The 126043-nt window shown below is 43.7% G+C and overlaps 4 protein-coding genes across 4 annotated transcripts in view; 3 read left to right on the forward strand and 1 right to left on the reverse strand.

The window, feature by feature from the left end:
* The window catches only part of LOC124288093 (antichymotrypsin-2-like), a 15141-nt gene extending 3089 nt beyond the window's left edge, over positions 1-12052 (forward strand). The window contains exons 2-4 of the mRNA XM_046724660.1: positions 2805-3646; positions 7993-8324; positions 10426-12052. Of these exons, the coding sequence (XP_046580616.1) occupies positions 2805-3646; positions 7993-8316 (1166 nt within the window). The 3' untranslated portion in view covers positions 8317-8324; positions 10426-12052. The remainder of the gene's footprint in view (positions 1-2804; positions 3647-7992; positions 8325-10425) is intronic.
* Positions 12053-31653: 19601 nt separating this feature from the next.
* Positions 31654-41530, forward strand: LOC124288100 (leukocyte elastase inhibitor-like). The gene is made up of 3 exons (XM_046724665.1): positions 31654-31747; positions 37191-40964; positions 41153-41530. The coding sequence occupies exons 1-2, from the start codon at positions 31690-31692 to the stop codon at positions 38393-38395; spliced, it is 1263 nt and encodes a 420-aa protein (XP_046580621.1). The 5' UTR covers positions 31654-31689; the 3' UTR covers positions 38396-40964; positions 41153-41530.
* A 6908-nt stretch (positions 41531-48438) lies between these two features.
* LOC124288096 (COMM domain-containing protein 2-like) lies at positions 48439-51155 on the reverse strand. The gene is made up of 5 exons (XM_046724663.1): positions 50998-51155; positions 50681-50758; positions 50358-50440; positions 49888-50061; positions 48439-49001 (listed from the first exon to the last, which is right to left on the reverse strand). The coding sequence occupies exons 1-5, from the start codon at positions 51062-51064 to the stop codon at positions 48804-48806; spliced, it is 600 nt and encodes a 199-aa protein (XP_046580619.1). The 5' UTR covers positions 51065-51155; the 3' UTR covers positions 48439-48803.
* Positions 51156-51491: 336 nt separating this feature from the next.
* Positions 51492-120774, forward strand: LOC124288089 (centrosomal protein of 63 kDa-like). The gene is made up of 18 exons (XM_046724655.1): positions 51492-51706; positions 52768-52853; positions 53423-53612; positions 54475-54570; positions 59168-59311; positions 60049-60183; positions 61991-62110; positions 69268-69413; positions 69722-69808; positions 70851-70962; positions 86545-86607; positions 89447-89644; positions 99477-99632; positions 102697-102744; positions 114517-114626; positions 115008-115147; positions 115649-115776; positions 116175-120774. The coding sequence occupies exons 2-18, from the start codon at positions 52807-52809 to the stop codon at positions 116319-116321; spliced, it is 2067 nt and encodes a 688-aa protein (XP_046580611.1). The 5' UTR covers positions 51492-51706; positions 52768-52806; the 3' UTR covers positions 116322-120774.
* Positions 120775-126043: the final 5269 nt, after the last annotated feature.

The raw sequence follows: 126043 nt of genomic DNA on the forward strand, positions 1-126043 counted from the left end.
TCTTCTGCTCGCTCTGCATATGTTGTGTCCTTGACCTTAGTGGACTTAGGGTTAAGGGTAGCCTTGCTCCAAGCCCAAACTGAATGCTAATCCCATGGATGTATAGTAATTCTATCCTTTAAAGGAGCAAGTCTAGATAAGCGGACAGTACATATACAGCCTGTTATTCATATTCATTTAGAAATGATCATTTAAGCTATCAATTATTACCGTGAAGATTTGTGCAAGTCTAGGACATAGGTTAGCGACACACTCATATTGCAGACCTCGCTGCTTATCTCCAGAAACGAACACGACCCCCGGAAGTGCTTGTTGCGGAATTAACGACTTGTTAACATATTAATCTCACGCGTCCGATATCATACTACAGCAATATTGGCTTGTATCTACCGCCATAATTTTATACAACCCTCTCATTATCAGGAAGGGGATGATTTGGTTATCAAAGCATCTGGAAGTGTCTAAGTCAACAACTTGTTACAGCTGGGGGAGCCATGGCCTTAAAGAAGTGGATCTATGTCGTAGGTTTCATCTGTCTACAGTGGTCCATGTCCAGTTGCCATTGTGACCACACCATCTCCATTTTACCTTCGTTTATTCTGTGTACATACTGAGTTATCTCTTACATAAACACTCGCCTGGGTTTTCACAATGATATAAACTTTTAATGGAGATTTCTGAAGAAAGAGTGGTAGATTCGCATGTTTTGTGGATTCATATTGAAACGGTTCTTTGTTATTATCAAATGTTAAATTAGAAACTGATCAGGAGTAAATAATTGACTTATATACTGAGTGGGAACGCCTCAAGAGCAGTCTTAAGAGCCCAGTTACGATCTGAAGACAAACTGACATAGAACAGGCTTAGGAACATACCTACGATCTGAAAAAAACAACCGACATAGAACATACTTACGAACTGAAAAAGAGCTGACTTAAGAGTCGTCTTAAGAACAGATTTAAAATCTGAAAATGAGCTGATATAAGAACACACTTACGAACAGACTTGCGATCTGAAAAAGAGCTGACTCAAAAGCCGACTTAATAACAGATTTTATATCTGAAAAAGAACTGACTCAAGAGCCGACTTGCGAGGACCAGATTGCGTGTGTCAGGAAGGTGTCCGCCACAGTCCCATACTGACGCTGTACGTCACAGGGCTCGACCACGTAGTCATTGTACTGGCTGTAGTGCAGATTGTGACGTCATATTATAATAGCTTCCAAAACTCACTAACGCAAGACAATAATTCATACAAACAATTTCGTCACAAAATAATTGTAAAACAGTTAATCCTTAGACAAATGACACATTAATCTGGTGCTGTATTTAAATGTGTTCAGTGCCAGCACGCGTGGCAGCCATGACTCGTGTCCAAGGCATGTCCGTGTGGACTTCGACCTGTTGTGACAGTCCTGTCTGTCTGGGGTCTACATTCACACAAACATGTCGCAGTGTAGCAGTTTTGCATGAATCATCACAGCATTGAAATGCAATGATGAGCTGTACTGGCAATACGAACATAGAAGACAAGCACATTTGTCCACGAGAAGATTTATTGCGTGCGTGTGTGCGTGCGCTAGAGCTATTCTTGATCATTGCCGAGTTACATCGTGCTGGTCGATGCCACTGGTTGTGCATCGATGTCTACAAATATAATTTTGATTGTAACAAATAAACCCATATAAATTGAGCCCCGTGGAGACCAGAGATCCAGAAATCTACACTTTCTTCATTTAGGGCTTTAGCATTGCAGGGAGGGCTGGGCTGTATGGGCTGTGAGACAGACTAAGCATGTCCTGTTGAGTGGTCTGCAATCTTAGTTTCACAGCAAATTAGACAGTTGTTGTCTGAACCTCCCACAGACAACATATTGTTTACATCAGGTAATACATCTGAATCTACAGTATCAACTGATAATACCGACCCAGCGTCTCTGTCCGGACTGTCTGTCTGATTACAACCGTGATAAATCAGAGGGTGAGGTCTAGCCTACCTTTGAAGAAAAGCTGGGATCTGTCAGAAATATCTTTGACTTTGAGGAAAACTTTCGTTCCACCGTGGTTGAAAACGCACAAAATGTTTCTTTGCACGAAGAAATATAATTCCTGCCCATAATACCTCTTCTACAGGACACCCAGCGTGCCTGCGCGAAGGTTATCTTCAGGACAATTTTCCCCGGTTTTATGTAACAATTATATTGTTCAGTATCCTCTTGTATTGTCCCCTATATTGTATGGTGTGAATATGAGACTTTGCTCCGCCCGTCAACAAGTCACGACAGATTGTTCACAACACTGTAGATCAGTGCTGTGCTCGGAGAGATGTAGGATGGATGACAGCATTTGGGACTCCTGGGAGTTACTCGGGCGTCTGAACTGGAGGAGCATATGAAGCAGATGTGGTGTCCCCTTATGCAGTTTTGAAATATGCCTTTTTTCACCAAGCAGTGAATGGGTACCCGGTGGGTGACTGTTAACCTTCCAGTTTTCTGATACCAAAACTAGTGAAATGATAATAGCTATGGGCAAAGTTCATTTCAGCAGTTATATTTTGTCCTAAGCAGGTCACGACACACGAATCACGGACTCGAACCTTGAACAAAGGATCCTTGTCGTGTGGCCAGCATCTAAGCAGGCCTAGGTTGCCACCCGGTGATTATACGTTATATTGCTTGACTTGAACAGAAACATGTCACGGGTGATTAAGAACCTAAATGCATACAAATCCGTGAAGTGTAGCCAGTGCGCAAAACAATATTCATTCACTTGTATGGCCTTTTATTCACATGTATTTTCTTTACAGATGTGCACTGTAAACCAAGCCGACGTGTCACAGGCGAAGCACTCCAGCCTTTCCTGGCTAGAGCTTGTAACCGGGTGAGTCTTGGTGTCTACGAAGAAGTCGCTACCAGCAACAACAACGTCGTCTTCTCTCCACTCAGCCTCTGCACTCTCCTCGCTGTGTGTGTAAGAAGCGCGTCGGACAAGACTCTCAACGAACTCAGAAAGAGCTTGTTTCTGGAGCTAGTCGACAAGCGGGAGATGTTATCAGTATATGGAGCTGTATATCGTGGTTTCGTGGACGACCCAAACGTCAACATCTCTACCACAAACATCATGTTCGTCAACAAGAATTTCCAACTGGTCGACAAGGCAGCTGAAGATTATCAACAGACGTTTAATGGAACATTTAAGGAATTTGACCCCCAGAGGAAGTCTGAAGTATCCACAAGCATCAACAACATGGTGTCGTCTGCTACCAATGGAATGCTGAAGGGGAAGCTGACAGCAGACGACATCACCTCTGACCAGGCGCTGTACCTGTTCAACACGCTGTTCATGAGCGCTCGATGGAAGGACCAGTTTGCTTCTAGGGAAACCCGCCAACAGAAGTTCTACTTGAACAGTACCACGCACGTCATGGTTCCAACCATGCACAGAAGGGGCTACTACAGGTGGAACAGTAACAAAAAACTTGGGTTCGAAATCCTGGAGCTACCCTATGAAGGAAACCGATTCGCCATGTACATTATCTTACCTCTCGAGAAGGACGGTCTTAGCAAGCTGGAGGAGACGCTCACGCCCGAGAGAACACTCCGTTTGGAGAAGGCAATCACTAAGATGAAGAAGGCCGCCAGGAGAGAGGTAGGTAATGATTATACTGACGTACTAAAGAAACAGGACTCTTTTTGCATATGCTCTTAACATAGCATCAAGGGTTCGTCCCAAACTGATGCTTACATTACCCTCCAGTTGCCAAGTGCTAATGGGTTCTGCTAGATTTAGGCTGAGATTTGACATGAAGTTAAAACACTGGAGTCGTGTGAAAAAAGCTGCCTCTCTAAGATGCATTCAAATCACGTGCTGCTTATAGGGTTTGTTTGTCGATCTACATGGCTTTATTAAGTCCCACTGATTCGAACTTTCAGTCTCACCGCTTTTAAGCAGAAGAATACCTTTGCTCGCCAGTACCGTTCAAGTTCTAAACCTTGAAATGAGTATGATATGTGATTTATGTTATCAAGTTACGGTTAAGGAATGCGAATCTGAACATTCGGATTGCCAGATCAAATGTGATTTTCAATGATTTGAGCAAAACTTGCTAGGTCAGCACAAGTCACTCAAGTCTGACTTCCTTAACCCCCAGGGTCCGGCTTCACGAAGCTTACTTAGGGCTACGACCGTCGTGATCCATGTTAAAGAACTTGATTTGCATTGGCTTCTTGTTTGACGCACTCAGCAACATCTCAGCTGTTAATGTTAATCAGCAACATCCCAGCTGTAAATGTTAATCAGCAATACCCCAGCTGTTAATGTTAATCAGCAATATCCCAGCTGTAAATGTTAATCAGCAATACCCCAGCTGTTAATGTTAATCAGCAATATCCCAGCTGTAAATGTTAATCAGCAATACCCCAGCTGTTAATGTTAATCAGCAATACCCCAGCTGTTAATGTTAATCAGCAATATCCCAGCTGTAAATGTTAATCAGCCATATCCCAGCTGTAAATGTTAATCAGCAATACCCCAGCTGTTAATGTTAATCAGCAATATCCCAGCTGTAAATGTTAATCAGCAATACCCCAGCTGTTAATGTTAATCATCAGTATCCCAGCTGTAAATGTTAATCAGCAATATCCCAGCTGTAAATGTTAATCAGCAATACCCCAGCTGTTAATGTTAATCAGCAATACCCCAGCTGTTAATGTTAATCAGCAATATCCCAGCTGTAAATGTTAATCAGCCATATCCCAGCTGTAAATGTAAATCAGCAATACCCCAGCTGTTAATGTTAATCAGCAATACCCCAGCTGTTAATGTTAATCAGCAACATCCCAGAAGTTAATGTTAATCATCAGTATCCCAGCTGTAAATGTTAATCAGCAATATCCCAGCTGTAAATGTTAATCAGCAACATCTCAGCTGTAAATGTTAATCAGCCATATCCCAGCTGTAAATGTTAATCAGCAATACCCCAGCTGTTAATGTTAATCAGCAATATCCCAGCTGTAATTGTTAATCAGCAATACCCCAGCTGTTAATGTTAATCAGCAATATCCCAGCTGTTAATGTTAATCAGCAACATCCCAGAAGTTAATGTTAATCATCAGTATCCCAGCTGTAAATGTTAATCAGCAATATCCCAGCTGTAAATGTGAATAAGCAGTATCCCAGCTGTTAATCAGCAATATTCCAGCTGTAAATGTTAATCACCAATATCCCAGCTGTAAATGTAAATCAGCCATATCCCAGCTGTAAATGTAAATCAGCCATATCCCAGCTGTTAATGTTAATCAGCCATATCCAAGCTGTTAATGTTAATCAGCAACATCCCAGAAGTTAATGTTAATCAGCCCTATCCCAGCTGTTAATGTTAATCAGCCATATCCCAGAAGTTAATGTTAATCATCAGTATCCCAGCTGTAAATGTTAATCAGCAATATCCCAGCTGTAAATGTGAATAAGCAGTATCCCAGCTGTTAATCAGCAATATTCCAGCTGTAAATGTTAATCACCAATATCCCAGCTGTAAATGTAAATCAGCCATATCCCAGCTGTAAATGTAAATCAGCCATATCCCAGCTGTTAATGTTAATCAGCCATATCCAAGCTGTTAATGTTAATCAGCAACATCCCAGAAGTTAATGTTAATCAGCCATATCCCAGCTGTTAATGTTAATCAGCAACATCCCAGCTGTTAATGTTAATCACCAATATCCCAGCTGTAAATGTTAATCACCAATATCCCAGCTGTAAATGTAAATCAGCCATATCCCAGCTGTAAATGTAAATCAGCCATATCCCAGCTGTAAATGTTAATCACCAATATCCCAGCTGTAAATGTTAATCAGCCATATCCCAGCTGTTAATGTTAATCAGCAATATCCCAGCTGTTAATGTTAATCAGCAACATCCCAGAAGTTAATGTTAATCAGCCATATCCCAGCTGTTAATGTTAATCAGCAACATCCCAGCTGTTAATGTTAATCACCAATATCCCAGCTGTAAATGTTAATCACCAATATCCCAGCTGTAAATGTAAATCAGCCATATCCCAGCTGTAAATGTAAATCAGCCATATCCCAGCTGTAAATGTTAATCACCAATATCCCAGCTGTAAATGTTAATCAGCCATATCCCAGCTGTTAATGTTAATCGGCAATATCCCAGCTGTTAATGTTAATCAGCCATATCCGAGCTGTAAATGTTAATCGGCCATATCCGAGCTGTAAATGTTAATCAGCAACATCCCAGAAGTTAATGTTAATCAGCAACATCCCAGCTGTTAATGTTAATCACCAATATCCCAGCTGTAAATGTTAATCGGCCATATCCCAGCTGTTAAAGTTAATCAGCAACATCCCAGCTGTTAGTGTTAATCAGCAATACCCAAGCTGTTAATGTTAATCAGCCATATCCCAGCTGTTAATGTTAATCAGCAACATCCCAGAAGTTAATGTTAATCAGCAACATCCCAGCTGTTAATGTTAATCACCAATATCCCAGCTGTAAATGTTAATCAGCCATATCCGAGCTGTAAATGTTAATCGGCCATATCCCAGCTGTTAATGTTAATCAGCAACATCCCAGCTGTTAGTGTTAATCAGCAATACCCAAGCTGTTAATGTTAATCAGCCATATCCCAGCTGTTAGTGTTAATCATCAGTATTCCAGCTGTTATTGTTAATCATCAGTATTCCAGCTGTAAATGTTATTAAGCCATATCCCAGCTGTAAATGTTAATCACCAATATCCCAGCTGTAAATGTTAGTCAGCATTATTCCAGCTGTAAATGTTAATCAGCAATACTCCAGCTGTAAATGTTAGTCAGCAATACTCCAGCTGTAAATGTTAGTCAGCATTATTCCAGCTGTAAATGTTCATCGTCATTATTCCAGCTGTAAATGTTCATCATCATTATTCCAGCTGTAAAAAAACAAACTTGCATACACCATACGTGAGTATTCTCATCGAGACCAGGATTCATTGTGACCACGAAACTGTTTCTGTTGTTCCTCTGTTTCGGCATGTCTTCCCTGTTAAACAACCACCATGCTGGTATTGTGTTTGAGCAGCGTTCTGGAACTCCTGGGGACAAAAGACTCCCTGATAAAAACTTCGCAATGATTTGGAATTTAGTCATTTTCGATGTGTGGTTTGCACGTGTGGGGTCTAGGTTTTTACTGATGTTGTACCAAGAATGACTGACTGACTGACTGAGTTTAGGTTTACGTCGCTTTTAGCAATATTCCAGCAATATCACGGCGGGGGAACACCAGAAATGGGCTTAACACATTGCACCCATGTGGGGAATCGAACCCGGGCCTTCGGCGTGACGAGCCAACGCTTTAACCACTAGGCTACCCCACCGCCCCGTACCAAGAATGAAGTTAACGTATTCAATAACATATATCTTGTATACTTGCAATACCATTTATACTTGAGGGGGAATGTTGGTTGTTGTCTGAGGTCTGGGAGAGTAGGTCTGGGTGTACTTATGTCGCTAACTGCCCCCAGCGCACAGGTTGTGCAAACCTGGCTAACAGGTAGCAGGTGGAGAACAACCTTGACCTTTTGAACTCCGAGTCTGCACCAAATGTATCTCACAGACTGGAGAGTTAATAGATACCATACAGAGACGTCGTTGCTGTCTGCAGCCACTCTACTCCAATACTTCCTCCTCATTATACACAGCAATTACACCACTCCTACTACTACTGATACAACCACTGCTACTACTACTACTACTACTACTACTACTTCTACTGCTACTACTACTGCTACCACGACTACTACTACGACTACGACTACTACTATGACTACTACGACTACTACTACTACGTCTAGTACTACTACACCTAGTAATGCTACTGCCCATTTCTGGTGCCCCCCATCCTGATATTGCTGGAATATTGCTTAATGCGGCGTAAATCCCAACTCACTCACTCACTGCTACTATTACTATTTTTATCCTTGTCATTACTATTCAGGTGTACCTACCTAAGTTCTCGATGACACAGTCATTCAGCATGAAGTCAGCCCTACAGAAGTTCGGAATCAAACGGTTGTTTGACGAGCAGAGGGCCGACCTGTCCGGACTGATCAAAGGCGGCAACGTGCACGTCAACGAAGCCTTCCATGATTCCGCCATCGACGTCACGGAGCGCGGGACGGTGGCAGGGACGTACAGCAAGATGGGTTTCTACTACCTCTCCGCCATCCCAGTCTTCAACGTCAACCGCCCCTTCATGTACGTGCTGCGCGACACCACGACGGGCTTCAACGTGTTCATGGGAAGGTGCATTCGGCCGTGACGCAAGAAGTAGGTACATGATAGCTCGGTATAGCGACTTAGTGAGGGGGTGAGTGAGTGAGTGGCGCAACAAGTAGCTACATTATAGCTCGGTACAGCGGGTGAGTGAGTGAGTTGCGCAACAAGTAGATACATGATAGCTCGGTACAGCGAGTGAGTAAGTGAGTGGCGCAACAAGTAGATACATGATAGCTCGGTACAGCGACTGAGTGAGTGAGTGGCGCAACAAGTGGATACATGATAGCTCGGTACAGCGAGTGAGTGAGTGGCGCACAGGTTGATACATGAGAGCTCGGCACAGCGAGTGAGTGAGTGGGTGACGCAACAAGTAGATACATGATAGCTCGGTACAGCGAGTGAGTGAGTGGGTGACGCAACAAGTAGATACATGATAACTCGGTACAGCGAGTGAGTGAGTGGCGCAACAAGTGGATACATGATATCTCGGTATAGCGAGTGAGTGAGTGGGTGGCGCACAGGTTGATACATGATAGCTCGGTACAGCGAGTGAGTGGGTGGTGCACAGGTTGATACATGATAGCTCGGCACAGCGAGTAAGTGAGTGGGTGGCGCAACAAGTAGATACATGATAGCTCGGTACAGCGAGTGGGTGAGTGGGTGGTGCAACAAGTGGATACATGATAGCTCGGTACAGCGAGTAAGTGAGTGAGTGACGCAACAAGTAGATACATGATAGCTCGGTATAGCGAGTGAGTGAGTGGGTGGCGCACAGGTTGATACATGATAGCTTGGTACAGCGAGTGAGTGAGTGGGTGGCGCACAGGTTGATACATGATAGCTCGGTACAGCGAGTGAGTGGGTGGCGCACAGGTTGATACATGATAGCTCGGTACAGCGACTGAGTGAGTGAGTGGCGCAACAAGTGGATACATGATAGCTCGGTACAGCGAGTGAGTGAGTGGCGCACAGGTTGATACATGAGAGCTCGGCACAGCGAGTGAGTGAGTGGGTGACGCAACAAGTAGATACATGATAGCTCGGTACAGCGAGTGAGTGAGTGGGTGACGCAACAAGTAGATACATGATAACTCGGTACAGCGAGTGAGTGAGTGGCGCAACAAGTGGATACATGATATCTCGGTATAGCGAGTGAGTGAGTGGGTGGCGCACAGGTTGATACATGATAGCTCGGTACAGCGAGTGAGTGGGTGGTGCACAGGTTGATACATGATAGCTCGGCACAGCGAGTAAGTGAGTGGGTGGCGCAACAAGTAGATACATGATAGCTCGGTACAGCGAGTGGGTGAGTGGGTGGTGCAACAAGTGGATACATGATAGCTCGGTACAGCGAGTAAGTGAGTGAGTGACGCAACAAGTAGATACATGATAGCTCGGTATAGCGAGTGAGTGAGTGGGTGGCGCACAGGTTGATACATGATAGCTTGGTACAGCGAGTGAGTGAGTGGGTGGCGCACAGGTTGATACATGATAGCTCGGTACAGCGAGTGAGTGGGTGGCGCACAGGTTGATACATGATAGCTCGGTACAGCGACTGAGTGAGTGAATGGCGCAACAAGTAGATACATGATAGCTCGGTACAGCGAGTGAGTGAGTGGCGCACAGGTTGGTACATGATAGCTCGGTACAGCGAGTGAGTGAGTGACGCAACAAGTAGATACGTGATAGCTCGGTACAACGAGTGAGTGAGTGGGTGGCGCAACAAGTGGATACATGATAGCTCGGTATATTGAGTGAGTGAGTGGCGCAACAAGTAGATACATGATAGCTCGGTACAGTGAGTGAGTGAGTGGGTGACGCAACAAGTAGATACATGATAGCTCGGGGCATAGTGAGTGAGTGAGTGAGTGAGTGAGTTGACGTAAGTTACTCACATGGAGGTACTCACGCGAGGTTCCGAAGTTTTATCTTATGTAATATCGGTACGGAAATATGTTTGTATTTATTGTAAATATTGTTCTATATTGTTCTATATTGTTCTATATTGTTCTCAATATGATCGTCACTGTGGATATTCCGTGAGAAACTCCTCTCCGCTACCGGACAGAACCAGGCCAATCTATTACACCATCCGTCTTTGTTTTGGAACAATAAAATATACGTTTCATGAGAGCATTACTCTAATTTTCAGAAACATTCCCACGGAACCCTGATGACGTTCGCTCTCTTTGAAGCTGAAATGTTTCCCCGACGGAAATCTTGTGTGAAACGACAAGAGTTATGTCAAAACAGCGTGAACTGCCCGCCGCCATTGACATGTGGTGGACTTAAAACTTGCATCCGTCCTCACAAACGAACAGGGGACTTTGAGTGTACACAATAGGAGATCAAGTCTCTTGAAGACCAAATGAATGTGTTTATAATGTTTCGTACGTATTGGAAACAGGTTAAAGCATCACTTCCTAGTTTCGACAAGTTCCAGTCTCGCAGTCGGTTTAAACGTGATGTAGAATATTTTGTAACCTGAAAGCATTTGGGGGAATGTGAAGTGGTTCCTCTGAATGTCCTCTGCGGTAGTCAATCGATTACGTACGTGGCAGATGACGTCACTATGACGTCACTAAAATGTTTTGTGATTTCATTCATTGTATCATCAAAATCCTACCGTTTTGAACGCGTAACCTGGCCCATCGAGGCGTTTTCATTGCATGTTTACAAATTAACTCAATGCATCTACTTTATCAACAAGATTTGCTGGCGAAGGGTCCTCTGTATTGGATGTCTAAACCATCTAAATTAAGCTACTATCGTTAAACTCGTATCCCATTTGCAAAGCTGGATGCTCATGCTGTTGATCACTGGCTTGTCCACTCGAGACTCGATTATTTACAGGCCGCCGCCACATAGCTGGAATATTGTCTATTGTCGTTAAAGGCGGTCTCCACCCCATAGCTTTCTGTGTAAGGGTATAAGAGGCTGATACCACTTGTTTTATACAAAATGTTGCTTTACTATCATAGGCGATTCCGTCGAAATTATTGCATCATAAAAACTTATATTGAATGAGAATGTGGTTGACACCAGTTTAAAAGAAAAACGGCATCCACATCTGAACTTATCCATGATGGTAACGTAAGCCACAGTAAAGGATGTACAATCATTGTACTAAGCCCGCTTTGATGAACCTTGACTAATTCGTGAATTGCCTGCCGCCAAAGAGAATACATTCTCACAATGGCATATGCAGGTCATAGTTAAAGACAATACTGAAAGGGGTTCTGACGTGGGCGACAGTTTCAACAACGCCCAGGTATATATCATACAGACTTATCATCTCTCTGAACACTGGAGAACTGATTCTACCCGTGTATATATTGAGAACAGCTGTAAATATGACTGCATGTGTCCGAGTTGACCCAAACTTCCCAGCACGTTTGGAGTTTGTTGAACATTAGTCGTCACTTTCCGTGACCTGCACGCACTATATTTTCATCCGGTATCATTCGTGAACCACTCGCGTCTTTCCGTGAGAAGCCGGGGAAACGTGCACTTGTTGACATGCTCCGGAATGACCCGAGTGTCCTGATGCTCCGGAATGACCCGATTGTCCTGATATTCCGGAATGACTCGAGTGTCCTGATGTTCCGGAATGACCCGAGTGTCCTGACGTAACATCATGTCACGTTCTTCAAATAGTTCATGGCATAGCATTCATATCATAATATATTGACAGTGTCGAGCTATATTTCATCGTATTTATTGTTTTGATGTTTGTATAATTTTTGTATAATATTCGAATAAACAAACCTACACTTGTATATCATGTTTATTGTGTGTAATGGGCGTGGTGGCGGTGTGGAGTGGAGGCGAGGGTGGTGGGTGGGGGCCGGAGGGGCGGTGGGGAGTTAAGTTGGATGGGTGAGGGTGTAGGTGAGAACGGCTGGATGGGTGTGGGTGAGTATGGTTGGATGGGTGACGGTGTAGGTGAGAACGGTTGGATGGGTGATTGTGTGGGTGTGGATGGGTGAGGGTGTAGGTGAGTATAGCTGGATGGGTGAGTATGTGGGTCAGTAAGGCAGGATGGGTGAGGGTGTGGTGAGTATGGCTGGATGGGTGAGGGTGTAGGTGAGTATAACTGGATGTGTGAGGGTGTGGTGAGTAAGGCAGGATGGGTGAGGGTGTGGGTGAGTATAGCTGGATGGATGAGGGTGTTGGTGAGTATAGCTGGATGGGTGAGGGTGTAGGTGAGTTTAGCTGGATGGGTGAGGGTGTGGGTGAGTATAGCTGGATGGGTGATTGTATGAGTGAGTATAGCTGGATGAGTGAGAGTGTAGGTGAATATAGCTGGATGAGTGATGGTGTGGGTGACTATAGCTGGATGGGTGATGGTGTAGGTGAGTAAAGCTGGATGGGTGAGGGTGTGGGTGAGTATTGCTGGATGGGTGATGGCGTGTGTGAGTATAGCTGGATGGGTGAGGGTGTAGGTGAGTATAGCTGGATGTGTGAGGGTGTGGTGAGTAAGGCAGGATGGGTGAGGGTGTGGGTGAGTATAGCTGGATGGATGAGGGTGAGGGTGAGTATAGCTGGATGGGTGAGGGTGTAGGTGAGTATAGCTGGATGGGTAAGGGTGTGGGTGAGTAAGGCAGGATGGATGAGGGTGTAGGTGAGTATAGCTGGATGGGTGAGGGTGTGGGTGAGTATAGCTGGATGGGTGAGGGTGTGGGTGAGTATAGCTGGATGGGTGATTGTATGGGTGAGTATAGCTGGATGAGTGAGAGTGTAGGTGAGTATAGCTGGATGAGTGATGGTGTGGGTGAGTATAGCTGGATGGGTGAGGGTGTTGGTGAGTATAGCTGGATGGGTGATTGTGTAGGTGAGTATAGCTGGATGGGTGAGGTTGTGGGTGAGTATAACTTGATGGGTGAGGGTGTGGGTGAGTATTGCTGGATGGGTGAGCGTGTGGGTGAGTATTACTTGATGGGTGAGGGTGTGGGTGAGTATTGCTGGATGGATGAGAGTGTGAGTGAGTATAGCTGGATGGGTGAGGGTGTGGGTGAGTATAGCTGGATGGTTAATTGTGTGGGTGAGTAAGGCAGGATGGGTGATTGTGTAGGTGAGTATAGCTGGATGGGTGAATGTGTAGGTGAGTATTGCTGGATGGCTGAGGGTGTGTGTGAGTATAGCTGGATGGTCGAGGGTGTGGGTGAGTATAGCTGGATGGGTGATTGTATGAGTGAGTATAGCTGGATGAGTGAGAGTGTAGGTGAGTATAGCTGGATGAGTGATGGTGTGGGTGTTTATAGCTGGATGGGTGAGGGTGTGGTGAGTATAGCTGGATGGGTGAGGATGTAGGTGAGTATAGCTGGATGGGTGAGGGTGTGGGTGAGTATAGCTGGATGGGTGATTGTATGAGTGAGTATAGCTGGATGAGTGAGAGTGTAGGTGAATATAGCTGGATGAGTGATGGTGTGGGTGAGAGTATAGCTGGATGGGTGATGGTGTAGGTGAGTAAAGCTGGATGGGTGAGGGTGTGGGTGAGTAAAGCTGGATGGGAGAGAGGTGTAATGGGCGTGGTGGCGGTGTGGAGTGGAGGCGAGGGGTGGTGGAGGTGGGGGCCCGGAGGGCAGTGGGAAGTTAAGTTGGATGGGTGAGGGTGTAGAGTGAGAACAGCTGGATGGGTGAGGGTGTGGGTTAGTATGTCTGGATGGGTGAGGGGTGTGGGTGAGTTTAGCTGGATGAGTGAGGGGTGTGGGTGAAGTAAAAGCTGGATGAGTGAGAGTGTAGTGTAGTATAGCTGGATGGGTGAGGGTGTAGGTGAGTATAGCTGGATGGGTGAGGGTGTGGGTGAGTATAGCTGGATGAGTGAGAGTGTAGGTGAGTATAGCTGGATGGGTGAGGGTGTGGGTGAGTATGTCTGGATGGGTGAGGGTGTGGTGAGTTTAGCTGGATGGGTGAGGGTGTGGGTGAGTTTAGCTGGATGGATGAGGGTGTGGGTGAGTTTAGCTGGATGGGTGAGGGTGTGGGTGAGTTTAGCTGGATGGGTGATGGTGTTGGGGAGCATAGCACAGCGATCTCACCCACTCAGCCATCGCGGTTTCTACATGTGACGGATGGGACTCAACCTGACGAAAGTTCTAATATTACATATCATTACCCACGCGGTACTTCGTAAAGGGGTTTCATAACAATATGTTAACAATATATTATTTTTAGAACGTGGGTAATTAATAGGATACAAAACTCGTAACCCTTTAATATCAAGTTTATGTCCCTCGTGACAAAGCAAAATTATTTCACGACGGACATGAACTTGATATGAAAGGGTAAGCTCGTTTGATATCCTATAAATATAGCATATTTAACATTTAACCACTTTCACTTAATCCTATGTAATCGACACTGCTAAATGTTGAAGCAGTCACTACCAGTCGCACCCAACCTGTATCATTCCCGCACAATCTCTCGTAGTTTAACAATAGATGTGACGGATCTCGCTATTGGAATTCTATTCCCGGAGCTTTCGTTTGCTATCTCTGCTTTACATCGAAAGAAGGATGCACCTTACAAATCATGTTTCACGGCAGCTGAAATCTGCTGAATAGCTCATCTTGTCTGTCAACAACGACCTCTGCCTTGTAGCACCAGCCCTACGTGTTTGCGCTGTTTCTCCGACCGTGGTGAGAAGTCAAGTTGAACACATGACAACATGATAGTTTCGTAAAGACGTTTAGCTATTGATGGGTATAAAAATAACAAACAGCAGATATTGTTGGGTTAAGTGTAGTCATTTCCATGTACCCTATTGCACTGACATTTTAACAGACAATTTCCGATTTGAGATATTATGCAATTTAGGCTAGGTTCTCATTTGGAGACAAACGGGCAGTGCTTGGCCGTCCAAGCCTCCAGTCAATCCAAGTCTGTCACGGGAACGAACTATTGGAAATCGCGGTTCTGGGACAAGTACGGCCTCACAATACTGGAATGCTGTGGGGTCACGTTCGAATGTGATGTCGTCAGTATAGATAAATGACGTCACTCCCATTAGCAGCACAAAGCGCTCTTACGTAAGGATGATCGTCACACCAACAATCCTTGCTTGTGTGTGTGACCTACTTTTAGGTTTTCAAAAACTACTTGATTTATGTGAATTATGTGAAATCACTTTCAATTCATATATTCAGAAATATACTCTTCCAAAAGGTATTGGAACCTGAACCTTTAGTTTGGATAGGAAGTGTCAGCGTTAACAAACTTTTCAAAGATTGACAGAGATTATTAACCTCGTGTGTTTCCGTATCTATAATATCATATATTAGGAATAAAAATTGCATTATGCGAGCCTTTGGCGGAAAAACACGAGGTTAATAATCTCTTTATCATATAATGTCATTCATAAAATTACTCTAAAAAGAAGAAAATCGTACGTGAATGTATATATGAAGAGAATCGAGCATTCGCGTAAGAATACTTAGCGATACTCCAAGGTGAAGGCCGTTCATGACGGCACCATATGGTTGTGACTAGTCGCTAATACAGTGCTAACATAACTCATGCTTAAAATAAGATCTTTCTGTATAAATCGATCAACAAAATCGGGCAGGGCTTTCCTGGTAGTGTTTCTATTTTCACTGCGGGTAATCACCTCATCAATATCAGTTTCTGATACCTGATCGATTCGTCGTCTGTATTGTGATCGATAGATCGAAACCCTTGGTTGGTACCTTTCTTAGACGATTGCCTTTCAGTCGTGCCTCATAAACCGTTAAATGTTAAATGAAAATTGTACACATGCAAATTTCACGTTATACTGTAATCATCTTACAAGCGCGATGTACAAACTGTACAAGCAACTAAGGTCATAAGGAAGTGCAAGTGGTGGTCACTCGCATAACATTCATTATTATCATGTCAACACTGATTAACTCCGCTATATCACCCATGAAGTTCCCCTACTTTTAGTGTACACATCATTTGAATAAGTGTTGTTGTATACGTAGAGACAACGTACCCTGTCATTGAGGATTGTGAGGTGTGTACACAGTGTATGAAATAAGGCCCGTCCGACTGCCCGAGACGGGCTAGATTTCTGACGGACGGTCTAAATTTACAGCTGGCCAGCCCGATGGTGTGGTAAAAGTTTTAGATAACATGTTACATACATGTCAGTAACTTCACCATATCTTCCAATCTATTCTTTGAAAATGACTTATGAATAGACTGTTAGACAGTAAATATACTCTCCCAGAAAAAGAAACGCATATAGGAATTTCAACTGTATTTTTATGTATATTTTGAAACATCTTGTAGGCTTTATGAGTCAATGAAATAAAGCGAAATTGCACACTGGGAATGCAGATTTATCCGTCTTTGGCACCAACTCGAGGAAAGTCAGTTTGAGTGTCACATGGAGACGTGTGGTGGCGCTGACGTCAATACCTCGTGTGACCACCGTGGGCATCCAGAACTGCACGGCATCGCCTCGGCATCGAACGAATAAGTCTCAGAATCTCGTGTTGCCCAATCGCAGCCCACTCTGCCTGTAGTGCCTGTGCGAGTTGCTGCAGTGTCTGGGGCTGAGGGTTACGGCGTCGCACCCGTCTGTCCAGGGCATCCCACAGATGTTCGATCGGGTTTAAGTCCTGTGATCTGGAGGGCCAGGGGAGCACATTGATGTTGTGGTTCTGGAGGAAGTCTCTAGTGTGACGTGCTGTGTGAGGCCAGCATTGTCCTGTTGAAACAACTCCCTCTGGCGATCAATGATTGGAAGGAGGTGTGGGCGTAGGATTTCGTCACAGTACCGTTGAGCTGCCAGGTTGCCCTGGATCATCACCAAATCACTTCTCCTACGGCAGGTGATTCCCCACCCCCACCACCACCACCCCCCACACATCATACCACTTCCCCGGCCGAATCTGTCCACCTGGGGAACGCAAGCTTCGGCGAAACGTTCACGTCGACGTCTGTACACCCGCATTCTTCCATCGCCAGCTTCAAGCAAACTAATGGCGATATGACGGTTGGCTTCACTTAGACGTGGCATTCTGCGTTCGCCAACAATATTCCAAATACAGTGAATAATCGACAGACAGCGATCAGCCTTTTATACCCATCATTGAGACTATCTGATCCCCAACTTTCACGTGCATTGCATGTGAAGTGTGTATTCTGTGACACTACACGCCGAAATTGAACATCATGATGTTAAATACGGGTATTTTACGGATGGTGCGTTTTGTTGTGATGTTTCAAAACATAAACACCATAGGACTCGTAAACAGAGCAAAACCTTTTGTAAAATGAATCACGTTAATTCATTGCTACATGACATTTGCTATTTCATGATGCGTTTCTTTTTTGGGGGAGTATATATTGCATGTATCTGGTTCATTCGTTGGAACTAAAAACTGAGTTATTTTCTTTGGATTGTCTGGTCTGGTTAAATCCGTTTAGGGCTGGTAATTTATGCTCAACTGCGACACAGCTATCGTTAACTGGTTCTCCGTCGCTATATATGGCTGCATATCTCCGGTATCGACGGGCCCGCACTTCTCAGTGATCGTAGTCCAGGGGAGACAACTCTTGTGAGTCTACCGTAGTTGTTGATAGCACTAAACGCCACTCGTTCGCGAATCGGCAGCAGCTTTGTAGTGGACAATTTACATTTACTACTACCACCACCACCACCACCACTGCTACGATTGCCACTACAACTACTACTATTGCTTCTACTACTACCACTACTTCTACTACTACTATTACTACCACTGCTACTACTACGACGACGACGGTTGTTATATCCACCACCACCACTAATGCTGTGACTACTGCTTCTACTCAGACTCTACGACTACCATTTCAAGCACTACTACTACTTCTGGGAGTAGAAGTAGTAATATTTGGCCGTTGGATTTACTGAGGCCCCGCCGTGATGTTGCTGGCCCCGCCGTGATGTTGCTGGAATATTGCTTAAAAGCGGTGTAAAACTAAACTCAGTCAGTCAGTACTGAGACAGTCTGGAACGCCTTAGAACAAAATAAATAGTTCAATTCATCCAGGATTCGATACACCATGTTGTAGTAGTAGTAGTAGGCATAGTAGTAGTAGTAGTAGTAGTAGTAGTAGTAGCAGCAGCAGCAGCAGTGGTAGTAGCATCAGCAGTAGTAGTAGGGTAGTAGTAGGCTAGTAGTAATAGTAGTAGTAGGCTAGTAGTAGTAGTTGGCTAGTAGTAGTAGTAGGCTAGTAGTAATAGGCTAGTAGTAGTAGTAGGCTAGTAGTAGTAGTAGGCTAGTAGTAGTAGGCTAGTAGTAGTAATAGGCTAGTAGTAGTAGTAGTAGGCTAGTTGTAGTAGGCTAGTAGTAGTAGTAGGCTAGTAGTAGTAGGCTAGTAGTAGTAATAGGCTAGTAGTAGTAATAGGCTAGTAGTAGTAATAGGCTAGTACTAGTAGGCTGAAAGTAGTAGTGGGTTACTAGTAGTAGTAGTTAGTAGGGCTAGTAGTAGTAGGCTAGTAGTAGTCGTAGGCTAGTAGTAGTCGTAGGCTAGTAGTAGTAGTAGGCTAGTAGTAGTAGGCTAGTAGTAGTAGACTAGTAGTAGTAGGAGGCTAGTAGTAATAGGAGGCTAGTAGTAGTAGTAGTAGTAGGCTAGTAGTAGTAGGAGGCTAGTAGTAATGGCTAGTAGTAGTGGAAGTAGGCTAGTAGTAGTAGGCTAGTAGTAGTAGTAGGCTAGTAGTAGTAGTAGGCTAGTAGTAGTAGGCTAGTAGTAGTAGTAGTAGGCTAGTAGTAGTAGTAGGCTAGTAGTAGTAGTAGGCTAGTAGTAGTAATAGGCTAGTAGTAGTAATAGGCTAGTAGTAGTAATAGGCTAGTAGTAGTAGTAGGGTAGTAGTAGTAGTAGGCTAGTAGTAGTTATATGCTAGTAGTGGTAGTAGGCTAGTAGTAGTAGTAGTAGGCTAGAAGTAGTAGTAGGCTAGTAGTAGTAGTAGTAGTAGGCTAGTAGTAGTAGGCTAGTAGTAGTAGGCTAGTAGTAGTAGGAGGCTAGTAGTAATATGAGGCTAGTAGTAGTAGTAGTAGTAGTAGTAGTAGGCTAGTAGTAGTAGGAGGCTAGTAGTAATAGGAGGCTAGTAGTAGTAGAAGTAGGCTAGTAGTAGAAGGCTAGTAGTAATAGGAGGCTAGTAGTAGTAGAAGTAGGCTAGTAGTAGAAGGCTAGTAGTAGTAGTAGGCTAGTAGTAGTAGTAGTAGTAGGCTAGCAGTAGTAGGCTAGTAGTAGTAGGAGGCTAGTAGTAATATGAGGCTAGTAGTAGTAGTAGTAGTAGTAGTAGGCTAGTAGTAGTAGGAGGCTAGTAGTAATAGGAGGCTAGTAGTAGTAGAAGTAGGCTAGTAGTAGAAGGCTAGTAGTAGTAGTAGGCTAGTAGTAGTAATAGGCTAGTAGTAGTAATAGGCTAGTAGTAGTAGTAGCAGTAGGCTAGTAGTAGCAGTAGGCTAGTAGTAGCAGTAGGCTAGTAGTAGTTATAGGCTAGTAGTAGTAGGCTAGTAGTAGTAGTAGTAGGCTAGTAGTAGTAATAGGTTAGTAGTAGTAATAGGCTAGTAGTAGTAGTAGTAGTAGGCTAGTAGTAGTTATAGGCTAGTAGTAGTAGTAGGCTAGTAGTAGTAGGCTAGTAGTAGTAGGAGGCTAGTAGTAATAGGAGGCTAGTAGTAGTAGTAGTAGGAGGAGGCTAGTAGTAGTACTAATAGTAGTAGTAGTCGTCGTCGTAGTAGTGAGTGAGCGAGTTTATTTTTACGCCGCTCTCAGCAATATTCCAGCTATATGGCGGCGGTCTGTAAATAATCTAGTCTGGACCAGACAATACAGTGATCAACAGCATGAGCATCGATCTGCACAATTGAGAACCGATGACATGTGTCAACCAAGTCAGCGAGCCTGACCACCCGATCCCGTTAGTCACCTCTTACGACAAGTATGGGTTACTGAAGATCAATACTCTAACCCGGACCTTCACGGGTCAATAGTAGTAGTAGTAGTAGTAGTAGTAGTAGTAGTAGTAGTAGTAGTAGTAGTAGTAGTAGTAGTAGTAGTGGGTGACACCTATTCATAGCATAAAGGAGAGGAGAAATACTTTACAGTTTACCTAATCGTTATGAAATAGATATGCATAACTCTTCACTATTACACAAATCTTTCTGTGTGGAGTTAAGTAATACACCTCTCTCGCGCATGAATCCGCCTCTATTCTCAAGACAATCCCAGTGTCGTTGAGGTACGCTCCTCATAAAAAGTCTTATGCCAACGTTGCTTTATCCCATCTGATTCGTCATGCAGGGCAGTGCCAAGTCCGTTGGGAGCTGTCGAAAACGACGTCCATTTCGGCGTGCTAATGGCACCTGATGAGCCTCTTGGGTGGTGTCGCTGTGGCACTGTAGCGCCGTGGCACTACGAATACCATGTTCAGGTTTTCTGTCAGTCATGTTTCCAACCCAATGCCATTACTGTGCCATCCAGAAAACGACCGTTCTGCCTGACATTAAGGGCATGAAATCTCTCATTTTATTGCAGTTTAGATCAGAACAACTTTCAGTCTGGTTTTAATCACTAAAATGTACAGCAACACGCTGATAGTTTCACTGTCAATTTCTAATTTTACCCCGACGTGCACATTATGAAGACTTCTTGCACGAAACTGGCAAGTTTGCACGAAAATCCTCGCACAGAAAAATAATTTCTAAATCCATAAGCATATCCCCTACAGTAGTATACACAATAGCGGTTCTGTGACAGGTCCTTACCAAAGGCTTAATTTATAAATGGATTACCCCCGAGAATTACACGAATCACACAACAGCTATCCCTTAGCTCCCGAACGATTGACGGTGAACCCGGACTTGATGTCTGAATATCAACGAAACTTGCTGGGAGACAACAAGCCGACGGTCAACGTAAAAAAAATCGTACCGAACTTGATGAACAAGACAAAATACATCCTTCACTATCTCAACCTGCAGCTGTACTTGTCGCTGGGAATGAAACTCACGAAAATACACAGGGCACTCCAGTGCGATCAAAGTCCTTGGATGGAGCCCTACATCCGAATGAATACGGACTTTAGAAAGCTGGCCACCAGCGATTTCGAGAAAAACTTGTACAAGCTCATGAACAACTCAGTGTTCGGCAAGACGATGGAGAATTTGAGAAAACGCGTCAACGTGAAATTAGTCAGATCCAGCGAGGAAGAAAAACAAGCCAGCCCGGCGTTCAACCGAAGCAAAATATTAGATGACGACTTGACAGTGCTACAGATGAACAAAAGTCACATCAAATTCAACCGGCTCGTTTACGTTGGGATGAGCATCCTAGACTTATCCAAACACTTTATGTACAATTTCTACTACAATGAGCTGAAGAAGCAGTACGGCGACAGATGCGAAGTGCTGTACATGGACATGGATTCCCTGCTGAGAAATTCGCACCGAGAACGTGTACGAGGACATGAAGAAACACATGCACCTGTATGACACCAGTGACTACCCTAAAGATCACCCTATGCACAGCCAAGTCAACAAAGAAGTGCTCGGCAAGATGAAGGACGAATGCGCGGGCACACCGATCGCCGAATACGTCAGCTTGAGACCCAAGATCTATTCCATCAAGAAAGCTGACGACGACGAAATCCGAAAGACGAAAGGAGTGAAAAAACACATCAAGCACGCCAGATTCAAGGAAGCCCTGTTCAAGAATAAAATGTTCAAGCACCAGATGAACATGCTGAGAATCGACGGACACAGGATATACGGACTGAGAATCAACAAGATGTCGCTGTCTCACATGGACACAAAATGATGGATCACCATCGACGGAGTCACCACTTACGCATACGGACACGCGCACGTATCGAATAATTCAACGCATCATGCACACATGAGTACATACATCATGGAGAAAATTTATTACAGCCCGCCCGGGTACTGGAAAGGCGCGGACGCCGTCCCAAAAACTCAAAGCAGCTCGAGTCTCGGAAGATAAAGCCAAAGCCTGGCTCAAAAAACAAGCCATCTGGCAAGTCTACCAGCCGGCGCCTCGGTACATCCCGAGAAGAAAATTCAACATTTCGACGACGAATCGCGTTCATCAAGCCGACCTCCTGTTTCTCCCTCATGACAGGGTGAGGCGCAAAACCTACAAGTACGCCCTGACCGTCATCGACATCGCCAGTCGCTACAAGGAAGCTGAACCGTTGACGACCAAAGATTCGAACGAAGTCGCCAAAGCCTTAGAACGCATCTACAAATGCAGTCGCTTGACCTCGCCTGCTGTATTGCAAGTCGATCCCAGACGCGAGTTCATGGGAGCCGGCTACTGGCCCAGCACGACGTCCAGGTGAGACAACATATAGCGGGAGCTCACCGTAGCCAAGCCATCGTCGAGAGATTCAATCGCACCTTAGCCGAACGCCTGTTCTCACACCAATACTCACAGGATTTAATCGATCCCGGAAACAGAAACACGGAATGGGTCATATGCTTGCAATGGTGGATGTCATCAACAATGAAGTCACCAGACTGGTGGGCAAGAGACCCGTTGAAGCCATCAAAATGAAATCTGTCGAATCGTCACCGGCGGCGGCACGTTGCGATTAAACAGAGAAAACATTACCGGACCGTGTCAGCCTTAGGTGCTTATACCAGCCGGGCGAATATGAGGAAGACAGCAGAAAACGCGCCATGGATCCGATATGGTCCATGAAAACATACAACATCGACCTGGTTGACATCAAAGATGGCGAACCGAAGTTGTACTACTTGAAAGACGGACCGCCGAGAGCATTCGTCAGAGAGGAGTTGATGATCGTACCTCACGACACAGTCCCTTACACATCGCCCACTGTGTGATGATAGTTCTCATCACCAACCAGCCGTACATGATTAGCCGAGCACACACACACACACACACTCTTAAAAGTCAATATTTCAGAAACTATTGCACCGATTTTACTCATATTTTGCATACAACTCAGTAGTAGTGTACACAATAGCGGTTCTGTGATAGGGACTTACCAAAGACTTAATTTATAAATTAAGCCTTTAGTAAGGACGTGTCACAGAACCGCTATTGTGTATACTACTCCTACTTTATACAGTAAATGACACACAACCAAACTGAAAGCCTGGCACTAAGTTGAATCGTACAATGGCGTGAATGTTAGGGCGTTAGTATGATATCCGGTTAGCAGTATAGGCAATGAACAGTCTCACTGCCCTGGGAAGGTCATGCATTATGTTCCATTAATCCCCCACCATGATACAGATGTATCTTCCTACCGCGAATGACATCATAAGTCACATGCCCATCATTCAAGTGCTCCTTCAAAATCGATCAATCCTAGGAGCACAATACTGTAAGTGGCGTTCCACCGCCTTCCTGCGTCACACCCGTACAGTCTGCCCGCCATTTGCAAAGCGCAGTTTGAACCGTGACTCGTCAATGACGACAAGTCGACAACCCTGTTCCATTGCCTCTGGTTCAATTTGGCATGTCTGAAGGCCCATCGTAAAACGATGAGAATGTTGAAATTGCATCAGGAGAGATCCTGTCTATGATAGTGTCCTTGCCAGGATGCCTGCGGTGCGCAGTCGATTCTTGGTGGTCTGTGTTGATACTCTCGAAACAACTCCCTGGTAGGGGCAGTGATGACATCACCAGATTCAAGTCATCTTGATGTGACGTCATAAGTGGCACACCAAAGCCGTGTGCAATCTACAACGGTGCCCGCCTGCTGCACACGGGTAGGCAAACTCAGACGACTACAGCCAAGGGTTCGTGCAACTCCTGCAAACCATTGCCCAGAATTCATTCAACCCATGGCACTTTCACATTGCTGATTTGTGCTCGGCAAACTCGCTTTTTTATTACGTTTGCAGTTTTAATGCTATTTTATGTTGAGCAATAGCTTTGTGCTTGCATTGCCATGCACCTGCGAAAGCTGTTTCTTACACATGGACGGCATAGTACAGAGAAATAAAGAACTGTTACCTTTCACCAAAGCGACCTATGATACTGGAGTTACGATCCTCTTAGCGCTACGATCGCTTTGTGGATCTGGGTCCTCGTGCTTAACTTTTGTCCAGGTGTATACATACTGCACGCAGTGACGTCGAGGGGCCTCTGCTGACTGGATCTGTCCTCTGCTGGCCGGATCTGTCTGTCCCCTGCTACCGGATCTGTCCTCTACTGACTGGATCTGTCCTCTGTTGATCGGATCTGCCCTTCCGCGGACCGATACTGTTCTCTGCAGACCGGATCTGTCCTCTGTTGACCGGATCTGCCCTTTCGCGGACCGAATCTGTCCTCTGAAGATCGAATATGTCTTCTGCTGACCGGATCTGTCTTCTGCAGACCGGAACTGCGCTTTGCTGACCCGATATGTCCTCCACTGTCCGGATCTGTCTTCTTCAGACCGGATCTGTGGTCTGCTGACAGGATCTAATAGTTTGCTGGCGGAGCTGTCCGGATCTGCGTTCTGCTGACCGGATCTGTCTTCTGTAGACCGGATCTGCGCTTTGCTGACCGGATCTATCCTCTGCACACTCAGCCCTCAGGCTATTATTACACAGAAGACCTGACTGAACCATTACCTACAGTCAAACCATGTATTAACTTACCTATCATATAGTACTCATAGTGTTCAACCCATTCAGTAATACATAACTGATCGGACAATGGTAAGCTGAAACTGTTAACACTCTGCCTAACCTAGGCATTGAGCTAGTCTTTACTGTCAGAGATCTTTTCGGGTGGGTGAGTATTGAAGTCTATTCTCCGACATGAAAAGATCCAAAGATATCCATGGACAAAATGATAAAGACTTGAATGAAGGACATACAAGAATGTTTACACTTACTTCTGTGTGCGTTATTGTCAGGGGCTATGTTGTGTATGTGTGTAGGACTGGTTGTATATATCATTCCAAAGCCAGGGTACACAAGGCTGCCTCTTAGCCACGAAGCCTATATCCCATCAGCTACACCCTCTTCCACTTCCCGGGGGTCAGTTTCTCTCTGGTTCAATTCCCCACCCAACAAATAAAGCCTCAAATGAAAGGTAAACATTTTCACCTTTTAAAATTTCAGACAAGAAACTGTCCTCCGTGAAAGGCCTGTGTCAGAACCTCTTGGTCCACGTCAGTTGATGTTCCAGAGAGGGCACCTGTGTTTCTACCTCCGTACACGTCGTCGTAGAGTCCAGACAGTCAAATCTACCAGTCTGCTCTCTGGTGCATTTGTCTGTCCGTGCAAACGTCCTACTACGTCATAGTCTTTAATTTTTATCCAATCCAAGACTAAAGAAACTTGGTATTTCAAGTAAATTAATCAAACCCAGACCATATATTTTGTATGAATGAAGGTTTTTTATTTCGTGTTTCCGTTTGTACAGGGGGATACCCAACCCACTCCTTGTCTACTCCCCCTACATTCGTCCTCTGAGCAGTACCCACAAGACCGCTTCTCCATTATAGACACATTACCCTCTCAGTTAAAGTTATCAGCTGACACTGGGGAGTTTAGCACCTGTGTTCATTGAGTAGCGTATACAGGTGCATATCGCACTCCGCTGTAGATTCCCGGCACTGTGATTGGCTGAGACATGTTTACACAGGGGTTCACTGTTGTTTGATCTAGGCTACATTCAAGGGTAGGTGTATATCAATTACATACACTGCCGAGTTGTACCTGAATGGCACGCCTACAACGACCAACAATACTTCTACCTGGATCACTGACAATGACTCTGTCTTACGCCTCTGACTCATCCTCGGTCCTTCAGGGTAGTATATCTCCATCACAGTGTCACAAATACACTGGAGCATGCTTCGAACAGCATTTAATTCTAACCCGGGATTATAATTTATATACGCCGATCTTTGACCTCATGGCTTTAATGGAAACCTAGGGCACCCAATTGTAAACAATGATAATCATTGCGAGATTGTGATTCGCCTACCTAACAGCCTTGGTCTTAGATTTAGACGAGATAAATTACAAACCGTTAGTAATTATCTTTCGGGTTAGAATTTTTTTTCAGCTATCCATGCTTGTTGCAAGAGCCGAGTAACTTGTGTTTAGTCTGCCCCAGGCTGCATCATGGTGATATCTATGGTGATAGATGTATTATCGACTGTTGAAGATGCTCAGCATCCCGTGATGATCCGGAGATATCTATGGTGATAGATGTATTATCTACTGTTGAAGATGCTCAGCATCCCGTGATGATCCGGAGATATCTATGGTGATAGATGTATTATCGACTGTTGAAGATGCTCAGCATCCCGTGATGATCCGGAGATATCTATGGTGATAGATGTATTATCTACTGTTGAAGATGCTCAGCATCCCGTGATGATCCGGTGATATCTATGGTGATAGATGTATTATCGACTGTTGAAGATGCTCAGCATCCCGTGATGATCCGGTGATATCTATGGTGATAGATGTATTATCGACTGTTGAAGATGCTCAGCATCCCGTGATGATCCGGAGATATCTATGGTGATAGATGTATTATCTACTGTTGAAGATGCTCAGCATCCCGTGATGATCCGGTGATATCTATGGTGATAGATGTATTATCGACTGTTGAAGATGCTCAGCATCCCGTGATGATCCGGAGATATCTATGGTGATAGATGTATTATCTACTGTTGAAGATGCTCAGCATCCCGTGATGATCCGGTGATATCTATGGTGATAGATGTATTATCTACTGTTGAAGATGCTCAGCATCCCGTGATGATCCGGTGATATCTATGGTGATAGATGTATTATCTACTGTTGAAGATGCTCAGCATCCCGTGATGATCCGGTGATATCTATGGCGATAGATGTATTATCTACTGTTGAAGATGCTCAGCATCCCGTGATGATCCGGTGATATCTATGGTGATGGATGTATTATCTACTGTTGAAGATGCTCAGCATCCCATGATGATCCGGCGATATCTATGGTGATGGATGTATTATCTACTGTTGAAGATGCTCAGCTTCCCGTGATTATCATGGTCTTCAGTAACCCATGATTCTCGTAGGAGGCGACTAACTGACTCGGGTGGTCAGGCTCGCTGATTTGGTTGACACATGCGATCGTATCCCAACTGTGTAGATCGATGATCATGATGTCAATCACTGTATTGTCTTGTCCACACTGGATTATTTACAGACTGCCGCCATATAGCTGGAACTTTGCAGAGTGCAGCGTAAAACACTAAACGAACTAACTAACTGAACACACATGCAATCACTGGATTGTATGGTTTTATACAAGATGGCGTTGATGGCGGACTTCATTACTCGGTAGCCCTGGTACTTGATCTTTTACTCAGTAGCCCTGATACTCATAGTTTATCCATTACTCTGTAGCCCTGATAGTTACTCCATTACTCAGTAGCCCTAAGTTACTCCATTACTCAGTAGCTCTGATACTCATAGTTTATTCATTACTCAGTAGCCCTGACAGTAACTCCATTACTCAGTAGGCCTGATAGTTACTCCATTACTCAGTAGCCCTGATAGTTACTCCATTACTGAGTAGCCCTGAGTTACTCCATTACTGAGTGGCCCTGAGTTACTCCATTACTCAGTAGCTCTGAGTTATTCCATTACTCAGTAGCCCTGATAGTTACTCCATTACTCAGTAGCCCTGATACTTATAGTTTATCCATTACTCAGTAGCCCTGACAGTTACTCCATTACTCAGTAGCCCTGACAGTTACGTCATTACACAGTAGGCCTGATAGTTACTCCATTACTCAGTAGGCCTGATAGTTACTCCTTTACTCAGTAGCCCTGATAGTTACTTCATTAGTCAGTAGCCCTGATAGTTACTTCATTACTCAGTGGCCCTGATAGTTACTCCATTACTCAGTAGCCCTGATACTTATAGTTTATCCATTACTCAGTAGCCCTGACAGTTACTCCATTACTCAGTAGCCCTGACAGTTACGTCATTACACAGTAGGCCTGATAGTTACTCCATTACTCAGTAGGCCTGATAGTTACTCCTTTACTCAGTAGGCCTGATAGTTACTTCATTACTCAGTAGCCCTGATAGTTACTTCATTACTCAGTGGCCCTGATAGTTACTCCATTACTCAGTAGCCCTGATAGTTACTCCATTACTCAGTAGCGCTGATAATTACTCCATTACCCAGTAGCCCTGATAGTTACTCCATTACTCAGTAGCCCTGATATTTACTTCATTACTCAGTAGCCCTGATAGTTACTCCATTACTCAATGCACCATTTATCCCTTTTTGGGGCCGAAGGGGAGCAGGTATTTAAATAAAATGTTAATATGTTATTCTGTTCTGAGAAATATCTTGTGTCCATGCCAACAAAACATCCCTGAACAATTAAGTCTCTCAAACTGATGGGTCTTTGTCTTCTTCGATAGTGGTGGTGATGTGAAATGCATCCATTGTTTGTAAACCAAACTAACAAATCATTGAAAGAACCTTTCTGGATCAGCTTCAAACAGGCAGATCATCGTTAGTGGTATATTATTTTATGTGATGTCAAAATCTTTTAAACTCAGGGAGTTGATACTTATGTAGTTGCCTCTGTTCCCCTCATCCTCCCCTACGCGTTGTACTCGTGTCTTCAGCGACGGATTTGGTATTAAACCCGATTGCACGTTCCTCGAATGTGTTTTATTTTATGCATTCCTGCTGATGTAACTGCCTTGTCAGTTGGCGGATTTGTGGCTATGCCTCAACGGCATAATCTCAACAAGAAAATGTTTCACTGTAACGCAATTCCTTCTATACTGACGTATAAAAGAAAGTATACACCTGGTGCTCTGATAGTAGTTTCCCCAAATCAACGATGGGGTGTGTTTTTTTAAACGACTAATTTGGTTATGGTAACATAAGTATCCAGACGAATATGTTTCAAACTATTTTATTAGTCTAGTATATAATGTTAGGCGGATATAGCTACACTGTAAACATTTATGGCTACTCTTCCATATCTTTATCATAAGCATCACGGTATACAGTAAAATAGCTGAATTTTGTTAGTTCATAACCGAATGTTATAACGACACTTCATGCTGGTGGTATACGTTTTATAGAAATATCTCTCTCTCTCTCTCTCTCTCTCTCTCTCTCTCTCTCTCACACACACACACACACACACACACACACACACACACAGAGTGTATATACTTACAAGATTTGGTAAGAATTCATATCACAGTGTACCAGGGGACCGAAATGGCAGACCGGTTTATACAGCGGTTCTGATTAATGGGGTTATAGCCAGACATAAATATAATAGAAAGTAAAGATAAGATAGAAGATATAAAAGATGTTAAGCCTTTAGATTTTAGATTTAAATTTTTGCATGGAATTGTCTATACCAAAAAAGAACTTTTAAAGATGAAACTGGTTGATAATTTAATATGTACTTTCTGTAATGAAGCAGATGAAAACATATGTCATATATATTGGGAATGTGAGGAAACCAAAAAAAATTGGGAAGAACTTCAAATTTGGATTAATCAAAACATACAGGAATGGCAACTGACAAAATTTCACGTTTGGTTTGGTACTCTAAGTACTAACCCACTACTTTGTCATACAATACTTTCTGCTAAAAGACACATCTATATTTGCACCCTGAAAAAAATAATTCCTAGCTTAGAAAACTTTATAAAGATTTTAAAAGACATATTCATGGTCGAAAGATTTATAGCAAAAAGAAACAATGTTTGATAAATTCTCAAAAAAATGGTTTCCTCTATTCCCATTAGTTGATCCAGAATGACCATTGTTAACCGCTGAATCTCAATGTGCAATATTTACATATATTTCAGCAATGCATACTCGCATTAAGCTACACATATACTCAAAATTTGTATCGATTGGAACAATAAAAAACAAATGATAAGGTAGAAGAGCATATCATGATTATGCATAGTTAATTCGGAACCGTACAAGTCCAGCATTGAGAGAAGTCCTGATTAGTCAGGGTCTGGTTTTGAGAGACTGAAACCCCACTACTACTGTGGATGGTCGTGTACGCTTTACATACGTCAGTTGTATCACAGGCTGTCACTCAACTTCATCCGCTAACTGATGAGGTTTGGACGGGGGTGCCCTGGAGTCCAGTGACAGATGTTAATCATCAGGCAGGGTGAACTCAGCACCGACAGGCCTGTCCCCCCGACCAGAGGAGGGGGCTGAAAGTCAGGCACAGGAAGCCCCACTGTAAACAACCTATACTCTTTCACTCCCTAAGTTGTAAACAAACTCAGATCCAATTGGAACTCGACCTGCATAATAAAGGCTCGTGAAGTAAATCTTATGATTCATATGGACTTGAAAACGTTCCATTCATATTGAGACCTCAGATCCCGAGATACTCAGCTTATAGGGTAATCTATCTCACAGTCGCTGAACCACATTGTCCCTCCTGCCCGCCCTCCCTGCAGTGCTAAAGCCCTTAATGAAGCGAGTCTAGATTTCCTCAGGTTCTGAATCTACCATCTCACTGGGGCTCCTTTTCAGTTTAATGGGTTTATTTGCTACTGAAAAAAATAGATATATTCAGAGACAGCGTTGGTGTTCTCATGTTTTTTTACCAATCTCATTCGTGGGCATAGGGGTGCCCGTAGGCTGCCATACAGACCCTGAAACAAACATATCCAAGAAAGGCCGTGGAAGTCTAGATGATGAGGCAAGTCTAGATTTCCACAGTTTCAGGAAGTCTCAGGGCTCCTTTTCATTATATTAATTTTTTTTATTAAATTATGAACTGTTTTTTTCTGTAAGATATGTTCATTTCAGAGACTAGTTGTTAGTCTAGGGTGCCCGTATTGGGTTGTGTGTCTCCATCCCCCGGCCGCCCGGAGTTTTCATTCCGACTCAAATGAATAAAAGTCTTTTGTCTCAGTTCCCTATCTTAATCCCCCCCCCCCCCTTTCCTCTCCCTTCTAAAAAGCGGTGCTAAACCTAAACCCACCTCACTCACTCATTCGCACCTCACTAACTCTATGAAGAAGATACGAAAACCAACAGTTTCCTGCGTTATTATTTGTCGTGTTTTCAAATTTGAAATTTAGACACGGTGAAACCATATTAAATTTACAACCGGCAGTGTCAGGTATTCACTCAAGTCCAGACTCAGGGTCTGGTATCAACAAATGCGTCTGAATATGAGAGACTATTAAAAACAAAACAAACAAAAAACAAAAAAAAATTCACTATCAATCCTAACATAATTTGGGATAAACGGTTCAACAACAAGGTTCCGGAAATTGCCGGTATTACAGAAAAGAAAACTACGCTATTTTATGTCCACTTCAATAAGCGCCAAAAGCGCCAAGGGAGGTAACTGGTGTGCGAGCATACCCGAAAGTTAAATCTACTCAGCACCTGATTTGCTATCGACAGTCCCAACTTGTTGCAAGGGGTAAGATGGCGCTCCGAACGGTCCTTCTCGTCGTGTGTTTCATGGTGATACTTCTCATGACGGGTATGTAATTATTTTTAATCAGTATCATTTAAACAGTCAGATGTGATCAAACCCGCTAGCTATTTTTCTCTGCATATGCTAGGAGTGTACATGTTTATACCTGACGCACGTTTGCTGTGCGAATCACTGACCAATGGCTATTTTTAACACTGAGTCGTACATATTATAATATTTTTCTCATAAAAATAAGATTTATGTTTCCTCACCACTGAGATAATGCCCTGAGGTTGTTGCAAAAATAGCAGTTGATGTAAGATACGTCGTGTTCAGTGATGCAATGTGTCACTTTGTTTTAGATGCATTGTTTCCGTGTACTTGTGTCACTACAAGTCTACATAGTATGCGTGTAATGGTGGACAAAGTTTGGAGGGATCGTGTTGTCCATTTGGACTATGCACTACAATCCCGCGGTCGATGGGGGGACAGGCTCAGGTTGTTTGGGGGGAAGCTAATGTAATAATTGAAAATCAATAGCAAAGCATGAGACCAGCGATAAATATAACGCTCCATTGCGCGCGCCGGACACCTGGAGCAGACGACAGATGGTGAAGGGCTGTTAAAGGCTCTCTCCCAACCTTCCATTGTCACAAATAATGTGTGAAGTTAAAGGTTAAATTACTAAACTCTATTGTATACGTTTAAAGGCGCATTATCTCCATTGTGCTATGGTAGCTAAAGCTGAATACGCCATAATCTTTAGCGTTATGCACATGTAAAGGGGCGCTCGTCTGGGTGTCGAGTTACGGGTGGTGTCCCCTCAAAATGCACTCGGTGGTTAGGGGAGAGAAAACAGCCTGTTAGGTCTGACAGTCTGTACTACAGTTGACGTACACAGTGACACCAACTCGTGCATATTTCTGTATGGTTCTGTATCACTATTTCTTATTCTCCCAGTGGATTGCGAGAAACGATTCATTAATGCTTGATACTAAGAGACACTTGGAATATATATCATAAAGAACTTCAGACCTGTCGTGTAGACTGAAATGTCGCATGTACGTTCATGCTGACTGGCTGCAATAAGAATTGAACCGATACTAATCATAATATTACAGCTTGTTTTGATTCAAATGATAAACCAAGGGGGTGACATTAATACTTTTTCACTGTCTTGCTTTAGCGCTCGTCACCCAAGAACGCGTTAACGCTAGTCCTTGTTTATTAGAGCGTTAATGATTTTGTTACCATATTGTTTCGTATCATCATGATGATTATTGCACATGACAATGTTGACATGTGACAGTGTAGTCGTTCCGTTATACCACCACTCTGTCGGTCGTTACTTCTGCCTACACTACAGTTTTGATGTTTGAAAGGAGAGATGGGTGTGTTTTTTTAATGTAATTGTGTTTATTTATCGATATCTAAGAACGTCGTGTAGTGTAGTGCAGTGCTTTGTGAGTGACATAACGCTGGCCTGCTGTGAGGTTTTAGTGCCATTCTTTTACACAAGTGACAGGACTCTGCCACCAGGATGGAATGTTGCTGAGTACTGAACCCGACTCGCTTACCCATCCCCTTGTCCCAAAGAGAGGGTGCTGTCACAGAAACGTCAATTCTGTCTGTCTCCCAGTCCCTGAACCATTTTATTTGTAAAACATTACATATTTTCACAAAATTTAACATATGTTAATCTAACGTCAGTCCCGCGAGCATATTATATGACTGTAGCACTATGGCCATCAAGCTTTGTCCCTCGACATTCTTTGACAACATACACCGCGGGGACACTTTGCAATGAAAGTGTAACTTCCATCGTTACTTTGCTGATTAACTTCCCAAAAATATTTTTTTTAAAATGCGCCTAATCTTCATGTAATTTACTTGAAAAACATTGACAAACATCTTCATTTATTTATAATGAAATACTTATATATGTGTGTGTTTATTTCACTTTATTAATGGAGCGTTTGGGTTGGGGTGGGACGGAGGATGGTCTCAGAAGGACGAGGAAGAAAAGTCAATAATAATAATAACTAAAAGTTTATTTGTATAATTTATATTTTATACTGGTTTGGTCTTCATACATCGCAGCATACCCGGAGAAAACTCAAAGACCGGATACGGGGGTGGGTGGGTTGAGGGTGCGGTTTCAGTGTAGCCAGGGGCGGATACAGCTTTTTGAGAAAAGGAGGGGTGCACACTTAATTTTTACCCGAGTTTCAATGGTCATTTAACAAACTTTTACCACAAGGGGGGTTGGGGGTGCGCACCCCTACACACACACACCCCCGGATCCGCCCATGGTAGCGGTGCGAATTATGTAACATTATCAACAATCCAGTCATGCTTTGTGACTTTCTTCAAAATACCACTCAGAGAACTTGATTTTCTACGATAGGTGAGCCTTTGTTCTGAACAATATGCCAACCGAACCCTACATTACAGGTGTATATACATATCACTCACTAGAACTGTGAAAACAACGTTTAGCTTATTATGTTGCTATTCTCTGCTGGGATTAATTAATGAACAGCCATTGTTTCACCTGAGTACTGGTCCCCGATGAGATGTGAAAACCTGACTCCTCAGACAGGTGGGTAGGCTTGTCATATCGCCGGGGGCGTGAAAACAGTCGAGCAATGTTCAGTTGTTATATACAGGCTTGAATACTTGTATAAACAGTACTCTCATTAAGCTCTGAGTTACCACAATCTCTTTCGTCGGGCCGAGATTAAGTACATTATACATACATTCAGTGGTATTCAGCGTTCGTTTAGTAGGGTGGATTCTCGTGATATCATTAGGAAGAATTAAGTCAACAGTGCAATTTATAACACCTGAGAAAATATTGCTTGATCTTATTGCACGTTCTTTAGTTTCAGTCAGACCACCTGACAGGGATTAACTGAGCCTTGGTCTATTTTTTGAAGTACTCCAAGTATGGTTTGCTCATAAAAACAAGGGCGGGAATAAAATAATAAAAATGAAATTAAATAAACCTATACTGCCGTGAGTATATGTTTTAGTGAAAGGTTAAAACGTCATTTAACTTTCCATACCAACAGAAAAACCCAGTTATCTCAGAGTCAATTCCACGATCCTGCCACGACTATGGGAGGTAACTCTGTGCGGAGGATGTTGCCTTCTGAAGAACGAATCGGCCACCGTTCCCTCTAGTTCCACACCAGTAAGAGAATCCTGATTATCGTGAAACCTTACTACGCCCAACTGTGAATTAGTAAGGAACAGTTCTTATGGTCAGAAAACTTCTATATAGTGCAACAAATGCGATGTTTCGTTGTGGATTTAACACCGTTATCAGTCACTTGCTGGATAACGGTGTTAGCATCTACACCGTAAACGTAGCATCGATTGCAATAAAGTTGTCTATCCATAGAAATTGTTCCCCTTCATCATACCAGGAAATGTGTTATAATTCGTCCTGACGTAATGACTTGCAACGATAACTTCCGGACTAACGGTGTTTCTCTGTAGTATTTTAATAATGATAATAAATAATAATAAGTACCTGCCAAGCTGCCTGTGAGGCGCTAAAAGGTTAATAGTCACATGACTTATCCCACCGGGTACCCAATTTCTGCTGGGGCAATTTTGAACAAACTCACTTGTCTAAGGTGAGACCACATGTATGACATGTGCTTCGTTGTGGGGCAGGATTGAAGACCAAGGCACTCTCAGGAGACAAGCTGCCAAACACGGTCACCCATCCAAGGACTCTCCGCGCACAACGTTGCTTAACTTCAGCTGATTTGGGACCTGAACTCTGGATCTTATAATAATAATGATGTAATATACCAAATTTGTACAGCGCTCTATATGATTTAGGAACTAAAATACTCTAAAACGCTTTACAGAGAGAGTCATAAATGCCACTGAGTGTAGGCTGATTTAAAGAGATGGGTTTTATTACGCCCTTATATGTTAGTTTGATCAGCTCATCTTGGACAGGGCTCACTGCCCCTTTAAATCCTCGTGAATCCCGTCCCCACAGCTGACCAAGTCACTTCCGTGTTAATTCACAGACAATCACGCAGACGTGCCGTATGACATCTGTGCAGATTACTACGCACGTACGGCTGACCACTCAGAGGTCAGCTGGTGTTCAAATGCTGGATGTTTTGAGAGCAGCCCTGTAGCGTGTACATCCAGGATGTCAGATTCTGGAGACCCGGTCTTGCTAAATGATAGAAAAACCAAGCCGTTCAGTGATTCATAAGATATGATCCTAGATTTTCAGCTGACCATATTGAAAGCTATGTAGCCAACAGTTCAATGTTGCTGTTTTTCAATATATATCCTCAACAAAGTTATTACAAAATGAACAATAGACAACTTCCTTATTCCAATAGATGCGACATTTCAGCGTAGATGATTACGCGAGATCACGTGGCGCAATTTCATGGCGGCGTGGTTTTTTGTTGTCCAGAGAATCTTCGTCTTTTATCGATACACCGTTTGTCTCGAACTACGGATAACTCATTTTGCTTTCCCGACTGCTTGCAACGATGTTCATACTCCTTGGAATACGTGTTGACTGACTGACTGACTGAGTTCAGTTTTACGCCCCTTTTAGCAATATTCCAGCAATATCACGGCGGGGGACACCAGAAATGGGCTTAACACATTGTGCCCATGTGGGGAATCGAACCCGGGCCTTCGGCGTGACGAGCCAACGCTTTAACCATTAGGCTACCCCACCGCCCCGGAATACATGTTGAATATGTGTCGCGTGAAAGAATGACTGTACTTTTAGGGCCAACTACTATGCACTGTATTCGATCGATACCAATCTGTTCGTTATGTCATTACGAACCCCACCACCACCCCATCTCTCATTACGAACCCCACCACCACCCCATCTCCCACCCGCACCCCTCCCCTCTCCCACCATCCCACACTGATTACAGCTGATGTCTACCGTTCCATCCTTGTCATTAGAGGCTACTAACGGTATCATGTGTCTCACTTGCTGACTTGTCACAGTATAATAAAATAGTTGCATAGATCGATGTTCATGGTGTCAATCACTAGATTGTCTGGTCTCATCATTTACAGACCGCCGTCATACATTGGTACTACTTACGAGAGCGTTGTGAACAGCTATCACATTGTCACTGAGTTAAACCCGTGAAGGTCCGGGTTATCTAATATTGATCTTCAGGAACCCATGCTTGTCGTAAGAGGCGACTGGCGGGATCGGGTGGTCAGGCTCGCTGACTTGGCTGACACATGTCATCGATTCCCAATTATGTAGATCGATGCTCTTGCTGTTGATCACTGGATTTTCTGGTCCAGACTCGATTATTTACAGACCGCCGCCATATACATGTAGCTGGAATATTGCTGAGTTCGGCGTAAAACTAAACTAAACTCACTCACTCACTGAGTTAATATGTTACATCGCCCTACAGAAGCGGTATCGACATGTACACAAACAATCAAAAGTTACCAATGCTGATGCAAATTTGTTCTTTCCCAGGATGCCTAGCGCGGCACAGACGTCGACATCACCGAGCAAGCAGACGACGTCCACCGCTGTCGGAGTTCCCCCCACGCCTGCACGCCCAGTTTGCCACCGTTGCCAATAACTTCACGTGGAATCTGTACAAACAGTTATCCTCTGGTCGGAAAAACCTCGTGTTCTCCCCTGTCAGTGTATTCAAGACTGTGTCAATGGTCTACCTCGGAGCAACCAACGTCACGGCTAAAGAAATATTCAATGCAGTGGGATATGAGATTTTAAAAAGACCCAGAAAAGTTCGTAAGGCCTTCCGCCATTTTGCCGAAATGATGCGCAGACCTATGCGCAATGTGTCGTTCCAAGTCGCCGATGCACTGTATGTCCATGAATCGATTCATCTGAGAAACAGATTCGTCAAACGGATGAGGAAATTCTATAAAGCAAAAATACGGACATATAATCACAACACGAAGAACGCAGCATTGTCTTCGCTGAAGAAATGGATCAAAAGAAACACCCGAGGCAAGCTGAATGACTTCAAGACGAATTTATCAGTGAAAAGCAAAAGGTCGTTGTTGTTCATGAACGCCGTATATTTCAATGGCTCTTGGGACATGTTGTTTGACCGTACCCTGACCAACCGCACCATGTTCGACGTCAACAAACACACACGAGCCGATGTCGACATGATGTTTTGTGACTGGAGGTACTATTATAAAATTAACCCTGACCTTAAGGTCAAGGTCATCGAAATACCATATGACTCACACAGGTTTAGTTTCTATATAATTCTACCCGATGAAGTCAATGGACTTGAGGAACTAGAACGCAGATTGACATCTACGACATTTCAGAATCTCATAACAGACATGAAAGGACCAGCACGGTTTCATTTGCGCATGCCGCGTATGAATCTCATGAGTGACCTTGACCTTAAACCCCATTTGAAGAAAATGGGGATCAACGATGTGTTTGAGAAGAAGGCAGATATGTCGCCAATAGATGGCACTAAGAATTTGTTTGTAGATCACGTGATGCACATGTCGGTTCTAGACGTGGATGAAGGCGGCAGTGTGGGGTCAGGGGTCACCGGGGCAGGCATAGCTCTGAGGTCAGTGCCCCCGGAGTTCATTGCCGACAGACCCTTCATGTTCGTGATTAAAGACAAATTAACCAAAACTGATTTATTCATGGGCAAATATTCAGATCCACGTGCCTCGTAATTATGGAGAATAGTTTGTTCTTGACCGACTTTATCAGGACAACTCCCGAACCTCCTTCGAGAATACGGACCTAGTGTGAGGTGGACGTGGAAAGCAAAACAATGCAATTTTTTAATGTGATTTTTCTCATTGATGAGGATGGTGGTTTGATATGTACCGGAGAGTCACACAGATGTGACAATAGTGTAGGACACGGGTCTCAAGACAGCACTCCGCGTTCAAGTCAGTGACTGTATGTTCTACAGGGACGCAGACAAACAGTGGTGTAACAGTTCGACTGACCCTCAGGCATACAGTGGTACATCGTTTCAGCAGGTGTTTATAATAGTATTAATAATTATATTATGTTATATATCATGTATTATTTATTAATGTCGATAGCAACAGTAAATCATTTTTTGTAACATTTCAATATTTTGGAGTCGGCGGATTGTTAATTAACTTTTATATGGTTTGGCCAAAAACGGATATAAAACGTCCTGGTGCGACTTCTTTAAAATATGATTTATTTTCGAAATATTTTTATTTGTGTTGTCTGCTGTATTCAGTCAGGTGTAGCTATCGGTAGAGAAGTGGCAGATGTTTCCCGCTGATTTGTCTTCAGATAGATACATTTATCAATAGCAATTAGCAAGGTAACATCTCATAGCATAGATAGTAGTATATACTGTGTCTATAGCAAGATAACCCTATTAATCCGGACGATCCCAGTGAAACTGTCCTGATTAACGAAATTCTGTATAAACGAGTAATGGCTACATTGTGTCATCCTTTTGATTATAAACATTTTTTCCAGAACAAAATCGATCGGTAATGTTGGTTCCCGGGCTGACGGGGTATTATATTTAATATCACCGTGCCCATCGGTGCATTATGTCAGTTATGTCACCAGTCGTATGACAGTTGACATCCAGGTGCTGTGTAGTGACATCCAAACAGGTGAGGGATGCTAGTTAGTGGCTGACCCCTCTGTGCCCAAGCATTCAGCGTTTAACCCCAATCTATGGTCAGTGTGTTCCCCTCACTACATATGGGAATTTCCAATTCAAAATTCATACAATTGCAAGTTGAAATATCGTTTGGTCATATCGCCCCTCTGCGAAGTACGTATTATGTCGGAAAGTGCACGTTAAATCTTTTAATCAGCATCAGCATCAGCATCAGCATCATCGTCGTCGCAAGCGACATTGTGGAAGCTACAGGGAGTGGATGGGGCACTTAAGGGACACTTTGAACCTATGACATGTGTTGTTCGTCTTGAAAACAGATAGTATATTTTAGGAACAGCTAAACCTTGCATTATATAGGACAAGGACCGGATCAGGTCGGTATATTTATATAAGCTATAAGGTTTATTTGGGCACACACTTGTTACTGAGTTTGGTCAAGTTTGAAATAGAATTAAATGAGGCCAACTTATTCAGAGGCAGGCGGAAGTGTTTGTAGGCACGCTGGAGAGTAGGAGTGGAATAACAGTTTTATTGCCTACAGGCTCCTTCACTCACTATCACAGAGAAAGAAAATGGAAAATAATGGAACTCTTTGTCTCTCAGATTACCGTAGTGTAGGGAATAAATCGGTGTACAATTCAGTATGGGGGTAAACGGGTGGAAGAGTGACCCTGTCGTGATGATCGCAGAACAACATGAAGGCTCAAAGCATGATTGATATTCAGATAATTCTGACAGTGTTTAACCTAATTTTGATACAGTTTACATATATACCATTGACTATAATATGTTTATTTTTTTTATTTACGTTTACCTCAACATCTTTGTTTTGTGTTTATTCATTCAATGTTATAGTTGATTTAAATACTGGTATGGACATCCACATAAACACCAGTTACATGGCAGGTACACTTTGTGCAAATCTTGAAACCGGTTGTATGTTTTGTTTATTGTCTGTATATTTCCATATTAATGTTGTGATTATACAGGTGGTCTTATAGTACAGGTGACCTTGGTAAAAGCGCTGGAATGTCGAACTATGAGTGAATGGGGGTTTAAGCGGTAGTGTGCTTTGTATCCGGTATTTACGGTAGTGTTCATTGCCGTTTCTCCCTGGATTAGTAACAACTTGGGTAATGTATGCATGAACCTGATGTTGAACCATGTTCAGGCAGGTGTTTTGTAAGTAGCTCATTTAAACAGTACCCATGTAAGTTTATTGTAACGCGTGAGTGTAATACCCGACCCTGTAAAATATGGAACCTGTCATGAGCGTTTCCGTTCCAAGGCAAAATGTCCAGGGCCCACTTGCACAAAGCGATCATAGCGCTACGACTATCTTAAGCCTATATTGTAACGCTAAGATTGCTTTGTGCAAGTGGGCCCAGGTTAACAAATAGCCCGATTAAGAAGTGTTCGGATTAACAGAATGTCTGGTTTAACACATGTCCATGTCAACTGAATATCGATTCAGTGGGTATGGAGTTTATCATCTGAAAACCAGGATCCGGACAAATGAGTGTTTGCTGTAAGAAGGTTTAGTATGACTTTCAACCAAGACACGACATGTGACGTTCAGGGCCTCCTTTCACAAAGCACTAAAGTGATAACTTGTTTAAGTGGCATTTAGAAGGTGGTGTGATGAACAACAAGGAGAGTTCTATGGATATACACCTTCTTTAATATGATATGAGCGACGTTTCGGTGTAGCTACTAACACCGTTATCAAGCAAACGTCGCTCATATCATATTAAAGAAGGTGTATATCCATAGAACTCTCCTTGTTGTTCACTAAAGTGATGGTAAGTCACTAAGGTAACCTTAGTGCAATGTTAAAGAATGGGAGTTAAGGTTAACCTCAGTCATGGTTGCTTCGTGAAAGAAGCCCCTGGACTAAGACACAAGCGAGGTAATCTCCCGCTGACTTACATTGTTTACGATACCTGCCGATGGCTCTTGTGATGCAAACTTTACAAACATTTATTCCTATGTGCTACAGTTACATTTTGACTTGTAGTCCGATAGTTCTGGGAAGTACGAATCAATGTGTGTGTCCTTTATGTGTTGTGATCTCACGCCGTTCATTCCATAGACAAACGCAGTGTCAGCTGATTGTGTCAAGCTTTTTGGGAAATGGTCTGTGTCAACATTTTCTCATGGAATAAACAGATTATCACTTTTCGGACAAAAATATCGTTTGTGAAATGTTATTGCTCGTTTTGCATCCTTATGGTTTTACGTTTTGTCTAATATCTCCCAAGGTGGGATAGCCTAGTGGTTAAAGCGTTGGCTCGTCACCCCGAAGACCCGGGTTCGAATCCCCACATGGGTACAATGTGTGATGCCCATTTCTGCTGTCCCCCTCCGTGATATTGCTGTAATATTGCTAAAAGCGGCGTAAAACTAAAGTCACTCATATCTTCCACAGTGATGCACTCGTGAATTAGCTGGTTATTTCTCATATTGTGCGACACCTGTCAGTCAGCGTGGAATATTTCCAATGTGTGCTCGACGGAAACCACGTGGAGTTTCTGTAGGAATCCAATACTCGCGGAGTTCAGGACATGACTTGTGTTTGTTTGTTAGCATTCGGTAATATTCCAGCTATGTGATTGTGGTATGTGAGTAATCGAGTCTTATCATCGATTTAGATCTACGATCTATGACGTGTCAACCAAGTCAGCGAGCCTGACCATCCGATCCCGTTAGTCGCCTCTTACGACAAGCATGAGTTACCGAAGATCAATTCTAACCCGGATCTCCGCGGTTCACATGCTCGTAACTTGTGCAGATCCAATACAAACCGGTACATGGACGCCTACAGTAGCACTTGTTTAATCTAACTTCAAACTAATAATTATGACTTGTCATGTTTTAACACAATCGTATACTGGCAAGATTCAAGAGCAGTGTTCTGCAGCCTATGGCCTTTCTAACATATAAGGTTCGTAACGTAATCGTTTACGAGAGAATGGTCTCCGGGACAGATGGCACTATTTTGGATCATTGCTGAGATGTCTTCATCGGCACCGACGTGTTCGATGTGGCGTCAAGCTGACCGAAGTTGTGGAGCGGGGAATCAGATCCCAGATACTGAGCTCAACCTCCAGTACGTGAGTGAGTGACTATATTTAGTTTTACGCCGCACTCAGCGGTCTGTGTATAATCGAGTCTGGACCAGACAACGAAACGACTGACACCATAAGTATCTATCTACGCAACGGATACGCTGACATGTGTCAACCAAGTAAGCGAGCCTGACCACCGGATCCCGTTAGTCCTGTACGAATGGGGGGAATGTAACATCCAGGCAGGACAAGTTCCTACATCACATGGTCCTCCTGGTTCACCACCAGAGGGATATGTTCCAGCGACTTAATACTGGGCAGCAGACTACACGTGCAACTGTTGACTATCTACGGAATGAGAGTTATCCCATGGCCTCTGCGTTGCCACGTCTTGACCACAGCTCGGAGGACGGTGGGATTCCACAAACTTGGATCCAGGTCCAATCGATGCTAAGAAGATACAGAGCAGTTTTGGATTTGGAGGCACTTGGTTGTCAGAGTAGTTTGTGAGTGAGTTACTCAGAGTTAGTATAATTTTATGCCACTTTTAGCAATATCACGGCACGGGGGCACCAGAAATGGCCTTCGCACACTGTACCCATGTGGGGATCGAACACGGTCCTTCGGTGTGACGAGCGAATGCTTTAACCACAAGGCTAATCTACCGCCCCTAAATGTCATCTTGAAAACTTCTAGAGTCTTGTCTGTTGTTGGGGCGGTGAGTTATCCTTGTGGTGAGCGGATCTTTCCGTGGCAAGCATATCCTGTAGCACGTGTTTAAAGTCTTCTCGTCACGTGATGGCGAGGGGACACCTTTATCTCGGGAAGAAGAGGGGCATTATTGAAAATTTTATTTTATTGACACATCAGTGTTTATAGTGTAAGTCTGTCATAATATAATGGTATAGGAACAGAATTATATACTACCCATCAAACGTTTAGACTCACTTAAAGCACTCACTATATGTTATGTATATATATATATATATATATATATATATATATATATATATGGTTACATCGAAGATAAATTTCTCCACTATCTTGGGGGAACCAACTGCAAACCTTGTGCAGATGAATTGCTACGAAGATCATGCATCAATTAATTGCTGAAAAGCATTTGCAAATATCGTGCATGTGAACAGCTGCGTTTTGGTGTAAAGTTTTGTTAAGAAATCGCCAATTTAAAAAGATAATGATCACACACTTTCAATGCTTTCGGAGAATAGTATCCTCAAGTGAAAAATGTTTGAGTACATACACAGCCCTATATACACTGTATAAGCCTTTTTCTCACATCAAACAGACAACCTATCCCAAACACCTACCCCATTGATGTTCTCCCCTGACTTGATGTCAAGTTTACAATGCAGACACAAAACGCGTGCTCGACACAGAGGTAGGTTTCTTGTAGATTCGATCGAACATTTAGTTCAAAATTTAACTTAGCGTGTTTTGTTTTGTTAAACAGCTCTGCTCTAGTGACACGGTATGTTTATCTGCCAAATTTAATCGAAAAAGAATTAGCCCCGGCCCGCCCGTTAACCGACATTTATTGCCTGACTGGTTCAACGTTAGGGCATGACTTGTAGGGTGTCACCTACAGAAACGTTCATTCTCTTCTTATTAACACGTTTTCACAAAAGAGTATACGAGTTATAATATACACATGCATTGGAAATATGTGTCAAGATCGGAGCCACGAATGAATATATATTATATTATTTCTGCTTTATCTTACAGGGTAAATAGCTCCAGATATTTCATAAATATATCTCGACCGATTCTTAAGAACTCTAGCGTATGTGTATTAAACCGTCGCACACTTTGACAGATAAGTGTTTGCTGAATAAATGGGCGAGTCCAAGATCATTTCAAATATTCCCGATCCATATTAGCCAAGTACACCTTACATGATGATAAAACACTTAGGAACGATTCGTATCAAGCGTTACTGTTCTTATGTTACGTCAAAATGTAATTACTAATGATTACAAGCTTTGAGCCTAGTAATCTGTAGAGGCTCCATGACAAAGCAAGGTGTCTGGAAATGTTTCTCGCTCTCTTGTTTTGCTTGCTCGATTGTTCACGTACGCACATACGCACTCACGCACGCGTATATTATTCTGTTCTGTTTTGGATTGTTTAGTCCAGGGTCTCTTTTCACGAAGCAACCTTTACTAAGGTGAACCTTAACTCCCATGCTTTAACATTGCACTAAGGCTACCTTAGTAACTTTCGATCACCTTAGTGCTTTGTGAAAGGATGCCCTGGCTACTATGTACAGCTGGAATACCGTAATATAGCGAGATAGCGAGAGAGAGAGAGAGAGAGAGAGAGAGAGAGAGAGAGAGAGAGAGAGAGAGAGAGAGAGGTGTCAATCAAGTCAGCGATCTTCACGGGTGTCCCGCTGGACCAACTGGAGTTCGGTTCTACCAGATACACTGTACACTGAAAATCATGATTATTCTCTCTCTCCATGGCAGCCATCGTTGGCTAAATTTGAATCCTGATATTATTCTCCTTGTCTACGCAACACTATCATGACTATGGCGTTCCGTGAAGTCTAGATTATATCTCGATTCACCACTGAAAGGTACTGGAGCCCGACCATTTGACGGGAACAGTCCAAACTCGCCAGTGTCCCGATGTCGGGTACCGGATGCGTGTGAATCATGTTCTCCGTCACTGGAGATCAGCCTCAAAGAGACGATTACGTCCATGTAGAAACATTAACGCCACTGGCGTTCCGCTGGTCATATCCTGCTGTGAGGTGGAACGCCGTCGACCACCTGCACGTCGCTGGGGACAGAATATCTGGCATCGATGCCCTGCTGATCACACAGTGGCCGACACGTTTCCAGCAAGGTGTTGACCCATAATATTTCGGTAGTTAAACGACCTCTTTGATTCCAAGATGGGCACATCCTCGATAATCTCCGGGGTATACGTTACGATCACTCTCCACTAGGGTTGGGTATTGCCAAAATGTTCGTATTGCGATATCTGTTGGCGTATTGCAATATGTATTGCAATATATTGTGAAAGTGTAACACATGGGTTAAGATAATGAAATTACTGTTTTCGTTCTTTTGAAACAATGCCACTATCCACTGTCAAGCCTCAGATGAGATTATACAAGAGATCAATAGAAAATGTTTCCACATTGATGAAAAAGCGTCTGCAGCGGCGTCTGCCATTTTGGTTGGTTTATCCCTACACCGAGTGCCGGTACCAATCTATTTTTTTTCTATTTATATGGTTTAAACGTCACGCAAATGCAAATATATAATCTATCAAACATTCTCAAAACTATTACTGTATAATAATATAAAGGAAATACAAATGTTATTAGCATTTTTGACTACATCACGACAATTACCGATCATGGTCACAGAAATTGCCGATCGTATCGGGTGAACCGGTTCGCGAAAAGTGTATCGCAATATATCGTATTGTGAAGTTCGAATTTCAATATACCGGTTAACCGGTATTATCGCCCACCCCCTACTCTCCACTATACCCTATTCTCACAGTAGCCAATCAGCTAAACCGCCGTTACATCCGAGCTTGCCAGTGTCAACAAAGATTGTGGTCGTAGTCGCGAAAGTTTGTTGCAGTACCACCCAGATCTTTGGAGAAATAATACAGACAAATTGACAGATCTGAAACTTTCAAAACATATAAAAGAACTCCTTCCACATCTTTCAGACTACCCTCTGCATCAATTAGGTTGCCAAGTTTAAACGGTAAGATAATTTAAGAAGCGAAAGTGAGTTGTAATTGGTTCGCTCAATTTCCCAGCGTAGACACCGGATTGGATAAAAAGTCAACCAATGGAGGTAATGAAATCATCGGGCTAAGCCGTGGATGCATCCAGGGTATAGTGGAGAGTGATCGTAACGTATACCCTGGAGATTATTGAGGATGAGAAGGGCACTGTCGCCAGTGTTGTTCTCGCAGACAATGATGTCCATCGATTCTGTCTCAATTTTACAAGCACCTTGTACACCTCATAACTACAGTACAACCAGAAATTATTGAGAATTTAAAGATTGTATTTTTTTGTATTTTTTCACTCATTACTCACGTATTAAATGTGAATATTAGCAGAACATAACTCCAGATTCAAAGACAGGTGAACAGTTAGTATTTTGTCAAGTCACCATGGGCAGCAATACAGGCTTCAATGCGGGGCATACTACTGATCAAAGAAGTTAGAAAGTCGTGGTCCATGCTGTCCCAATATCGGACCACCTCTTTCGTTTCAGCAATATTTGTCAGATTTTTTTTATTGACACTTTCCTTCATAACTCCCCAAACACTTTCTATTGGATTTAGGTCAGGGCTGTAGCTTTGCCAATCTAATAATGTCATGTTTTGGGTCCGAAACCAGGCCTGGGAATGCTTTGAACGATGTTTTGGATAGTTGTCCCGCTAGAAAATCCAAACATTCCATAGAACACGTGAGCAGATGGAAGTAAATGTCCCTCGAGAATATCTGTGTACAGCTCACTGTTCATATTCCCTTCAAATACACAGAGGGACGTTGCCCCTAACACAGATATACCACCCCACACGTTAGATTTCGGACTGTACTTTGGGCGCTGATACAAAGGTTTTTCAGTTTGTTTGGTCCAGAATTTCAGTGTATTAGGAAACAGCCACACAGAACTTTCATCTGAGAAAATCACATTGTCCCAGTTACAATTTCTATGCCGTAAGCACCAGTTCAACATTCGCTTCTTTTGTTCAGGTCTCATGATCGGTGATGGAATTCCTCGACTTTTCTGCCAACCCATTGCATGCAGCTCAGTTCTAATTGTCTCCTTACAGACAGCCACAGTTCCTCTACCAATCATATCCAGCCTTAAGTTTTCGTTTGTTTTTAGAAACAAGAATACCAAGCCGCCTCCTGTCACCGACAGTCAATTTTCTGGGCCTACCTGCGCCTCCCTGGTGCTCAATGCCATATCCATTTGCAATATTTTTCAAAACACGATAAACAGTGGCCAAAGGGATGCCTGTTCTACTTGAAATTACTTTAGTTGATCTGATGTCCTTGTTATAATACTCTAAAAATCAACTTCCTCTTCTCTAAATCCTCCATACTGAGGATCACTGAAAATGTCGTCTCAATAATTTCTGGTCATACTATATTACTGAATGTCTCTGTTCAACGTAATATTTCGGCTCTATTGGGGGTACCCAGCCATTGAGTACCCTGGTGTTTATTTGTTGGATTATTTGTCGATATAAAACTGTATCCCTAGCAAACTTAGAGTAGTATGTGCATGCTTCCCGCTTCATATAACCGGACATCTTGCTGTAAACTTATATGCCAGTCTGATAACTGGTCAATATTCAACCAGTCATAATTCCAAGGACAACACTTCAGATTTAAAATCACAAAAACAAACAAGCTACATTACAAATATATTATAAATATACATATAAGCATTCATACAGAATGGTTGAGTCTGAGGGGTTCTTCTTTGGCTAATGACAATACGAGTTTGAAGCCAGTTCATATAAAAACCTGTACTTGGTACACATGACCCTATATGTTTGTTTAAGCATGTTAAGGGGAGACTACTCTAGACAAATTTCATCCAGGCATCTCGTTGCTACTTTTATAACTCCAAATTAGTACTGCAAAAGATGCTGTTCCCAACTCATCCAACAATCTTCATTTCTTCGAGCAAAACAACTTCTAAAAATGTGTGAATTCACAAAGCCAAGTGGTCAAATTAACACATGTTATATATGCAGTATGGGTTTTAAGGGACCGTTCATAATTTATGGCTAGGGGGTGGGTGGGTGGGGTGATGATGATTTTATGGAGAAGCATGTAAAATGTGAATGACCCCCCCCACACACACACACACACACTAAAATTTATGGACAAAATAAGAGACCCACCTGCATGTCATGTACAAAATCAATGACCCCCTTCCCTTCCCATAATTTCTCAGCATAATTTTAAACATATTTCTTATTTTGTGTTGTTGTGGGTTTTCTTAAAATAGATAAACTGGATGGGAAGGGAGGTAACTCTTTGAAGTAGTTCAAAGAAACATTCCCAGTGCACAGAAGTCTCGCATACAGGCTATTTATTTCATCCAAATGTTCATACTTATTGTTGAGACAGCCTGAACATATATCTTTTTAATTATTACTTTTTTTGCAAAGTATTTGAGAAAACTAGTCATAACGTCCTGAGCCAGCACATTTTGTCGGTCGCATCACATCACAGCCAAGCACTGTTTAAATGGAACAAGAGGAACTCACAATGTTTGTAAACAAAATATTTCTGATTCTTAGAAACATTTCACAAACAAAGAATCTCATCAGCAATATATACAAAATTTATAATACAACACAGAAAAATCACTTAATATTCCGCACAATTCTTCGACAATATGGTGACTTCATTTCTTGTAATGCTTCATCTAAAACCTTGGTCATGTGTACAAGATTGACGGGATCGGTGATCATCACGTGTCTCTCATCCTTCCCACAATCCTTCAGGTGAAGTTTACACAGAATCTGGGGAGTAGTTTGTCTCCGTAACGATCGAGATGCAAGCTGCAATAATAAATACACTATTTCATATATGCATTTAAAAACTCAAAGATGATTCACATCTTATCTTGATGTTGCAGTGTTTCTTTATTCCTAGCTCAAACAAACATGATATAAGGCAAAAAAAAATAATGAAATGTGGGAAATATTGTCCCCATTACGTAAGATATGACAACCCCCAAAACAACAAATATTGCATGTTCTTTCATGCATGTTATTCTATATAACTGTTCTTTTATGCTTTCCTTAATGGAATTATATGTATTATATGTATTTCAAATCTCATAATTCCCTAATATTAGACAGAATCACCTTAAACTAGCCCAATGAATAAGGGGAGACAACTCATGCAAGATCCATGCTACTGAAGGCAATCAGTTGCAATTTCAAGATAGATGATCATTTGTTTGAAAATTAACACAAGTTTTTTTATCCTCAACATGATTTGTAGCAATAAACAAATAGCAAAAGATAATTCAAATAAAAACATATACTTGTTTTTAGTCATTAAATGCAAGACGTTTTGTTAAACTTGGCTAACAAAACTTAACAGACCAATCCATCCACACAATGCTCTACTCCCATCATGTAAGTTTGACTGCAGCCATTTTGTCCTTCATCACATGATCACCCAATGGAGCAGAACATGGACACCAGTATTACCATTGCAACATTGTTACACTATTTACAGTATCAAAATGATTCACTGTGACCCTGTTACTATGATCACATGTCATATTGTTACACAAATACTATGACTACACTGTTACATTATTTTCATGAATACACTCTTAGAAATGATTCGATTTCATACATGGCTCACAAATATGGCGGACGTAGACTAGAAACAAACAGAGCCTGGCACACAATCACTGCGCTAACTTCCTACCTGAACATCGAACCTCCATTCCAGATCGTGGTAGTGGGGCAGGTCCATGGCCATCTCTGCCAAGGTAGCTCGGACCTCCCTGTGGTTGTCCAGGAACACCTGCAGGATCGCCTGCTGCATCTCCTCGCTGAATCCCAGACACATGATGGAGTCTTGGAAGTCGATTTCATTCAGCTGAAGAGCAGATCCGTAGAATGAGTGAGGTGGGGTTTCACAAAAACTAATTCAGCTAGTTATACCTTTTGCTACATATTACAACAATAAATATAAATTAACAATTGCAACCTCTCGAAAACTGGGCAATGTGGAACACAGAGAAGTTCAAAATAGATAGTTACAAAGTTAGTTCAAATTTAGCATCATGTTTGGTAGTATAAGGTAGGTGTATCATGACATGCATACTTACAGGCGAGAGCTAATTGGCCAAAAATAGAATACTCTGCTCTTTAACTCTATAAGTGGATACCTACCATCAACTTGGAGCCCTCAGTGAGAAGGTACATCAGTCCCTCAACCCCATTTTTCACCACTTCGGGACTAACTTCCAGTTTTTCTGCAAAATTAGAAGACACACATACTGGTGACTCTGAGTGATCCACCACTGATGACAGATATTGAATACTTGGGGCTGAGGTGATCTGTGTCTCATTCAGTAAGAAGGACTTTGTGATTACTGTCTGTGAAATGTCAAGGTCCCAACATCTAGCACTGCTATTTCATGAAAGTAAAAGGGCTCACATTCAGATAATCTGGCTATTATAATTACATGTGAGACAAAATCTGAATCTCTTACGTGATGCACTTTGATACACCTTGGGGTTAGCTCCTTTCCTTATGAAATTCAAACTTATTTTGCAGAATTCTTGCACAACTGAAAATGTAAGAAAATCATTAAAGAATCAAATTTATGTGATGAAGATTTAAAAATTAAGCTTGCAACGAAACATATAGGACAAGTGAAATATTTAACGCACTTTGATACTGTAAAGCTTAAACGGTCATTACTTTTTTCAACATGGGCTCACTATCACACTGATTATTAATTTTCAGAACAAACATGTATATTTCTGCCACGCCCCCTTCTAAAAAAACAACTGAGAAAGATATTACCGTCGGTGCTGACATCGCTCAGAAAAGAAAGATGTTCTTTGTGCTTATCTTCAAGGACAAGCAACATAATTCTTTTATTTTTAAACCGCACAACCACAAATATCGTAATTTTCACTTCAACATCACTTTAGCATGTGATTGAACGTACTACGCAGGTGCAACTTATACTGGATATCCGTTTACAACCAGAATGTACTACGCAGGTGCAACTTATACCGGATATCCGTTTACAACCAGAATATTCTTATCAACAATTTTAATGCAGTAGTAATATTCATAAAACATTATATACCACTATGCATGTATTTCGGCTTTATGAATAATTTGTCCAAAATTATTACATTTCTTTATTAGTAAAATATTTCATTTAACTATTTATAAAATGTGTGAGCATTTTTCATCAATGCAAAACGAAATTGTAGAATTATGAAATAAGTTTTAGTTTAGTAGTACAAAACGTTATATCCGGCGGAAACCATCCAGATTGTGGCTGTATTTACAAACTGAGCCCGGGAGATTCGGAAGTTTTGAATGACAGACTAACTATTTATTTGTTTTAGGGATAAAACTAAAGACAGGCGATATTGGCTTTAAAAAACGAAAATGTACTTCTCTCCCGTATGTTTAGATATTACCTAATCTTGCAAATACACCTTAGTTGTGTCTTGTACGTTTTCCGAAACCAGCCGGAACAAGCAGTAACATGTTTGTAAGTTGATGTCGTAAATTGAATAATCAATCACTTTCAGTGTCAGAAGATTAATCCATATAGTAAAATACAGTTTAGCGGACTTTTAGGGGATATTATTCGGATTTGAAACATGCTCAAAATGATGCTTGAACTCAAAGGTTAGGCATTCTTCTCAGAATGTGGGTCTAACTTGAATTTAGTTGTCTTGGACCCACGTTTACTTGATAAACTCGAAATAGAATATTATAGTCAGAACGGATTATTTCCACGGTGAGGTTGTGATGAAAAGATATTATGTGAGGTAGTGGTGAAACTAAGCTTAGTTTATAGCTGTAATTTTCTGTTTTGAAATGTCCTGCATCATAAAAGAATAATTTCAATTCATCATTCATAATATTTACACAAAGTTCATCACTGATAGATTGTATACAGTTCATTGGTGGATTTAATTATTTGCCTGTGAACTTGCATATTTGTGAATTAAGTGTTATAAAACTACTGACTCCTGCTAAGTGTGATTAATCACATGTTAATTAATTTAAGTGATTGAGTAAATAGGGGCTTGTAAATAGGTTAAATAGTTCAAAGATTAGGTGTTTACTTGATTATTAATCAGATTACCCATACTCTTGAGTGTAATCCCTGAAATGTGTCTACTCTTTGTTCACTGATGTATTACTGTATTACAGTTTTTCATCTTTGATTACAGGGAAGGGTTATAGATGCATATGAAATGTTATGGGAGAGTCAGACATGTTAAGCAAATATCACTGCTATGGTGCTATGGAGTACATGAATTTCATCTATAACATTTATTTGTACATGCACATTTAGCATCAGTCTGTTTTTTTCCTGTCTGTTCAGTGTTGTGACTTTTACAACCATTGTTAGTTTGAGAGGTGACATAGTGGACTGGCACATATCTCACAAAGTTTATCACCTGACAACATAGATTAATGCTCATATTTACAGTCACTGGATTGCTTGTGATGACTTCATTATTTACAGACACATATAGCTGAACTTTTGTGAAATGTGGCTTCGAACAAAGAATCCACAATCAATATTTTCTGTTTCAGATGATGGTCTTGGGTGTATATTCGAGCTGAGAATACAAAATGGAAAAACTCTCTGGTCTCTGGCTTGAATTGCAAAAAAAGGATAAGTAAGTTACAAAGTACCAGTATGTTATTGTACTTGTCTCCATTTCCAAATTTATAATGATGTTTTGTGGTATTGTTTTGGATGAAGCTTGATAGATCTGCTACAGTATGATATTATGTAACAGTGTTAACTTTATTTGTATGTTTGTTGTTTAATGCAGCGTACAGCAATATTCCCGCTATATGGCAGCAGTCTGTAAATAATTGAATCTGGACCATACATTCCTGCGATCAACATCATGAGCATTGATCTATGTCACCCACCCATGCAGAATCTTAAAGTGTGTTTTTCATAGATTATGCAGCCCAATAAGCACATTATTACAATGCTTTGCTCTGTGTTGACATATGGATGGGGGAAGCAATGTCATCATGAGCTGATAGTCTGATTTGTGTAGGAGGTAGAAGTTGCCAAGACAATTAGTTGATGACAGGAGCTGTTCGTTAATTTATTATAGCATTGTGTATCAGTTACACAAGCAAACAGCTGTGTAACCAAGGTTACCAGAAGGGGGAGTTGACATAATGCAAGGAGGTGATAGTCACATTTTTACACTATCGTGTTACCTAGGTTACCAGGAGGGGGATTGACGTCGTCGTGTCAGGAGGAGCTGCTGGAGCTGATGAGACAGTTGGACATCATGTTGACGGCCAAACGGAGAGACTGGGAGCATGAGACAGCAGCCATTAGGAGTCAGCTGGAGATGAAGGACAAGGAGTTGAACATCCAGACCACGACGCTCGAACACAAGAACAGACAGGTTGGTACATGACACTAGAACACAAGAACAGACAGGTGGGTACATGACACTAGAACACAAGAACAGACAGGTGGGTACATGACACTAGAACACAAGAACAGACAGGTGGGTACATGACACTAGAACACAAGAACAGACAGGTGGGTGCATGACACTAGAGCACAAGAACAGACAGGTGGGTACATGACACTAGAACACAAGAACAGACAGGTGGGTACATGACACTAGAACACAAGAACAGACAGGTGGATACATGACACAAGAACAGACAGGTGGATACATGATACTAGAACACAAGAACAGACAGGTGGGTACATGACACTAGAGCACAAGAACATACAGGTGGGTACACGCTGCTCGAACACAAGAACAGACAGGTGGGTACACGCCGCTCGAACACAAGAACAGACAGGTGGGTACACGCCGCTCGAACACAAGAATAGACAGGTGGGTACACGCCGCTCGAACACAAGAACAGACAGGTGGGTACACGCTGCTCGAACACAAGAACAGACAGGTGGGTACATGACGCTTCAACAGAAGAATACACAGATGGGTACACGGCGCTAGAACACAAGAACAGACGTGGGTACACTACAGGAAGGTTGGTGCATCATAGCATCCTTCTCCGTTTCTTGTATCACTGACTTTGCACAGAATTCTTTCTTTATGCTTACAGTGGTCATTAGTTTGTATTTACTATGTCAGTGCTTGTGAGTCTTGAAAGAGTTGTACATGATGGTGTCACAACTTTGACAATAACTCACACGCATTGGTTTTTCCTCTATTACTGTTGAAACAGTCACTCAATCTTTGCCATACAAGTGTGCCAGCATCGATGTTGATGTTGAATTTGTTGCAGTTTGAGGACATGAAGTCACAGCTGACCCAGGCAAGTCGGACGCGGGACGAGGTTGTTCAGCAGTACGTGGCGCAGGTTGTTCAACTCAGCAACGAGGTACACGGTCACCATTATCGCACATATATAGTATGACCAGAAATTATTGAGAACTTTAGGAATATGTTTAATTGGATTTCTAGTATAAACAACCTTGACCAGCTATCAAGTGCTTGGTTTCATTCAAGAGAGACAACTCTGTTAATCCTTTTTCATTAGTTTGTGAAGAGTTATCCCACTTTGTTTACTTGCTAGCAGACGACATATTCAGTGATCCTCAGTATGGATGATTTAGAGAAGAGGAAGTTGATTTTAGAGTATTATAACAAGGACATCAGATCAGCTAAAGTGATTTCAAGTAGAACAGACATCCCTTTGTCCACTGTTTATCGTGTTTGGAAAAATATTGCAAATGGATATGGCATTGAGCACCATGGAGGCGCAGGTAGGCCCAGAAAACTGACTGTCGGTGACAGGAGGCGGCTTGGTATTCTTGTTTCTAAAAACAAACGAAGGAGTAAAACTTAAGAAAACTTAAGGCTGGATATGATTGATAGAGGAACTGTGGCTGTCTGTAAGGAGACAATTAGAACTGAGCTGCATGCAATGGGTTGGCAGAAAAGTCAAGGAATTTCCATCACCGATCGTGAGACCTGAACAAAAGGAGCGAATGTTGAACTGGTGCTTACAGCATAGAAATTTTAACTTGTACAATGTGATTTTCTCAGATGAAAGTTCTGTGTGGCTGTTTCCTAATACACTGAAATTCTGGACCAAACAAACTGAAAAACTTTTGTATCAGCGCCCAAAGTACAGTCCGAAATTTAACGTGTGGGGTGGCATATCTGTGTTAGGGGCAACGCCCCTGAGTGTATTTGAAGGGAATATGAACAGTGAGCGGTACACAGATATTCTCGAGGGACATTTACTTCCATCTGCTCACGTGTTCTATGGGCATTTTTGGATTTTCCAGCAGGACAACGACCCAAAACATCGTTCAAAGCATTCCCAGGCCTGGTTTCGGACCCAAAATATGACATTATTAGATTGGCCAAGCTATAGCCCTGACTTAAATCCAATAAAACATGTTTGGGGACTTATGAAGGAAAGTGTCAATAAGAAAAATCTGACAAATATTGCTGAAATGAAAGAAGAGGTGGTCCGGACATTTGTAACTTTCTAACTTCTTTGATCAGTAGTATGCCCCGCCACATTGAAGCCTGCATTGCTGCCCATGGTGACTTGACAAAATACTAACTGTTCACCTGTCTTTGAATCTGGAGTTATGTTCTGCTAATATTCACATTTAATACGTGAGTAATGAGCGAAAAAATATTAAAAATTACAATCTTTATATTTTTCAATAATTTCTGGTTGTACTGTATCTCTGTACTGTTACCATAAAACCCGTGGCCCTGTCCAGTTTGGGGGATCTAAGAGGCAGCATGCTGTCGCTGACATGTGCTCTGTTGGTACTGTTACCATAAAACCCGTGGCCCTGTCCAGTTTGGGGATCTAAGAGGCGGCATGCTGTCGCTGACATTCGCTCTGTTGGTACTGTTACCATAAAACCCGTGGCCCTGTCCAGTTTGGGGATCTAAGAGGCTGCATGCTGTCGCTGACATTCGGCTCTGTTGGTACTGTTACCATAAAACCCGTGGCCCTGTCCAGTTGGGGGATCTAAGAGGGGCATGCTGTCGCTGACATGTGCTCTGTTGGTACTGTTACCATAAAACCCGTGGCCCTGTCCAGTTAGTTTGGGGATCTAAGAGGCATGCATGCTGTCGCTGACATGTGCTCTGTTGGTACTGTTACCATAAAACCCGCGGGCCCTGTCCAGTTGGGGATCTAAGAGGCGGCATGCTGTCGCTGACATGTGCTCTGTTGGTACTGTTACCATAAAACCCGTGGCCCTGTCCAGTTGGGGATCTAAGAGGCTGCATGCTGTCGCTGACATGTGCTCTGTTGGTACTGTTACCATAAAACCCCGTGGCCCTGTCCAGTTTGGGGATCTAAGAGGCGCATGCTGTCGCTGACATCTCGCTCTGTTGGTACTGTTACCGTAAAACCCGTGGCCCTGTCCAGTTGGGGATCTAAGAGGCATGCTGTCGCTGACATGTGCTCTGTTGGTACTGTTACCATAAAACCCGTGGCCCTGTCCAGTTTGGGGATCTAAGAGCGGCATGCTGTCGCTGACATTCGGGCCTGTTGGTACTGTTACCATAAAACCCGTGGCCCTGTCCAGTTAGGGGATCTAAGAGGCGGCATGCTGTGTCGCTGACATTCGCTCTGTTGGTACTGTTACCATAAAACCCGTGGCCCTGTCCAGTTTGGGGATCTAAGAGGCGCGCATGCTGTCGCTGACATTCGCTCTGTTGGTACTGTTACCATAAAACCCGTGGCCCTGTCCAGTTTGGGAATCTAAGAGGCGGCATGCTGTAAGCTGACATTCGCTCTGTTGGTACTCGTTACCATAAAACCCGTGGCCCTGTCCAGTTTGGGGGATCTACGAGGCGGCATACTGTCGCTGACATTCGGCTCTGTTGGTACTGTTACCATAAAACCCGTGGCCCTGTCCAGTTGGGGATCTAAGAGGCGGCATGCTGTCGCTGACATTCGCTCTGTTGGTACTGTTACCATAAAACCCGCGGCCCCCTGTCCAGTTGGGGATCTACGAGGGCGGCATGCTGTCGCTGACATTCGCCTCTGTTGGTACTGTTACCATAAAACCCGTGGCCCTGTCCAGTTTGGGAATCTAAGAGGCGGAATGCTGTCGCTGACATGTGCTCTGTTGGTACTGTTACCATAAAACCCATGGCCCTGTCCAGTTGGGGATCTAAGAGGCGGCATGCTGTCGCTGACATTCGCTCTGTTGGTACTGTTACCATAAAACCCGCGGGCCCTGTCCAGTTGGGGATCTAAGAGGCTGCATGCTGTCGCTGACATGTGCTCTGTTGGTACTGTTACCATAAAACTCGTGGCCCTGTCCAGTTGGGGATCTAAGAGGCGGCATGCTGTCGCTGACATGTGCTCTGTTGGTACTGTTACCATAAAACCCGTGGGCCCTGTCCAGTTGGGGATCTAAGAGGCGCATGCTGTCGCTGACATTCAGCTCTGTTGGTACTGTTACCATAAAACCCGCGGGCCCTGTCCAGTTTGGGGATCTAAGAGGCGCTTGCTGTCGCTGACATTCGCATCTGTTGGTACTGTTACCATAAAACCCGTGGCCCCTGTCCAGTTTGGGGATCTAAGAGGCGCATGCTGTCGCTGACATTCGGCTCTGTTGGTACTGTTACCATAAAACCCGTGGCCCTGTCCAGTTGGGGATCTAAAGGCGGCATGCTGTCGCTGACATGTGCTCTGTTCAGTACTGCTACCATAAAACCCATGGCCCTGTCCAGTTGGGGATCTACGAGTCGGCATGCTGTCGCTGACATTCGCTCTGTTGGTACTGTTACCATAAAACCCGTGGCCCTGTCCAGTTTGGGGATCTAAGAGGCTGCATGCTGTCGCTGACATGTGCTCTGTTGGTACTGTTACCATAAAACCCGTGGCCCTGTCCAGTTGGGGATCCAAGAGGCGGAATGCTGTCGCTGACATTCGCTCTGTTGGTACTGGTATCCATAAAACCCGTGGCCCTGTCCAGTTGGGGATCTAAGAGGCGCATGCTGTCGCTGACATGTGCTCTGTTAAGTACTGTTACCATAAAACCCGTGGCCCTGTCCAGTTTGGGGATCTAAGGGCGGCATGCTGTCGCTGACATTCGCTCTGTTGGTACTGTTACCATAAAACCCGTGGCCCTGTCCAGTTTGGGGATCTAAGAGGCGGCATGCTGTCGCTGACATTAAGCTTCTGTTGGTACTGTTACCATAAAACCCGCGGCCCCTGTCCAGTTGGGGATCTAAGAGGCGGCATGCTGTCGCTGACATGTGCTCTGTTGGTACTGTTACCATAAAACCCGTGGCCCTGTCCAGTTGGGGATCTCGAGGCGGCATGCTGTCGCTGACATTCGCTCTGTTGGTACTGTTACCATAAAACCCGTGGCCCTGTCCAGTTGGGGGATCTAAGAGGCGGCATGCTGTCGCTGACATGTGCTCTGTTGGTACTGTTACCATAAAACCCGTGGCCCTGTCCAGTTTGGGGATCTAAGAGGCGGCATGCTGTCGCTGACATTCGCTCTGTTGTGTTAGAAACTTTCACTGTTAACATTTCAGTGTTGGCAATGTCTGGCAATAGATGAAATACATGGGATAATCAAAGATGCGAGCAGCAGCAGGTTATGTATTGACACAGTCTAATCTGGCAACCACAGTTGGCAATGTCTGGCAATAGATGAAATACATGGGATAATCAAAGATGCGAGCAGCAGCAGGTTATGTATTGACACAGTCTAATCTGGCAACCACGGTTTTAATCTTGGAGCATTTGTGTATTTTAATGTTTGGTTAAGGTTGCAAATAATCTCCAACTGTTCAAGGGATGCTATGAATCCTGCTGGGTGTGAACCATGCAAGCCTGTATTCATACAAGTGCACCTCCTGCCTCAGGGGTGATGGTCATGTGATCCATTGCTTTCGCTGACGTGTCTGTCCCGGCAGTCATTGGTCTTTGATTACTGTTGTATGATCCGCTATTTACGATGACGTATCTGTTTCAGGTCCAGCGAATGAAGCGGGAGTATGAGAAGCTCCACAAGAAGCACACCCGCCACACGAAGGAGGCTCACCGTCTCAAGGCCGAGACCACCAGCGAGATCGAGGGCGGCAAGACTGAGATGAAACGACTCCGAGACAAGATGGAGGTGGGGCACACTGTGTACTGCTGTCTAGAAATGCTACCTTTTGGTACCTAGAATCAGTGGGACGAAAAAGGGGGTCTGACTATCTGCCTATGTGAAAGATTTCACTCATTTTTGATGTGCTGGAGTTGTACACTCACATGAAGAATAAACAACACAAACATATATTTTTCCCACACCAAAAGTCAAGTCATGTTTCTACAGATATAAATGCAATTTTTATATTCCAAGTTTTATTTGCTGACGAGTAAGTAAAATATTATAAAGATAACCAACTCATTTACTGTTGTGTATAGATATTCTTGAAAAACAAGAAGCCTTGGTAAGGTGTATGTTTGTGTATTGGATGGCTGTGTACAGGTATGATAGATGTTTGGGGATGTGTTTATATTTAAACTATTGTATTTACTGGGAATGGGATGGGTGCAAGTTGGGTGATCACTTGATTGTCCAGACTCAATTATTTATATTCCGCTGGAATATTGCTGAGAGCGATATAAAACTAAACTCACTCACTCACTCACTCACTTACACACTCAAAGATGTTATGATATTGACTGGTTCTGTAACTGTAACATGTTATATTTGTTCTGTAACTGTATCTCAGATAAAATGGCCAGGAATCAAACAAATTTGTATGGATCTTTCCTTCACAGGGACTGGTAAAGTTTAATATGGAGAACAACTGTTTGCAGTTATTAACTGAAAGTAATTGGAAGGAATTTTGGACAATGTTTCAGCAACAGTCTCAGACCTACCAGTCTCAGATAGACCGGCGCCGACAACTCCAGGACAACACTGAGCTCAACCTGAAGACAACCATCACCCAGCTGGAGGGGCAGGCCGAGAGACAGGGCGACACCATCACCACACAGGTAGGTAGTCATCACTACGCAGGTAGACACCATCACCACACAGGTAGGTAGTCCTCACTACACAGGTAGTCCTCACTACACAGGGCGACACCATCACCACACAGGTAGGTAGTCATCACTATGCAGGTAGTCGTCACTACACAGGTAGACACCATCACCACACAGGTAGGTAGTCATCACTACACAGGTAGTCGTTACTACACAGGGCGACACCATCACCACACAGGTAGGTAGTCATCACTACACAGGTAGTCGTCACTACACAGGGCGACACCATCACCACACAGGTAGGTAGTCGTCACTACACAGGTAGACACCATCACCACACAGGTAGGTAGTCATCACTACACAGGTAGTCCTCACTACACAGGGCGACACCATCACGACACAGGTAGGTAGTCATCACTACACAGGTAGTCGTTACTACACAGGGCGACACCATCACCACACAGGTAGGTAGTCATCACTACACAGGGCAACACCATCACCACACAGGTAGGTAGTCATCACTACACAAGTAGACGCCATCACCACACAGGTAGACACCATCACCACACAGGTAGGTAGTCATCACTACACAGGTAGACACCATCACCCAGCTGGAGGGGCAGGCCGAGAGACAGGGCGACACCATCACCACATAGGTAGGTAGTCATCACCACACAGGTAGACACCATCACCACATAGGTAGGTAGTCATCACCACACAGGTAGACACCATCACCACACAGGTAGGTAGTCATCACCACACTGGTAGGTAGTCATCACCACACTGGTAGGTAGTCATCACTACACAGGTAGACACCATCACCACACAGGTAGGTAGTCATCACCACACAGGTAGATAGTCATCACTACGCAGGTAGACACAGCTGGAGGGGCAGGCCAAGAGACAGGGCGACACCATCACCACACTGGTAGGTAGTCATCACCACACAGGTAGACACCATCACCACACAGGTAGGTAGTCATCACTACACAGGTAGACGCCATCACCACACAGGCAGTGTTCACGAATGGTGTTTCAAAGTAACAGGACATTGGGTCCTGTAAGTTTCAGATGTCTGTCTGACCCGTTGAAAATTCACAGGACCCATAGAATATAATTAAACTCACATTTCAGATTTAACATCTCTTATAATTGGCATTGAAATTATTAACAAACATAAGATTTATAAACAGCAATAAACAGCAAACAAGTGTCACATGTCACATATGACAACTTCAGTCAAAGTCATTGTGAAATATACAGTCAGACACTGGGGCCGGTGGGTTGTAGACTTCTATCGGACCGTTGGTGAATCTACCGGATTTGTCAGAGGGTCAGACGCTATTCGTGAACACTGCACAGGTAGACACCATCACCACACAGGTAGGTAGTCATCACCACACAGGTAGGTAGTCATCACCACACTGGTAGGTAGTCATCACTACACAGGTAGACACCATCACCACACAGGTAGACACCATCACCACACAGGTAGATAGTCATCACCACACAGGTAGATAGTCATCACTACGCAGGTAGACACCATCGCCCAGCTGGAGGGGCAGGCCAAGAGACAGGGCGACACCATCACCACACAGGTAGGTAGTCATCACCACACAGGTAGGTAGTCATCACCACACAGGTAGATACCATCACCCCGCTGCAGGTGAGAGACCACCATTGTCTATCTTGAGGTCTAGACAATTGGACACTATCACAGGATCAGTTCCTTACATGGTTACTTCATTCCTGCCATTTGTTTGGATATTACTGAAAACAGTGTAAACATTCCCTCACTTCCTCCCTTCTATTGAAACAGGAGGAGAAGATACGGAAGTTGAAGGCGTCGCTGAGTGAGGCTATGAATGCCCACAAACGTGCAATGAACGACAATGAGAGACTGCTGGATGATCTGAAGAAATCAAATACCAGCATCAGAGTAAGAGCTTCTCGGACAAAACTTCTGTGTACCCCAAACAAGACCCAACATAATCAGATCCTAGCTGGAAGACATATAAAATATGAATGATAACCCAAACACAAAGAAAAACAATTCCCCTTTTTCAGGACAATATGCATTAGCACCCTGCCCTCTAGGCACTAGGATTATTTTTCCTTATCCTGACTCATGTTTATTTGCTTGTCTTCTTCTTCTGGCGAACCTAGTGGAACACTTGTATCTCCCAATTGAAGTTCCCTTCAATAAAAAATCACTCATTAGTACTGACCACGAGTTACCTCCCTTCCACAAGCGCGTGAACGAGGGCGCCACCTGAACCCATGTGCCTCGCTCTCTCCTTCTTCGCCCAGTGAGCAAGACGTGAGAGCACCTGTGTCTCCCTGCACACTATATCCTTTTTTTATATTTAGTTTGTTACCTCTTATATTCATCTATAGAGGTGTAACTAGTATCATTATTCAACATGCATTGATAATTATTCGTGTTTCTGCTGCTTGATTCACGGTTCGCCGTGTTTGCTCAGCAGTTTCATGCGTTAATAAAAATCTGCACTGTTTGTAAAGTGCGTTACTCTGCTACCGATCCACATTTAAAATGCCCTAGTTGCATTACTCCATGTTCTATTGTTTCTCGTTGTAAATTATGTATTAATTTACCAATTTCTGCCTTTGATAAATATTTATGTTCCGTTTTTAGACGGAAGGCAGATAAATCTCGGAAACAATCTTCAGTCATGGCTAATAGATCGGAGTCAGATATATCCTGAGTTACCTTCGGGGGATAAGCGTGGGACGCAGTCCGCTATATCTAGAAGCGACCTGCTTCCCAGGACGTTCCTTTATCACAGTCTAAAACTAGAAGAACTTCCACGTCGTCTCAACGTATGCTCTGAGCCCCCAGGTCTACAGCCTCGTCAAAGGGAAATCCACGAAGACTACTAAAAAACTTTGCTTCTGATATTCAGAATTATGTTTATATGATGATGACATTTCGATTATCATTCCAGATGTATGTCATAAGAAGTGACCAGTGCGGCTACCGTCACTTCAGCGCAGAATCAACATGCAATCAGAGATGCCTACGCTGGCGCCGGAGATTATAACTGAGGGTCCGTCACTATCACAGAGAGGACACCCTCAACGCCAGCGCAGACCATCCCAGGCGGCGTGGTCAACCAAATCATGAGGCTGATGGAAGACCGTTACGGCTTACAGAGGCCTCAGAGCCACGGGCCCCAGAGCCCACCCCATACTAAGTCATACAGGGCCCCAGAGCCGCCTTGACTTCAGCGTAGGGCCCCTGAGCCCATAGGCGCCTCGGCGAAGGGCAACCCTGCCGGAGTGAGCTCTTTGCATAAGGTATACCAGGCGCCTCGAGGAGGAGCTATAGAGCCTGACCCTTTGCAAGAGGCTTCTTGCGGAGAAGAGCGCCTTCGCCAGCACGCACCTTGTCATATGCGAAGTTATGCGTTCAGCAAGCACTCATATGTCGGATCGGACACTGACTCCAGACATTTGCGCAAGACGCGAAGGCTAAGTGGTTCTACAACCCCTAGGAGGCGTTCGCGTAGCCCTCAACGTTCGAGAAGTCCAGAGCATCTGCGAAGCCATCACCGTTCTCGTAGCCCAGTCTCCGCGAAGGATGTCTTCTCCAAGGTCTACATACACTAGCCAATCGTCAGTCCGTTCTCCTCAGTCCTCACATAGATCTTCTTACAGATCGAGGCTCCGACATACGACCATACGTCAGAGGAAGACGATGGTATCATTTAAGATCGGACTCTAGACACTTCGCTAAGGAAGTCCCACGCCTCCGCGAAGAGCTAGAGCCTCACCAGTTGAGAGGGACATCGGCGAGAAGGAGCTTACGCCGAGCCCACACCCTGTAGAACACAGAGGTCGATTCAGCGAAGCAGCTCATATATTGATCGGACTCTGACTTCGATACTTTCGCGAAGGTCGCGAAGGCTAAGTGGCTCCAAGTCTACTTCACCCAGAAGATCTAGAAGCGCTATCGAGGATCTTGGCGAAGTCCCAGCGTTACGGTGGAAGTCTCCTCCAAGGTCTCCATATACTAGCCACTCGTCATATATAGCCACTTTCGTCAGTCCGTTCAAGACATCACATGAGTTGTTTATCAACTGTAAGCCATATGTCGCCTACAAGCCTCTGCACAAGACAATTGCACAGGCTATTTACAACACACAACGCCGCTGTATTAATTTATCAACGGATGAAGAGCCTAATTAGGGATCTTCAAGCGACTACCTCCTACGATAACGATTATCTACATGCGTGACCATTACGCGAGATCTGCAGACAATTCAAAACGAAATTGAACAGCAGTCTTGTTACAGCGAGTAAAACTCATAATCGTCAACCCGATTTCCTCAGAAGTAATATGTACAACAAGTTCAGCTTTAACAGTCTACAAGCTGACAACTTGCAAGGTTATTGAACCTTATATAAGGAAGTCGGAATTATCTTCAAGACTGAAGTTACTTTCGACAGCCTGGAAAATAACTTACCAGCATTAATATTACAGAGCGCGGTATTTCGGCCGGAGGTATTTCGCGGCGTTTACCATCAACCCTCGAAATGCGTGGTCACCGGGTAACTTCGAAGTTACGGTGAAGACCGACGATTGTTCTAATATCAACGGCTGGCACTATATTATACAAGGTTCCTTTCCTGATACACCGGTGGCGTCACAGCGTGGGTACTCTACAGAATCAAAATGCCTTGTTCTGATTGGACCGAGATGGACAACGCCCTAAGCAGAAGATTCGATCATAGTTCACAGTTCAACACATAGGTTGCAAGTGACAACAATATATCAGTGAACGAGCAAGCCTCCTTACAGTCCAGCTAATCTAAACCTTCATGATTGGGCTGCCTTCTTGAGGTTAGAGACCTCCCCTGTCAAGTAAGGACGAGGACACGGCAGTCAGGCGATTTTTACATAAAGTTCAACGATGGCAGTCACCCCTGGTTATGCATCTACATCGCCAAGCACTTCAAGAGGCGAATTTACCTCGACGACGGGATACAAATGGATCCAAATCCATAGCGTCTCAGACTACAGTTGAATTCATCATCAAGCTACTAACACAACTAGATGGTTAGTAAACCTACTTAAGTTGGACCTAGAACCTTTGCAAGATCTGCTATTTCTAGGTTTTTGATTTGTAACGGCGCAGAATCGTATAATTGTACCGGAGGACCATGGATCAAGATCCAACAGTCATTTCCACAAGCCTTACTATCTCCGCTACCACTACGACAGTGACAGAGTCTGTTGGGGCTACGCACTTCAGCTCAGCTCAAGACATGACAGACAGAGGCAGACTACAATTACATCCGTTACAAGTCATCAGCAATTCGCATCTAGGACGCAATCTCTACCGTTCAATTCATCGGTTCAGGTCAAACCTCATCTACTATGATGCACCAAGAGATCGAATGTTTGAATAGGCGTCTGCGTTAATAGAGCTGGAATCGATAACACTTCTCGTAGATGTGTCACTATAAGGATGGGGAGCCCATCTTGCCAACAGGACGGCATCAGGGCTATGAGCAATCAAGAGAGCAATTACACATAAATCTGCTAGAGATGCAAGCAGTAATAAACGCCTTAATACACTGGAGCAACTTACTACAGTATACCCAGTGGATGATTCACACAGTCAATTCGACAGTGGCGTTTTTATGTGAACAAACTAAGCTCAACCAGGTCCCCGAACATATCGACTCTGTTTTCAATTGTTGATTTAATCAACAATCTCAACATACATGTCAGAGCATATCACATTCCAGGAGCAAAGAATGTGATAGCAGACGCTTCTCTCTCGGCCACACATACCATCGCCGACAGAATGAATGCTCCATACAGAGATATTCACTCAAATTATCAAGGAAATAGGAACTACACTAATAGACCTATTTACCATTCGATTCAACAAACAACTGACAACATTCAGTATCGCCAGTTCAGACCCACTAGCATTGGCAACAGACGCACTAAGCATATCGTGGGAAGGTCTAAACGCGTAATGCGCTTTTCCGCCACCAGCGTTAATCTCACAAGTTTACTCTAAGTCAGTCTAAAGCAGAGCCTCCATCTGATTTTGGTCATGGCCTACTGACCAGCGAGGAAGTGGTTTCCAACACTTATTCAAGAAATCGGACAACCAATACTACATCTTACAGAGTGCTCGAATCTGTTAATACATCCGCACACCAAACAAGCACGGAAAGCCAGATATATTCCAACTTCGCGTATGGATTGTATCAAAGGCGTGTCTGAATAACAAGTTATTCAGCCAGAGCTGACAAAGCAGTCTAACTTGCCCTGCGTAACTCAACTGGCAACTTATCACGATGACAAATGGCACAGTTTTGTCAATTATGCTGCAAAGGAAGGATTTACAGCTAGATATGCTACTCATCCTCAAGTGGCGGACTACTTATGTTATCTACGTCAGACTAAGATTTTATAAGGCTCAGCTTGTCCACCTATCTTGCAGCAATAGCTCTATCATAACTGAGAGAGCGGTCAAGTTAACCTAACCCAGTTACTGCGCCTGCTCTACGAGCTTTCCGATTGGAGGATTAAAGCGGAAGTTCACGCTCCAACTTGGGATCTGAATATAGTGCTCCAACACCTCACAAGTGAGGTTTATGAACCAGCTTTGATGATATACTTGAACCCCATGATCACGATGAATCTATCACAATGGCCAGTAACAACACTGAAAATATATCTCCACCGAGCCAAACAGGAGGGAAAATTGCAAGAGATTTATTTCCTCTATCAAGCTACGCAGACGGAAGTCTCACGTACTACTATATCTCCTTTTGGATCAGAACTGTCATACTACGTGCCTACAAGACTGTAGGACTCAACCCTCCATGAGCTTCTAATCCTCATAATATTAGAGCGCTAACATCTACAATTGCTCTACACAAATTCTTTTGGAATAATGGAGGGTTATTTCTGGAGATCCGATATGGTGTTTGCCAACCACTATCTGAGAGATATCACCACCGAGGACGTCTCAGGTATCCACCTATTCGGTCCCATGGTCCTCGCACAACAGTTGACAGTTCCTCGGGAGAAGATAAGTCCATCTTACAGAATTTTACTTATCTTATAACAGTACTAAATAGCTACATGCTATATATATTTTGCTTAAGTTCAATTTATTATCTTAAGCTCAGTACTATGGTTATTATATCATACAATATGTAAGCTAACAACTCTACGGAGTTTGTTATTATATATTTAGCTTAAGTTAATCATATCTTAAGCTCAGTACTATGGTTACATTATAAATATATTAGCTAACAAACTCTACGGAGTTTTTTGCTATTATATATGTAGCTTAAGTTTATTCATATCTTAAGCTCATTACTATGTTTATATCATATAAGTATATTAGCTAACAAACTCTAAAGAGTTTTTTGCTATCATATACTTAGGTTCAGTTTCATCATATCTTAAGCATTATGGTTACATTATAACATGTATTAGCTAACAAACTCTACAGAGTTTTTGCTATTATATATGTAGCTTAAGTTTATTCATATCTTAAAGCTCAGTACTGTGTTTATATCATATAAGTATATTAGCTTACAAACTCTAAAGAGTTTTTACTATCATATACTTAGCTTAAGTTTCATCATATTTTAAGCATTATGGTTACATTATAAAATGTAATAGCTAACAAACTCTACGGAGTTGTTTTGGCTATTTAGGTTGCTTAAGTTAATTATATCTTAAGCACAGTTCTATAATCATACTATATATATACCTACAACTCTTAGGAGTTCTACTATTATATATATGTTCAGCTTAAGTTTCAATCCTTAAGCTCAGTCATATGTTCATTTCATAACATGTATTAGTTAACAAACTCTCAGTAGTTGGTTACTATTATACAGCTTAAAGTATCATTATACCTTAAGCACAATTCTGTTATAACTTACATATATGCATATTGTAAGCTTACTACTTTGGTTCTTATAAAAGTATTCATTATAAACTATCAACAGTTTATACTATCACATTAATAGCTTTAGCTTAATTAATGTTCTATATACTTTATTATATATTCAGTAAATTGTAATAACCCTTATATGGCAACTGATAAGTTAACAGCAGGAATTCAGTTCAGTGCCTTCATGAAGTTCCCTTAGGGTTATTACAATTATCTCAGTTCAAATCACTAATTAGTAAAATCCAAAGTATATATAATCCCACCTCCTATTCCGTAGGATTCTACAAGCAAATAAACATGAGTCAGGATAAGGAAAAATATGAAATTTTTAGAGTAAAATTAATATTTTTATACTTATCCTGACTCATGAGGTAAGCCCTCCCGTCCTCCCCACTTAACACTTTGGATTTCCCTGGAAATTCAGGTGTTGGGCTCAGTATATGAGGAGAGAGTGAGGCACATGGGTTCAGGTGGCGCCCTCGTTCCCGCGCTTGTGGAAGGGAGGTAACTCGTGGTCAGTACTAATGAGTGATTTTTTATTGAAGGGAGCTTCAATTGGGAGATACAAGTGTTCCACTAGGTTCGCCAGAAGAAGAAGACAAGCAAATAAACATGAGTCAGGATAAGTATAAAAATATTAATTTTACTCCATATGAAATAATTTCTACTGAGCAGAGTTAGCTCCCCTTCTCAATTCACCCATATGTAATGCTGTTTTAGATCAACATATCTTCCGGTATTTTCTTATTGATTCTGTACATGCAGGCAAGGCTACATAACAGTATGTCTGATAGTAACTTCATGCAGCCATGTTTTGGGTAGAAATGGTAACTTTGTCACAATGTAAGTTTTATCTTTGTTCACATAGCTTCTGAATAATCAAGCAGGGTTCCACTCTAAATTTGTTTTGAAACTATTTTGACTCGTTTTGTCATGAGCGAATATTTAGTCTGAATGGAATTAATAATTAACAGTCTTTGACTTTAGCCATTGAATGATAGCTCTGCAAGGAATATGTGAATGATATCATCAAATGAACATGCTCTAATACTTTTAGGGGGTTGTCAGATCAGTAATCCAATACAGTTGTATAAATACTCGTTACGGAGATATGTTCAAATTGTCACGTTGGTTACAGAGGTTGGAAGGGGAGAAGCAGCAGATAGAGCTGGAGGTTCATTCCCGAGAGGACCTGCTCCGTGCGGCCAACGAGGACGCCCATCAGTACAGCCACGAGGTCTCCCTGTTGGAGCAGTCTCTGTCAGCCAAAGACGATATTATCAAGTAGGTCACCAAATCATGCATCTTGACAATTACAGACTTTTGTCAGCCGTGTTGGTGGTCTTTTCTGAATTTCGTGTTGCGGCCATATTTTTTTTTTTTTGTGGCAGCCATGTTTGTTTTGTGTGGCTACCATGTTTGTTTTGTGTGGCTACCATGTTTGTTTTGTGTGGCAGCCATGTTTGTTTCATGTGGCAGCCATGTTTGTTTTGTGTGGCAGCCATATTTGTTTCGTGTGGAGGCCATGTTTGTTTCGTGTGGCGGCCATGTTTGTGAACTGCTTTGAGTTATGGTATGACTGTATTTTTCAGAAACCTTGGCGACAGTGCTCGTCAGGAGGAGGGGGAACAAGTGATGCTGCTACGTCAGTCTCTCAACGAGGCTAAGGAGGATTGCAGGTAGGGAGATGCATCTTCAGAAAGACTTTAGGGTACCAACTTGTGCAGAGGACAAGAAGAATCTTGTGATCACAGTCTTTACTTTGTGGGCAAAAATTTTGCACATCGATTTTGAAGTACCAGTATATAGACCTGAAATTTGAACTGTAAATATAGGACCAACTACAAAGGACCTAACTCTGACGATGCATGAATTTGGGTTTATACAAGTCCCCTGGGCTTGAAAACATTTCTTGTTAAGGTTGGTTTGCTTTATGACAGTGCATCTTTTTCCTTGACATACAACCCCGGGGGAACTTACATCAGGATTGGCCCATTTCTGGCATGAATTTGGGTTTATACAAGTCCCCTGGGCTTGAAAACATTTCTTGTTAAGGTTGGCTTGCTTTATGACAGTGCATCTTTTTCCTTGACATACAACCCCGGGGGAACTTACATCAGGATTGGCCCATTTCTGGTGTCACCCTGTCCCTGCCGTCATATTGCTGGAATATTGCTAAAAGTGGCATAAAACTAAACTCACTCATCAGGATTGTTTCCAGTATTGTTGACTGTAGGAGGTGGTCACACTGGTATGGCAGGGCAGAGACACAGCTGATTGGGTAATCGTTTGCTGTTGTTGTCAGGTGAAATGGGTTATACTCTGATTTTCACTGGACAGACAGGTTTTCGAATCACAGGACCCACCTCAGATTCAAACAGATGATGTAATGGCCTCTTCACTTTAGATGCCAATATTTAAGGAAAAGAACCTTCCGAATCGTTTTGATGTAATCATTTATACAATTATAGGTTACAAACTTTGAGCTCTGTTTACCGCAGACCTTGTGCATTTGGTTCCAGATTTACAAGTTGCCTTTATGACAGGTGATCCATCTTTGAATGGAATAAACAGGTGATCTAGCTTTGAACGCAATAAACAGGTGATCTAGCTTTGAACGCAATCAACGGGTGATCTAGCTTTGAACGCAGTAAACAGGTGATCTAGCTTTGAACGCACATCCTGTCGTTTATCTGCTGCCTCTCTGACTGTATTTGTTAGATCTCACAAGCGAGCCCAGAAGAAGCTGAGAGACGAGGTGACTATCCTGGAGAGCAAGCTGGAGAATTCCGTCACACTTCGAGACAGCATTGCCCAAAAGCTTGATGAGAAGGTTTGTTACAGAAGCAGGCAAAGTGGGAGTCTGAGGGTTTAGAAGTACTGACAGTATTCCTAGAGTTCAGGGTTTAGATGTACTGACAGTATTCCTAGAGTTCAGGGTTTAGATGTACTGACAGTATTCCTAGAGTTCAGGGTTTAGATGTACTGACAGTATTCCCAGAGTTCAGGGTTTAGATGTACTGACAGTATTCCCAGAGTTCAGGGTTTAGATGTACTGACAGTATTCCTAGAGTTCAGGGTTTAGATGTACTGACAGTATTCCCAGAGTTCAGGGTTTAGATGTACTGACAGTATTCCTAGAGTTCAGGATTTAGATGTACTGACAGTATTCCCAGAGTTCAGGGTTTAGATGTACTGACAGTATTCCCAGAGTTCAGGGTTTAGATGTACTGACAGTATTCCTAGAGTTCAGGGTTTAGATGATGTACTGACAGTATTCCTAGAGTTCAGGGTTTAGAAGTACTGACAGTATTCCCAGAGTTCAGGGTTTAGATGTACTGACAGTATTCCCAGAGTTCAGGGTTTAGATGTACTGACAGTATTCCCAGAGTTCAGGGTTTAGATGTACTGACAGTATTCCTAGAGTTCAGGGTTTAGATGTACTGACAGTATTCCGAGAGTTCAGGGTTTAGATGTACTGACAGTATTCCGAGAGTTCAGGGTTTAGATGTACTGACAGTATTCCCAGAGTTCAGGGTTTAGATGTACTGACAGTATTCCCAGAGTTCAGGGTTTAGATGTACTGACAGTATTCCTAGAGTTCAGGGTTTAGATGTACTGACAGTATTCCCAGAGTTCAGGGTTTAGATGTACTGACAGTATTCCCAGAGTTCAGGGTTTTAGATGTACTGACAGTATTCCCAGAGTTCAGGGGTTTAGATGTACTGACAGTATTCCTAGAGTTCAGGGTTTAGATGTACTGACAGTATTCCTAGAGTTCAGGGTTTAGATGTACTGACAGTATTCCTAGAGTTCAGGGTTTAGATGTACTGACAGTATTCCTAGAGTTCAGGGTTTAGATGTACTGACAGTATTCCTAGAGTTCAGGGTTTAGATGTACTGACAGTATTCCCAGAGTTCAGGATTTAGATGTACTGACAGTATTCCTAGAGTTCAGGGTTTAGATGTACTGACAGTATTCCTAGAGTTCAGGGTTTAGATGTACTGACAGTATTCCTAGAGTTCAGGGTTTAGATGTACTGACAGTATTCCTAGAGTTCAGGATTTAGATGTACTGACAGTATTCCCAGAGTTCAGGGTTTAGATGTACTGACAGTATTCCCAGAGTTCAGGATTTACATGTACTGACAGTATTCCCAGAGTTCAGGGTTTAGATGTACTGACAGTATTCCGAGAGTTCAGGGTTCAGATGTACTGACAGTATTCCTAGAGTTCAGGGTTTAGATGTACTGACAGTATTCCTAGAGTTCAGGGTTCAGATGTACTGACAGTATTCCTAGAGTTCAGGGTTCAGATGTACTGACAGTATTCCTAGAGTTCAGGGTTCAGATGTACTGACAGTATTCCTAGAGTTCAGGGTTTAGATGTACTGACAGTATTCCTAGAGTTCAGGATTTAGATGTACTGACAGTATTCCTAGAGTTCAGGGTTTAGATGTACTGACAGTATTCCGAGAGTTCAGGGTTTAGATGTACTGACAGTATTCCCAGAGTTCAGGATTTAGATGTACTGACAGTATTCCTAGAGTTCAGGATTTAGATGTACTGACAGTATTCCGAGAGTTCAGGGTTTAGATGTACTGACAGTATTCCGAGAGTTCAGGGTTTAGATGTACTGACAGTATTCCCAGAGTTCAGGATTTAGATGTACTGACAGTATTCCTAGAGTTCAGGATTTAGATGTACTGACAGTATTCCTAGAGTTCAGGGTTCAGATGTACTGACAGTATTCCCAGAGTTCAGGGTTTAGATGTACTGACAGTATTCCTAGAGTTCAGGATTTAGATGTACTGACAGTATTCCTAGAGTTCAGGGTTCAGATGTACTGACAGTATTCCCAGAGTTCAGGGTTTAGATGTACTGACAGTATTCCTAGAGTTCAGGGTTCAGATGTACTGACAGTATTCCCAGAGTTCAGGATTTAGATGTACTGACAGTATTCCTAGAGTTCAGGGTTCAGATGTACTGACAGTATTCCCAGAGTTCAGGATTTAGATGTACTGACAGTATTCCTAGAGTTCAGGGTTCAGATGTACTGACAGTATTCCCAGAGTTCAGGGTTTAGATGTACTGACAGTATTCCTAGAGTTCAGGATTTAGATGTACTGACAGTATTCCCAGAGTTCAGGGTTTAGATGTACTGACAGTACTGTGACTGTTTGTCCCAGTCCACCCAGCTGTGAATGGGTACCTCGTAAGGATGGAAAAGCCACAATAACTCAGTGCGCCTTGTGGTTGCAAGAGTTGTATGATCCCCAGGGAGCTGAGATTGATAATGCGATGTGCCCTTGAGATTGACATCCAATGATCGAGGGAAAAATTACCAGCGCCTTGAGCATTCACTAGTGTGTTGATATGTGCGCTATATAAACATTCAGTAATAATAATAATAATTCTGAGAGTCCAGGGTTTAGATGTACTGACAGTATTCGGAGAGTTCAGGGTTTAGATGTAGTGACAGTATTCCGAGAGTTCAGGGTTTAGATGTACTGACAGTATTCTCAGGGTTTAGATGTACTGACAGTATTCCGAGAGTTCAGGGTTTAGATATACGGACAGTATTCCCAGAGTTCAGGGTTTAGATGTACTGACAGTATTCCCAGAGTTCAGGGTTTAGATGTACTGACAGTATTCTCAGGGTTTAGATGTACTGACAGTATTCCGAGAGTTCAGGGTTTAGATGTACTGACAGTATTCCTAGAGTTCAGGGTTTAGATGTACTGACAGTATTCCCAGAGTTCAGGGTTTAGATGTACTGACAGTATTCCCAGAGTTCAGGGTTTAGATGTACTGACAGTATTCTCAGGGTTTAGATGTACTGACAGTATTCCTAGAGTTCAGGGTTTAGATGTACTGACAGTATTCCTAGAGTTCAGGGTTTAGATGTACTGACAGTATTCCCAGAGTTCAGGGTTTAGATGGACTGACAGTTTTCTCAGGGTTTAGATGTACTGACAGTATTCCGAGAGCTCAGGGTTTAGATGGACTGACAGTATTCTCAGGGTTTAGATGTACTGACAGTATTCCTAGTGTTCAGCCGCCGTGATGTTGCTGGAATATTGCTAAAAGCGGCGTAAAACCAAACTCAGTCAGTCAGTCCTAGAGTTCAGGGCTTAGATGTACTGACAGTATTCCTAGAGTTCAGGGTTTAGATGTACTGACAGTATTCCCAGAGTTCAGGGTTCAGATGTACTGACAGTATTCCGAGAGTTCAGGGTTTAGAAGTACTGACAGTATTCCCAGAGTTCAGGGTTTAGATGTACTGACAGTATTCCTAGAGTTCAGGGTTTAGATGTACTGACAGTATTCCTAGAGTTCAGGGTTTAGATGTACTGACAGTATTCCTAGAGTTCAGGGTTTAGATGTACTTACAGTATTCCGAGAGTTCAGGGTTTAGATGTACTGACAGTATTCCTAGAGTTCAGGGTTTAGATGTACTGACAGTATTCCTAGAGTTCAGGGTTTAGATGTACTGACAGTATTCCTAGAGTTCAGGGTTTAGATGTACTGACAGTATTCCTAGAGTTCAGGGTTTAGATGTTCTGACAGTATTCCTAGAGTTCAGGGTTTAGATATACGGACAGTATTCCGAGAGTTCAGGGTTTAGATGTACTGACAGTATTCCTAGAGTTCAGGGTTTAGATGTACTGACAGTATTCCTAGAGTTCAGGGTTTAGATGTACTGACAGTATTCCCAGAGTTCAGGGTTTACATGTACTGACAGTATTCCCACAGAGTTCAAGGTTTAGATGTACTGACAGTATTCCTAGAGTTCAGGGTTTAGATGTACTGACAGTATTCCCAGAGTTCAGGGTTTAGATGTACTGACAGTATTCCCACAGAGTTCAGGATTTAGATGTACTGACAGTGTTCCTAGAGTTCAGGGTTTAGATGTACTGACAGTATTCCTAGAGTTCAGGGTTTAGATGTACTTACAGTATTCCGAGAGTTCAGGGTTTAGATGTACTGACAGTATTCCGAGAGTTCAGGATTTAGATGTACTGACAGTATTCCTAGAGTTCAGGGTTTAGATGTACTGACAGTATTCCTAGAGTTCAGGGTTTAGATGTACTGACAGTATTCCCAGAGTTCAGGGTTTAGATGTACTGACAGTATTCCGAGAGTTCAGGGTTTAGATGTACTGACAGTATTCCTAGAGTTCAGGGTTTAGATGTACTGACAGTATTCCTAGAGTTCAGGGTTTAGATGTTCTGACAGTATTCCTAGAGTTCAGGGTTTAGATATACGGACAGTATTCCGAGAGTTCAGGGTTTAGATGTACTGACAGTATTCCTAGAGTTCAGGGTTTAGATGTACTGACAGTATTCCTAGAGTTCAGGGTTTAGATGTACTGACAGTATTCCTAGAGTTCAGGGTTTAGATGTACTGACAGTATTCCTAGAGTTCAGGGTTTAGATGTACTTACAGTATTCCGAGAGTTCAGGGCTTAGATGTACTGACAGTATTCCGAGAGTTCAGGGTTTAGATGTACTGACAGTATTCCTAGAGTTCAGGGTTTAGATGTACTGACAGTATTCCTAGAGTTCAGGGCTTAGATGTACTGACAGTATTCCTAGAGTTCAGGATTTAGATGTACTGACAGTATTCCCAGAGTTCAGGGTTTACATGTACTGACAGTATTCCCAGAGTTCAGGGTTTACATGTACTGACAGTATTCCCACAGAGTTCAAGGTTTAGATGTACTGACAGTATTCCCACAGAGTTCAGGGTTTAGATGTACTGACAGTATTCCTAGAGTTCAGGGTTTAGATGTACTTACAGTATTCCGAGAGTTCAGGGTTTAGATGTACTGACAGTATTCCGAGAGTTCAGGATTTAGATGTACTGACAGTATTCCTAGAGTTCAGGGTTTAGATGTACTGACAGTATTCCTAGAGTTCAGGGTTTAGATGTACTTACAGTATTCCGAGAGTTCAGGGTTTAGATGTACTGACAGTATTCCGAGAGTTCAGGGTTTAGATGTACTGACAGTATTCCTAGAGTTCAGGGTTTAGATGTACAGACAGTATTCCTAGAGTTCAGGGTTTAGATGTTCTGACAGTATTCCTAGAGTTCAGGGTTTAGATGTACTTACAGTATTCGAGGAGTTCAGGGTTCAGATGTACTGACAGTATTCCTAGAGTTCAGGGTTTAGATGTACTGACAGTATTCCTAGAGTTCAGGGTTTAGATGTACTGACAGTATTCCCTAGAGTTCAGGGTTTAGATGTATGACAGTATTCCTAGAGTTCAGGGTTTAGATGAACTGACAGTATTCGAGAGTTCAGGGTTTAGATGTACTGACAGTATTCCTAGAGTTCAGGGTTTAGATGTACTGACAGTATTCCCACAGAGTTCAAGGTTTGGATGTACTGACAGTATTCCCACAGAGTTCAGGGTTTAGATGTACTGACAGTATTCCCAGAGTTCAGGGTTCAGATGTACTGACAGTATTCCCACAGAGTTCAGGATTTAGATGTACTGACAGTATTCCTAGAGTTCAGGGTTTAGATGTACTGACAGTATTCCTAGAGTTCAGGGTTTAGATGTACTTACAGCATTCCGAGAGTTCAGGGTTTAGATGTACTGACAGTATTCCGAGAGTTCAGGATTTAGATGTACTGACAGTATTCCTAGAGTTCAGGGTTTAGATGTACTGACAGTATTCCTAGAGTTCAGGGTTTAGATGTACTGACAGTATTCCTAGAGTTCAGGGTTCAGATATACGGACAGTATTCAGAGTTCAGGGTTTAGATGTACTGACAGTATTCCTAGAGTTCAGGGTTTAGATGTACTGACAGTATTCCTAGAGTTCAGGGTTTAGATGTACTGACAGTATTCCTAGAGTTCAGGGTTTAGATGTACTGACAGTATTCCCAGAGTTCAGGGTTTAGATGTACTGACAGTATTCCCAGAGTTCAGGGGTTTAGATGTACTGACAGTATTCCCAGAGTTCAGGGTTTAGATGTACTGACAGTATTCCCGAGTTCAGGGTTTAGATGTACTGACAGTATTCCTAGAGGTCAGGGTTTAGATGAACTGACAGTATTCGAGAGTTCAGGGTTTAGATGTACTGACAGTATTCCTAGAGTTCAGGGTTTAGATGTACTGACAGTATTCCGAGAGTTCAGGATTTAGATGTACTGACAGTATTCCTAGAGTTCAGGGTTTAGATGTACTGACAGTATTCCCAGAGTTCAGGGTTTAGATGTACTGACAGTATTCCCACAGAGTTCAGGATTTAGATGTACTGACAGTATTCCTAGAGTTCAGGGTTTAGATGTACTGACAGTATTCCTAGAGTTCAGGGTTTAGATGTACTTACAGTATTCGAGAGTTCAGGGTTTAGATGTACTGACAGTATTCGAGAGTTCAGGATTTAGATGTACTGACAGTATTCCTAGAGTTCAGGGTTTAGATGCACTGACAGTATTCCTAGAGTTCAGGGTTTAGATGTACTTACAGTATTCCGAGAGTTCAGGGTTTAGATGTACTGACAGTATTCCGAGAGTTCAGGGTTTAGATGTACTGACAGTATTCCGAGAGTTCAGGGTTTAGATGTACTGACAGTATTCCTAGAGTTCAGGGTTTAGATGTTCTGACAGTATTCCTAGAGTTCAGGGTTTAGATATCACGGACAGTATTCGAGAGTTCAGGGTTTAGATGTACTGACAGTATTCCTAGAGTTCAGGGTTTAGATGTACTGACAGTATTCCTAGAGTTCAGGGTTTAGATGTACTGACAGTATTCCTAGAGTTCAGGGTTTAGATGTACTGACAGTATTCCTAGAGTTCAGGGTTTAGATGTACTTACAGTATTCCGAGAGTTCAGGGCTTAGATGTACTGACAGTATTCCGAGAGTTCAGGGTTTAGATGTACTGACAGTATTCCTAGAGTTCAGGGTTTAGATGTACTGACAGTATTCCTAGAGTTCAGGGCTTAGATGTACTGACAGTATTCCTAGAGTTCAGGATTTAGATGTACTGACAGTATTCCCAGAGTTCAGGGTTTAGATGTACTGACAGTATTCCCAGAGTTCAGGGTTTACATGTACTGACAGTATTCCCACAGAGTTCAAGGTTTAGATGTACTGACAGTATTCCCACAGAGTTCAGGGTTTAGATGTACTGACAGTATTCCTAGAGTTCAGGGTTTAGATGTACTGACAGTATTCCCAGAGTTCAGGGTTCAGATGTACTGACAGTATTCCCACAGAGTTCAGGATTTAGATGTACTGACAGTATTCCTAGAGTTCAGGGTTTAGATGTACTGACAGTATTCCTAGAGTTCAGGGTTTAGATGTACTGACAGTATTCCGAGAGTTCAGGGTTTAGATGTACTGACAGTATTCCGAGAGTTCAGGATTTAGATGTACTGACAGTATTCCTAGAGTTCAGGGTTTAGATGTACTGACAGTATTCCTAGAGTTCAGGGTTTAGATGTACTGACAGTATTCCTAGAGTTCAGGGTTCAGATATAGGGACAGTATTCCGAGAGTTCAGGGTTTAGATGTACTGACAGTATTCCTAGAGTTCAGGGTTTAGATGTACTGACAGTATTCCTAGAGTTCAGGGTTTAGATGTACTGACAGTATTCCTAGAGTTCAGGGTTTAGATGTACTGACAGTATTCCCAGAGTTCATGGTTTAGATGTACTGACAGTATTCCCAGAGTTCAGGGTTTAGATGTACTGACAGTATTCCCAGAGTTCAGGGTTTAGATGTACTGACAGTATTCCGAGAGTTCAGGGTTTAGATGTACTGACAGTATTCCTAGAGTTCAGGGTTTAGATGAACTGACAGTATTCGAGAGTTCAGGGTTTAGATGTACTGACAGTATTCCTAGAGTTCAGGGTTTAGATGTACTGACAGTATTCCGAGAGTTCAGGATTTAGATGTACTGACAGTATTCCTAGAGTTCAGGGTTTAGATGTACTGACAGTATTCCCAGAGTTCAGGGTTTAGATGTACTGACAGTATTCCCACAGAGTTCAGGATTTAGATGTACTGACAGTATTCCTAGAGTTCAGGGTTTAGATGTACTGACAGTATTCCTAGAGTTCAGGGTTTAGATGTACTTACAGTATTCCGAGAGTTCAGGGTTTAGATGTACTGACAGTATTCCGAGAGTTCAGGATTTAGATGTACTGACAGTATTCCTAGAGTTCAGGGTTTAGATGTACTGACAGTATTCCTAGAGTTCAGGGTTTAGATGTACTTACAGTATTCCGAGAGTTCAGGGTTTAGATGTACTGACAGTATTCCGAGAGTTCAAGGTTTAGATGTACTGACAGTATTCCTAGAGTTCAGGGTTTAGATGTACTGACAGTATTCCCAGAGTTCAGGGTTTAGATGTACTGACAGTATTCCCACAGAGTTCAGGATTTAGATGTACTGACAGTGTTCCTAGAGTTCAGGGTTTAGATGTACTGACAGTATTCCTAGAGTTCAGGGTTTAGATGTACTTACAGTATTCCGAGAGTTCAGGGTTTAGATGTACTGACAGTATTCGAGAGTTCAGGATTTAGATGTACTGACAGTATTCCTAGAGTTCAGGGTTTAGATGTACTGACAGTATTCCTAGAGTTCAGGGTTTAGATGTACTTACAGTATTCGAGAGTTCAGGGTTTAGATGTACTGACAGTATTCGAGAGTTCAGGGTTTAGATGTACTGACAGTATTCCTAGAGTTCAGGGTTTAGATGTACTGACAGTATTCCTAGAGTTCAGGGTTTAGATGTTCTGACAGTATTCCTAGAGTTCAGGGTTTAGATATACACGGACAGTATTCGAGAGTTCAGGGTTTAGATGTACTGACAGTATTCCTAGAGTTCAGGGTTTAGATGTACTGACAGTATTCCTAGAGTTCAGGGTTTAGATGTACTGACAGTATTCCTAGAGTTCAGGGTTTAGATGTACTGACAGTATTCCTAGAGTTCAGGGTTTAGATGTACTTACAGTATTCCGAGAGTTCAGGGCTTAGATGTACTGACAGTATTCCGAGAGTTCAGGGTTTAGATGTACTGACAGTATTCCTAGAGTTCAGGGTTTAGATGTACTGACAGTATTCCTAGAGTTCAGGGCTTAGATGTACTGACAGTATTCCTAGAGTTCAGGATTTAGATGTACTGACAGTATTCCCAGAGTTCAGGGTTTACATGTACTGACAGTATTCCCAGAGTTCAGGGTTTACATGTACTGACAGTATTCCCACAGAGTTCAAGGTTTAGATGTACTGACAGTATTCCCACAGAGTTCAGGGTTTAGATGTACTGACAGTATTCCTAGAGTTCAGGGTTTAGATGTACTTACAGTATTCCGAGAGTTCAGGGTTTAGATGTACTGACAGTATTCCGAGAGTTCAGGATTTAGATGTACTGACAGTATTCCTAGAGTTCAGGGTTTAGATGTACTGACAGTATTCCTAGAGTTCAGGGTTTAGATGTACTTACAGTATTCCGAGAGTTCAGGGTTTAGATGTACTGACAGTATTCCGAGAGTTCAGGGTTTAGATGTACTGACAGTATTCCTAGAGTTCAGGGTTTAGATGTACAGACAGTATTCCTAGAGTTCAGGGTTTAGATGTTCTGACAGTATTCCTAGAGTTCAGGGTTTAGATGTACTTACAGTATTCCGAGAGTTCAGGGTTCAGATGTACTGACAGTATTCCTAGAGTTCAGGGTTTAGATGTACTGACAGTATTCCTAGAGTTCAGGGTTTAGATGTACTGACAGTATTCCTAGAGTTCAGGGTTTAGATGTACTGACAGTATTCCTAGAGTTCAGGGTTTAGATGAACTGACAGTATTCCGAGAGTTCAGGGTTTAGATGTACTGACAGTATTCCTAGAGTTCAGGGTTTAGATGTACTGACAGTATTCCCACAGAGTTCAAGGTTTGGATGTACTGACAGTATTCCCACAGAGTTCAGGGTTTAGATGTACTGACAGTATTCCGAGAGTTCAGGGTTCAGATGTACTGACAGTATTCCCACAGAGTTCAGGATTTAGATGTACTGACAGTATTCCTAGAGTTCAGGGTTTAGATGTACTGACAGTATTCCTAGAGTTCAGGGTTTAGATGTACTTACAGCATTCCGAGAGTTCAGGGTTTAGATGTACTGACAGTATTCCGAGAGTTCAGGATTTAGATGTACTGACAGTATTCCTAGAGTTCAGGGTTTAGATGTACTGACAGTATTCCTAGAGTTCAGGGTTTAGATGTACTGACAGTATTCCTAGAGTTCAGGGTTCAGATATACGGACAGTATTCCGAGAGTTCAGGGTTTAGATGTACTGACAGTATTCCTAGAGTTCAGGGTTTAGATGTACTGACAGTATTCCTAGAGTTCAGGGTTTAGATGTACTGACAGTATTCCTAGAGTTCAGGGTTTAGATGTACTGACAGTATTCCCAGAGTTCAGGGTTTAGATGTACTGACAGTATTCCCAGAGTTCAGGGTTTAGATGTACTGACAGTATTCCCAGAGTTCAGGGTTTAGATGTACTGACAGTATTCCCCGAGTTCAGGGTTTAGATGTACTGACAGTATTCCTAGAGGTCAGGGTTTAGATGAACTGACAGTATTCCGAGAGTTCAGGGTTTAGATGTACTGACAGTATTCCTAGAGTTCAGGGTTTAGATGTACTGACAGTATTCCGAGAGTTCAGGATTTAGATGTACTGACAGTATTCCTAGAGTTCAGGGTTTAGATGTACTGACAGTATTCCCAGAGTTCAGGGTTTAGATGTACTGACAGTATTCCCACAGAGTTCAGGATTTAGATGTACTGACAGTATTCCTAGAGTTCAGGGTTTAGATGTACTGACAGTATTCCTAGAGTTCAGGGTTTAGATGTACTTACAGTATTCGAGAGTTCAGGGTTTAGATGTACTGACAGTATTCCGAGAGTTCAGGATTTAGATGTACTGACAGTATTCCTAGAGTTCAGGGTTTAGATGCACTGACAGTATTCCTAGAGTTCAGGGTTTAGATGTACTTACAGTATTCGAGAGTTCAGGGTTTAGATGTACTGACAGTATTCGAGAGTTCAGGGTTTAGATGTACTGACAGTATTCCTAGAGTTCAGGGTTTAGATGTACTGACAGTATTCCTAGAGTTCAGGGTTTAGATGTTCTGACAGTATTCCTAGAGTTCAGGGTTTAGATAATGGACAGTATTCCCAGAGTTCAGGGTTTAGATGTACTGACAGTATTCCTAGAGTTCAGGGTTTAGATGTACTGACAGTATTCCTAGAGTTCAGGGTTTAGATGTACTGACAGTATTCCTAGAGTTCAGGGTTTAGATGTACTGACAGTATTCCTAGAGTTCAGGGTTTAGATGTACTTACAGTATTCCGAGAGTTCAGGGCTTAGATGTACTGACAGTATTCCGAGAGTTCAGGGTTTAGATGTACTGACAGTATTCCTAGAGTTCAGGGTTTAGATGTACTGACAGTATTCCTAGAGTTCAGGGCTTAGATGTACTGACAGTATTCCTAGAGTTCAGGATTTAGATGTACTGACAGTATTCCCAGAGTTCAGGGTTTAGATGTACTGACAGTATTCCCAGAGTTCAGGGTTTACATGTACTGACAGTATTCCCACAGAGTTCAAGGTTTAGATGTACTGACAGTATTCACAGAGTTCAGGGTTTAGATGTACTGACAGTATTCCTAGAGTTCAGGGTTTAGATGTACTGACAGTATTCCCAGAGTTCAGGGTTCAGATGTACTGACAGTATTCCCACAGAGTTCAGGATTTAGATGTACTGACAGTATTCCTAGAGTTCAGGGTTTAGATGTACTGACAGTATTCCTAGAGTTCAGGGTTTAGATGTACTGACAGTATTCGAGAGTTCAGGGTTTAGATGTACTGACAGTATTCCGAGAGTTCAGGATTTAGATGTACTGACAGTATTCCTAGAGTTCAGGGTTTAGATGTACTGACAGTATTCCTAGAGTTCAGGGTTTAGATGTACTGACAGTATTCCTAGAGTTCAGGGTTCAGATATACGGACAGTATTCCGAGAGTTCAGGGTTTAGATGTACTGACAGTATTCCTAGAGTTCAGGGTTTAGATGTACTGACAGTATTCCTAGAGTTCAGGGTTTAGATGTACTGACAGTATTCCTAGAGTTCAGGGTTTAGATGTACTGACAGTATTCCCAGAGTTCATGGTTTAGATGTACTGACAGTATTCCCAGAGTTCAGGGTTTAGATGTACTGACAGTATTCCCAGAGTTCAGGGTTTAGATGTACTGACAGTATTCCCAGAGTTCAGGGTTTAGATGTACTGACAGTATTCCTAGAGTTCAGGGTTTAGATGAACTGACAGTATTCCGAGAGTTCAGGGTTTAGATGTACTGACAGTATTCCTAGAGTTCAGGGTTTAGATGTACTGACAGTATTCCGAGAGTTCAGGATTTAGATGTACTGACAGTATTCCTAGAGTTCAGGGTTTAGATGTACTGACAGTATTCCCAGAGTTCAGGGTTTAGATGTACTGACAGTATTCCCACAGAGTTCAGGATTTAGATGTACTGACAGTATTCCTAGAGTTCAGGGTTTAGATGTACTGACAGTATTCCTAGAGTTCAGGGTTTAGATGTACTTACAGTATTCCGAGAGTTCAGGGTTTAGATGTACTGACAGTATTCCGAGAGTTCAGGATTTAGATGTACTGACAGTATTCCTAGAGTTCAGGGTTTAGATGTACTGACAGTATTCCTAGAGTTCAGGGTTTAGATGTACTTACAGTATTCCGAGAGTTCAGGGTTTAGATGTACTGACAGTATTCCGAGAGTTCAGGGTTTAGATGTACTGACAGTATTCCTAGAGTTCAGGGTTTAGATGTACTGTCAGTATTCCTAGAGTTCAGGGTTTAGATGTTCTGACAGTATTCCTAGAGTTCAGGGTTTAGATATACGGACAGTATTCCGAGAGTTCAGGGTTTAGATGTACTGACAGTATTCCTAGAGTTCAGGGTTTAGATGTACTGACAGTATTCCTAGAGTTCAGGGTTTAGATGTACTGACAGTATTCCGAGAGTTCAGGGTTTAGATGTATTTACAGTATTCCGAGAGTTCAGGGCTTAGATTTACTGACAGTATTCCGAGAGTTCAGGGTTTAGATGTACTGACAGTATTCCTAGAGTTCAGGGTTTAGATGTACTGACAGTATTCCTAGAGTTCAGGGTTTAGATGTACTGACAGTATTCCTAGAGTTCAGGATTTAGATGTACTGACAGTATTCCCAGAGTTCAGGGTTTACATGTACTGACAGTATTCCCAGAGTTCAGGGTTTAGATGTACTGACAGTATTCCCACAGAGTTCAAGGTTTAGATGTACTGACAGTATTCCCACAGAGTTCAGGGTTTAGATGTACTGACAGTATTCCTAGAGTTCAGGGTTTAGATGTACTTACAGTATTCCGAGAGTTCAGGGTTTAGATGTACTGACAGTATTCCGAGAGTTCAGGATTTAGATGTACTGACAGTATTCCTAGAGTTCAGGGTTTAGATGTACTGACAGTATTCCTAGAGTTCAGGGTTTAGATGTACTTACAGTATTCCGAGAGTTCAGGGTTTAGATGTACTGACAGTATTCCGAGAGTTCAGGGTTTAGATGTACTGACAGTATTCCTAGAGTTCAGGGTTTAGATGTACTGACAGTATTCCTAGAGTTCAGGGTTTAGATGTTCTGACAGTATTCCTAGAGTTCAGGGTTTAGATGTACTTACAGTATTCCGAGAGTTCAGGGTTCAGATGTACTGACAGTATTCCTAGAGTTCAGGGTTTAGATGTACTGACAGTATTCCTAGAGTTCAGGGTTTAGATGTACTGACAGTATTCCTAGAGTTCAGGGTTTAGATGTACTGACAGTATTCCTAGAGTTCAGGGTTTAGATGAACTGACAGTATTCCGAGAGTTCAGGGTTTAGATGTACTGACAGTATTCCTAGAGTTCAGGGTTTAGATGTACTGACAGTATTCCCACAGAGTTCAAGGTTTAGATGTACTGACAGTATTCCCACAGAGTTCAGGGTTTAGATGTACTGACAGTATTCCCAGAGTTCAGGGTTCAGATGTACTGACAGTATTCCCACAGAGTTCAGGATTTAGATGTACTGACAGTATTCCTAGAGTTCAGGGTTTAGATGTACTGACAGTATTCCTAGAGTTCAGGGTTTAGATGTACTTACAGTATTCCGAGAGTTCAGGGTTTAGATGTACTGACAGTATTCCGAGAGTTCAGGATTTAGATGTACTGACAGTATTCCTAGAGTTCAGGGTTTAGATGTACTGACAGTATTCCTAGAGTTCAGGGTTTAGATGTACTGACAGTATTCCTAGAGTTCAGGGAGGTTCATAACGGACAGTATTCGAGAGTTCAGGGTTTAGATGTACTGACAGTATTCCTAGAGTTCAGGGTTTAGATGTACTGACAGTATTCCTAGAGTTCAGGGTTTAGATGTACTGACAGTATTCCTAGAGTTCAGGGTTTAGATGTACTGACAGTATTCCCAGAGTTCAGGGTTTAGATGTACTGACAGTATTCCCAGAGTTCAGGGTTTAGATGTACTGACAGTATTCCCAGAGTTCAGGGTTTAGATGTACTGACAGTATTCCCCGAGTTCAGGGTTTAGATGTACTGACAGTATTCCTAGAGTTCAGGGTTTAGATGAACTGACAGTATTCCGAGAGTTCAGGGTTTAGATGTACTGACAGTATTCCTAGAGTTCAGGGTTTAGATGTACTGACAGTATTCCGAGAGTTCAGGATTTAGATGTACTGACAGTATTCCTAGAGTTCAGGGTTTAGATGTACTGACAGTATTCCTAGAGTTCAGGGTTTAGATGTACTGACAGTATTCCTAGAGTTCAGGGTTTAGATATACGGACAGTATTCCCAGAGTTCAGGGTTTAGATGTACTGACAGTATTCCTAGAGTTCAGGGTTTAGATGTACTGACAGTATTCCTAGAGTTCAGGGTTTAGATGTACTTACAGTATTCCTAGAGTTCAGGGTTTAGATGTACTGACAGTATTCCTAGAGTTCAGGGTTTAGATGTACTGACAGTATTCCGAGAGTTCAGGGTTTAGATGTACTGACAGTATTCCGAGAGTTCAGGGTTTAGATGTACTGACAGTATTCCTAGAGTTCAGGGTTTAGATGTACTGACAGTATTCCCAGAGTTCAGGGTTTAGATGTACTGACAGTATTCCTAGAGTTCAGGGTTTAGATGTACTGACAGTATTCCTAGAGTTCAGGGTTTAGATGTACTGACAGTATTCCCAGAGTTCAGGGTTTAGATGTACTGACAGTATTCCTAGAGTTCAGGGTTTAGATGAACTTACAGTATTGGTAGTATTTTTTAGCTTTGTGTAACAAGTACTCTCTTACCAGGACTCTGAGCTGATTCATCTGAAGACAACTGAGCTCCATGCACTGCAGACACAGGTCCAGCAGGTAGGGGACAACCGAACTTACTGTGTGGGTTTCACAGTGACTGAGTGGGTTTCACAGTAAATGAATGGGTTTCACAGTAACTCTGTGGTATTCACAGTAACTGTTTGGGTTTCACAGTAACTGTTTGGGTTTCACAGTGACTGAGTGGGTTTCACAGTAAATGAATGGGTTTCACACTAACTCTGTGGGTTTCACAGTAACTGTTTGAGTTTCACAGTAACTTAGCGGGTTTCACAGTGACTGTTTGGGTTTCACAGTAACTGAGTGGGTATCACAGTAACTCTATGGGTTTCACAGTAACTCTGGGTGTCATGGTAACTGGGTTAAACAGTTACTGAATGGGTTTCACAGTAACTGTTTGGGTTTCACGGTAATTGAGTGGGTTTCACAGTAACTGTTTGGGTTTCACAGTAACTGCGGGTTTCACAGTAATTGAGAGGGTTTCACAGTAACTGAGTTGGTTTCACAGTAACTGTGGGTTTCACAGTAACTGAGTGTGTTTCACAGTAACTGAGTGGGTTTCATGGTAACTGTGTGGGTTTCACAGTAACTGAGTTGGCTTCACAGTAACTGTGGGTTTCACAGTAACTGTGGGTTTCACAGTAACTGAGTGGGTTTCACAGTAACTCTGTGGGCTTCACAGTAACTGAGAGGGTTTCTAATAGTAACTGAGTGGGTTTCACAGTGACTGATTGGGTTTTACAGTGACTCAGTGGGTTTCACAGAAAATGAATGGGTTTCACGGTAAATGAGTGGGTTTTGAAGTAACTGTGTGGGTTTCACAGTAAATAAATGGGTTTCAAAGTATCTGTGTGTTTCACAGTAAATGAGTGGGTTTCACAGTAACTGAATGGATTTCACAGTATCAGTGGGTTTCACAGTAACTGTCTTGGTTTCACAGTAATTGTTTGTGTTTCACAGTACCTGTGGGTTTCACAGTAACTGAGTGGGTTTCATGGTAACTGAGTGGGTTTCACAATATTTGAGTGGGTTTCATAGTTACTGAGTGGATTTCACAGTAACTCTTTGGGTTTTGCAGTAACTGAATGGGTGTCACAGTATCTGAATGGGTTTCACAGTAACTGAGTGGGTTTCACAGTATCTGAATGGGTTTCACAGTAACTGTGGGTTTTACAGTACATGAGTGGGTTCCACAGCAAATGAGTGGGTTTCACAGCAAATGAGTGGGTTTCACAGTAAATGAATGCGTTTCACAGTAAATGAGTGAGTTCCACAGCAAATGAGTGGGTTTCACAGTAACTGAATGAGTTTTACAGTAACTGAGGGGGTTTCACACTAAATACGTGGCTTTCACTGTAACTGCATGGGTTTCACGGTAACTGGGTGTCTTTCACAGTAAATGAATGGCTTTTACAGTAAATGAGTGGGTTTCACAGTAAATGTTTTTCATGGTAACTGAATGGGTTTCCCAGTAACTGAATGAGTTTCACACTAACGGGGTTTCACACTAAATAAGTGGATTTCACACTAAAATGAGTGGGTTTCACAGTAAATGAATGGGTTTCACAGTAACTGAGTTGGTTTCACAGAAACTGAATGTGTTTCACAGTAAATGTTGGGGTTTCACATTAACTGAGTTGGTTTCACAGTAGTTGAATGGGTTTCACAGTAAATGAATGGGTTTCAAAGTAACTTGAGTCGGTTGCACAGTAAATGTAACTGTTTGGGTTTCACAGTTTCTCTGTGGGTTTCACAGTAATTGAGAGGGTTTCACAGTAACTGAGTTGGTTTCACAGTAACTGTGGGTGTCACAGTAACTGAATTGGTTTCACAGTAACTGAGTTTCACAGTAACTGTGTGGGTTTCACATTAACTGGGTTTCACAGTAAATGAGTGTCACGGTAAATGAATGGGTTTCACAGTAAATGAATGGATTTCATAGTGACTGGGTTCACAGTAAATGAATGGGTTTCACAGTAAATGAGTAGGTTTCACAGTGACTGAGTGGGTTTCACAGTAAATTAATGGGTTTCACAGTAAAAGAGGGGGTTTCACACTAAATCAGTGGATTTCACACTAAATGAATGGGTTTCACTGTTAATGAATTGGTTTTACAGTAACTGAGGGGGTTTCTAACTAAATATGTGGTTTTACAGTAACTGAGGGGGTTTCACACTAAATATGTGGGTTTCACAGTAACTGAATGGGTTTCACGGTAACTGGGTGTCGTTCACAGTAAAAGAGTGTGTTTCAAAGTAAATGAATGGCTTTTACAGTAAATGAGTGGGTTTCACAGTAAATGAATGTATTTCATGGTAACTGAATGGGTTTCACAGTAAATGAATGGGTTTCACAGTAACTGAATGAGTTTCACAGTAACTGAGGGGGTTTCACACTAAATAAGTGGATTTCACACTAAAATGAGTGGGCTTCACAGTAAATGAATGGGTTTCACAGTATCTGAGTGGGTTTCACAGTAGCTATGGGTTTCACAGTGACTGAGTTGGTTTCACAAAAACTGAATGTGTTTCACAGTAAATGTTGGGGTTTCACAGTAACTGAGTTGGTTTCACGGTAACTGTGTGTGTCACAGTAACTGAATTGGTTTCACAGTAACTGTGTGGGTTTCACATTAACTGTGGGTTTCACGGTAAATGAATGGGTTTCACAGTAAATGAATGGATTTCATAGTGACTGGGTTCACAGTAAATGAATGGGTTTCACAGTAAATGAGTAGGTTTCACAATGACTGAGTGGGTTTCACAGTAAATAAATGAGTTTCACAGTAAAAGAGGGGGTTTCACACTAAATAAGTGGATTTCACACTAAATGAATTCGTTTCACTGTTAATGAATGGGTTTCACTCTAAATGTTTCAGCTGCAGGACAAGTTTCGCGTGGTGGAGGCCAGTCACGGGGCGGAGCTGGACGGCATGAGGACGAAGCTGGCCCAACTCACCACAGACCTCCATCAGCGCAATGCTTCCATCGCCAGCTTCACTGACAAGATGTCGCGGATGGAGCAGCAGGTTGTCATGGAGAAGGACATGTTGGAAGGACGAGAGGTAGAGCTAAAGGTGACAAAAACAAACTTATAACCCAAAGTTAAAAGGCTTCACATTCCAAGACGGATTAAGGAAATAATCTCTGCCAATCTGACTGTATCGTCACTTCTTTTTCTTAATCAATTAGAAAAATTCTGAGACACCACATTTTCATTTCAGATTTTAGCATATACTAGGCACAAAAAATAAAGCAACCCCTTCACTTTGTGAAGCATGTATAATTTAATCAGCAAAACTGTATGGTAAGTATGTCAGATATACTTAGTAATGAGTGTGTCCACCATGAGCAGCAATACATGCGCGACACCTTGTTTGCATGCTGGACACCAACCGCTGAATTGTTGCCCTTGGAATCACGTGCCACTCTTGCTGCAGTGCTCTGCCTAACACATCAAGATTTGCTGGTGCAGGCTCCCTGAGATGCACTCGACGCCCTAACACATCCCACAGATGTTTGATAGGTTATAGATCTGGTGTTTTAGACTGGCAAGGGTAAAGTTTTAACACCTTGTTGTTGCAAGAAGTTCACGACAACATGAACTCTGTGAGAAGGTGCATTATCGTCCTGAAACACAAAATTTTTTCCTTATCCTGACTCATGCTTATTGCTTGTCTTCTTCTTCTGGCGAACCTAGTGGAACACTTGTATCTCCCAATTGAAGTTCCCTTCAATAAAAAATCACTCATTAGTACAGACCACGAGTTACCTCCCTTCCACAAGCGCGGGAACGAGGGTGCCACCTGAACCCATGTGCCTCAATCTCTCCTTCTTCGCCCAGTGAGCTCGTCGTGAGAGCGCCTGTGTCTCCCAACAGACTATATCCTTTTAGTTTAGTACCTCTTATACTTAGTATAGAGGTGTAACTAGTATCCTTATTCAACTTGCATTGATTATTAATGGCGTTTCTGCTGTTTATTCACGGTTCGCGTGATTGTTCAGTAGTTTACGTTAATGAGAATCTGCACAGATTGTAAACTACGTTATTCCGCTACTGATCCACATTTAAAATGCCCTAGTTGCATTACTCCATGTTCTTTTGTTTCTCGTTGTAAATTATGTATTAATTTACCAATTTCTGCCTTTGATAAATATTTATGTTCCGTTTTGAGACGGAAGGCAGATAAATCTTGCAAACAATCTTCAGTCATGGCTATTAGATCAGAAGCTAATATTCCCTGTCAATGTTGACTGACGACCCGCCACCGGCTGGTGGCATGCCTGAGTTCCCTCGGAGAATAGCGTGGGACGCAGTCCGCTATGTCCAAGCAGTGACCTGCATCTCAAGACCTGCCGTCTTCTCAGTCTAAGACTAGGAAAACGTCCATATCATCACATACGTTTCGAACCCTAGGTCTACAGCTTCGTCAAAGGGAAATCTACAAAATCTAATAATTTTGCCTCCGATAGTTTACCTATCACAGAATTATCTTTATATGATGATGACATTCCGATTATCATTCCAGATGCTCGTCATAAGAACGTCTTGTTTCTGCGACTGTTACCTCAGCGCAGATTAGCACACAACGGAGATGCCGACACTATCACCAGAAATTTTATCTGAGGGTCCCGTCACCTCTGCAGAGAGACATCCTCATCAGCGCAGACCGCTTCAGGCGACTTGATCAACCAGATAATGAGGGTGATGGAAGACCGCTTCACGACTTACAGAGGCTCATAGCCACGGGCCTCAGAGCCCACCCCATATCAAGTCATACAGGGCCTCAGAGCCGCCTTGGTTCAGCGTGAGGGCCTCTGAGCCCATAGACGCGCCGCGCGAAGGGCAACCCTGCCCGGAGTGAGCTCTTTGCATAAGGTATCCCAGGCCACCTCCGTGAAGGAGCTAGAGCCTCACCGTTTGCAAGAGGCTTCGTAGGAGAAGGAGCGCCGCCGAAAGCACGCACCTTGTCATGCACGGCATGTTAAGCAAGCGCTCATATGTCGATCTGGACACTGACTCGATACATTCGCGAAGGTCGCGAAGGCTAAGTGGCTCCAGTTCTTCACCGCCTAGAAGATCTACATCGCCTAGAAGAGCTTCGCGTGAAGCCCCCAGCGTTCGCTGAAGCCCCCAACGTTCGAGGAAGATATAGTAGAGTTCGCGAAGTCCCCAGCGTTCAGCGGAGGGTGTCTCCTCCAAGGTCTCCTTACACTAGCCACTTCGTCAGTCCGTTCATCACAGTCCTCTCATAGATCTTCCTATAGATCTAGGACTCCGACATGTGACCCTACGTCAAAAGAGGAGGAAAGTATCATTTTCTCAGATGCTGAGATTAGATACTGGATGGTGAATGAGTTACAAGCGTGTTTTTTTCATCAAGAAGCGAGAATTCAACTTAGACTTACGTCATGAAGAATGATGATGTAGACTATTTCACCTTACCTCCTATTGATCCGATTGCAGCGGTACCAACTAATCTGGATACAGCCTGCTCCAAATCTTCGGAAGCCCAAAGCGCAGATCTGCAGACAATTCTATTACGGAATTGAACAGCAACCTTGTTACAGCTTAATAAAACTCATATCGTCAGCGATTTCTGAGAAGAAATATGTACAACAAGTTCAGCTTTAATTCTACATTTATGACGATACATTCATGTATACAGTCTACAAGTTAACAACTTGCAAGTTTTATTAAACCTTTATATAAGGAAGTGAATTATCTTCAAGACTGAAGTTACTTTCCACGACAGCCAGGAAAATAACCTACCCAGCATTAATATTATAGAGCGTGAGGTATTTCGCGCGGAGGTTTCATGAGTTTACCATTAACCCTGGAAACACGTGGTTACTCGGGTAACTCCGGGAAGCTACGGTGAAGACCGACGATTGTTCTAATATCAACAACGGCACTATATTATACAAGGTTCCTTTTCCTGCTACACCGGTGACATCACAGCGCGGGTACTCTACAGAATCAAAATGCCTTGTTCTGATTGGACCGCGATGGACAACGCCCTACACAGAGGTCGAGCATAGTTCACAGTTCAAGACTTAGGTTGCAAGTGACAACATTATCTCAGTGAGCATCGTCAAGGACTTGGCAGCGAATTTTCCTCGACGACGGTGTACAAGTGGATCCAAATCCACAGCGTCTCAGACTACAGTTGAATTTCATCATCAAGACCAAGAGATTGAATGTTTGCGCAAGCGTCTCCTTAGTAGAGGCGAATCGAAAACACATCTGTGCGTAGGCAGCGTCACTACAAGGTTGGGAGCCCACCTTACCGGCAGGACAGCCTCAGGTCTATGGAGCAATCAAGAGAGCAATATGTCACATAATCTGCTAGTGATGCAAGCAGTTATAAGCGCCATAAGTCACTGGAGCAACCTACTACAGAGCGGCTCAGATAATGGTTCACACAGACAATTCAACACTGGCGTTTTTATGTGAACAAACAAGGTTCAACTAGGTCACAGAACCTACTGACTCGATGTTTCAGACTGTTCGATCGTGATCGACAATCTAAACATACCGTCAGTACTTGCCACATTCAGGAGCATAGAATGTATTAGCAGGCGCTCTCTCTGGGCTACACCTACCGTCGCCCGACAGAATGGATGCTCCACACACAGGGAAATAGGATCTCCTCTGATAGACCTATTCACCACTCGGTTCAACAAGCAACTGACAACATTCATTATCGCCAGTGCCAGACCCACTAGCATGGGCAACGGACACACTAAGCAAGTCTTACAGAAAATCAGTCAAATGCAGAGCCTCCATCTGATTTGGTCACGCCCTACTGGCTAGCGAGAACTTGGTTTCCAGATCTCATACAAGATATCGGAAAACTAATTCTTCAGCTCCCACAACGCTCCAATCTATTGATACATCTCCACACCAAACAAGTGCACGATACACCAGAAGCATTCCAACTTCACGTATGGATTGTATCAAGGCATGTCTGAATAAGAGGTTATTCTGCCAGAGCTGCTACAGCGGTCAGCTTTGCAAGGCGTAACTCAACTCGTAACTTATCACGATGACAAATGGCACAGTTTTGTCAATTACGCTGCTAAGAAAGGATTTACAGCCAGATATGCTACACATCCTCAAGTGGCAGATTTCTTATGTTATCTACGTTAAACTAAGAATCTAAAGGCTCAACCTTGTCCATTTATCTGGCAGCTATAAGTTCTGTCATACTATGAGAGCGGGCGTCAAGTTGACAAAACGCCAGAGTTACTCGGTTTGTTACAAGCGTTCCGATTGGAGGATTAGAAACGGAAGTTTCACGCTCCAGCTTGGGATCTAATATAATGCTCCAACACCTCACTAGTGAGGTTTTTTGAACCATCGCTATCTACATCGTTTGAATGACTGACCCACAAAACCTTGATCCTGTTAGCACTAGCTACGGCCACCAGGATGTCAGATTCACGCACTGGATTACGAGAGAGAACAGCTTTGATGATTTTCATAACATAGCTCATCTGGGACTTGGCTGGGATTTTATAGGAAAACCAACTGCCAGGTCAACCAGACAGATTATTCCACGTCCCAGCTCTCTCATCCATACTTGGACGCATGATACGATGGATCTATCACTATGCCCAGTTCATTACACTGAAAATATATCCCCAACGATCCAAATAGAGCAGGGGATATTCAAGAGATTATTTATCCCTATATCTACAGCTATGCAGACGGAAGTCTCACGTACTGCTATCTCTATCTGGATCAGAACTGTCATACTACGTGCCTACAAGGCTGTAGGACGTGACCCTCCAAGAGCTTCTAATCCTCACGAAATTAGAGCGCTAGCCTCAACTCTCGCTCTACATGGGAATTGTTCGTTGAATACCATAATGGAGGGATGTTTCTGGAGATCCGATATGGTGTTTGCCAACCACTATCTGAGAGATATCACCACCAAGGAAGTCTCAGGTATCCACCGTTTCGGTCCCATGGTCCTCGCTCAACAGTTGACAGTTCCACGGAGAAGATAAGTCTATCTTACAGATTTTATACTTATCGGATGACAGTACTAATAGATACATGCTATCTATATATTTTGCTTAAGTTTAATTTATTATCTTAAGCTCAGTACTATGGTGTTTATATCATACTATATATAAGCTAACAACTCTCTACGGAGTTTGTTATTATATATTTAGCTTAAGTTAATCATATCTTAAGCTCAATTCTATGGTTACATTATAATGTATTAGCTAACAAACTCTACAGAGTTTTTGCTATTATATATGTAGCTTAAGTTAATTCATATCTTAAGCTCAGTACTATGTTTATATCATAAGTATATTAGCTAACAAACTCTAAAGAGTTTTTGCTATTATATATTTAGCTTAAGTTTATTCATATCTTAAGCATTATGGTTACATTATAAAATGTATTAGCTAACAAACTCTCACGGAGTTTTTTGCTATTATATATGTAGCTTAAGTTTATTCATATCTTAAGCTCAGTACTATATTATATCATATAAGTATCTTAGCTAACAAACTCTAAAGAGTTTTTGCTATTATATATTTTGCTTAAGTTTCATCATATCTTAAGCATTATGGTTACATTATAAAATGTTTTAGCTAACAAACTCTCTGGAGTTGTTTTGGCTATTTAGGTAGCTCAAGTTAATTATATCTTAAGCACAGTACTATACTCATAAAGTATATTAGCTAATAAACTCTAGGGAGTCTTTTGCTGTTATACGGTACTGTGATTCTATATCATACTATATATATGCCTACAACTCTTAGGAGTTCTACTATTATATATATGTTCAGCTTAAGTTTCAATCCTTAAGCTCAGTCATATGTTCAGTTCATGACATGTATTAGTTAACAAACTCTCAGTAATTGGTTACTATTATACAGCTTAAGTTATAGTTATATCTTAAGCACAGTTATATTATAGCTTATATATATGCATATTGTAAGCTTAATACTTTGGTTCATTATAAAAGTATTCACTATAAACTATCAAGAGTTTATACTATCACATTAATGGCTTCAGCTTACTTAATGTTATATATACTTTTATTATATTCAGTAAATTGTAATAACCCTTATATGGCAGCTGATAAGTTAACAGCAGGAATTCTTCAGTTCAGTGCCTTTATGAAGTTCCCATAGGGTTATTGCAATCATCTCAGTTCAAATCACTAATTAGTAAAATCCAAAGTATATATAATCCCACCTCCTTATCCGTAGGGATTCTACAAGCAATAAGCATGAGTCAGGATAAGGAAAAATATGAAATTTTAGAGTAAAATTAATATTTTATACTTATCCTGACTCATGAGGTAAGCCCTCCCATCCTCCCCACATAACACTTTGGATTTCCCTGGAAATTCAGGTGTTGAGCTCAGTATATGAGGAGAGAGTGAGGCACATGGGTTCAGGTGAAGCCCTCGTTCAGCTTGTGGAAGGGAGGTAACTTCGTGGTCAGTACTAATGAGTGATTTTTTATTGAAGGGAACTTCAATTGGGAGATACAAGTGTTCCACTAGGTTAAGCCAGAAGAAGAAGACAAGCAATAAGCATGAGTCAGGATAAGTATAAAATATTAATTTTACTCTAAAAATTTCATTTAGGTATCTAGACCCTACCCTAGTACTATATCAGGTCACTTAAGTGTCAAGGCCATCTATGGCCGACAAGTGAGTATGAATGCCGATGGTTTTGGAGAAAATGCCTCTTTCCTATCGAGGAAATGATTTGTAGGTGTTGCAATAAGTTTTAAGACCCATGTAATGCCGCTGCCGATCGAATCTAGCCCTACATAGGTGCTGTCAACGCGGCTGGAATTAATAAACAAATTTAAAAGGTGAGTTTTCGCTGACTTGGGTGATCCATGATTTTGGCTTTGAATTGCGGAGGTAGCTGTTTTCGGTGAGTCGTGGCGTATAACTTTTGAAATAATGATCCGATTGTGACCATTTATAGCTCATTTTGTAGGGTAATCATCTCGCTTTTGATCCGTAGGCCTCGACGGGGTCTTAAAAATAGTTTACGTGGTGAAATCTAACTTTGATTGGGGAGAGAGTGGTTCCGTCATTACATCCCTTTCCTTTCATATAGTACTAGGGTAGGGTCTACATACCTATATGTCTTTCTAACGCTGTTTCTAAGCGTGACACGCCCCTGTCAATCAGTCCTCCTATTGAAAGAAATTCCTCCCCAGACCACGATAGAGCTGCCTCCATAAGAATCGTGTTCCTGTACCATGGGTCTTCCATAACGCTCTCATCTGCGTCGCCACACACGCAATAGTTCATCCGTGAATCGCAAACAAAAGCGAGATTCATCACTGAACATCACATGTCGGCATTGTCGGTTCCCCCTTCTCTGACGTTGCTGAGCCCACTGATAACGAAGACGTCTGTGGTTAGCTGTCATCTTCACGCCTTTGAATGGACGTCTTGACTTAAGACCTCTGCTACGGAGCCTGTTTTGTACAGTACAGTTCGAAATCCGTGTTCCTGTGGTTCTGAAGAATTCCATCTTCAAATCCGGGGCTGTGACAAATCGATTCTTTGGAGCTATAGCTCTCAGGATGTTGTCTTGTCTGGGGGTGGTTTTAGGGCATCTTCCTCACCTGGTCCTCATTTAACCCCCCCTGTCTGATGTTAAAGGTTGATGAGACGGGAAATGACGCTTTTGGACTTCCTGAAGAACAGGGCAACACTCTCCTCCACCCTCTATCATGCCAATGGCCTGCCATTTCTGTGCGCTTGTCAGATACTGTCGAGGTGGCATTTTCTCAAAAGAGAGAGGGACACGCTTACTGTCAGTTTAATAGGCTAGAATGCACATGTATCATGTAAAGGTAATATGGTGCTGACTGTCGGATCAGCCGTAAGTGATTTCCAATCTGGGTTCAAATGCAATCAGCTTGCAACTTTTATGTAGCATTGTTTCAACTATAAATTCCACTTGGGGGTTCCCTTATTTCTTGTGCCTAGTATATAACAAATATCAAAAGCAATAATGCTAAATTTCCATCTTTGAGATAAAGTAAGCTGGCCACTGTATGGCCTTCTAGAACATGGTCCAGTCTATTCTAGCACCGTGACGTGTTGAGTTCAGTTTATCATAGATGGCTTCACAATTCACCTGGTGTTATTTCCTTACTCACAGTAGTAAATAGTAAACGTCTTGGTCACATGGAGATCTAAATGTATTACCCATGGAGACACAGATATAGGTGTCATTATTTACAGTAATTCGCACTGAGCATTACGTACTGATTTCTAATTTAGTTCCAATTGTTTCCACTGTTTGCCCGGAGGCTACGAGTGATGTCATAGCACCATCACAACACATTGGACTACAGTTGACAATGACATCATAGCACCAGCACAGCACATTGGACAACAATTGACAGTGACATCATAGCACCATCACAACACATTGAACAACAATGGACAATGACATCATAGCACCATCACAGCACATTGGACAACAACTGACAATGACATCATAGCACCATCACAACACATTGGACAACAATGGACAATGACATCATAGCACCATCACAACACATTGGACAACAACTGACAGTGACATCATAGCACCATCACAACACATTGGACAACAACTGACAGTGACATCATAGCACCATCACAACACATTGGACAACAATGGACAATGACATCATAGCACCATCACAACACATTGGACAACAATTGACAATGACATCATAGCACCATCACAGCACATTGGACAACAATTGACAATGACATCATAGCACCATCACAACACATTGGACAACAACTGACAATGACATCATAGCACCATCACAACACATTGGACAACAATGGACAGTGACATCATAGCACCATCACAACACATTGGACAACAACTGACAATGACATCATAGCACCATCACAACACATTGGACAACAACTGACAATGACATCATAGCACCATCACAACACATTGGACAACAATGGACAGTGACATCATAGCACCATCACAACACATTGGACAACAACTGACAATGACATCATAGCACCATCACAACACATTGGACAACAATGGACAGTGACATCATAGCACCATCACAACACATTGGACAACAACTGACAATGACATCATAGCACCATCACAGCACATTGGACAACAATTGACAATGACATCATAGCACCATCACAGCACATTGGACAACAATTGACAATGACATCATAGCACCATCACAGCACATTGGACAACAATTGACAATGACATCATAGCACCATCACAGCACATTGGACAACAATTGACAATGACATCATAGCACCATCACAGCACATTGGACAACAATTGACAATGACATCATAGCACCATCACAGCACATTGGACAACAACTGACAATGACATCATAGCACCATCACAACACATTGGACAACAATTGACAATGACATCATAGCACCATCACAGCACATTGGACAACAACTGACAATGACATCATAGCACCATCACAACACATTGGACAACAATTGACAATGACATCATAGCACCATCACAACACATTGGACAACAACTGACAATGACATCATAGCACCATCACAGCACATTGGACAACAACTGACAATGACATCATAGCACCATCACAGCACATTGGACAACAATTGACAATGACATCATAGCACCATCACAGCACATTGGACAACAATTGACAATGACATCAGCGCTTGTTCATGATGTCACATGTTAGGTTCATTCAGTTAGACATTGTTCTAACAAGAGAGTAACTGACCTGACAGGCTCTGGACTTAAAACATTCAGAGTTAAAACTAATTCCATAAGAGATATTTATTCATTAATCAGTGTACAATGCCTGTATTTGGTTTAAACCTTTCATTACCACTTTGTACTGTTACTGTTACACTTATGATGTAGGTGGCCCAGGCCCACATCGAGGCTCTGCGAGTGGAGAACCAACACCTTCGCCAGGACTTCATGGAGAAGCTTGGCACTGTGTGCGGTAACCTGGACGCGGAACACCAGCTGCAGGCCGTCAGCAGCGAGTACACTGCCGTCGTGGCCAGACTAGAGGTGAGTGACACAGGGAGGAGTGGGGTTGGGGAAGATCACCAGCTGCAGGCCGTCAGCAGCGAGTACACTGCCGTCGTGGCCAGACTAGAGGTGAGTGACACAGGGAGGAGTGGGGTTGGGGAAGATCACCAGCTGCAGGCCGTCAGCAGCGAGTACACTGCCGTCGTGGCCAGACTAGAGGTGAGTGACACAGGGAGAGTGGGGTTGGGGAAGATCACCTGCTGCAGGCCGTCAGCAGCAGCACACCGCCGTCGTGGCCAGACTAGAGGTGAGTGACACAGGGAGGAGTGGGGTTGGGGAAGAACACCAGCTGCAGGCCGTCAGTAGCGAGTACACTGCCGTGGGTGGCCAGACTAGAGGTGAGTGACACAGGGAGGAGTGGGTTGGGGAAGAACACCAGCTGCAGGCCGTCCAGCGAGAGTACACCGCCGCCGTGGCCAGACTAGAGGTGAGTGACACAGGGAGGAGTGGGGTTGGGGTAGATCACCAGCTGCAGGCCGCCAGCAGCGAGTACACCGCCGTCGTGGCCAGACTAGAGGTGAGTGACACAGGGAGGAGTGGGGTTGGGGTAGATCACCAGCTGCAGGTCCGTCAGTAGCAGTACACTGCCCGCCGCGTGGCCAGACTAGAGGTGAGTGACACAGGGAGGAGTGGGGTTGGGGTAGATCACCAGCTGCAGGCCGTCAGCAGCAGCCAGTACACCGCCGCCGGGCCAGACTTGAGGTGAGTGACACAGGGAGGAGTGGGGTTGGGGTAGATCACCAGCTGCAGCCGTCAGCAGCAGCGAGAGTACACTGCCGCCGGCGTGGCCAGACTAGAGGTGAGTGACACAGGGAGGAGTGGGGTTGGGGAAGATCACCAGCTGCAGGCCCGTCAGCACCGGAAGTACACTGCCGTCGTGGCCAGACTAGAGGTGAGTGACACAGGGAGGAGTGGGGTTGGGGAAGATCACCAGCTGCAGGCCGTCAGCACCCAGCACACACTGCCGTCGTGGCCAGACTAGAGGTGAGTGACACAGGGAGGAGTGGGGTTGGGGAAGATCACCAGCTGCAGGCCGTCAGCAGCGACAGTACACCGCCGTGTGGCCAGACTAGAGGTGAGTGACACAGGGAGGAGTGGGGTTGGGGAAGATCACCAGCTGCAGGCCGTCAGTAGCGAGTACACTGCCGTGAAGTGGCCAGACTAGAGGTGAGTGACACAGGGAGGAGTGGGGTTGGGGAAGATCACCAGCTGCAGGCAGTCAGCAGCTGAAAGTACACTACCGTCAGTGGCCAGACTAGAGGTGAGTGACACAGGGAGGAGTGGGGTTGGGGAAGATCACCAGCTGCAGGCCGTCAGCAGCGAGTACACTGCCGTCGTGGCCAGACTAGAGGTGAGTGACACAGGGAGGAGTCAGGGGTTGGGGAAGATCACCAGCTGCAGGCCGTCAGCAGCGAAGTACACTGCCGCCGTGGCCAGACTAGAGGTGAGTGACACAGGGAGGAGTGGGTTGGGGAAGATCACCAGCTGCAGGCCGCCAGCAGCGAGTACACTGCCGCCGTGGCCAGACTAGAGGTGAGTGACACAGGGAGGAGTGGGTTGGGGAAGATCACCAGCTGCAGGCAGCCAGCAGCAGAAGTACACTGCCGCCGCGGGCCAGACTAGAGGTGAGTGACACAGGGAGGAGTGGGGTTGGGGAAGATCACCAGCTGCAGGCCGTCAGCAGCGAAGTACACTGCGCCGCCGTGGCCAGACTAGAGGTGAGTGACACAGGGAGGAGTGGGGTTGGGGAAGATCACCAGCTGCAGGCCGTCAGCAGCGAAAGTACACCGCCGTCGTGGCCAGACTAGAGGTGAGTGACACAGGGAGGAGTGGGGTTGGGGAAGATCACCAGCTGCAGGTCAGTCAGCAGCGAAGTACACTGCCGCCGTGGCCAGACTAGAGGTGAGTGACACAGGGAGAGTGGGGTTGGGGAAGATCACCAGCTGCAGGCCGTCAGCAGCGACAGTACACTGCCGTCGTGGCCAGACTAGAGGTGAGTGACACAGGGAGGAGTGGGGTTGGGGAAGATCACCAGCTGCAGGCCGTCAGCAGCGAAAGTACACTGCCGTCGCGGGCCAGACTAGAGGTGAGTGACACAGGGAGGAGTGGGGTTGGGGAAGATCACCAGCTGCAGGCCGTCAGCAGCGAGTACACTGCCGTCGTGGCCAGACTAGAGGTGAGTGACACAGGGAGGAGTGGGGTTGGGGAAGATCACCAGCTGCAGGCCGTCAGCAGCGAGTACACTGCCGTGGCCAGACTAGAGGTGAGTGACACAGGGAGGAGTGGGGTTGGGGAAGATCACCAGCTGCAGGCCGTCAGCACAGTACACACCGCCGTGGCCAGACTAGAGGTGAGTGACACAGGGAGGAGTGGGGTTGGGGAAGATCACCAGCTGCAGGCCGTCAGCAGCCGGTAAAGTACACCGCCGCCGTGGCCAGACTAGAGGTGAGTGACACAGGAGGAGTGGGGTTGGGGAAGATCACCAGCTGCAGGCCGTCAGCAGCACAGTACACTGCCGCGGGCTGTGGCCAGACTAGAGGTGAGTGACACAGGGAGGAGTGGGGTTGGGAAGATCACCAGCTGCAGGCCGTCAGCACCGAAAGCACACACTGCCGCCGTGGCCAGACTAGAGGTGAGTGACACAGGGAGGAGTGGGGTTGGGGAAGATCACCAGCTGCAGGCCGTCAGCTTGCGAAGTACACTGCCGTCGTGTGGCCAGACTAGAGGTGAGTGACACAGGGAGGAGTGGGGTTGGGGAAGATCACCAGCTGCAGGCCGTCAGCAGCGAAAGTACACCACTGCGTAGGTGGCCAGACTAGAGGTGAGTGACACAGGGAGGAGTGGGGTTGGGGAAGATCACCAGCTGCAGGCCGTCAGCAGCGAGTACACTGCCGTCGTGGCCAGACTAGAGGTGAGTGACACAGGGAGGAGTGGGGTTGGGGAAGATCACCAGCTGCAGGCCGTCAGCAGCGAGTACACTGCCGTCGTGGCCAGACTAGAGGTGAGTGACACAGGGAGGAGTGGGGTTGGGGAAGATCACCAGCTGCAGGCCGTCAGTAGCGAGTACACTGCCGTCGTGGCCAGACTAGAGGTGAGTGACACAGGGAGGAGTGGGGTTGGGGAAGATCACCAGCTGCAGGCCGTCAGCAGCGAGTACACTACACCGTCAGCCGTGGCCAGACTAGAGGTGAGTGACACAGGGAGGAGTGGGGTTGGGGAAGATCACCAGCTGCAGGCCAGTCAGCAGCAGTACACTGCCCGTGCGTGGCCAGACTAGAGGTGAGTGACACAGGGAGGAGTGGGGTTGGGGAAGATCACCAGCTGCAGGCCGTCAGCAGCGCAGTACACTGCCGCCGTGGCCAGACTAGAGGTGAGTGACACAGGGAGGAGTGGGGTTGGGGAAGATCACCAGCTGCAGGCCGGTCAGTAGCGAGCAGTACACTGCCGTGCGTGGCCAGACTAGAGGTGAGTGACACAGGGAGGAGTGGGGTTGGGGAAGATCACCAGCTGCAGGCCGTCAGCAGCGCAGTACACTGCCGCCGTGGCCAGACTAGAGGTGAGTGACACAGGGAGGAGTGGGGTTGGGGAAGATCACCAGCTGCAGGCCGTCAGCAGCGAAGTACACTGCCGCCGTGGCCAGACTAGAGGTGAGTGACACAGGGAGGAGTGGGGTTGGGGAAGATCACCAGCTGCAGGCCGTCAGCAGCGAGTACACTGCCGTCGTGGCCAGACTAGAGGTGAGTGACACAGGGAGGAGTGGGGTTGGGGAAGATCACCAGCTGCAGGCCGTCAGCAGCGAGTACACACTGCCGTCGTGTGGCCAGACTAGAGGTGAGTGACACAGGAGGAGTGGGGTTGGGGAAGATCACCAGCTGCAGGCAGTCAGCAGCGAGGCACACCGTCGCCGTGGCCAGACTAGAGGTGAGTGACACAGGGAGGAGTGGGGTTGGGGAAGATCACCAGCTGCAGGCAGCCAGCTTGGCAGTACACTGCCGCCGTGGCCAGACTAGAGGTGAGTGACACAGGGAGGAGTGGGGTTGGGGAAGATCACCAGCTGCAGGCCGCCAGCAGCGAGAGTACACGCCGCCGTGGCCAGACTAGAGGTGAGTGACACAGGGAGGAGTGGGGTTGGGGAAGATCACCAGCTGCAGGCAGGTCAGCAGCGCAGTACACTGCCGTCGTGGCCAGACTAGAGGTGAGTGACACAGGGAGGAGTGGGGTTGGGGAAGATCACCAGCTGCAGGCCGTCAGCAGCGAGTACACTGCCGTCGTGGCCAGACTAGAGGTGAGTGACACAGGGAGGAGTGGGGTTGGGGAAGATCACCAGCTGCAGGCCGTCAGCAGCGAGTACACTGCCGTCGTGGCCAGACTAGAGGTGAGTGACACAGGGAGGAGTGGGGTTGGGGAAGATCACCAGCTGCAGGCCGTCAGCAGCGAGTACACTGCCGTCGTGGCCAGACTAGAGGTGAGTGACACAGGGAGGAGTGGGGTTGGGGAAGATCACCAGCTGCAGGCCGTCAGCAGCGAGTACACTGCCGTCGTGGCCAGACTAGAGGTGAGTGACACAGGGAGGAGTGGGGTTGGGGAAGATCACCAGCTGCAGGCGCCAGCAGCGAAAGTACACTGCCGCCGTGGCCAGACTAGAGGTGAGTGACACAGGGAGGAGTGGGGTTGGGGAAGATCACCAGCTGCAGGCCGTCAGCAGCAGTACACTGCCGCCGTGGGCCAGACTAGAGGGTGAGTGACACAGGGAGGAGTGGGGTTGGGGAAGATCACCAGCTGCAGGCCGCCAGCAGCGAAAGTACACTGCCGCCGTGGCCAGACTAGAGGTGAGTGACACAGGGAGGAGTGGGGTTGGGGAAGATCACCAGCTGCAGGCAGGCCAGCAGCGCAGTACACTGCCGCCGTGGCCAGACTAGAGGTGAGTGACACAGGGAGGAGTGGGGTTGGGGAAGATCACCAGCTGCAGGCCGTCAGCAGCAGTACACTGCCGCCGTGGCCAGACTAGAGGTGAGTGACACAGGGAGGAGTGGGGTTGGGGAAGATCACCAGCTGCAGGCGGGCCAGCAGCGAAAGTACACTGCCGTCGTGGCCAGACTAGAGGTGAGTGACACAGGGAGGAGTGGGGTTGGGGAAGATCACCAGCTGCAGGCCGTCAGCAGCGAGTACACACCGCCGCCGTGGCCAGACTAGAGGAGGAGAGTGACACAGGGAGGAGTGGGGTTGGGGAAGATCACCAGCTGCAGGCGTCAGCAGCGAGTACACTGCCGTCGTGGCCAGACTAGAGGTGAGAGTGACACAGGGAGGAGTGGGGTTGGGGAAGATCACCAGCTGCAGGCCGTCAGCAGCGGTACACTGCCGCCGTGGCCAGACTAGAGGTGAGTGACACAGGGAGGAGTGGGGTTGGGGAAGATCACCAGCTGCAGGCCGTCAGCAGCGAGTACACTGCCGTCGTGGCCAGACTAGAGGTGAGTGACACAGGGAGGAGTGGGGTTGGGGAAGATCACCAGCTGCAGGCCGTCAGCAGCGAGTACACTGCCGTCGTGGCCAGACTAGAGGTGAGTGACACAGGGAGGAGTGGGGTTGGGGAAGATCACCAGCTGCAGGCCGTCAGCAGCGAGTACACTGCCGTCGTGGCCAGACTAGAGGTGAGTGACACAGGGAGGAGTGGGGTTGGGGAAGATCACCAGCCTCCTCCGAGTGATCAATGGTTTGGGGTAGTCAGTCAAAATCTAAAGTTATGTGATAATATACAATTTTTGACTTCTAGTGAGCTTGATCCAATGATTTATCTACCTTGTCTTGGTATTTGCGAGTTGTTTCATTCTTTTTGCCATATATACATGTCCAAGGTCGATAAATCAATGGATCAACCAAATTTTTCTTATATGACAAAAGTACTGAATACCTGTTCTTCTGTGACATGGACGTTGTATTTCCTCTTCTGACACAGTCATGAATATTCATGGTGTCGTGTTGTCTGCCATCTTGATACAGATTGTACATAACTCTAAACCAACACAGTCACAGGGATAAAGCGATGCATATCGCTTCCTCATCTAGCAAGACGCATGCAGTGCAGAGTTCACAGCTGGAATATCCCAAATCTAGTTTTAGCCACAGGAGGTGCTTTGATTGTTATATCAAACTCTCTCGACGTGGTGAGGTTGACATCGCTTAGCGTCAAAGCTGTCATGTGACCAAGTGGGCCAATCAGAAGGGCAGAAATCAACCCATCATATAATAAGACAAATTAATGTATATGATTATTTTTTAAGGACATCAAAGGACAATCAAATAAGTAGTAATGCCACAGATTTGTATATAGTTTGACATACAGATTAAGACCAGACTATCAAACAGTGCCACAATATGTAACATCTTACGTGGAGCTTGAGGTCGTATGGTTTACTGCCTCTGTTAGCTGCTTGCTGTCAAATAAGGATACTTGCTATAGGCACTACCCTGCTGTCCAAATTTGGCTTCTGGGGATTAGTGAATTTTCAGGAAATACAAAATTCTTTCATTGAGCCATAGATAATCCTTTACGAAACAAATTGGTCCACAATGCACTTGTAGCTGTATATTTTAAGGAACTGTAATATATTTATTGAAGCTCTTGTTAGAGCTGTACAATCTACTTTGTAAAGCACTTCAGTATACTTACTGAAGTACTAGATTGTACTTACTAAATCTCTGGTATACCCTTATTAAAGCACAATTCTTTTTCAAAAGAGATCCTCCTTGGGGTACTTATAAGCATTAAAATATTCATTTTAAAATCCTTTGACTATCTTTTTTTTCAGTAAAATATTAACAAAACAAAAAAAACGTTTTTGGCTCAGGCTATGGGGCAGTCGGCACTGGTCTCAGTGTCTTCGGCTCCCGCAGAGTCTTCCGGGCTCCTGGGACAACCTGTTGTTGCAGGGCAGTCCTCGAGCTCTTGGCACCTCGCCTCTACGCCAAGCCGTGGGTGAGTCGATCCGAGCTCCCTCGCTCTTCTCCACCCATTATCTCTCTCCATAACTCCCTCGGTTCCCGCCTCCGGGCCATCTCAGACCACAGAGAGTTCGGCTCTTGAGGATAGAGACGAGGAGTCAATGGAGGATGATGAGGGTAGGGAGGCGCCGGGGGAAGTATCTTCTTCACTCGGGTTGTCCCTGCGGCAGGTGCAAGATCGTATCACAGCTGTTCTGCCGGTGGTCGTCCCCATTGGACGGCCCCGACCCCTTGGAGTTAACGCTTCCAGGGGAAGCATACGCTTTGAGCAGAGTCACCGAGACTCACCTTCGCATATTACCCTCCCTTATTAGCAAGGTTATTAACCCTTTCCTTCTGGGTATACCGTCCCGGTTCGACTTTCCCGTGTTGAACAGGCGCTACCTGTTGGGGAAGGAGGGGTTGTTGGAACCCCCAGTTGTCGATGATTATATATATATGCTTCCGTCACACTGGATGGTTCTGACGCCTGCCTCCCTTTGCTTCCAATAGTCCATCTCTTAAGGCCACTTACAGAAGATTCGAGGAACAGTTCCGTAATGCGAGTCAGCAGCTCTGGGTAGTTATACACTCAGTGTACTTGTCTGCCCTTCAAAGGCAACTTGTTGACATTGGACAGGGCAGGGATGACGTCCAATCCCAAGTACTGGCACGGCATCTTATGGAGGTGCACTCCCATGTGGCGCGCGATTCCATCAGGAGTTGCGCGATTCCATCAGGAGTTGCGCCTGTCAGATGAAGAGTGCGGTAATGGGCCTCTGCCGTTTGTGGCTTTCTGTAGCCCGGTATTCCCCAGCCACGCAACAAGCTTTACCAGCATTGCTGTTCAGGTTGGGGTCTATCCTGTTCCCTGGCCGATTACAGTTGTTCGGGAGGCCTCGGAGGCTGTCTCTACATTTAAGGACTCTTAGACCTTATTAGAGCAGCCTTCCAGCTCTCGCACTCGGCCCCCACTACTTGCCTCGGCTTACCCTCCCACAGGGTCAGTGTTGCCACCTGTACCTGGACAACTGGTTACTCAGGGTGCTTGCCACTCAGGGCGCTTAAGTCGAGATGCAACATTTTCAGTGATGAGTATTCTCACCAAGTTGGGTTGGATTATCAATCTCAAGAAGTCAGAGCTTGTTCCAACACAGGATCTGGATTTTTAGGGAGGGGAGATTCGAGACAAGGCGAGGCATGGTCTTCCTGTCTCAAGACCGCATTGTCAAAGATCAGGAGGTTAATTTACAGTTCCTCCAGCAAGCTCTAGCCCAGCTGTGGTCCCATTCAGAGAGTTACGAGATGATTCGCACGATTCCAGAGTGGTTGATTCTTCATTTAAGGTGGTGGACAGACGTCGGGAACTTATCCTTAGGGCTTCCCTTGACCTTGTGTTAGAATTGAGAGCAGTCCGGATGGTGTTTGAACGCTTCGTGGAACAGGTTTGAAGCCGAGTGGGTCGTCTAGAAATGGACAACCAGATGATGATGACCTACATCCTGAAGCAGGGCGGTACGGTGTCACCGACTCTCCTTCAGGAGGCGTGGCAGTTTCTGCTGTGATGGAACCAGTTCAACATTCGGGTGATGCCTGTTTATCTCCCGGGGGTAGACAACGTTCATGCAGATGCACTTTCACGGCGTATACTAGCCCCCCACGAGTGGATGCTCGATCGGGAGATATTCGGGATTTTTGTCCCGGTTGTTTGGGTCGTTCCAGGTGGATTTATATGCCTTGGCGAATCAAGATACCAGTGTTTTGCTCACAGATCGGATCCAAGGGCCATCGCCTCCGACGCCTACCAACTCGATTGGACAGGCAGGGTACTGTGGGCGTTCCCGCCAGTATACTCTTTCACAAGGTTTTCTCGCAGCTAACCAACCAACCAGCGCGACTACTTGCACTCCTTGCACCTCTTTGTTCGGCTCAATGCTGGTTTCCGGTAATTCTCAGGTTTCTGGCTCAGCCTCCAGTACTATTACCCTTTCGACCGGACCTACTATCCCAGAATGGAGCGCCGCGCCCGAATCCCAGGATTCAATTGGTGGCCTAGCCACTGTCCGGAATCACCTCCAAGCGAACAGAATTTCTGCATCAGTTGCAGACACAATTCTGGCTTCGCGGAGGGATTCGACAAACGTTCAATATGAGGATAGATGGGCCGGGTATGTACGCTAGTGTGGAAACAGAGGGATTCTTGATCCCTTTTCTTTGAATCTAGTTGAAGTACTGGAGTTTTTGCAGTCTTGGTTGGAGGCTGGTCTAGCATCTACTATCTGAGGCTACTCCACGGCACTCTCTGCCTTCCACACGGTGTCCTCTTAGGGAAAGACCCTCTAAAGTACTGTAGGAAATAGAAAAAAAATGGTTTTAGTCTGTTACTCTATATCCCTAAAAGTCACACAATTGCAAATAGCATATGTCGAAATAACCCACATCGGCCTAACTTGGCATTCAGTTGGATGAGTAATAGGATATCCAGAAAAGCATGTTTACTCGTAAAATCGGGCTAAAATACGAATAGCTGCTGAAAACAATAGAACAAACTATAGATGGCAGTTAGGTCGCTCAGCCAGGTATGACTCAAGTCTAATTTTAAAATGGACATTTAAAAAGTGTCCTTTGTAATACAGTATCCTTGCACACTAATTTGCATAAAGCCATGGTCTGTTCCAAATAAGTCACTTTGGACTTAGAAAAAAATCGCATGGCTCATTTCTGCACTAATCTCTCCTCAGTAAAGTCCTTTTTTTATGTTTCCTATCTCCCTACTACTGAAACTGTAGTTAGGCCGAACTTAGCTTAACAGATATTTCACACTTTCACATATTAACTACATAAACTGTAGTTATAGATGTGAAAACACAGTTATTTTTCCTTATCCTGACTCATGCTATTTGCTTGTCTTCTTCTTCTTGCGAACACAGTGGAACACTTGTATCTCCCAATTGAAGTTCCCTTCAATGTAAAATCACTAATTAGTATTCACCACGAGTTATCTTTCCCCTCGAAAGCGCGGGAACGAGGGCGCCACCTCTCACCATGTGCCTCACTCTCTCCTTCTTCGCCCAGTGAGCAGGACGTGAGAGCACCTGTGTCTCCCTGCACACTATATCCTTTATTTATATTTAGTTTGTTACCTCTTATATTCATCTATAGAGGTGTAACTAGTATCCTTATTCAACATGCATTGATATTTATTCGTGTTTCTGCTGCTTTATTCACGGTCCGCCATGTTGCTCAGCAGATTGCTTTAATGAAAATCTGCACTATTTGTAAATTACGTTTCTCTGCTGCCGATCCGCATTTAATATGCCCTAGTTGTACAACGCCATGCTCTATTGTTTCACGCTGCAATTTATGTATTGAATTGTCTAATTCTGCCTTTGATAAATATTTATATTGCGTCTTGAGACGTGCAGCAGATAGATCTCGGAAACAGTCTTCAGTCATGGCTGATAGATCAGAGTCAGATGTACCCTGTCAACTGTTGGCGGACGACTCTCTACCGTCTGGTGTTCTGCCTGAGTTACCTTTGGGGGAGAAGCGTGGGACGCAATCCGCTATATCCAAGAAGCGACCTGCATCCCAGGACATTCCATCATCACAGTCTAAGACTAGGAGAGCTTCCACGTCGTCACAACATACGCTCCGCACCCCCAGGGCTACAGCTTCGTCGAAAGGGAAACCCACGAAGGCTACTAAAAAACTTTTCATCTGACATTCTTCCTGTTTCAGAATTGTGTTTATATGATGATGACATTCCGATTATCATTCCAGATGTACGGCATAAGAAGAGTCCAGTATCGGCTACCGTCACTTCAGCGCAGATCAACACGCAACCAGAGATGCCTACGCTGACGGGTGAGATTCTAACTGAGGGTCCCGTCGCTACCATAGAGAGGGCAGCCTCAACGCCAGCGCAGACCGTCCCAGACGACCTGGTCAGCCAGATTATGATGTTGATGGAAGACCGACACGGTTTACAGAGGCCTCAGAGCCGCGGGCCCAGAGCCCAACCCATAATAAGTCATGTAGGGCCCCAGAGCCCACAAACGCGCCTCCTTGAAGGGCAACCCAGCCCGTATCGAAGCCTTCGCAAAGAACGTCCCCGGCCGCCTCCACGAAGGATCCAGATCCTCACCATTCGCGAAGGGCTTCACGGAGGAGGAGTGCTTCACCGAGCTCAGACCCTGAAGAACACAGAGGTCGTTCGCGAAGCAAGCTCCTATATAATGATTCGGACTCTGACTCGATACCTTCACGAAGGCCTTCACGAAGGTTAAGTGGCTCCAAGTCATCTTCATCCAGAAGATCTAGAAGGGATTCATCGAGAGCTTCACGAAGCCACCAGCGTTCGACGAGGAAGTCTCCTCCAAGGTCTCCCTATACTAGCCACTCGTCAGTCCGTTCACCACAATCTTCTCGTCGATCTTCTTACAGATCTAGGACTCCACCTCACTCTATTATATGTGATCCTACGTCAGAAGAGGAGGGAGGTATCGTATTCTTGGATGCAGAAATTAGATACTGGATGGTGAATGGATTGGAACTTACTTCCCCGTCTAAGAACGAGAACTCAGCTCATACTTATTTGATGAAGGAAGATGATGCGGACACTATCTCCTTACCTCCTATTGACCCGATAGCAGCGGTTCCAGCTAATCTGGATACAGCCTTTACCAAATCTACGAAGTTTCAGTCAACACATTTCCCGGGTTTCAACGCCAAGAAGTTTGCAGGCCACAATATGGACTCCTTTTTCAAGGCTCAAGATATTGATGAGAACTTTAAGTTAATCAGCGATGCCAAGTCCAGGAATTACAGAATAGACGATCGCAAACTAGCCCAGTTGGATACCATTTCTAGGAGAATGTTTTTTGGATTGAATAGATCTAGAACTGTCAATGAAACCCTCATCACCAAGTTCAAGATTCTACAGAGGAAGAAGATAGGATGATCTACTCGGCTCTACTCATGCAGAAAAGAGACCAACAGTTCCTTACAGATCACTTGTCAGCACTTACTGCAGCTACTACCATGGCTCGTCGTCAGGGTCTACTAGCCTCCTGCAATTGGGGTAATCAATTACGGAATCCCTCTACGCTGCCCCGTGGTCATCACCTTTGCTCTTTGGTGGTAACATAGACAAGGTCTCCAAAGAGGTGTCTAAGGACTCTAGAGAGGTGCTTATGATCAAGTCCATGGATACGTTAGCTAATGTCATTAAGCAAACATCCTTGAGATACTCTGGCAAGTCTAAATTCTCTGGACTACAGAAAGCACGGGACAAGAAATTGGCTACAGCAAAAGGTCCCAAGGAATCTTTTCGTCGCCCATACAGCAATTTCAGAGGAGGATCAGCAAGAGGCAGGTCATCCAGAGGTTTCCGCGCTTTTAAACGATGAAATACAGGTTCGGAACGACTGGAGTCTTCCACCCCCAGCCGTTCCAGTACAACCTTCCCAAGTGGGTGGACGCCTTCAACTACACTGGGAAAACTGGGGACTACTACAAGATCTTTATGTATCCAACATCCTATAGCACGGATATCAAATACAACTCAAGGCCAAACCTCCGTTGACAGTCATCCCTCCAAGGTTCGACTTCCAACCGGCACAACTACCTATGTTAAGAGAAACAGTAGCTACTCTTCTAAACAAACAGGCCTTAGAAGTTCTGGATCAGCGAAACATCGTACCAGGTTTCTACTCCCCAGTTTTCCTAGTGCCCAAGAAAAATTCAAAGGAAAAGTTTCGTCTCATATACAACATGAGCATCTTCAACAGAGACTATCTAAGCAAACCGCCAGCGTTTCGCATGATACACTTACCGCAACTTTGGTACTTAATTCGTCCCAGAGATTACATGGCCAGCATAGATTTGCAAGATGCATATCTACACATTCCGATTCACAAGAAGAAGAAGACAAGCAAATAGCATGAGTCAGGATAAGTATAAAATATCAATTTTATTCAGAAAATTACATTTATGTCTATGTCCGACAGTACTTTAGTGCAGTGCTTTTTAGCAGGTGTGGACAGAATCCGTCCGACTGTCCAGCAGATTAGTCCCCCATGGGACGTGTCAATCGTTCTTGATTGGATGTCCAGTCCTCTCTTTTACGATCTGTCGTCTCTTTTACTCCAGCTGTCAAGCTGGAAGGCAGCCTTTCTTGTGGCGGTAACATCTGGTAGGAGGGTCGGCGACATTCAGCGGATCCAACCATTGTCAGTATGACTCTCAAGGCTTATATCAAACAAACAGCGTCTAAGGATAAACAACTGTTCTGCTGTTGTGGCTGTGGTAAGGCTGGCCTTCTGGAGAACAAGCAGACCATTTCTAGGTGGCTTGTCTCTGCCTTTTGTATGGGTTATGTTCATAAAGGCTTAACTTCCCAGAAGGTTTGACAGCTCATTTGGTTAGGGGAGTGGGCATATGCTGCAGCCCTGCCTATTGAGGACATCTGCTCTGCGGCTATTTGGAGCCGTCCGAGCATGTTTATCCGACATTACCAACTCAACAAGCACTCTCGAGAGCGTGCTCGGTTCGGTCAAGCGGTTCTCACCGATGGGCAGGGTCTTGACTCTCTAGCCGATTGAGCTTTCGAATCTACTGTTGCATTATTTCCATTTGGTGAGGGTTTTTTTATCACTCTCTATCCCTTGGTGATGGTATTGGTGATGGTCTTTTACCCAGTTCACCTTTAGCGATTTTATAATGTTTCCTTTCTATTCTCCATCGCTATGGCCAGCTTACTGGGTTTGTAGCGGGACTAGGTACTGTCAATTACTGCCCACACACAAATTCATTGATTGGGAGGCAGGGTTTTCTGATGTGTTCACAGCCTATCAGGCTATGAGCTTGGCAGCTGTTGTCCCTCCCCCTAGCCACGCCCCCGCCTGATTGACAGCGGCGGTCAGGTGACAGGGTAAATATGTTTTCTCTCTCTCCGTTGATTGGGAAATGCCGCTTAGCAGGGGGTTTAGTATGCCAGACAGAATACCACTCTCGACTCTCTGTCTATGGGAGTCTGTCTTATGCTTATAAGTACCCCAAGGAGGATCTCATTTGAAAAAGAATCGGACAAACCTGCAGAGGTTTCTGATTCTTTGAAAATAGTCCTCCTTGGGGTAGGGCCACCCACCTCCCCCCTTTCTGTCTGATTACGTTCAGCATGAAAAGTGAGGTGCGAGGTTTACGCTTAGAGTTACCTGCTCTTGCATGTTGGGGCCCCTAGGGGCCCTATAGGGGTGGCTGAACAAGACAAAAACGAGTTTTTTGTTTTGTAAATATTTTATTGAAAAATATAGTTACAACCATTCGAACATTTTAATGCTTATAAGTACCCCAAGGAGGACTCTTTTCAAAGAATCAGAAACCTCTGCAGGTTGATCGAATTGTGCTTACAGGAGTACTTCAATGTACTTATTAAGGCACTACAAGCATGCTTGTTAAGGTACTACAAATATGTATCTTTCTACCAGTGAAGATCCGGGTTAGAATTTGTCTTCAGCAACCCATGCTTGTCGTAAGAGGCAACTAACAGGATCGGGTAATCTGGCTCGCTGACTTTGTTGCCACATGTCATCAGTTCCCAATTGCGCAGATCGATACTCATGCTGTTGATCACTGGATTGTCTGGTCGAGACTCGATTATTTACAGACCACTGCCATATAGCTGTAATATTGCTGAGTGCGGCGTAAAACTAAACTCACTCAGTGACTCACTCACTATGTACCTTTCTAGGCACTACAGTGTACTTCATCCCTCCTATTGACCAGGGTGTAGCAATTCTATTACTACCTACATTTACTAGCAACACAGCACTTACTATTCATGATAGTGTGTAAGCTGACGAACTGTTCATCATTATTTCAGAAGGAGAATGAGAGTCTCCGTGAGGATGTATCTCACTTGAAGCAGGATATGTCCACCATGGAGAGGTCCAGGAGCCTGCCCTCCCGTCATGATAACAATATACTGTCGGTGTGAGTAGAACATTTACCAAGTTGCGATTCCACGGCAGACTGTATCCTCAGTACTCCTGGTTTGTATCCCCTGTCTTACAGTGTGCAGAGAGGTATTTCATTGTACATCTGATAATACAACACACTTGATATGGATGTGCAACTTCAACTTTAATGTTTAGTGTGTAAATAATAAAGAAGTTGCACATCCATATGAAGTGTGTGGTATTATCCCTACCAACTTCTAAATGCCTATCAAACATTGTACATCTGGTTGGGTAAAGCCAAGCACCTCCTTTGTGAAGATGGAAACAATGTAATATTTATCTCAATCATATATGTATTGATATTATAGATTATATATGATATTTCTGTTTGATCTCTTTCCTCTGTGTACCCCAGCAAGCCACCGAAGCACAAGCAGACAGCTCAGGACCACCTGGACGGCACGGCGCAGGGGTACGAGAGTCAGATCCGTCTGCTGCAGGCGCAGAAGCGTCGGCTAGAGGAAGAGCTGGACCTGGAGAGGAGGGAGAATAGACGTGAGTCACTGAGTTTGCCCGGTCTCAACCAGTCACCATCACTCTGGAGAACAGAACATTGTTGTTGCAAACAGTTGTCTCCTGTCCAGGATCAAATGCTCTTGGGTCTGAATCCCCCAAATTTCTTTTTCTGTCTTCAGTATAACTGTGTTATAGTTTACCTTACAGTATAAATGACCTCACAACATTTAAGTTTATATATGACTATCAAATTTTAGGCTGTTCCCATTCTTTTTGTTTGTAGTATATATACATAATTAACAGTGAGTGCTTTAGCGAGTCTAAATTTTTGATGTGTAGTATATAAAACCGTGAAGTGTAGTTTGCACATAAAGTCTGAGTTGAAATTGGTCTTCAGTAACTCTTGCCTCTCATAACATGTGACTATATTGGGGGTTATTTATACCTGTCATAGTATCCTGACTGTAAATATTGGTAGCTATAGCATGAGACCAAGGATATCTGTGATGCTGATGCTGGCAGTACCATTCTGTGTTCCAGGGATGTCAAGAAGTCAACTGCACAGTGAGCTGAACGGCAGCACCGGCACCATCTTGGACTCGGAACCCATGTCGCTCCTCCATACCCTCAACGACCTTGACTCACCAGCAGAATCCTTGGAGTGTGATGTGAGTCATGTGACTGTTCCTTCATTTACACGGGAGGGGTAGAAATAGTTGCTGAATGCATTTCATATTAATTGGTGTTCTCAAAGTTGAGCAGAGTTGCTTCCCTTAGGTTTAGCAGGAACCTATGAATCCTGGTTCCCCTTGATAATGTTTTATGTTTTGTGGGTTTGGACAGTGGTAAACATGTGGTGAAACATGACTTTGGGCTTAGGACAGTGGACTTTGGGCTTAGGACAGTGGTAAACATGTGGTGAAACATGACTTTGGGCTTAGGACAGTGGTAAACATGTGGTGAAACATGACTTTCCTTACGTATAAAACAAACCAATTGAAACAATTGAAATGCTGCTCACAGCCGCATTATAAACTGAACTCATATTGTTTTCCTATTTTCCCAGCTGGAGAGTTCTGCTGATGCGGCGGCTGAATTGTTCCTGAGCCAAGAACAGGAACGAGCCAAAGAACTAGAACGACTAATAGATTCTCACATATCTGAGCTGCGTGCCGGCACTGAACTTACACTTAGGAAGTACACCCATATATGAGCAGAGTCACAAGTCACTCACTCACTCTGTGGTAAGACATGACAGAATGTGTCGGCATTTGCCGGAGACGCCTGTTATGTCTGGAACCGAAGTCTTCAAGAGTTTGTCAGTCATTTCGGACTACTGAAATATATTCTCAAGACAGCGTTTTGTGATGTGGTCATGTACTGATTGCTCCTCACAGTGCTCTGTAGGAGTGACACTGCCAGGAACTGAGAATAGCTTCATACATAACTTATCATATTTACATTATCTTGTTGAAGCAAGGATTGAAATCTCAACCTTCTGCAGTGAAATGACAGAATTCTGTGTCACTAACTCCAATTCTGTGATAAAGACATTATTTTGGGTCAGTAATCTGGCCAAACTGATTTGTGATATGTGAATTTTGACTGATTAATTGCCCAGAGATAAGTCAAAGTTTTGATATTTCCACACCCATGACAAACACAAGGAGGTTAACCTTTCGAATGAAACTGGCGGTATTCAGGCAGGGAACTCCGGTGTCCCTCTAGTCTCCATCTCTGTGGCACTGTAACAAGGAAGTGTAGATATTGTTTAGCAGGGGAATTGGATTTATCACAAAATGGATGCATAAGATCAAAACAAAAAACACTGTAAAACTCTCCTGTGTAGACTTTTTAGGTTTATCTTCCTGATCATTCCATGTGTGGGAGGACAGGATTGTATCTGATGTTCTCCCACAGTGGCATCTGCCCATTGTACAAATATTCCTTCAAGAAAGAGGTCATTCTGATATTAACATGTCAATATTTTGCATCGTGTAATGAAACAAATATTTTCCGCCTAGTACGTGCTGCCTGATTGTTTGATATTGCAGCTTCAGTTAATGAGGGTGTAGATGTGGAGGTGCTGGGATAAGGTATTTATTGCAGCTACAGTTAATGAGGGTGTAGATGTGGGGGTGCTGGGATAACGTATTTATTGCCGCTACAGTTAATGAGGGTGTAGATGTGGGGGTGCTGGGATAACGTATTTATTGCAGCTACAGTTAATGAGGGTGTAGATGTTGGGGTGCTGGGATAACGTATTTATTGCAGCTACAGTTAATGAGGGTGTAGATGTGGGGGTGCTGGGATAACGTATTTATTGCCGCTACAGTTAATGAGGGTGTAGATGTGGGGGTGCTGGGATAACGTTTTTATTGCAGCTACAGTTAATGAGGGTGTAGATGTGGGGGTGCTGGGATAATGTATTTATTGCAGCTACAGTTAATGAGGTGTCTAGATGTGGGGGTGCTGGGATAACGTATTTATTGCAGCTACAGTTAATGAGGGTGTAGATGTGGGGGTGCTGGGATAGCGTATTTCCCCTGTCGTCAACATGGGGATGCTGCTTACAATAAAAAAATCTGGTTTTGCAGTTCAGACTTGATCATTTTACATGCTGTCACAGGGTCCATTTAAGCCATGCAGTATTTCCCACATGTCATCATTCATATTGGGTAGTGAAAGTTTTGTGTACTCAGTACAGTTTTACTCCCTTCGCCCCACTCAGTTGGCTGTTTTTAAACCAGTGCAGAGACTTTTTCTTAAATCAAATCATCAGAAATGTTTCAGATTTGTATCTATAGAGGTAGTACCCTACATGTGTCATGTGACACTCCCGGCCGTGGTACAAGTGTCAGTTACAGTAGCCCGAGTTCAGGCACATATACCCTGCAGCATGCTTCATATGGAAGTGATGCCAGTATCCTTTCAGTGAAGTAAATCTGTAAGGAAATACAGGAACAAGCTGACAGGGTGCACAGTGTCATCATGCTAATGGTTATTCTAAATTACAGAATTGTACATTAACCACCTAAAATGGGTTATAGTGATTTATTGTGAATATTTTACAAAAATAAGAAGCTAATATGAAGCTCGGTTGTAGAGATATTGTTGCAGCATGAAAACAAAACCAGTACAATGAAATCAGAATTCATCTATTGATTCCAATTTTTTCCATTTTTATATGAAGTTTTATTAAAGTCAGTCCTGCTGTCAATGATGTTACTGCTATTAGAAGTCTCTTCAAGATATAGGGGTGGTGGGTAAGCCTAGTGGTTAAATGTTGGCTTGTCATGCCAAAGACCCAGGTTCGATTCCTTACATGGGTACAATGTGTGAAGCCCATTTCTGGTGTCCCCAGCCGTGATATTGCTGGAATATTGCTTAAAGCGGCGTAAAATTATACTCATTCTTCAAGATATAGATGGATGGTCACCAGTTATGTCCAACTTGTCTCTGTTGTGGATTAATTGCTTGTAGAATCAAAGAGGGGACAGTTAGTCAGAAATATTCCACTCAATTGTTAAGATCGTTGAAGTATTCAACCTTTGTTAGTGTATGCTCCTTTTATGTCGGTCGGAAGAGCAGGTACACTGCGTGGGTGTGAGCATACCTTCATGTGTGTACGTGCGTGCATGTGTGTGTGCATACATGTGTGTTATAGTAGAGCTGGGGTGATCAATTGGGTGGCAGTATTACATTTGATAGTGTTTTATGTGCATTATTTCGTCATTTTCTAGACTACCTGAACAGCTCAAATTATTAACCAAAGCAGTATCTGAATCAACGACATGTCCATCACATCCTTCATTTTGTAACATTATGTTCATTTCCCATGTGTTTCCAGACTTGTCGGGGCAGTGGGGTAGCCTAGTGGTTAGAGCATTGGCTCGTCACCCCGAAGGCCCGGGTTCGATTCCCCACATGGGTACAATATGTGAAGCTCATTTCTGGTGTCCCCCGCCGTGATATTGCTGGAATATTGCTAAAAGCGGCGTAAAACCCAACTCACTCACTCACTCACTCCAGACTTGTCCTACTAGGACACTGTTGTCATGCTTATCTCAGACTTATCTCAGACTTACAATAGTAAGGACCCTGTGTTTCAAAGTAATCGTAGCGCTACGACAGTCGTAAGTCTATGTTAGAGTATGGGAGTTACGACTGTCCTGACGCTACGATTGCTATGAGGAACGGGGCCCTGTTTGTAACTCTGGGGCCTGCCCTACGTAAGTTTGGAGTCCACATCAAGTCCATCGTGCTGATCATGTTGTCATAATAGCATCAGTGGTGAACATCACGTAGCTGAGTTGGGTCGAGGTAGCTATATATCCATGAGGTGTTTTATAACTTTACTTTCACACAATGTTATCCTGAACTAGTTGTGTAATACTGATAGTGTGTTTAATATAGCATCAAGGAGAGAGACTCACATCGGTGTCACTGCCATGGTAGGTTGTTCTAGCATTGTTGATGGGTAGCTGTGTCTGTCTGTCTCACAATGTAAAGATGTCTGTTGAGAATGTGTTGCATGTTCATTGCCAGATTTGAATATAGTGCAGTTAATTGTGCAGGGAAACTTGGCTGACTTTGAAAACGGTCTGTTGATGGAAATGTTGTCACAGACTGGGTTCCTGTCTCTATACTAAGTTCAGGGGCAGTGGGTTAGCCCAGTGGTTCATTCTCCCCACTGAATGTCTGGGTTCAATTCCCCACAGGGGTACAAGGTGTGAAGCCGTTTTATGGAATCCATGGTTTTGCTGCAATGTTGCTAAAGGTGGCATAAAACCCAACTGGTTCACTCACACATTCAATGTACTGAACATGCTCACAGCTTGAACCAGACTATTTTTAAAACTTGGTTTATGTATCTGACAAATCCAAACTATTGAAAACTACTTGAAAATTGAAAATAGTGGGGGTTTTTTATTCCACCAAACAGAACTAAATGCTTTTTTAAAACCCAACTCAATTGCTCTTCCTATCAATATAAATATAGTATGAAAATTCAAAACCTGTTGAAAAATCTTCTTAAGATACATTTTCAGAAAAATTATATAAGGGGGCTACAGATAAGGGCGTACAGACGTAATGCATGCCTAAAAATCAATGAAGTACAACATAACATAAGATTTCAAGCGTATCATGTACGCACATAAATACCTTTGTACATCTAACATATATAAAGTTTGATAGATGAAAAGTTGTTTAATATTATAAATAACAAACCACGTTACCAACTCGCTCACACAGAAATATGTCAGTACTCCTTCAAAATTCTCAGTACACCTCCACTTGCAATATGAGGTGTAAGTACACCCACACCCACAAAAGTTATCTGGAGCCTTGTATATACTTTTATTGTATTTTACAAAAATCTGTTAAATCTGACATGAATTTGAGCCCCAAATCCATGAACTGAATTCAAAGTATACGTCTGGCCTTGTAACATTGCCGTAACAGACAGAGCACCTGCAGACAGAATATTGATGAGCAGTGACCCCACATATTCACATCATACATGCGAGTGAGACGTATGAACAGAAATATTATTGAGACAACCAAATATATATCCGTCCAAACATTGTATCAAAGAATGTGTATTTATTTGCTGAATTTGTATATAAGATACCAACTAATTTATTAAAACAATTATTAAAAGATACTTGTATTTGTTGTTATTTGAGTTTATACTTGGGTTTATTTATGGCCTGATTCTGGAGTTTTGTTCCCTGTATCTGCCCATTAGTTCTGTAGTTAGAAGATGAAGTTTAAATGATGCCAAGCAAGCTGAGTTATTGATTATCTCTTTTGAGTTAATTATGTACATTCACTGAGGGTCGTCGCTGCTCGTTTCAACGCGGTTAATCCATACTCCTGGGTAATGGCAGTATTGTGCGTGACTGTCATGTAGATCAAATGTAGATTATCAATACAACTAATGCAGACACAGTCTAGAATCGGGAACAGTGTTCATGGTTTTATGTTACTGATGCCCTAGACTGGACTGTTTATCCTGGAGGTAAGAAAATGTCTCCAGCAACCCATGCAGGTATTTAGAGGCGACTGAAGGGTGAGTGAGTTCAGTTTTATGCCGCTTTTCGCAATATTCCAGCAATATAATGGAGGGGGGACACCAGAAATTGGCTTTGCATATTGTATCCACGTGGGGAATCGAACCCGGGTCTTCAGATCCTCACCATCGGTCATATCTTAGGACACACAGAAGTTACGATGGACCTCACCACAGATCCTCACCATCGGTCATATCTTAGGACAAACAGAGGTTACGATGGACCTCACCACAGATCCTCACCATCGGTCACATCTTAGGACAAGCAGAGGTTACGATGGACCTCACCACAGATCCTCACCATCGGTCACATCTTAGGACATACAGAGGTTACGATGGACCTCACCACAGATCCTCACCATCGGTCATATCTTAGGACAAACAGAGGTTACGATGGACCTCACCACAGATCCTCACCATCGGTCATATCATAGGACATACAGAGGTTACGATGGACCTCACCACAGATCCTCACCATCGGTCACTTCTTAGGAAAAACAGAGGTTACGATGGACCTCACCACAGATCCTCACCATCGGTCACGTCTTAGGACAAACAGAGGTTACGATGGACCTCACCACAGATCCTCACCATCGGTCATATCTTAGGACAAACAGAGGTTACGATGGACCCCACCACAGATCCTCATCATCGGTCACATCTTAGGACACACAGAGGTTACGATGGACCTCACCACAGATCCTCACCATCGGTCACGTCTTCTTGCCAGAATAAATCAACACTTGCGTCATTAAGGGATTTAGCATTGAAGAAGGGAATGGGCGTAAGGGAAATAATCTAGTTCAGGGACTGTGATATAAACTCGGCCCTTCCATGAGTATTCTGGACGAAGGGTAGGGTCACTCATGAACGTTATGATACGTTTATGCGCCACGGTAATCATCAGGAAATGGACAAAATCGGCATCGATTCGATTCTAAAATATGGCGCGAATTTAGTGTGCTTGGGAAGTAGATGACTGTTTTGGTGCCTGCTACAAACGTCGAAAGCCTAACTCTGATACATTGGCAGCATACATTTATTTTTGGTTTAAATCGAAATTTCTCCATGTTACAACTGCCGCTGTTACAGGTCATTGGCTCCCTCCCTCGGCAAGCATTCTGCGTTCTGCTGTTGATTTTGTTGACAGTTACATAGACAGATTCTTTAATAGACAATAAAAATATGCATATTTTTTCAATCGATTCAAAACACAATCAAATACTATGGTTGAAAGGAATAGCGCATATTTTCTTTGTATTAATGTAATAGTGCATAATGTTGGTTTTATCGTAGAAAGAAAAAAAATATTCTCGAAGCATTGTGATCGTATTATGGTTCATAAGGCGTTCATGTTACAGGGCGTCGACGTTGGGAACATCCCCATGCGCAACATCGTCTCCAGTAACACGGTGTAGTCAGCTTACTCGCGACGCCCGATAAGGTAAAGGACGATGTGAGTCGTGTTTGACGAGATGCAATATCTGCGCGTGCTGACAGATCACGTGACATTAAACCACGTGAAACTGTACTTGACTATTTCAGTGCTTTTGCCAGACACCAAAAACACGTCATTTCATTCAAATATGATACAAAAACCTGAGTGAGATTCCGTTCATTTTGAGCTCCGTCCCTTGTGAGTACCAGGATCCAATAATTGTGGGGTCGAATCCAGCATGATTCTTGGTTTGAAAGTGAGAAAGACAAATGATTAATTATTGTTGCACAACATACATAATACTTATAGCACCGTAAATATATTTTGGAGGAACACAATGTGTGGGCACGAGAGCCTTCTAAAAGAATAATGGTAAAGTCGCTTTCGTTATGATAATTACAGTGCCCTGTGAGAAACTGCGTAGCGAGTGGCATATTGTTTCACACATTGTACTAAGTAGGCACCCACGTGAATATATTGTCTGTTCCACACAAGGCACTAAGTAGGCACCCACATGAATATATTGTCTGTTTCACACAGGGTACTAAGTAGGCACCCACGTGAATATATTGTCTGTTCCACACAAGGTACTAAGTAGGCACCCACGTGAATATATTGTCTGTTTCACACAAGGTACTAAGTAGGCACCCACGTGAATATATTGTCTGTTTCACACAAGGTACTAAGTAGGCACCCACGTGAATATATTGTCTGTTTCACACAAGGTACTAAGTAGGGTGCAAGCGTGTGAATATTCCGTCTGTTTCACTTAGAGTAGTAAGTAGGTAGTTAGTAACTGGTCGTGAATCTGGTCATCTGGATGCCGTTTTAAATTTCACTCCACTGCCAGTTCCCCTTTATGACCCAGATAATTAGCAAACGAACTAATTACCCTAATTACCCAGGACATTGTCCTACGGAGTTCGTGACGACACCGAACCTGCACATCCAATGGTCGAGCATCTGTAAGCACAGCGTCCGGAGACACGTTTGTCAAGTAACTCCTGTGGTCGTGAGAATCTTATTTCTCGATGTCCCAGCACCGTAGTATCTAATCTTAAGGCTGCGCTAAATAGGATTGGAGCAAACATCTCTGCTAGCTTCAGTGAAAGTGTATTCACTCTAGGAGTGAATGAGTTTGACATATCAGTTATATCACGGTATGTCTGCCCGATAAGGGAAAAGCCCGAAGTGAAACAAGTCCTGTTGGGTGAAAGCCAGGAGCACGGGAAAGGTGCTGGCAAACCTTGACATGTTATCAAGTCGAATCCGGGACAGGGTACCGTGGTTCCCTGTGTGTGTTGCGCTGGCGCTTTATATGTTTCCCGCACACCTGAGTGACATAACTGTGCCTAGTTCCTTCTGGGTGACTGAGCCACAATCTAGGCGAGTGAATGAGTGAGTATGCTTTTACGCCGCTTTTAGCAATATTCCAGCAATATCACGGCGCTGGACGCCAGAAATGGTCTTCACACATTGAACCCCCGTGAGGAATGGAACCCGGGTCTTCTGCATGACGAGTGGACGCTTTACCCATTTGGCTACCCCACCGCCTCCAATTTGGGACTCCAACGTATTGCGAGAAGCCGAACAGATGCAGGTCTGAGACTGAGAAACCCCTGAGTACAGGTATCCAGATGCAGACAAACCTCCCAGATAGCATTCGGACGCTGGCCCAATGTTGGCAATGTTGGCAAAACCATTGCCAACGTTGGGCCAACGTCCGAATGCTATCTGGGCTGGAACCTGGAGAATGTGGGACTTGAACCTAATACCCTAGGCTACCTGCATGCCTACTGGTTGCAAAGTATAGCAAAATCTTAAGATTGCTACAAAGATTCCATGTGTCCTTAAGAAAGAAACTGGTCCTTGCGCTATAACAACACTTGTGTTCTCCAATTAAAAGAATTTCACCAGGAACAAAATTCTCATCTAAAAGTTATGAAAACATTTCTATTTTACCTAAAAATTAAAACTTCCTGAATTCGGCATAATGGTAAATAGAGAAGGTGGAAACGGGCTGAAATATGATGCAGCAATCAAGGTGTGTATTGATTGTTTGTTAGTTATTTATCGTGTCGGTAGGATAGCCTTGTGGTTAAAGCCTTCCCTCCTCGAGTTCGATTTCATACTCCCCGCGGAGTGAGTGAGTGACTCGATAGATGTGAGGGAAGGGGACCGAACGAGTTGGTTGGTTAGTTGGTGTTTAACGCCGCTTTCAGCAATATTACAGAAATATGGCGACTGTCTGGAAACAATCGATTCTGGACCAGGCAATCCGGTGATCAAGATCATGAGCATCGATCTACGCAATTGGAATACGATGAAATGTGTCAACCAATCCCGTCAGTCGCCTATTACGACAAGCATGGGTTCCTGAACCAATTCTAACCCGGATTTTAACGGGTCGCCGAGCGAATCAGTGAGTGAGTGAGTGAGTAAAAAGGTGAGTCGGTGCCTCAGCTCACGAGGGATCTTACACTATGAGTTGCACTCGAGTGTAAGATATGAGGCTTACATAAATATTCAATATATGTGACTGTCATGGTCCGTATCTTCCTGATATCACTGATAGAAACGGCGCAGACAAGTGACACTATCATCTGCGTCGTGGGTGTTGACGCCTGTAAACACAGCCGATAGCATGGTAGCGTACGTATGTTCTGCTGAAAGGTTTATCATGTAAAGACACGTCTAAACATCTATACTGTACAGGACCTGTTGGTCTGACATACAGATCCTGACATCAATAGACCCAGTTAGTATATACTATTCAAAAGAAAGAAACGCATAACCCAGAAATCTGTTGCGGAAATGTCTCAGTCCAATCTCTGTTCCGTACAGTTTGACCGGATATCCTCCAAAGTCCAGGCACCCTGATTGCTGTGCTCTCACCCGTGGCAGTACGATCACGCAAATGTAGTACCCGGATGTACCGATCTTGGGCTGCAGTGGTGACTCGGGGTCTGCCTTTTCGGGGACGGTCATTTGTTATACCTGTTTGGTTGTAACGAGCTGCAAACTGTGATATCGTGCTCAGACTAACATTCAGACGCCTGGCAACAGAAGATTGGTAATCTCCAGCGTGCAATCTTTCAATGGCGATGTTCAGTGTCGCAGCGTCACGACGTACCGTAGTAATTTGACCTTGAAACTCCTTCAAAACGAATGCCGATTTCCGAAAGTAATCTGGATTTTTTTTATAGCCAGACAGTCCATGCTCTTTGCTGTACAATTTCATCTGGAAGGTGATATCTGTTGCGTTGTGGCGATGCCTGTTTAATCCTCGTAAGAAATCTAATTAAAATCAACATTTTCAGGTAAAATCGATTTTTGACTTGTGCAGTTGTTTGAAATCACGTTATCAACACTTTTGTTACATATTTTGACGATTGTTTGAACACAATAGGTAATTAATAGA

This window comes from Haliotis rubra, unplaced genomic scaffold (assembly GCF_003918875.1).
Source record: "Haliotis rubra isolate DU_JTF1 unplaced genomic scaffold, ASM391887v1 Scf411, whole genome shotgun sequence".
In the NCBI taxonomy this organism is placed as follows: Eukaryota; Metazoa; Mollusca; class Gastropoda; order Lepetellida; family Haliotidae; genus Haliotis; species Haliotis rubra.

Excerpts from the sequence above, each read along its gene's own strand:
- LOC124288100 (XM_046724665.1), top strand. The coding sequence starts at position 31,690 with ATGGCGCTCCGAACGGTCCTTCTCGTCGTGTGTTTCATGGTGATACTT. Across the intron at positions 31,748-37,190 it reads GGTGATACTTCTCATGACGG|GATGCCTAGCGCGGCACAGA; the intron begins GTATGTAATTAT and ends GTTCTTTCCCAG.
- LOC124288089 (XM_046724655.1), top strand. The coding sequence starts at position 52,807 with ATGGAAAAACTCTCTGGTCTCTGGCTTGAATTGCAAAAAAAGGATAA. Across the intron at positions 86,608-89,446 it reads TGCAGACACAGGTCCAGCAG|CTGCAGGACAAGTTTCGCGT; the intron begins GTAGGGGACAAC and ends TAAATGTTTCAG. Across the intron at positions 99,633-102,696 it reads CCGTCGTGGCCAGACTAGAG|CTGCAGGCCGTCAGTAGCGA; the intron begins GTGAGTGACACA and ends GAAGATCACCAG.
- LOC124288096 (XM_046724663.1), bottom strand. The coding sequence starts at position 51,064 with ATGTTGCTTGTCCTTGAAGATAAGCACAAAGAACATCTTTCTTTTCTG. Across the intron at positions 50,759-50,997 it reads GAGCGATGTCAGCACCGACG|TTGTGCAAGAATTCTGCAAA; the intron begins GTAATATCTTTC and ends TTACATTTTCAG. Across the intron at positions 49,002-49,887 it reads AATGGAGGTTCGATGTTCAG|CTTGCATCTCGATCGTTACG; the intron begins GTAGGAAGTTAG and ends TTATTATTGCAG.